Source organism: Pinus tabuliformis, chromosome 4_1, assembly GCF_031772625.1.
Source record: "Pinus tabuliformis cultivar Carrire ecotype Pingquan chromosome 4_1, CPIR1, whole genome shotgun sequence".
Lineage (NCBI taxonomy): Eukaryota > Viridiplantae > Streptophyta > Pinopsida > Pinales > Pinaceae > Pinus > Pinus tabuliformis.
Window position 1 is genome coordinate 429615607 of NC_142303.1, and position 144179 is coordinate 429759785.

At 41.4% G+C, this 144179-nt stretch overlaps 1 protein-coding gene across 1 annotated transcript; it reads left to right on the forward strand.

Annotated features, from left to right (window-relative positions):
* The first annotated feature begins 30998 nt into the window (after positions 1 to 30998).
* LOC149176131 (uncharacterized) lies at positions 30999 to 120687 on the forward strand. The gene is made up of 2 exons (XM_089421353.1): positions 30999 to 31301; positions 119714 to 120687. Exons 1-2 carry the CDS (start codon positions 30999 to 31001, stop codon positions 120536 to 120538), a joined length of 1128 nt encoding a protein of 375 aa, XP_089277479.1. The 3' UTR covers positions 120539 to 120687.
* The last annotated feature ends 23492 nt before the right edge of the window (positions 120688 to 144179 follow it).

Here is a 144179-nt window from a genome sequence, read left to right on the forward strand (position 1 = left end):
TTCTGCTGCCTGGGCCATTTTTGATCCAAGCGGTGAGTTAGTAAGTTTCAGAGGGGTATGTATTGGTCGATCAACGAATAACATCGCTGAATATAGTGCGTTGATAGAACTTATCTCTGATGCCATCACACATGGCATACGCCGACTAGTCGTTAGGCTAGACTCACAGCTCATCATACTACAACTCACTGGTATCTACTTCGTCCGAAATCCAGCTATCTATCGCATGTTCCTAAGGGTCAAGATTTTGGAAAGGCAATTTGATTTTATTCAATATCAACATATTTCCAGAAGCTTAAACACATTAACTGACTCATTGGCAAATTATGTGTTAGATAGAAATTTGCAACATTTATAAAAAGAAGCATCTCATCAATATTTGCGTCAGGATCATGTAACTTAACCAAAATAAAACTCCGAAAATAAAAACAATATATATAACTGTTTATGGTTTACACGTAATGTTCTGTAACCAAGACAAAATTGGTCAAATGACCCAAAACTCAAAACACTAGGGGGCACCCTAGTCTAATGATGCTGGTGATAACAAGTCACCGCCTGTGCAATCATGCGTAAAAGCCTAGTCCATCGACTTGGCACGCTAGTAGTATGTCGCTGCAACCTCAAAGGCAGCTCGTCAGTCCTCACATCTGGAATACCGAGAGTGAGGCCCTCGACCTGATCCTGTAATGCTGAAAGAGTCTCGGCCACATCAAGGTCGCGAAGGATAGCCCTTCCCACAACCTCTCCTGCTGGAGCGGCAGCTGGCACTCTCAGGCGTACTACTGGCCGAACGAGACCAACATCTGCATGAGCACATGAGTTCTGATTAGTCTTGACAGAGTAAAGCACAAGGACATTATAAAAGAAAAACGATAAACATAAATATGGTCAAGAATTTACCAATGGCACCCCACTGTTCGCCAGCCGGCAGTACCAAATCCGGGTCACCCCGGAAGTCCATACCAGCATATGGATACTCGGAATAAACCATCTCCTGACGATCAAACCACCCGAAGAAGGTATCAGAAAAGGAAATCTGAGACTGACCAGCATGCCTAGACATATGGTCGACCCATCTCTACATATGTGGTTCAATCGGTGGAGGTAAACCAAGTGCAATATACTGCGGCTGCATCAGTGGTATCTTTTCCAAGGCGAAGGCGGTCAAAATAGAACCATATCCAAAGTTCTTCAATCTTCCATTTTTCACCTTGGTCAACTGTTCTTTCATCACAAGGAGTACTGCATCACACCAGTTGAACACCTTCGGTTCGAGACATTCCAAGGCGTACTGCATATAAGACCGGTTGGCCACATGAAGAGCCGCACCACCAGCCATCCTACCAAAGGTGAACAGAATGGTCCTCAGTGACTTGTCAGTGACATCTCGGATGATGATATTGTGGTCCTTACTCGGCTGAGATCCCTCTCTGCAATACCTGCGAATGTAATCTCTCACAGATTCACCCCCACGGGCCAAACCTGATAAGGAGATGGAGGCACCCCGCTTCGATAAGCTGGTCAAAAAATAGATGTCCATGATAGTCAAGGGGATGGATTTGCCCCTAATCTGGAACACCTGGCTGATAGGGTCCCAAGCAGTGAGCAAATACTGCAGCAAGTTGATTTTTTGCCTCATGCTAGAGATGCGGAAAAACTTCAGCAGGCCACAGTTCCGCAGTGCATTTACTGTAACCAGATCATGTAAAGCAAGCATGTCATCTTCTTCATGCTCACGTTCTCGCCATGTAATGGTTATTTTGCTCCAATAAATCTCTGAAAACAAACAAGAGAAGAGTTAGATCCTGATTTGGTGAGAAACAAGCAAAAATTTCCATTGAAAAATGTGCATAAATTTCCTTCCTTGCGCTCATCGCACCTACAATAGTGTTCTGGGTGCGTTGCATGTCAATTGGCCAGTGGACAGGCCAACATGCAATGCATTTTTCGATATAGAAAGGGTGCGATGGAGCCAGGGCGAGTTTTTCAAACCCGAGAGGCTCAGAAAAACCATAAATCAGGCTCAGAATGCAAAATGGAAAGGATGAAATGAAAGAGCTCAGGTTTAGCTCCTACTTGGTCCAGACAACGCTGAAAATCATCCACAGAATCTCCCGGAATCAGCTGGTGAAAATCAAGGGGGGAAAGCACCTCCAAAGCTCCAACAAGCCAAAATTCAAATGAAATGGTAAAATGAGAGGTGAAAGCACTTTTAAATTACTTTTTACGTAATTCGAGTAAAATATTAGTGTCCTAACTCATTTTTCAAACATATATTGTTCATTTCTAACTAGTTTGATGAAGCAATTGAGCATGCAGTACAATCTTTGAAGGAACAAAGCTATTAATGATAACGTCAAGAAATGACTGTTATATCGAGCAGTTTTAATGCGGACTTCATGCTCGTTAAAAAATAAACATAAGAAATGAGCAAATGTTTCCCCCAACGTTTAAGCTCATTAAAAAATGAACCAATTTCTGGTAAATAACCATCGTGAATGTAGTACTTCAGCCTTTGAAGCCTTGGTCGTGTTCTCATCATCACCTCCACTTTGTATTGGCCGATCATTCACCTCCACTTGATTGTTTACCCCTTTTGAGGAACAGTTGCGAAGAGTGATCTTGTTAGCCATCCTTGTGACACTGCCATGATTGGAAAATTCCAAAGCTTACATGGAATCAGCTGCTACCCGAATTTATCACTCGTTCCTCAAAGACGAGTCTCCTTTAAGCTCTTTTCAACTGACTCGTAAAATATGAAAAGATTGCCGAGCCATTGGCCTCTCCAGCTTGTTAAAGTGACCGGAAGTGCTATCCCTCCTTTAGATTTTAATCTTTTTGGATCTGAGGGATTATTACACAAAAAGATCGAGCGCTTGTTTTGTTCGGCTCGTTAAAAGTACCGAAAATTCATCCCTTCTGTATTGTTTTATACTTTTTCGGACCTAAGGGATTAGATGACGAAAAAGGATTTTTTGGAGTTTCCTTTACGTCCCTTTTCAGACTCTCTAAAATTGAAAAGGACCGAGTTATCTTTGTCGTTAAACTCGTTAAAACCTAATAGCAACAAACTTGTCCATAACAGACAAGAACGAGTTTCACTATCGCTAGGCTCGTTAAAACATAGCGATGGGTTTGCCTGAAGGGCAAATTATAGAACAAGCATATGTTATCCTCCTCAAGCTTGACAAAAATAAAGAGGTACTGGTCAGCAATGACTGGGGAAAAATTGGGAAGAAAACTTGAAGAAACTTTGTTGGTAGCAAGTCGCTCTTGAACATGACACTTTCACTCCGCATCCAAGTCGGGTTAGGTTGTTTCATTCACTGGTCACACCACCATGGTTCCATCACACCATCCACATTTGGTATTAATGCTACCAATCCATCATTTCAGTGTCGCCGATATGTTCAAGAGAAGTCACTCAGAGAATTCACTTGTGTCTCACCCGCTGCAATACATTTACGCTCCATTCTTTCATGACCGCCACCCTGAACCTTATATCACCAGATCATTTTCGCCTCCATTAAAATCATTTTCTCCATTCTGTATCATTGATGTGGGATTAATTAAGGCCCTCCTATGACGGATCGCTTCTTGTCGACATCAGCTCGTTATCCAAGAAGTTGATCTAGGAACAACCCTTTCAGTACTTTGAAGCTTGCATGCCTCAATGGCAAGTTTCTCACTTCCTGCGACAGGTTCACATCAATGGCCTTCGACCGAAAGATTTTTCATGGTGTTTGACACCAAGTCCCTTATTCACACCACGTGAATTGTACTGCATTACTTTGAGGATCATTATCATTATCGGTGATTCCTCTCACGCCTGTTAACAACTTACATCATTGGCTGGTAATCAGGCGATGTCTTTCCATGTTCGACTCCAAAACATCTTTCACATGGATCGACTTGTACTTTGAGTGAAGATCGAACGAGATTGAAGACCCCGGATCTAGTTTCATCCATCTGGGCTGCGATATATATTTAGGAAAATAAAGACATCAAATGTACATCATTACTGCACAGATAATCATCCAATCTATGGGATGATGGCTCTACCAGAATCATCAGTCTACACTCAAACGATTGTCTGTCTCATGTACAAGAAGATGAATTTATAAAGTTGAGCATGGGAATGCCCGACTCAGCTAGATCATGAAAATATTATGAAGATAATGTATTGTATTGTATCTTATTACAGGTCTCCTTCTAGCTTGAAAGAACTTTGGATCCTCATGATAAAGCATTTCACCCGACATCAAAAAGATTAACGACCTCATGCTTTAGGGGGCAACTGTTATAGACATTTTTGGGCGCTACAACCCCAAGCATAAATGTCCATGAACCAAGGGCTCCTAAGTCCCTAAAGATGTTGTTCCAACCCCTAAAAGAACAAGGTCAACTGATTACAGCTTCTCCCAGAAGTTCTCCATGAAAAACTACTCAGAACTGGTCAAAACTGGACCATTTCACCTGCTCCATAGGCAAAGTGCGTTGCATCTCACCTAAATACACACAGTAGGTGCATTGCATTTCAAAAAGCCCTTCTATGGGGTGCGATGGGCGAGAAGGGACAAATGGCAGTGTCAATCCGCGAGGTGGAGAAGCATGGAATCTTCCAGAAACTTCTCCTGTGACACTTGCCTCTCTGAATTCGACCAGGGATGAGTAAGAGATCATCAATCTCCAAGTGGAAGCAAGAAATATCAGAGGGAAGACACTAATCAAATCTCAAAAGCTGACTCACCTCCCTTGCAGACATCTATATATGGATCCCTCATTCGAGAGATCCAGAGGCTGGAATTTTGTATCTTGTAAGGAAGTGCTGCTGGTTTATTGGTGCAACATCATAGTGTTGGGTGATCTAAGCTTTTCATGAGGTGAAGAAGGGCTTCTTGCCGAGAGGATGATGCTGGGTCAGAACAATTGGTTGTAACTCTCTTGGCTCTTTCTTGATTATCAATAAAGCTATTCAAGTTTTCCTCCATACTCTTGTGTGATTTATGTTTTATGCATTCATATGGTCAATTTACTTCTGATCCTAGATTGTTTATGATAATAGGTCCATGTTCTCGTATAGTGTTATGCTGCTTTGATTCTACAGGTACTCTGTGAAGCTGGGTATACAAGAAAGCAAGTAGCAAAGGACTATCGGAAGAGAGGAGAATCGAGCAAGGAAATAAGCGCAACACAGAGGTTGGTCTCCTTTATTCTTCTCTCATCTATCTTTCATAAAGGAAAACGAAAGTAGTTTTACTTTGTTTGTTTCTAAGGTAGCTACCAGCCTTAGTGGGATTAGCAGTTCTGTATAGACACTTTTCCCTTTAACACCAACTAACAACATATCATCCACATACAAGACCAGATAAATAACATGGTCACCAATTAATTTAAAATACACACTGTAGTGGCTGTTTTAATCAATCCTAATTGACCGTGACTGCAACATTAATTGTCAACCAAGGGTGGGTCTTGCTATTTCAATGGAGTTCGGACTATTTGTGTTGATACACTACAATCAAGCATGAAAAATGGAAAGAGTAGTAAAATATGCCGCTGAATCAAATTACAAAACTTAAATCATTCATGTAGAAATAAAACACTCCATAGAATTGAAATCACACTTCTCAACTACCAGAGTAAGGGCGCGCCACACAGTAACTAATGACTACACCAACTGGTCACTATCATTATGTTAATCAAATCAGTGTAACAACACAATATAATTCGGAACATAAGTGGATGTAATTCATAATTTGCACAACAATAGAAAACTACCATATGTCAATAAATGATGAGCCCCAATTTTTGGTACAATTTGGGCTCATTTGGCCTACTTGCTCTGCTCAAACCATTCATTTTTTATTGCTTATGCATTCATTTCTTGGTTTATTCGTGTTGTTTGTAGGAAGAAGGGTAGGCATTCTATCTATGTGACTAATGCATGATAATTTCAGGTTTTTGGCATTAAAAGGGAGCAAAGATCACGAAAAAGGAGACAAGGAGACAATGAGGTGGCACTGCTGGTTTTTAGGAGAGGATGTCCACGGTCTTGGGACCTTCCTCGTGATTCACACCATAGCTCCGAGCTCGAATCCATCTCCCCACCGAGCTTAGAAGCAGCCAACTGTTCTACAGGAACAACAGTTATAACTGTTCTACAGGAACAACAGTTATGAATGTCCTACAGGATCAGTAGTTTAAACTTCAGTTGGACAGCCGAGCTCCTAAAATCAAGGACACCTGTTGGATGATCATTTGGCATAAATACTGAGGCCGTAGCATTGTATAGGAGCTTTTTGAACTTTTGTATTGCTCTTGTAATTTGGAAGTACGAGCTACAGCTCGGTTTTGTAAGCCAATTTTTGCATGTCATCGGACTTTCGTTTATGAATAAAGGCAGGCAGATTTTGATCTCCTCCTAAGTTTCTAAGGGAGCTATAGCTCTCAGGTTAGGGCCCAACCTGAGAGCAATAGATCTCCTCGGTGTTGTAATGTGTTTGCATTTCGTTCCAGCACTTTGAGTTTTACTCTAACATGCAATTCGAATTTACAGTTTGTTAATTTAGTCTTTTTCATGAGCTTAGATAGGATTAGTTTATGGTGAATTTGTTTCAGTTACTGAGATTCGATAGGAGGATAGTTATAAAATTATTGGAGCTCCAGCAAAAGGTTGTTAAGGCTCACTGCCATCTCTCTTAGGGATTGGGGTGCAGCCCATAACCAACCACCAAAAAGAAACGCAGTTCTTCTCACTTCCATGCAAGCTGCAACATAGACATTTTCGTTGAAGATCCGTCCATGCACTTTTGACATTGAACCATACTTCTACATTTCACTTCCATGCACAAGTTTCATTTATTGGTTTTCCATTGCTGTTCATAGGTTTCATAGCACAGTTATCATAGGTTAATGAATTTCTCGTTTTTGGGTGCATAAGTCATTTGTTTCATTTACGCTGCTCCTCATCATTCCACTTTCTTCTTCTTCTTCTTGATCTCTCCTCAATCCACCTACTCAGCCTCTGTCCAACTCATTTACCCTCCAACTCATCCATTATTCACTTAGCTCCATTCACTTCAACTTTCGTTGATCACCATCCTTCCAACCATCAAACCACTGCATACACTCTTCCTCCATCTGATTTCTCTGCTCCTGAGCCATCACCAGCTCCATCTCCATCTCACCTATCCTTCCACACCACTCCAACACTCCTCCATCTCCAAAAACCTCCACGGCCAAACGTCCTGTAGAATTGCACAGACTACCTGTAGAAACCCCTGAGTTTCCTGTAGGATCCCCTGCAGACTTCCTGTAGAAACCTGCAAACTCGGTTGCTGAGCATCCGAACGTGGTAGGCTTCTGTGGACTGATGCTGGAGACCCTCTGGGACCTCCCTTAGCCATCCTGACCTTGCCCATGCTTTCCTTCCATTCCAACCGCTCCTGCACAACCAAACCCTAATCAAAAGCATCATCGCAATAGATCCAACCACTTAATGAAAAAATACAAAAACATGATTTTTCAGATGCAAGTAGCTTAGATGCATGTATTTCAGTTCACTGCAAGTAATGGCATTAGTGTTAGTAGTTTCATTCACAGTTTTGCATTGTAAGGGTCTAGCTAGTCAAATTAGGGTTTACTAGGGTTTTCATGCTTTATTGGCTTTCAGTTTCTTTCTACAACTAGATTAGTCTTCTTTCAGTTAGCTTTCGTCCATCATTCATAAAGCTTCTTCTGTGAGCCTATAGAAGTTGGCTTGAGCCCTAGCGGACTTGTGCCAACTGACCAAGTGACAGCTGCAACAAGAGCTAGTACTTGTGCATACAGCATCGTCGCTTCCAAGTTTGTACGAACTACCGGGTTGATAAAATTAGGGATAGGAAGCTCCAGGAGTTGTAGCATTATTGCTACAATACTGGAGCCCACCATCTTTTTGGTGTCGTTGCCGGGGAAGCGTCAGAGTATTAGTAATTGTTGCTTTTCTTCTACTTCCTTACTCTTGCCTTCTGCTAAGTAGTTTACTTCATTTCCATTCTGCAAAAGTAGCATAGCATTTCCTGCTTTCATAGATTAGCATTTCCTGCTTTCATAGATTAGCATTTCCTGCTTTCCTAGATTAGCATTTCCTTTCTGCAAGCGTAGACTAGCATTTCCATTCTTGCAATTTCCTTTGAGCAAAGTAGATTAGTTCTTTCCTGCTTTCAGTTTAATTTCGCATCTTTCATAGTTAGTTGTAGATCAATCTGTCTCAGTTTTGCAGGTACCAAAAGAAAAGCAAAGCAAAAGCAATCAAAAAGAAAAAGAAAGTCTTTTCCATTTCATGCCTCGTAGGAACCGAGATAGATCAGGCAAATTCCTACCAAACACCCCCACCACATCACTGAGTCACCCTTATCTCTTCTTTGGTGACAGTGACCCAGAGGAACCTATAGGTGGACATCCTGAGATATCCAAAGACCCTATAGTTGAAGAAGAGTTAGAGACCACTCCATCTGAAGCTATGGCTGACAATAGAAGAGAAGATGAGAGAATAGAAGGTGCCTTCCCCATCCGAGAGACCAATGGAGAGATGAAAATGAAAAACATTAGCCCCTCCGCCTTACCTCACTTCCATGGGCTGACCACTGAAGATCCAGATACCTTCCTGTTTGAGTTTGCTGTCCTTTGTAGAACCTATGACTATACTGAAGATGAGCAAAAGTTGAAACTTTTCCCTTCCACTCTTAAGGATGCAGCACTACGCTGGTTCATGGGCTTACCTGGGAATAGTATCACCACTTGGGCTCAGATGCAGCAAGCTTTCAACACCAAGTACCGGGATTACTGTAGGTCCAAGGAAACAAAGGGGGAAATCTTTCGGATGTCCATGGGAAATGATGAGTCCTTAGAGGATTATGAGGAGAGGTTCCAACTAAGCTATAAGCGGGCCAGGTGCACGCTTGACCCTGAATCCCTCAAGTTGGTCCTGCTCCGAGGAGTCCCTGAAGACCTCTTAGATACCCTTCACATGTTAGCTGGGGGGGACATTTACCAACTACCTTATGAGGACATCAAGACTGTGTTTAGAAACCACTCCAGGGCAGCTCGGAAACGAGGTAGAGGAAACCACCTCTCAAATAGTGTCCCTTTCTCTAAACATGAGCTTGCAAATCAATTAGAAGATCTTAAGAGTGAGGTGAGACAAACCATTGCCATGCAGCTTGACACATTCAGGATTCAGCAAAAGAAAGAAGAGGCTGAGAGAGCCTTGGCTGTCTTCTACCCTAGGTGCACAAGGAGGCACCCTAAGAACGAATGTCCATTGCATTCGATTGAAGTGTGTTTCGTTTGTGAGGAGGACCATCCCACAAATCAGTGTCCAACCTTACCTGGGTTTAAAGCCATGTACCAAGGGACAGAAGCTCCCACAGAGCCTCTCTATTACCTCAACCAAAGGAAGCCACAGGGATCTAGACCTTATCAGCAGGGGATGCAAGGGGCATCTCAAGCTTATTACAGCCCCAACCAATCGACTCCTATGCCTTCCTGGGGTCCCCCTGCTCATCCTTCATGGTCCATGCCTCCTCCATGGTCTTATCCACCTCAGTACCCCACTCAACCTACTTCTCATTCATATCACTCACATGCCCAACCACAGCCTCAATGGAATGCACCTCAGTCGGGGTGGAGGCCCCAATACAACACTCCTCCTGCCATCTTGCCTCCACCACCAGTTCAACCTCAGCCATTACCTCCTGCTCCTCCAAGGCAGCCTCAAATGCCTGCTCAACCGAACCCGAACCCCAACAATAGACAGGCCTAGCAGGTATACACTGGGGAAACCTCATGCCCTACCTATGCGGTGGAGATCCAGGAGATCAATCTTCGATCTGGAAAGACTCTACCAGATCGCCAACCTCCTCCCCCAGAGGATGAGGAAGATAAACAGGAAAGTGAACCAAAGGCTATTCCACCCTTTCCTGAGAGACTAACAGCCACCACACAACCCAACCCAGAGGAGGAAGAGCTTCTGGGTGAGCTCAAGCAGTTGTGTGTAAAAATACCACTTCTCCAAGCCATCAAGGATGTGCCAATATACAACAAGTTGGTTAAGGAGAAGTGTTTCAAACACCCAGGCAGACGGAAGAAAGATGCCTCAACTATCAATGTCATAGGACAACTGTCTGACCTTATGTTAGGACAAGTCATCTGCCCAAAGTACCTAGATCCTGGAAGTCCTGTAGTAGGTGTTCACATCAATGGCACCATTATACCTCACACCTTGATTGATCTGGGGGCTGCCATTAATGTGATGACCAGGGATACCATGCTTAAGCTTAATCTTCATGGTTCCTTGAGGAAGACCTCGACAGTACTGCAATTAGCAGATCGCTCCACCGTGACTCCCGAAGGGATTGTGGAGGATGTCTTGGTCTCTATTGACTCTTGGGAATACCCTGCAGACTTCCTGGTTCTGCAACCAAAGGCCAAGCTTACTGGATATCCTCTCATTTTGGGAAGGCCTTGGTTAGCTACTGCAGATGCTTACCTAAGTTGTCGTGCAGGGAACATGACCATCAAAAATGGTCCCATGTCCAAGCAGCTAGTCCTATACCCTCCTGCCCAACCCTCCTTAGAGCATGACTTACCACTCTGGTTGGAAGAAGGAGAGGAAGATGAGGTGTACTCAGCACCTCTGTGCACCTTAGATACCACTAGAAGAGACCCCCCAACCGAGGATGACTTGATCGAGACCTTGATCCAGAATCCACCTTCCAGTGCACTACCCTTAGAGAAGTTGGTGGAGGATTCCCAAGCTAGCACCCTAGTGGATCTTTGTACAACCAACCCTGTTACTCCCAGAGTCAAGAATGTGGAGTTCGGCCCTGAGAAAGCATTGAAGATCAGCTCCTCCCTATCTCCTTCCCAGGAAAAGGAGCTGTGTAGTCTGTTGGCCAACCACCTTGATGCTTTTGCTTGGAGCTATAAGGAAATGAAGGGAGTCCATCCTTCGGTCTGTACCCATCATATATACATCAAAGAGGATTGTAAACCAGTTAGGCAACCTCAGAGGAGAATGAATCCAGCCCTTAAGGACATTGTCAAGGAAGAATTGCAAAAACTGTTGGATGCCGGATTCATCTACCCCATCTCAGATAGTGAATGGGTGTCCCCTCTAGTGTTGGTTCCCAAGAAAAATGGGAAATGGAGAATCTGTGTGGACTACCGAGAACTGAACAAAGCTACCAAGAAGGACCATTTCCCTCTACCTTTCATAGATCAAGTGTTGGATGGACTGGCAGGAAAGAAGTTCTTCTCTTTCCTGGATGGGTTTAGCGGGTACAACCAAATCCAAATCAGCCCGGAAGACCAAGATAAGACCACCTTCACTTGTCCTTGGGGTACCTTTTCCTATCGAGTCCTTCCCTTTGGGCTATGCAATGCTCCTGCTACCTTTCAGAGAGCTGTTCTGAGCATCTTCTCGGAGCTGGTCCATGATGCAGTAGAAATCTATATGGATGACTTTACTCCTTATGGAGCCAACTTCCAGGAAGCATTGTCCAACCTGGGAAAAGTCCTAACCAAATGCACCGAGATGAACTTGTCCCTTAGTCCTGAAAAATGTGAATTCCTAATGACTGAAGGGACCGTGCTAGGCCATACCATTTCTTGCCAAGGATTGCAGGTGGATCCTAACAAAATTGCTCTCATCAAGAGGGTTCCACCTCCTCAAAAGGTCAGGGACGTCTGGAGTTTCTTGGGATTAGCAGGATACTACCGGAGGTTCATTAAAGATTTCAGCAAGCTAGCCTCACCATTGTTTGGCCTGTTGGCAAAAGATGTGGAGTTTAATTGGACTGACGATTGTCAGAGGGCTTTAAATGAATTAAAGGACAAGTTGGTGTCAGCCCCAATCCTGAGAGGTCCAAACTGGGCCCTACCTTTCCACATCCACACTGATGCCTCGAACAAAGCCATAGGTGCAGCTTTAGGACAAGTTGAGCAGAAACTTCCATATGCCATTTACTTTGTTAGCAAAAACTTGTCCAAAGCTTAGCTGAATTACACTGTAACCGAGAAAGAATTCTTGGCTGTGGTCCATGCATTGAACAAGTTCCGACATTATATTACTGGTTACCAGACCTTTGTACATACTGACCATGCTGCTATTAGATATTTAATGAATAAGCCAGATGTGAATGCTCGTATTATTAGATGGTTACTTTTATTGCAGCAGTTTGATTTGACCATTGTTGACAAACCAGGTAGAGAAAATGTTGTTGCTGACTTTTTATCTAGATTGGATTTGTCTGCAGATGAGGATGGAACAGTGGAGATGCCTGATGAACATCTGTTTGCTATTTCAGTAATCTCTCCATGGTTTTCTGATATAGCAAACTATCTCGTTTCAGCACAGTTCCCTCCACACCTATCTTCCAGAGAGAAGAGCAAAATCATCAGAAAAAGTGCCTCATTCACTCGGATAGGGGGCAATCTGTTCAAGCTTGGCCCCGATCAGATCTTAAGGCGTTGTGTAAGGGAGGAGGAAGTCTTTGATATCCTCCTCACTTGTCATGATGGGCCTTGTGGAGGACATTTTGCAGCAAAGAGAACTGCCTTCAAGATCCTGCAGGCAGGCTACTATTGACCCACACTTCATCAAGATGTCAGAAGATATGTCAGTCAGTGTGACCAATGCCAAAGAATGGGGAAACCGACCCAAAGGGATGAGATGCCTCTCCAACCTCAAGTGACTCTTGAGCCATTTGAGAAGTGGGGCATGGACTTTGTGGGCCCAATCAACCCCTCTTCGAGGCAAAGGACTTACATCATTGTGTGTACTGACTATTTGACAAAGTGGGCAGAGACCAAAGCAATCAAAGCAGCAACAGAAGAAAAGGTGGCCGAGTTCCTAAGAGAAAACATCTTCTACAAGTTTGGCTATCCAAGAGAGCTGGTCACCGATCAAGGGAGCCAGTTCACCTCCAACCTGGTTGAAGATCTCTTGGCTCATCACAAGATCAAGCATAGGACTTCCACCCCTTATCACCCTCAAGCAAATGGGCAGGTGGAAGTCACCAATAGAGCATTAGAAGGGATCTTGACTAAAGTGGTGAGCAGCAGCAGAAAGGACTGGGCAGATCGCCTGGTTGAAGCCACATGGGCTTACAACACCACTTGGAAGACCACCATCGACTTCACACCGTATGAGCTGGTCTATGGGAAGAGAGCTTTGCTGTCCATTGAGTTTGAATACAACACTTTGAGGATGGCAGCTCAGCTGGACCTAGATCTCAGCCATGCACAACAAGAAAGGCTACTGCAGCTGAATGGCCTGGATGAGCACCGAATGCAGGCCCTCCTTCACTCAGAAGTGGTTCAACTTCAGAGAAAGGTGTGGCATGACCAACATCTCCACGACAAGCAATTTCAGCCGGGAGATTGGGCTTTGTTGTATGACTCAAGATACAAAGATTTCAAAGGGAAGCTGAGAACCAGATGGCTGGGACCATATGCAGTGGAGAAATGCCATGAAAATGGATCTGTCCTCATTCGAACCATTGATGAGGAAGCCATTCCCATGCTTGTCAATGGTCATCGTTTGAAGATCTACAGGAGACCTCTCTCAAGACAAGAGTTCATCAAAACTATGGAGAAATCTGTATTGGTCATAGAGAAGGGTTCTGCCTCTGCCTCTGGCATACCCTGAAGAAAAAATGACAAAAAGAGAAAAAAAGAAAAAAAGAAAAAAAAGAAAAAAAAATAAAGATCCTTGGGTGAAAACCTCTCTGAGGCGCCCAAGGCAGGTAGTAGGGGTGAAAACCTCATTGAGGCGCCCCTATTGTCTTTCAAAAAAAGAGGAGAAAAGGTGAAAAAAGATCCTTGAGTGAAAATCTCTCTGAGGCGCTCAGGGCAGATGGCAAGGGTGAAAACCTCTCTGAGGCGCCCCTGTTATCTTTCAAAAAAAGAGAAAAAAAAGAAAAAAGAAAAAACAATAAGCAAAATATGGTAAAATTGCATGCAAGTTGCAGATGTTTATGGAGGAGAGGAAGCCCTCAACTCAAAGCCAAGGGTCCTTACCATGCTGTCAAGGAACCTCATCAGCACCTCCTCCAAGAGTACCCATGTTTTTTCAAGGTATGTGCAATTTTATCATGGTTTGAATCTTCTACAGGAAGATGTTGTCTTTCTACAGGAAGATGCAGTCTTTCTACAGGAAGGCGCGGATTTTCTACAGGAAAGTACAGACTTTCTACAGGAAGGCCGAACTTTCTACAGGAAGCTCTGTGTTCTACAGGAAACTTCCTGTAGGAGTTTTGGACGGCCAGAATTCATCTTAAAAGAAGATTTAGCGACTGTGGATTGGTATGGATGCATGCAAGCCTCTGTTGGCACCCTTGCACATTGTTGTCACCTTGCTCCACCATCCTTGTCGACATGCGACCAAGTCCCTGCACAAACAAAGAAGATCGATGAGTTCTCGCGGGAAAGCCATTTTCAAAGTTAAACAAATGATGGATCTCATACCGCAGGCATCAAGAGCTCCGGGAACGTGATTGAAAGGCCAGAACCTCCATCATGTAGCATGCACCCAAGGAGAAAGGACTGTTACGAGACACCTCGCGGGAATCCTGTAATAGTTCAACCTGCTCGAGTGGATACCATTCATAGCACCGCCATCTGAAATAAAATGCGAGCGCATGCAAGCAAAACATCCACTCCATCGTTGGCAGCCTGTAACCACGAGCCTCCGGGTCTGTGTAAGTCGCATACAGCAGGTAGATCCACTCACCATCGTCCAAGAACTGAAAAAATCGTGTGCAGCCACGCAGGTAAGTGTCTCAACCCTTCCTTCCATCAAATCGCATGAATTTTACTTTGAAATCGTTTGCAAAGCGTAAAATTGAATGGTTGAGTGGCCGTATGGCTAGTCGACTGGCCACGTCGGCTAGTTAAAGTGTAATTGGATGTTTGGGTGGCGGCCACGACAAAGAGAATGAACGGCATGCACGTGAGAACACTCTCGTCAGAGCATGAGTTTAATAGGAAAAGGCGGCGGTAAATATGTGGGAATGGATGCGGCAGCAAGTGAATACGCAGGCGGATGATGGATGACGTCGCCCAACGGTCCGGCGGGGACAGCTCATCCCCCGCGCCACGGATTGCGCCGATTCAAAATCTAATCGGCTAGATCATGCGCATGCATTTATCATCCAACACTTCAAACTCGGGTGGCTATTCTGATCTCCTCTGCACTTTGATACGCCGAGATGTGGGCTACCAGAACGCCGGTAAAGCACACCTCGAGCGCGGGCCAACTACAGTCCTCCCCGAGAATTCGGCACTGCTTCTACAGGAACGCAGTTCTACAGGAACGCAGTTCTACAGGAACACAGTCTACAGGAACGCAGTCTACAGGAACGCAGTCTTCTACAGGGAAGCGGGTGCCTCACGAAAAAGGTGGCCAATTAAAGAGGTAACCCTGAACTCTCATGCAACTGGTTAGTAGAAGTGGCAAGACCATCATCCACAGTCGGGTCATAAAGATATTGGTGGAATTGTTGTTTGCTGTGCCTATGTTGTCGTTCTACAGGATGTCGGTATAAGTAGACTGTGTTGAATTTTGTGGATTATGTGCATGCTCTGTCTTAATAGACCAAATCTCTTTTGCATTTGCCACCTTTAATTAAAACGACCGTGTTCATCATGCCGGGTGGGTTTATAAGACGGGAACCCACTGATTCAACTAAACTAAGGAGAAACCCGGCAGTGGTAGAGCTCTTCACCAGAGCACAATGGATGCCTTTTTGTGATAAGCTGCAGGGTTACGATGATGAAGTAGCTGAAGAATTCTTGCAGGCTCTGAAGCCTAAATCTCAGACACTGGCCACAGTGAACTTCAGAGGTCTAAGCCTCAAGCTCACCCCAGAATATATCAGTCGGATCACAGAACTTCCTATGGGTCTGCCGTGGGATAAAGAGGAGAGAAAGCTGAGTCAGCAGGCAAAGAAAGAATTCTTTCCACCTGAGGAAGAATTCTCGGAGGACAAAAATGGGGTGCGAAGAACGAGCCTGTTGCCACCTTGGAACGAATTCAGTTTGAAAATCATGAAATATATTACTTGTGAAGGCCGTTTCAGCATCGTGTATGTATATCACTTTCGGCTGCTCACTGAGTTGAGGCACTGAATTGACCTTCCTGTAGAACAAAAACTGAGCATCCCTTATTACCTCCTGCAGTCTCAGATCAGATAGCCCACCATGGGTTGATCAAGCTTCTTGTGGAGGATGCATTGCATTCATATAAGGTTCCCCTCTCATGGGAATCCTTCCGGAATTTAACAAAAGATGGGGACATTAAAATGTTGATCGAGGAAACGGGTTCCTCCAGCAGTGAGGAACAAGAAGCAGTGGCCGAGGAACAGGAAGAAGAAGGCCAAGAGACCCCGACAACAGTACAGAAGAAGGAACAAAGGAAGAAGCATGAGGAAAAGGAGGACAAAGAAAAAGGTGGCACACCTATCCTATCAGCAAGGGAAAAGAGGATGAAGAGCAGAATGGACAAAGCTGAGGTGGTCCACGTCAGCCCAAGTACCTCAACAACACCTGCAACCAAAGTAAAAAGTAAAACTCAGGCAGGCAAGCAAGCAGAGGTGGAGACACCTGTGTCTACAGGAAAGCAAAAATAGGCTTCTACAGGAAGCCCGAAGATCATTGAGAAGCAGGCTTCCACAGGAAGCCCAAAAGCAAAGACCAAGGCTTCTACAGGAAGCCCGAAAATCGTTGGAGAACAGGCTTCTACAGGAAGCCCAAAAATAGAGACAAAGGCTTCTACAGGAAGCCCGAAATTGAAAAAACAGGCTTCTACAGGAAGCCCGAGGACAGAGACAAGGGCTTCTATAGGAAGCCCGAAATTGGAAAAAGGGGCTTCTACAAGAAGCCCGAAAGTCATTGAGAAACAGTCTTCTACAAGAAGCCCAAAACCGGGAAAGAAAGAATCTTCTACAGGAGGCCCGGAAGTGGGCAAAGCAGGGTCTTCTACAGGAAGCCCGAAATCTGAAAAGGAGGGGCCCTCTACAAGGAGCTCTGAGAGAGCGAAACGCAAGAAAGAGAAGGCTGGCATTCTCGAAAAGGAGGCAGCAGCGGTGCTGGCCGCCCTCAGTACACCTCCAAAACCGAAGGAGAAAAGGGAGAGGGAGACCCCTCTACCATCTGAAGCCAAGAGAAGCAAGAGGATGACCACGGGCAAGCCACAGCCTCCACCCAGTAGCCAAACCATTTCAGGGGATGTCCCTACTTCACCCAGTGCAAGAACCCCCTCTAAAACATCAGCCACCCCCGAAAAGGGGAGCCCAAAAATAACTTCCTGGACACGAAAAATAGGCCAGTCGCCTTCCGAAGCCCGGCTCAAGGAAATAGGAAAGGGGGAAGAAGCATCACCTTCGTCACCACCAGAGGCAGCAAAGGCAGGGCCGCCGAAAACGGGAAAGGAAGAAGCGCCACCCTCGGTAGAAAAGGCAAGGCCACCAAAAACAGGGAAGGAAAAGCATGCTCCGGGCTCTAGTTCTCGGCCAAAGACGAGGAGCCAGGGCAAAGTTGCTCAAGGATGAGCAAATAGTTTAGCTGGGGGGTGATGATGAGCCCCAATTTTTGGTACAATTTGGGCTCATTTGGCCTACTTGCTCTGCTCAAACCATTCATTTTTTATTGCTTATGCATTCATTTCTTGGTTTATTCGTGTTGTTTGTAGGAAGAAGGGTAGGCATTCTTAGGAGAGGATGTCCACGGTCTTGGGACCTTCCTCGTGATTCCCACCATAGCTCCGAGCTCGAATCCATCTCCCCACCGAGCTTAGAAGCAGCCAACTGTTCTACAGGAACAACAGTTATAACTGTTCTACAGGAACAGCAGTTATGACTGTCCCACAGGATCAGCAGTTTAAACTTCAGTTGGACAGCCGAGCTCCTAAAATCAAGGACACCTGTTGGATGATCATTTGGCATAAATACTGAGGCCGTAGCATTGGATAGGAGCTTTTTGAACTTTTGTATTGCTCTTGTAATTTGGAAGTACGAGCTACAGCTCGATTTTGTAAGCCAATTTTGGCATGTCATCAGACTTTCGTTTATGAATAAAGGCAGGCAGATTTTGATCTCCTCCTAAGTTTCTAAGGGAGCTATAGCTCTCAGGTTAGGGCCCAACCTGAGAGCAATAGATCTCCTCGGTGTTGTAATGTGTTTGCATTTCGTTCCAGCACTTTGAGTTTTACTCTAACATGCAATTCGAATTTACAGTTTGTTAATTTAGTCCTTTTCATGAGCTTAGATAGGATTAGTTTATGGTGAATTTGTTTCAGTTACTGAGATTCGATAGGAGGATAGTTATAAAATTATTGGAGCTCCAGTAAAAGGTTGTTAAGGCTCACTGCCATCTCTCTTAGGGATTGGGGTGCAGCCCATAACCAACCACCAAAAAGAAACGCAGTTCTTCTCACTTCCATGCAAGCTGCAACATAGACATTTTCGTTGAAGATCCGTCCATGCACTTTTGACATTGAACCATACTTCTACATTTCACTTCCATGCACAAGTTTCATTTCTTGGTTTTCCATTGCTGTTCATAGGTTTCATAGCACAGTTATCATAGGTTAATGAATTTCTCGTTTTTGGGTGCATAAGTCATTTGTTTCATTTACGCTGCTCCTCATCATTCCACTTTCTTCTTCTTCTTCTTGATCTCTCCTCAATCCACCTACTCAGCCTCTGTCCAACTCATTTACCCTCCAACTCATCCATTATTCACTTAGCTCCATTCACTTCAACTTTCGTTGATCACCATCCTTCCAACCATCAAACCACTGCATACACTCTTCCTCCATCTGATTTCTCTGCTCCTGAGCCATCACCAGCTCCATCTCCATCTCACCTATCCTTCCACACCACTCCAACACTCCTCCATCTCCAAAAACCTCCACGGCCAAACGTCCTGTAGAATTGCACAGACTTCCTGTAGAAACCCCTGAGTTTCCTATAGGATCCCCTGCAGACTTCCTGTAGAAACCTGCAAACTCAGTTGCTGAGCATCCGAACGTGGTAGGCTTCTGTGGACTAATGCTGGAGACCCTCTGGGACCTCCCTTAGCCATCCTGACCTTGCCCATGCTTTCCTTCCATTCCAACCGCTCCTGCACAACCAAACCCTAATCAAAAGCATCATCGCAATAGATCCAACCACTTAATGAAAAAATACAAAAACATGATTTTTCAGATGCAAGTAGCTTAGATGCATGTATTTCAGTTCACTACAAGTAATGGCATTAGTGTTAGTAGTTTCATTCACAGTTTTGCATTGTAAGGGTCTAGCTAGTCAAATTAGGGTTTACTAGGGTTTTCATGCTTTATTGGCTTTCAGTTTCTTTCTGCAACTAGATTAGTCTTCTTTCATTTAGCTTTCGTCCATCATTCATAAAGCTTCTTCTGTGAGCCTATAGAAGTTGGCTTGAGCCCTAGCGGACTTGTGCCAGCTGACCAAGTGACAGCTGCGACAAGAGCTAGTACTTGTGCATACAACACCGCCGCTTCCAAGTTTGTACGAACTACCGGGTTGATAAAATTAGAGATAGGAAGCTCTAGGAGTTGTAGCATTATTGCTACAATACTGGAGCCCACCAATAAACAAAGCAATAATGTACACTACATCTACTACTGCTGTCCTTGTCAAAGAGGAAGGCCCTTCCTCCCTAGCAGGGGCACTGGAACAACACAAACTTAATTAAGGATTTAGATGAAGAGCAATAAGAACATCACCATAGTGATTTAATATTAAAAATAATTCAAAGTTACAGAAGTAGAGTAACAATGCTTTTCTATATGCCGTCGTTATACATAGGAAATTGAGTTTCTTTTATAATTATTACATCCCCAAAATTAGGAATACATTAGTCATGAGAATCTCATGATTCTCATGCTGATAAAAAATAAAAGTAGTTACAACCTATTTATAAATACAGAAACTTCTCAAATATATCAGTTAGGATTGCAACCACTTGGGTCTGTTACTTCTAAAATAAACAATTCATAAATGCCTGACAACTGTTATGTGGAATAGTACCCACAACTTACCAACTTCGGTGCAATAGCACCCTATGAATGAATGGCGGTTCAGGATGTAATGAAAATCATTGGCGACAACACCCTTGGTGTAACAACAGTCCTTTGTATCACTGTAGAGTGTAACAGCAGCCTGTAACAGCAACCTGCAACAACATGCACGGTGTAACATCAAACTGCTCTATCCTGCTTTGAAATTGATCAACAATGTCTGTTACTTCATAACCTTGTTCCTGCAAGAAACACCTGAAAAGGAGAAGAACTTCCAAAAGATTCTTGCAATGCTCACCCTAGTTAGCCACAAAAAGGAATAAAGTATCATATTATTCAATAAAATACGGAAAAATATCATAACAGTGGAATTGGTTGTAAAAGTGAGAAAAAGGGTGATCAATCATGTAAATTTCATGTGCTTGGAGGATAAGAGGATCAAAACTGGGGAAAGAAGGTGCAGAAAATAGGTAAAATGTCACACCCAACATCTCCCCCCAACTAAAGCAACTACATTTCCCCATGCATAATCTCGGATTCTCCTCCTATACCCCTGATGCAAGTCTGTAAAATTGTAAGCACCAGTAGTGTCTTCACTGGGAGCTCTATACCCTTGAATGTTTATCAACTATCGTGGCTAAGATTCTTCTTCATAATCACATAGTTGGTAGTCTGGCTGATATTGCTCTACTAGTAACCAAATCAGAGAAAATTTAAACCTAAGACCGATTCAGAACGACCCCAATGTCTGCATGATCTGAGCATACTCAGGCACCCATGTAACAATAGCCACAAAATTTCTGTATTCAAAAGGATCCCCTTCTTGCAACTCAGCACTACAAGCTTCGGTGTGTTTAAGAAACCCTGCTAGCGCTCGAATTTTCATCTGTGCATACAAAATGAGGCAAATCCTCACAATCCTTTTCTTATAGGTGTATGAATGTTCCCTGATCTCTGGAGTGCTCAAGAACATCTTAAACTCACGCATGAGTTCATAAACCATCCCTGGTTCTACTCGGACCCATAATGTTGTCCTTTCTTCACTAATTTCTATTGATTTTATGGACAGATGCCATTCAATCAGGTTCCTCATAAATGAAAGAAAGGCCCGCAACTGCAAATCTTCCATATAGGAGAAGATACTTGCTACCATTTTTTTGCTAACATACTCAAACATGATATTATGAAAAAATGTCTCGCAAAGCAAGCTCTGTTCATCAAAATTGCAAGTGTGAAAAATCTCAATAAAAGTTCGGGTAGAAGAACCAAAATAAGACCTATTCTCAAAAACTGCTTTCAATTGAAATAAATAATATCATTCTGAAAGGAACACTGGGTACGATGGGGATGTCCGCCTACATGCTAGCAAGTTCAGGGTGAGATCACAGATCTTCGTCTTGTCATTGATTAGGTCTGAGACCTATCGTTATAACATATAAAACTGTTCATCCTTTTTCTTCATGGCTTCCTTGTGCCTTCGTGCTTCCCGTTCTCTCTCCCAATCTTCCTTTAACCACTTTTCCCTAAGGGAATCCATCATCCTTTTGTGTGCCGTGAGTGAGATCACCCCCTCCTGTAGAGAGAGTGCATGCTGCTTCCATTTCTATAGCTCTGGTAACAACAACATCTTTTTTGAACACCATCCTTCGTAAGGACCCGGTGTTCTTCCACATGCAATATCAATTGTGGGTGTAACAACCTCCTGAGGGTGAAACTACCCCTTTTTGACAGTTAAATATTGTGTAACAACAATGTCATCAATGGATTTTTGTGTTACAGTTTCCTTTTCTCCCTGATCAGCTTCCATTCCCACCGTTGGTTCTTGTGTAACAATAGTGTCATCCACAGGTTTTTGTATATCATTCTTCCCTTGGTAGGCTTCTGTCTCCACTATTGGTTCTTGTGTAACAACAGTGTCAACCACAGGCTCATGGGTGCTAGCTTCTTCTTCCTTCCCTTGGTTGACTTCTGTCTCCACTGCTGGTTCTTGTGGAACAACAGTGTTAGCCAAGGGCTCCTGTGTATCCACTACCAAATGAATTTCTATGGACTGCATCATCTCGGTTGCTGGTTCTTGTGTAATAACAACGTCCTCAATGGGCTTTTGTGTGTCAGCCTCCCAAGTTTCCATTTGTGTTTCCCTCGAGATGGTGTTTTCTGCACTGACTCTAAACCTCGTTGTCACTAGCTTCTTGACATAGGCTGTGCACACAACACCTGGGAAATCTCCCTGCCCAACCCTATCTGTAGCGTCGGACAAAGTATCTAACCCTGGGGATCTTGTGTTTGCCTTTCCCTCTACTAGTTTTTCCCTTAGCTCTCTATTCTCTTTTTCTATTTTTTCAATTTTTAACAACAAGGATTGAGTTTTTCTCTTACCAGGTGACTAGGGTTCCTCTGGCTGAGCCTGCTCCTTATTCTTCTGCTCTTTTGCCTCTTCATTCTTCTTTGACATGGATGGGGACTTTGGGTGCCCGCTAACCCTTATTCTTTTCTTTGGCCACCTATCACCAATTGGTTTGTTGATTGGCCTCTTACCAACCCTTCCTTTCAAAGGTTGGGGTTGCTCCTTTGTCATTGCTGGAGGTTCCTCAACCATCCCAATTTGTCTCCTACGTGTGGTTCTACCCCTTTTCCTCATGAACTCCTCCCAACTCCTGCCCTGGTGGCTTATGGCGTCCAAAAAAAATGAGCTTGATCAGGCCATGGTTGGTGACACATGTTTCTCGATGCGCAGCGAATTTCACGGCCGCGACCATATGCTTGATGTTTGCCAGCAATAAGTAGGGAAGGTTTATTAGTTGTCAATGTGGAAGGTGGTTTACCAATGGAAAGTGGTAATTGAACATAATTTTTTCCCTTCCCTCATAGGTGATGTACTTGATGAGGTAAAGGGCGACATCATCCCGTGGCTGGGGAAGTGACAACCTGTCAATCTCCCTCCCTTTCTTCACCAGCTACGCCTCCTCTTGGAGGAAATCCCCCTTCAAGGTGGGGTCATTGACTTTCCTGTTAAACCACCTCTTTCCTTCCACAGGTAATCCCGTTACTCGAGAAATCACTTCCTCTATAACTTCCAGCTTCAATCCCCTAACCTCTGTCTGGTTCCTCTCTAAATTCTTCGCAAATTCCATGGCGACTCCCTCAGCTAATCCCTCCAGCCTCTAGAAGAACTCAAACCAGCCTGTGTCCTTAAAAATTTGGCATGCTTTGGGGAAATTATCCAAAGCGTTTGTCAACCTTGGCTCATGCCAAATTGCTGCACCACCCATCGTTGCACAAATTTAGTGTTGTTTTCCTTCCTTTTCCCTTCCCTTAGAAGTCCTAGAGCAGTCGACACACTACTTAGCTATTACTACTTGCAACTATTCTTTTCAACTTCTTTGAGCACTCTAAATGGGGACACAATGCTCCAGCAGGGGTAGACAGTAGGGTGGCACAGGTGAGAGTTTCAAATTAAGAGCTACAATCATGGTTCATACTGCATAGTAACGTTGCCTTATTAATACTAGGTTATGGGAGGGCTTAGTCGAAGGTACACTTCCCTTTTTTGGTATGATTTGTCATTAAGTGCCCATGATTACCGAATCACTGTGCCTTAATTGCGATTTATTTTAAATAATTACAGGTCATGCAAAGGTCATGTCGCAATATGATTTGCTCCCCCCCCCCCTTCTTAAATGTAACAGCCAACCTCGATCATCAAAAGGGAAAATGTGTTAAGTTGCCATAATTACCGAATAAAAATAGATAAAAATATTGCCTTTGTATGAAGTATCTGGGTGACGTGGGGCACATTCGTTGGTGGCGAGATGCGTAACTATGGTGATGAGAACCATGTTTGGTAGTGGATCCCCCCACAGCATGTTTTTAGGGCTTAAAGCCTGAGTTTTGGTCAATGTAATGTAAAGACGTCGCAAAGTATGGGCACAGAGTGCGAATTGTATAATTGAGTCATAGGATTGTCTGCCCTAAGAGTTGTAAAATAATGTATTGTAATGTCAGCCTACCCATGGTCCGTGGACCATGGGGTTGTATAAATAGAGCAAGGCTCTAAGATGTAAAACAAAAGAGGAATCAGGCAAGTCTGATAGGGATAAGAACTTTGAGTCTGTAAGTCTGAGTCTTGAGTCATAGGAGTAGGAAGAGGCTCTGCAGCTGAGTGCGCAGAGGCCTAGTAGAGTCCGCAGCTGAGTGCGTGGACCCCTGCAGCTGAGCGTGTAGGGCAGAGTTGGGATTGTACTTGAAGAGGAATACTAATAAAGATAAGTTTGATTTAGAATATTGTGCATCTGTGTTTTTGTTTATCTTTATGCATTTATACTGTTTATGGTTACGCGCACTTATCTGAATGTTGAATGATTAATAAGAATATTGGGTCCACATAATTTAAGTAAGCACTAATATAATAGCGCAGTAAGTGTAGGAATCAGGGTAGTACTTTATTCGTGCCCCTTACAGAGCTACGCAAAGGAAGTGGCACAAGGCGCGAAGGATAGACAGTTGCGCAGAGCAGCGTGAGTGCGCAGGTTCAGACCGTGAACCTCTAAAAACTTCATCAAGACATCCCTAGGGTGCGGAAACCTAGTTCCAGAACCCTCCCATAGTACCTCGGGTGAGACCTCAATCCGTGCACCGTGGACTATTGCCGAAAGGGCCGCTAGTATTGGGATTTGTTTGGCTAAATCACCTCTAAACCTGGGTTAGGCCCCACTGAGCCAACAAATGGTTCCGTTGCCAGGATCGGGATCTGCATAAGGGATGTCTGATGTCGTGCCACAGGAACCCAACAAAGAAGGAAATTGAAGAGTGGTTGGACAAGAAAATTCACGAGTTCGCGACACAGGAAAACAGAACTCTACAAGTATCCGAGGAAAAGTGGTTGGAGTGCTACGTATATATGGAAATCCATGAGATTTTCTTTGTATCCTTTCCTTCTGAGCTATATGAGTGGATCACAAAGTTAGCTGATAGCCAGGGAAGGTGTAGGCTTGACAAACCAATAGTGTGGACTCCGGAATTAGTGCGCAAACTAGAAGCATCAGAAGATAAGATCGCGCGAGCTGTGGACCATTGGCTCAACTAGATAATAGGGGGATTTATCACTGAATTTGTAGTAGACATGACCGTGAGCTACAACGAGGCAGAACGATTATTTATCAAAGGACCACGAGGTAAGTACATTAGATATTTGAATACTTGGATTAAGATGTTATTGTGTGAAAAAAGGGTTATGCAAATAAATTGATGTTTGGAACTATGCGGAGCGAAAAGATCTATAAAAGCAGCAAAGAGATGGAAAACAATCCCTTAATTTCACCCTCGTGGGAAAGCGAGGATGAGCTCGCGAAGGTTTCTTCGAGAAGCACGGTTAGTTTGATAGGGCAATGAATTCCACAGTTACCACCTCCACCCACACCGCCACCCGCTTCACCTCCCTCACCTCCATCTCCACCAACTCCACCTCCACCAACTTCACAGTTCAGTATGGTGAGCATGATTAAACTACTAGTATTCAGAGGAGTAGGGAATGAAGATCCAGACCAATTCTGGTTCGTGGTAAGAGCAGTATGGGAAGCACAAGGTGTTACAGACGACAATATTAAGAAGGCTACATTGGTGAGCGCACTGCAAGCTCGCGCATTGACATGGTATATCAAGCACTCTAATGACCATCCAAACGTAGGGATAAAAGAGATCCAAGCTGCGCTGAATATAGAATTTAGCATGCCAAAGTCAGAGACACAATCAATCATCTGGTTTAAAGAAATCACGATGCTCTCAGGTGAGACTCCCTGGGATTTGGATCAATGGCTGAAGAGTATTATCTACGAAGCCAATATGGCGTTGACGGATGGAAAACATCGCACATGGTTTGTAGCATCTCTGACACTGCACTTGAGGACGGCACTGTCACAACAAAAACTTTCCACCTAGGCCGAAGCATTGGAAATGGCGATGACATTACATGAGACCCCGACCCTAGGTTGGGATTTCAACAAATCCATGCACAACTACAAAATCTGTGTTTGGAAATGCAAAGTTTGAAGCAGGATAAGGCACTATGACCAGATGTGCACGAGGAAGTATGGTGCATAAAATGCAAAGGACAGGGCCATGACAAGGATCACTGTCCAGTGTTCATGAACTACTTGGCAGGAGGAGGGCCAATGCCTTTGAGACCGGAGGCATAGGCCAGGCCAAGCGCGACACCCTCTTTATGGTGCGCGATCTATCAGATTAGAGGGAAACACATGACGGATAATTGTCATTTTTTGTGAAAATATACACAGACACCCCAGCAGTTGTTTTGTAATTTATGTAGGTCGGTAGGCCACGATGAGCGCACTTGCTGCAGTTACAAGCTAATGATGGATCAGACCCCTGCTTATAGGATGCAGACTGAAATGTGAGCCCTCGACCCAGCTGCAGGGATGGCACGTGCTGGATTTCAGGGGCGAGGTTGAGCACGAGGAGGAATGGGACCAGGAAGGGGCCACGGAAAATTTATTTGTTATAATTGCAAAGGACCAGGGCACTATGCCTGCGATTGTACCAACCCGACAAGGATATCTTGTTCTTATTGTGCCCAGTTTGATCATGAAACAATAGACTATCCTACGTTGATCACATAGATGCACGAAAATGGGGTATTCCAGCCTCCTTCAACTCAGAATATACAAATGATGAGGTCTGAGTTGCGCGAAGAAGACCCAAATGTGAACATGATGCTTAGAAGCAGTACGACCATGGGAGAGGATAAGGGGAAGAAGACAGAGGAAAATACGTGGGTTTGCAAGGCTCCTGCAAAGGAACCCAAGTTTGACTTAGAATGCGCAAAGGAGACATTCATGGAAGCTAAGAAGAGCTTCACGGAGGCCTCCACTTCAGGTAGTAAGGATCAACCAGAGCCAGGAATGGATTCTTCGATGCTCACTACCTTTTTGGAGACATGCATGGAATTGTTGCATGACAACAAGGCAGTTAAAGGACTACAGGAGCTGATCACCAGGTGTGGAGGTTTAGGAGAACAGCACGTAGTCCAGAAATTGGGGAAGCATGCATTACGCACTGGAAGAGAAATGAGGTTGACTGCACAGATTGGTGAGTATGAAATGGATCAAGTAATCCTAGATCTGGGTTCGGACGTGAATGTATTACCGAAGCAAAAATGGGAATGCATGGGCAAGCCACATTACAATGGTCCCCTATTCAATTACGAATAGCGAACCAACAAAATATTTTGCCCATGGGGAGGTTGCAAGGGGTGACAGTTGATATTGAAGGCACGAGCGCGCAGGTGGATTTTGAAGTAATAGAGATTGTCAATGACAACAATCCCTATCCCTCACTGTTGGGAATAGACTAGGCCACTGATATGAACAGAGTCATCAACCTAAAGAAGCGTAATATGATTTTTGAGAAGAAGGCACTACGCGTCGTCATACCGCTAGACCCTACTGAAGGAGCGCAATACACTGAATCGGTGCGTAATGAAGATAGTGATGATGAACTTGATTGTATCTATAAGATAACTACGCGAGACCAGGATTGGGTGAATTTTACTGCAGATGGTAGGATTACGTGGGAAAGTGAAATCTCCTACACTTCGGATTCAGATGAGGAAATAGAGCGATGGCAGAATTGGTTGCATGAAGTAACAACACTCAACTGCAATACATTGATAAAGTCATTGCGCTGTGTAACGACAAAAGTGCACAAAATTCTGATGTATGATGGGTTGACCACGTTGGAGGAATTTCTAAGCAAATTTTGAAAATTCAGTACTTGAAGAACAACGGTTCGAGGCCTTGAAATGGGCATTGCGTGCTACACCCGCAAGGTGGTGGGGTACGCATCAAGAAAGTCTTGAGAGCTGGTGCGAATGTAGAAAAATGATGCATGTATGGTTTGGAAAACCCCAGCTAAGAAGGACTGGTTGTAAGGAACAAGATAACTTGTGAGCACACCTTTCTCGATGGGTGCGGACATACAACCTGCAGCTTTCCCTAGTGCAAACGAATCTCAAGGTAGGAAGTCAGAACTATATGCAAGGGCAGAAGAGGTGGGGTGCATTGCTAATTATTCGAGGTGAAATGTTCAAACAGGTGTGCGAAGTAATGAATAGAGTACACTAGGTGCGATGTATAGACTAGGACCTCCATGTGGCGGCAATCCAATGGGCCTATAGGACAGTGTGCAAAACTCTGATCACGGAATCAATTACAAGGGTGCGAAGGGAAGAACTAACCGTACTCTCGGAAGAACCTGAACAGAAGACCTCGAGTGACATAGTACCTATGAAAGGAACAACGCACGAAGCCACATAGCTATGCGAAAGTGAGCTTGTAAGACTTAAGAAAGCTATTCGGTGAGGGGAACAAAGACTACGCGAACTTGAAAGAAACCGAATACTGTTAAAAACAAATAGCATGTGGCTAGACATAGAAGTCACAATGTTAGAAAAGGAAATAAAGGAAGCGATTCTTGATAAACCACCTAGAATAGTACAGCTAGATGCACACACTCATAATGATGAATGGGAGGGTTACCACCAAGAATTAGTCGGGTTGATGACGTGGCTGGGACTGCAGCTCACATGACGTAGAAATCAGGAAAGCACGCCGCAACCAATAGGGCACGCGGCGAGAATAGTGAATGATTTTTCATGGACTATTCCACGGGGTGGAATGGAGCTCCGCGAAGGTGGTGCAACCACCTGACTAACTGTTGGCAGAGCAGTCTCACTGCTCCAGACAGTTGAAAGAGAGCGCGAGACTATAAAACAGCCTATTAGGGAAATGTGTAAAGATGAAGGTGTGCGCAAAATCATGATGACACCAGGTTCGTGCCCGCACATTGAGGGGTGCGCTGCTGCATGGATAGGCTATGAAGTGACCATTGGTGTCATTGTTCATGATAAGATGGTTGAATTAAGGCAAAATGGAGTGGGCAACGAGTAATTAAGACAACAGTTATGGACCAGATTTTGGCAAATCTGTTGCCAAAGGAGCATTGATGGCCCGGATTTGGGGGGAACGATTGCATTTGAATTTGAAAAGCACTATAAAACCATAGGAGCTAGCCACAAAACAACAGTTGGTTAATTGAGATTTGAGCAGTTGCAGAGTGTTGAGCGCCGAGCGATTTTAGAGCTTGCGAGTGCACGATGAGAGATCTCTAGTCTAGCCAAGATTACTGCTACCAGACCAGTAGTGCGATTCACCGAAGATACCATTGGTGAGACCGCAGAGTCCCATATGGTCCATCAGGAGCCTAGAGATGTAGCAGTTGCACTAGAAGTTCCAAAACTTCCATGGACGTTGGGACCGAAGAAAGATAAGTAGACTATGGGATTGGTTTGTGTATCCCCAAGAAACCCACGGTTCAACAGATTGTCCATGGAGGAGAAGGGCAAGGCTATGAATGTCGAATTAGAGGAAGAAGAGGAGGATCTGCAGGACCTCATTGCTGAAATAGAGCAGTAGGAAGAAGAGGAGGAGGGCATCACACCAATACCTTCCGCACCAAAGTTACCCACGTATGTCCCTTTGTGGAAAGGGAAATCCATGGTACCAAAAGACTTGGAGGCTACAAAGAGTGCACTCTAGACCCCGCTCCTCCCTGACGGCATAATTTCTGAAGGTATACCCTTGGGACGAGTACCTACCATGAAGTTCGAGGATTGGGACCTCGCAGACAGCAAGAAGTTTCCACACCTAGCCACGGAGAGTTTAATGAGGCAGAATTCAGAGGGGCCCGTTATAGTTTTGGAGCTATGAAAATGGTTGCACAGTGTGGAGAAGGTCAGGTTACTCCATCTGCGATGGATACCCCACTTCCATTGTGCGCCCATCACCATTTTCGTCATTAGGTAGCTATTGTTCCTGGTGCATGATGGGTATCTCTGGATGGAGGAGCCTATTCCCATCACGACCGATCTAATTCACAGAATTTCTCGGTTGGCCTTCAAAGGACTCGACCCCGGGCCATAGCAAGTAAAAGCAGTGACTTGGCCCTCGTAGAGGCTATGAAGGCAAAGTATAAACTAGAGAAGAAAAAGTTGGGGTACGCAATCGAAAGAATTAAGGGAAAAGGGGTGCGCGTAGCCAACCAACTGCTGGCCGACAAGTTGATGAAGAAATGCTGCATCGACGAAGTACTAATGTCTATGATTGCGCGGGCAGAAAATTGCGGAGAGGGGGTCTAGTTCAACTGGGTGGAGTTCCTTTGCAAGGAGTTTCTGACAAACTACAAGGAAGCCCAAGAGCAGGGTAAGACCTTCCACTACGCGTGGTTGCTCTTATCCATATTGTTGGTTGCAGGGGAACTACCGGAGGACAGCCAGTTCCCCAGTATTGAACAGGATCTACCAGAAGCTGCGAGGTATGCCTCGCTCTGGGCTACAAAAGATGCGAAGAGGATTCTCGAAACAAAATTGTTCTGGGTGCTCATGGAGGTGAGCATCCAGATGTGGATCAGCTGAAGGTTGCGCCTGTCTCCCACGGTTTATAACAACTTGCAGAGCTCGGTAGAGTTCAAGGCGGATATGCATAACCTGTATATCCAGGCATGCAAGGATCTAACACATAAATGGGTGAAGCTTCCGTTCATCGCAATGGATGATGCGATATTCACAGTGTTGGTGTCTTGGCCTTTGGAGTGGCACACCCTAGACTTGACTGAGTTGGAGAAGGCAGCTGCACAGAAGCAAAAGGAAGAAGCCAAGTGTGGTGTCACAAAGCTGGCTGAGAAGCGATGCAATGAGAAGGGAGCTGTAGAGGTTAGGGCTTGATGCGAAGCAACATTGGCGACAACAACACAGAAAAAGGCTGAGGAAGCAGCAGCAGCAGCGCAAATAGCAGAACAAACTACAGCACCATTAGAACAACTCGAGGAGGGATAGGAGATGTCCGTGAGGCTACAGACCGAGGAAATGGATAGGACAGAAGAGCACGCAGACCTTGGTTTAGCATCGACCCAACTCAAGTGGCCACGCATCCCTGAGAAACCAGCTCCCAAGAAGAAGGTGAAGGCGACAAAGACATCCATTGACTTGATCACGCTCACAGAAGGTGATCTGTTTGATATCCGCGAAATAGTTCGCGATGTCACAAAGGATGCACTCCAGGAAATTATGTTGGAGCAGAACACTGTGTTGGGGTTTCTCAGAGTGCAGCTACAAGGATTACAAGTACAGCCCCCCAAACAGGTACAATGGCTCCATACATCACAGTAGAAATCGCAGAATAGACGTTGCGTGCTCGTATGGACAACTCTTTTGTGTTGCTCGAAGGCACGCTAGCAACAAGAAGTGAGGTGGACCAAGCTATGATGAGCAGCATGAAAGGCATGGGCTCAAATTTGCAGCCTTTCTACATGAAACCTTGCACCAGTTGCAGTATGGGGTCATAGCAGAGCTCCACGCCAAGGAAGGCCGTGCGATCTAGGTCTTGAACGAGCAAAAAATTAACATGGATCAGCTCATCCTGAAACGTGATGAGCTCGTTGAGCGGGCTTGCGGACTGTAGTAGGCGATAGAGGATGTGTGTAGGAGCATCCCAGATTTGGTCGTGCCGACAGAGCTACCAGCAGTAGAGCAAGTCCATCAATTGGTAGCCAGAGTCCGCGAGGCCAGGGAGGAAATGACAAAGGTTTAGTTAGAGCCGAACCTACAGATCGTCGAGCTGTGGTTAAAGGCGCAACCCTCCACCCCCCCAGAAGTCAGAGAGCAGTGCACCCGCGCTATCCAAATGGGGCTGGAGAAAATTGGTCAAGTGGTACAAGAATGTACTGGGATGTTGGATGAAGCACTAACCATGCTTACATACCTATAGGAAGATCCAAACCTACAGCGCCTAGAGACAGAGGTGCATGAGTTGTAGCAGGAGTACGACAGTGTTCGGGGGACCGTGCAGACGGTCGTCCTTACTCAATGACTTGCCAAGATGCAACAGGCAAGGGCACTGAAGGAGCAGGTGGACGTCGCACGACAAAAAGAAGCCCTACTTAAAGCACGCATCCAGCCATGGATCGATGAAGCTTTCACAATTACAGCTAACATTGAAGGAAAGATGGCACAAATGTAGGGACTTTATGTGTTTAGATAGGGATGTGACCCTGCTCATGAAGGTTCAGAGATACGCATGTAGCAAGTACAATAGATAATGGAACAGTGTGTCGTGGACCTCCAGGCTGCACGAGACCTGCTAGATGGACTCCACGCAAAGATTGTCACACCGACGGAGTGACCCGAGGGCGAGTCACGATGTTTGTGTTGGGGGCTTGTTGGGCAGTAGATCCCCCCATAGCATGCTTTTGGGGCTTAAAGCCTGATTTTTGGTCAATGTAATGTAAAGAATCTGCGAAGTATGGGCGCGGAGCACAAATTTTATAATCGAGTCATAGGGTTGTCTGCCCTAAGAGCTGTAAAATAATGTATTGTAATGTCGGCCTACCCATGCTCCATGGACCATGGGATTGTATAAATAGAGCAAGGCTCTAAGATGTAAAAGAAAAGAGGAATCAAGCAAGTCTGATGGGGATAAGAACTCTGAGTCTGTAACTCTAAGTCTTGAGTCATAGGAGTAGGAAGAGGCTCTGCAGCTGAGTGCACATGGGCCTAGTAGAGTCTGCAGCTAAGTGTGTGGACCCCTGCAGCTAAGTGCGTAGGGAGGAGTTGGGTTTGTGTCTGAGTCTGTAAGTCTAAGTCTTGAGTCATAGGAGTATGAAGAGGCTGTGTAGCTGAGTGTGCATAGGCCTAGTAGAGTCCGCAGCTAAGTGTGCAGACCCCTGCAGCTAAGTGCGCAGGGCGGAGTTGGGTTTGTACTTGAAGAGGAATAGTAATAAATATAAGTTTGATTCAGAATATTGCGCATCTATGTTCTATTTATCTTTATGCATTTATACTATTTATGGTTACGCGCACTTATCTGAATGTTGAATGATTAATAAGAATATTGGGCCCACACAATTTAAGTAAGCACTAATATAATAGCGCAGTAAGTATAGGAATCAGGGTAGTACTTTATTCATGCCCCTTACAGAGCTGCGCGAAGGCAATGGCACAAGGCGTGAAGGATAGACAGTTGCACGGAGTGGTGCATGTAGGTTTTAAACCCGTACAAAAATTACCTACATACGAATTCTAAAACACAGAAAATAAATAATGCGAGAGTAGAACACGTAAAACACATATACATAGAGATTTTTCCCCTGGATCCCAAAACAGGGACTACCAGCTTTATTTTTCATTATGTTCCTTTCAATGTTACAATACATATTTATACATGCCGAAGCAACCAATACCATGGACCGAAAACCATCGTGTCCAATACCATGGACCGAAAAACCATCGCGTCCAAAAAAACATGTGCCAAAATCATGCACAAAACCATAGATGGGTCCGCCCAACCTAACATAGGGTCCAAAACCAAAATTTTCCGGGGCGTTGCCTCGGACCCCATAAAGTGGGGTTACGGGTGCCCTTCAAACCCCCTGTTAACTATGTGGAAATAATATAACACAACCAAACATTCTCCCACTTGTTGTTTTCTTTCCACGGGGGGCCTCAAGAGAGCTTAGTCATTTTCCCAACCCTGAAATGCCCATTGTCTCTCTACTCCAAGAGAACTTCTCAGAGCTCACAGATTTTGTCAATGCATTTGCAGTATTCTTCAAAGTGTCCACCTTTACTAGATACACCTTTTTGTCTTCTATAATATCCCTCACAAAGTGATACTAAACATCAATGTGCTTTGTCTTTGAATGATATGCAGGGTTCTTTGATAAGAAATTTTCACTTTGGCTGTCACAGTCTATCCTTATAGCTTCCTATACTAACCCCATACTTGAACACAATCTCTGCAACCAAACTACTTCGTTGCTTGCATAAGTGGCTGCCATGTATTCTGCCTCTGTAGTTGATAGTGCCACTACAGATTGTTTCTTACTCATCCAACTGATTGCACCTCCAAATAAATTAAACACATACCCACTTGTAGATCTTCTCTGATCCAGATCTCTAGCCCAGTCTACATCAACAAAGCCACGAATATCCAACACTCTGTCCAATCCTAGTCTTCCTTGGTAGCACAGACCATAATCACTAGTGCCATGCAAATACCTGAAAACCCGTTTCACTGTTGTCCAATGCTCCTTTCCTAGTTTTGACATAAACCTGCTCAATACTCCCACTGCATGTGCAATGTCTGGTCTAGTACAGACCATTGCATACATTAGGCTACCGACTGCAATTGCATATGGAACACGGCACATGTCCTCTTCCTCTTCTTGTGTCTTGGGACATTGTTCAGCAGATAACCTCACACCTACAGGGATAGGAACCTTCACCGGTTTACTATCCTGCATATTAAACCTCTACAATATTGTCTCGACATACTTCCTCTGGTTTAACCAGAGCTTCCTCTTTGCCCGATCTCTTTTAATTTCCATGCCCAAAATATAGTTTACAACACCAAGATCTTTCATGTCAAATTTGGAGGACAATTGGGTCTTCAAATCTTGGATAACTTCTTTGTCATTTCCAACCAACAACATATCATCCACATACAAGACCAGATAAATAACATGGTCACCAATTAATTTAAAATACACACAGTGATCTACTTTTATTCTGGTGAAGCCAAGTCCCCGTATAAATGTATCAAATTTCTGATACCACATCCTTGGTGACTGTTTTAACCCATACAGAGACTTCTTTAACTTACATACCAGTTATTTCTTACCCTTCACCGCAAAGCCTTCAGGTTGCTTCATGTAGATCTCCTCTTCCAGATCCCCGTGAAGAAATGTTGTCTTCACATCCATCTGTTCTACCTCAAAATCAAAAGCAGTAGCAACAGATAAAAGTAATGTAATAGAAGTTACCTTGGCAACAGGAGAAAAAATATCACCAAAATCAATTCCCGACACCTGGGAATAACATTTTTCTACCAACTGAGCTTTGTATTTCTCCACTTTTCCTTTTTCATTTGTCTTCTTTTTGAACACCCATTTGCTACCAATGGGTTTCCTTCTAGCTGGTAACTTTACCAGATCCCAAGCCTCATTTTTGTGCAAAGATGCCATTTCATCAACCATGGCCTCTTTCCAGAGTTTTCCATCCTCTGAATCTACTGCTTCCTTCACAGTTCTGGGATCATCGTCAGTAATAGATAAAGAAAAATTTGAACAGAAATCAGATGGACTATACCTTTCAGGCTGCCTTCTTTCTCGAACTAATCTTCTCACAACAGGAGTTTGTGGCTCTTCATCTTCTGATTCCTCCTCTACTGTAGAGTATAATTCTTCCTCCTTTAGCTCAAACTCTATCTTCTCATGTTCCTTTCGTTGGACTTCATGTTTAATAACATCTTTCACCTCTCTGAACACCACATCTCGGCTGTACACAACCTTCCATGTGATTAGGTTCCAAAGCTTATAACCCTTTAAACCATCCTTATACCCAATAAAGATGCATTTTTCAGATTTACTATCCAACTTCGTTCGTTTCTCCTTTGGAACATGTACATATGCATCACATCTAAATACCATCAGATGTGAAAGAGAGGGTTTCTTACCAGTCCATACCTCTTATGGAGTCTTATCCTCCAACGTTGATGAAGGTGACCTGTTGACCAGGTAACATGCAGTATCCACCGCCTCTGCCCAGAATTCCTGTCCTAACCCGGCACCACTGAGCATGCTTCTTGCCCTTTCCATGAACGTCTTATTCATTCTTTCTGCAACTCAATTTTGTTGAGGTGTATATGGAGTAGTCTTTTGTCGTGCTATACCACACTTCTTATAGAATTCTTCAAATTCCTTACTGCAAAACTCTCCATCGTTATCTGTCCTCAGCACCTTTATCTTCTTCTCTGTTTGGTTTTCCACCAGAGCCTTAAATTATTTAAACCTGTTAAAGACTTTAGATTTCTTCTTAAGGAAATATATCCATGTATTCCTTGAGAAGTCATCTATAAATGATACATAGTACACAGACTTACCCAGTGATGGAACCTTCGCAGGTCCAAACACATCACTGTGCACAAGTTCTAATATCTGTTTTGCGCTCTTACTATCGGAGGGGAAACTCACCCGATTCTGCTTCCCATATACACAATTTTCACAGAAATCAAAATCCAAAGAGCTATTACTCATACCTTTACCATGAAGTATCTGAAGGCCCTTTTCTCCAATATGTCCAAGCCTTTGATGCCACAACATGGTCTTCTCTCCAAAGACCACTAGATTTTTTGCTCCACTTTTAGGAACCACAGAACTATTGCACCCATCAATAATAGTGCTACCTTGCAGCTTGTACAGAGTTCCAATCTGAACTCCCCACATCAATACCAGTGCTCCCCGAACCATCTTGCAAGTATCCTTCTAGAACACTATTTTTACACCTGCATCATCTAGCTTGCTAATAGAAATAAGATTTCTGGCTAATGCAGGAATATGTAGAACACTTGGAAGTGTTCTAACACTTCCACCTTGCAACTTCAACTTTACTTCTCCGCGACCAACGATTCTAGCCTTCCTGTCATCCCCCAAGAAGACATCACCACCATCATATTTCTTATACTTGCATAACCACTCTCTATGGGGAGTGAAGTGAAAGGATGCACCTGAGTCAATCAACCATGCCTCATGATCTACATGTGTACTTGAAGAAGCCATGTACACATCCCCATATTCATCTGAAGTGGTTTTCACCTCTGCAAAGGGAGCCTCATCAGATCCCTTTCCTTTGTCAGGAGCTTTAGATTTACAGTCCCTTTTGTAGTGCCCTTCCTTTCCACATTTCCAGCACACCACCTTTACGGGTTTTCCTAGAGATTTAGATCTCCCACTCGATGACTTATTTTTGTTTCTGTTTTGAGTCTGCCCTTGTACAGACAAGGCATCACCATTTTGGCTCTCCATATTTTTCCATCTCATCTCCTCCGTCAGCAAGGATGAGAATATTTCATCAAAATGCAAGGCAGTTGCATTGCTACCTATTGCAATAACCAGACTATCCCACGAATCTGGTAGAGAACAAAAAACTGATGCAAATATCTTCATTTGAAATTTTAATATCAATAGATGCTAACTGACTTACCACAGTATTAAATGCATTCAGATGCTCTGTCACCGAGTCTCCATCTTTCATCCTCAGGTTATAGAACTTTTTCCGCAGGAACAGTTTATTCACCAGAGACTTAGATTGGTACAAAGTCCCTAACTTGTCCCACAAAGCCTTCGCCATAGCTTCCCCTGATACATTCAACAATATTGAATCTGAGACACACAATCGTATTGTGCTCTTTGCCTTCCGATGCAACTTCTTCCATTCTTCGTTGGACACTCCCATTGGTTTAGTACCCAGATCTATCGCGATCCACTAATCTTTATCCACCAATAGATCCTCCATCTTGAGTTTCCACAACTCAAAACTCTGACCATTAAATTTCTTGATCTCTATCTTTCCACTGCTCGCCATCTTCTTTCACCACGAGAATCGATCTCACAGATCTCCCACTAAACAGGGTCTACCACAGGCCTGAGTGAAACCCCTTAGCAATAAAGGCATCCCCTTGAAGCCAAATTTTCTCTAATACCAAATGTAGGTTTTAACTCCGTACAGAAATTACCTGCATACGAATTCTAAAACACAGAAAATAAATAATGCAAGAGCATAACACATAAAACACATATACACAGAGATATTTCCCTTGGATCCCAAAACAGGGACTACCAGCTTGATTTTTCATTATGTTCCTTTCAATGTTACAATACATATTTATACATGCCGAAGCAACCAATACCATGGACCGAAAACCATTGCGTCCAATACCATGGATCGAAAAACCTTCGCGTTCAAAAAAACATGTGCAAAAATCATGCCCAAAACCATAGGTGGGTCCGCCCAACCTAACATAGGGTCCAAAACCAAAATTTTTTGGGGCGCTGCCCTAGACCCCATAAAGTGGGGTTACGAGTGCCCTTCAAACCCCCTGTTAACTACGTGGAAAGAATATAACACAACCCAATAGTGCAAGTGCGCAGGTTCAGACTGCAAACCTCTAGAAACTTCATTAAGACATCCCTAGGGTGCCGAAACCTAGTTCCAAAACCCTCCCATACTACCTCGAGTGAGACCTCAGTCTGTGCACCGCGAACTATTGCCGAAAGGGCCAGTAGTTTTGGGATTTTTTTAGCTAAATCACCTCTGAACCTAGGTCAGTCCCCACTAAGCAAAAAAAACCACAATGATGCTTGCTATCTTTTGCAATAAATATCTTATTTGAATTATTTCTAAAAGTCGTCAACTATTATAGGTGTAACAGCCAAGACGATTATTATGTATTATTAAATTTCAAAAAAACACAAAGAGAAAACAAGGTCATGTAACAAAATTATCATAAAGTATGCTTTGAAATAACAAATATTGTTACAAAATGTGTAACAGCCGCTACAAAGTGGTTTTCAACTGCTACAGAAATTGTCTATCTGCGCCCAAAAAAGGTTTTCACAACGAGATTGTTTTATTATGTTGTTGTTGTTGTTCTTTTTTTTTTAAGAGGTTGGAAGGTGTAACAACTGCCAACAGTGGTTAATTTTCAGCTGTTACACTTGTTGGAGAAATTAGAATTTTTGGAGCATAGGGGGGCTTTCCCCTAGCTGTAATCTGAAGATCCAAATTTGTGACAATGTTGATGAATGAATCCCTTGAAGCAGGTTTGTGATATAACTGAAGACGGTACCCATTTTCTACTAATGGTGTCCTCGCACTGTCAATGGTCACCAAATTTACAGTCCCATTTTCAAAGACTAGATCTACCTCATAGAGACCTAACCATATGGTGCAGAGCTTACCCATGAAGTCTTTGAATCTTGAGTCATATAAGAGCCCAATATCCTTTCTGGAACTTATTTTTCTTGATGAATCTATCATGCCACTTAGCTCTTTGCTGCTAGATAATCTATGTTTTTCGGATAGCAGCTAACCATTTCTCTTATTGAGTTGGTTCAATCTCTACTTTTGTGTTGTAACCAGATCCAAATTTACCTTGCAATGTTGTTCCCAATGTCCTGATTTCAAACTCAATAGGGAATAAGGGATTTTTTCCATACACAAGTTCATACGGTGAGAAAACCATGGTATTCCTCCATGTAGTCCTGTATTCCCACAAAATTTCTAGAATTTTTTCGGCCCAATTCCTTTGGTGACTGACCACAGTCTTGGTAAGGATCCCCTCAATGACTTTGTTAGTGCTTTCCACTTGGCCATTTGTTTGTGGATGATAATGTGTTGTGATTCTATGATGGATTTTATATTTTTCAACCAACTTCTGTATCATATGGGATTTAAACTGGGGCCCTCCATCTGTGACTATCTCCTTGGGTATACCAAATTGGACAAAGATGTCTTCAAATAGAAAGTGTGAATCAACCTGCTTTGTGGCTCTGGTTAGTTCCTTTTCCTCAACCCATTTCGTGACATCGTCATTGCAGAACAAAATGTAAGATTTCTATCTATATGAAGGATTAATTGGTCCCACAAAATCTAAGGCCCATTTCTCAAAAGGTTCTAAGACGATTTGGTGCTGTAACGGCATCTCATCTGATTACAGTGGTTGGCCCATCCTTTGGCAACTATCACATCCCTTCACAAACTTCTTGGCATCATGAAATATTGTTGGCCAATAATACCCTATCAAGAGGACTTTGTACCCTGTCCGCTTGCCTATGAAGTGCCCTCCACAAGGTTCCTCTTGACAAGCTTTAAGGATATCAAAGATTTCATCTTCTCTAACACAATGTCTAATCTGGAAACCTGGTCCAGTTTGATAGTGATTCCCATCTATCCAGGTATAGGTAGCACTTTTCTGTATAATATTTCTTTTCTGTCCACAAAAAGTCAACATCCTTCATAAGCAAAGAGAATAATGGCGATGCAATTTTTGAAAATTTTTCTGTAAACCTCATGTAATACCCTACATGCCCCCGGAAATTTCGTACCTCTTTTGCGTCTTGGGGGTCGGAATCTTCAAAATTACCTCTATTTTTGTAGGGTCTACCTTGATCCCGTCAACAGAAATGTAACGTCCTAGCACAATCCCTTTAGTCATCATCATGTGACATTTTTCAATGCTCAAAGGAACATTAGTCTATACACAATGTTCCAACACTTTTTCTAGATTACCTAATGCTATTCCAAAAGCATCTCCATAAGGTGTAAAATTGTACATGAAGATTTCAAGACAATCATTCAACAAATCAGAAAAAATTCCCAGTATTTCCCTTTGAAAGGTTGCTGGCGCATTGCAGAGTCCAAAAGGGAGTACTCTGTATGCAAAAGTTCCCCAAGGGAAAGTAAAGTTCGTTTTATCTTGATCTCTTGGGGCAATTTGTATCTGGTTGTAGCCACTAAACCTGTCTAAAAATGAAAAGTTTATATATATATATATATATATATATATATATATATATATATATATATATATATATATATATATATATATATATATATATATAGATATAGATATATATATATATATATATATATATATATATATATATATATAGCTATAGATATATATATATATATATATATATATATATATAATTTACTTATTTTATTTTATTTTATTTTATTTTTTATTTTATTTATTTTTATTTTTATTATTATTATTATTATTATTTTTCCGGAAAGGGTATCAAGGACCTGATCTATAAATGGTAAAGGAAAATGGTCCTTTTGAGTGGCCTTATTGAGTTCTCTATTATCCACACAGACTCTCCACTTGCCATTCTTCTTAGGAACAATGACAAGCGAAGATACCCATTGATTGTCAGGTATCAGATAAATAAAATTAGCACTCAAGAGTTTTGTAATTATTCCTTTACCACCTCCTTTAGTGCAGGGTTCATGCCACATTGTGGTTGTTTGACTAGTTTGCATCCATCCTTCAAATAAATGTGGTGAGTGCATAGGTTACAGTGGATTCCTTTCATTTCCGTATAGTCCCATGCAAATACCTTCTTTTATTTCTGTAACAGCTGTAACAACAGTTGTTTTTGCTCAACAGTCAGGTTTGGGTTAGTGTTCAAAAACTTTCCTGGTTCTATTTCCATTGGATTTCTGTCAGTATTCGGAGTGGTTCTCATTTGTTCAAAATATATATCTTCTACATATTCTTCCTCATCCGAATTTTTAATGGAAGTGACAAAAGGCGAGTTACAAATAAAATCATTAATGATATCATCTTCCATCTCATCCTTGAAATACTGGGCTTTCCCCAGAGTGAGGAGTGGTAGGGAAAGATCTGATTCGGGCTCAAACTCATCCCACTAAGGGTTTTATAAATCCAAATTTGGTTTTGGGGGGTAAAGATTAAGGTTCTTTGTTTCCTGGCCATCCAAGATCACCATAGATCCAGATCTGGAGCCTATAAATGCAATTGCAGTGGCCAGCCAAGGTCTCCCTAAGATTACAGGATGTCCCCCCAAATTGGATCTGGGCTGTAAGATAAGAAAGTTAGATGGATATATCCAGGAAGCTATTGTAATTACTATATCCTCTAACACCCCCTCGGGTTTAACATGGGATCTTTCCACTAATTCAAGTACATTAGGAGTATGTCTAAGCCCCTGTAGCCCTAGGGTGGTAAAGAGGTCCTTTGTCATTACATTAATGGCAGCCCCAAGCTTTATCAATGTGTTAGTTATGGGTTGATCATTAATGTAGACAGTAACCATAGGAGATTGTGGATAATTGTACTTAGTTAGAAGAGGCTGAGCATACATTAATTTGGATAACTTCCCCATTACATGTATGGTAGCAGGGTCTTTAGGATTCCTCCCAAGTTTCTTGATGCACAACTCCCGCAATGCTTTAGCATAAATAGGTACTTATTTAAGGGCTTGTAGCAAAGGACTTCATACATGCAAATTTTGCAACCCCCTAAGAAAATCAAATTCAGGCTATGAAGTCATTCCAGGTTCAGCCAATCTCTGAGGATACAGAGGGTTCTGAGTTACAGCGGTTGAGTCGGTTGTTACAGGTGTATCAGCCTTTCCTGAGTTGGCTATTACAGTAGTAACAGTCCTTCGTGGGTTAGACGTTATAGACGTGAGAACTTCCTCTATATTGGTTGTTATGGGTACAACCATCACCTCGGAGCCTATGACATCTCCTTTGGAAAGTTCACATTCCTCCTATGTAATGATAGGGGAGTGACTTGGTTTAATTACCTTACTCGACTGCAATTGAATTTCATTAAGCTGCACCAGGGTAATAAGGTAGGTCTGGAAAGTAGACAAAGCCTCTATGCCCTGAGCTGCTTTATTGTTCGGGTTCAGGTTAGGTTGCACTAGTAATTAGGGTCACATAGGCGGTGTAGGAGAAGGATTTTGGAAAGGGGGTAACTGTAGGTATTGCTACATTGGTAATCTAGGTAAAGTTGTATTCTGGACATTTCCTCTCCAGTTCTGGTTCCAAGGGTATGGTTTAGATGGAGGATATTGGATAGAGGTAGATTGAGACCACTGGTTCCAGGGTGAAGCAAACTGTGTTGAAGAAGGAGCAGAATATTTCCACGGATATTGTTGAGTATTATATGAATTATTCCATGAATTGAAAGAGGAAATAATCTTGACACATACCTGGAGGTCATGGTTGCCATGACCTCCTTGGTGTGATGAAATAAGAGGACTACACCTCCTCGCTTGACTCTCTAAGTACTGCCTTCAGTGTAAGAAGCTCCAGATATTGGCATATCAAATGTTTCAGCTCAAAAATATCACACAAGATGATGTTGTTAAATTCACATTTCCTCAAGGGATTCTTCTTCCGACAATTTGGATAGAACACCACCAAAGGTGTATCAGCGTCTACTTGTGTATTCTTGATCTATGTTGTCATTATCTAGGTAGATAGAGTACTGAGGATATCGGTCATGAAATGTTTCAAACAAATTCCCGATTTATTCTCTAGTTACTCCTCCTGCAGATTTTTATATTCAGGCAGAGACATCTCGAATTGTGCTTCTCCCCTTAGACGACCCTCGAGAGCATCTTAGATAGAGCTTTACAATTCCAACGAATGGTTCCTATGATATATCCCCCTTCCCTAGTAGGTTCAAGGTGTCAAGGCAGTCGTCCCTCATTCCTCTAATAAATATGGTCTTCAAGATTTCTTGGTCTAAATCGTTGTGTTTAGAATTCTACAGATTATAGTGGAACTGCTCTACATAGTCTTCCAGGCTCTCATCCTCCTTCTATGTCATTATGAATACTTCCTCCCTTAGGTCCTTGGTTTTGCAATAGTCTTAGTACTTTGATAAGACCATCTCCTTCATATCATTCCATGTTCGAATAGAAGCGGATCCCAATCCCATGAACGATCTCAAGGCTTCCCCTTTTAAAGTAGCAGGAAATAATTTCAGTTTCTAAGCCTCTGATATGTAATCATAACTTCCACATAGGACATCAAATTCAAATAAAAAGGTGTTTGGATCTTCCACATTCATCCCTTGGAAGGATGGTAAGGATAATAGAGAAATATTTTTCATAGGAGCTTCACCTTTAATATCCCTAGTTGGGAAATCAAAGGTGGTAATAGTAGCATACGTCCTAGCGTTGTTGTGATTTTTATCCCCAATGGCTAATCCCTCTAACCCTTGTTGTAACAGACATTCTTCAAACTGTTCTTGTGATGGTCTTGCAGGTGTGATTGATGGCTCAAGTATCCTTAGGGCTGGTTGTTTCACTGCACTACCTGAATCTGGATATTGATAAACCAATAGGTGTTCTCCCATCTCAGGTGTTTGATGTTCCCCCTTAGTTTCCCCTTGTCCTTTGGTCCTAAAGTTCTGGCTACTAGCTTCCCCCTGCTTCTCCTAAATTGGATTCTTGATCTTGGGAGTGTGTGTGCTAGCTTTAGAATGATATGGCCCTGAGATAGAGGAATCAAAGGTTTCTTTCCTTGTTATGGGAGTGACAGATTTTTGTGGCCCTTTTTTTCTTGCATCCCTTTGAGAGCTTGATTTTTCTTTTTCTACCTTAGAGATTAGTTCCTTGATAAATGTTTTCCTTCCCAAATCTACATTCTTCCTTTCCTTTTTATGATTTGTTTTTCCTATGACTTATTAGAGTGGTGGATAGTTTTGTTATCTCTATAGTCCCTACAGTTGCACACATGGACCCTACGTGTATTAATTCACAATCTAAGTGTCTTAGTCTTTGACAGTTGTGAGCCTGCCCAGGTATGTTAGAGCGATGCACAGGTTCTTACCTCTCGTCTTACGGCCCAACAACTGAAGCATTGAAGACATGCTAAACAAAACATCAAAATACCATGCCCTAAGTTCCCTAGTAATCACAACAATGAGCTCTCCCAAATATGTTAGATAGATGTGCAGGTTCTTACGTCTTGTCTTACCGCCCAATGATTGTGGACTAGGAACATGCTATCATCAAACAACTTGGCTGACAGTATCGTCAACTACCATCCCCGACATCAACGCCAAAATGTAGTGTTGTTTTAATCAATCCTAATTGACCTTGACTGCAACATTAATTGTCAACCAAGGGTAGGTCTTGTTGTTTCAATGGAGTTTGCACTGTTTGTGTCGATACACTACAACCAAGCATGAAAAATGGAAATAACAGTAAAAGATGTCGTTGAATCAAATTGCAAAAATTAAATCATTCATGTAGAAATAAAAACACTCCATAGAATTGAAATCACACTTCTCAACTACCAGAGTAAGGGTGTGCCACATAGTAACTAACAACTACACCAGCTGGTCACTATCATTTTGTTAATCAACTTAGTGTAATAGCACAATATAATCCGGAATAGAAGCGAATGTAATTCACAATTTTTACAACAACAACAGAAAACCATATGTCAATAAATGAAGCAATAATGTACACTACATCTACTACTGCAGTCCCTGCTAAAGAGGAAGGCCCTTCCTCCCTATTAGGGGCGCAGGAACAACACGAAATTAATTAACGAATTGGAAGAAGAGAAGTAACAGTATCACCGCAATGATTTTAATATTAAAAATAATTCAAACTTACACAAGCAGAGTAACAGTGCTTTTCTATATGTCGTAGTTATACATAGGAAATCAAGTTTGTTTTATAATTATTACATGCTCAAATTAGGAATAGATCACCCATGAGAATCTCACGATTCTCATGCTGATAAAAGATAAAAGTAGTTACAACCTATTTCTAAATAGATAGACTTCTCAAATATATCAGTTAGGATTGCAACCACTTGGGTCTATTGTTTCTAAAATAAAAAACTCCTAAATGCTCAACAACTGTCATGTGGAATAATACCCACAACTTTCCAACTCCAGTTCAACAACACCCTGTGAGTAAATGGTGGTTCAGGATGTAACAGAAATCACTACCGACAACACCCTTGGTGTAACAACAGTCCTCTGTATCATTGCGTAGTGTAACAACAGCCTGTAACAAGATTCACTGTGTAACAAAAACCTGTAACAGCGTGCAACGTGTAACAACAAATTGCTCTATCCTGCTCTAAAGTTGATCAACGCTACCTGTTACTTCATAACCTTGTTCCCGTGAGAAGCACCTGAAAAGGAGAAGATGTTGGGCATGGAATCACCCCAAGGCATGTTTTGGGGCTTAAAGCCCAAGATTTGACCAAGTCTTTTGTAAAATCTCCACGAATTATGGGCATGGAGCGCGAAGTCATCATAGAGTCACATGGTTGTCCGCCTTCATTTTTGTAAAGTAATGTAGTCTTGATAGACCTGCCCATGGTCCGCAGACCATGGGATTGTATAAATAGAGCAAGTCTCTAAGTGTAGAAGGAGAGATAACTAATAGAATGGGAGATGAGTCGAAGAGACCGAGTCGAAGTGTAAAGTGTGTCTTTGGATCGTAGAGTAGGAGAAGGCTCTGCAGCTGAGTGCGCAGAGGCGCAGTAGTCCGCAGCTGAGTGCGCATACCCCTGCAGCTGAGTGCGTAGGGCAGATCAAGTCTATAATCATTGGGAGAATTAATAAAGAGAAGTTTACCATATTATGGTGTGTCTTTTCATGTTTTAATGTATTATTGGGTTTAAATTGCAAGTGTATTGTTTATTTGCTGCGCAAATTCTTATAATTGTGTTGTATAAATAAATATAATGTAAGACATCCATTTACGCGAAGATAATTGACTAGGCGTAGGAAGATAAGTAAGATCTCAGGTGTGATTTAGGGGAATAGTGTAGAGCACTGCTCCAGTAATGTGGAAGCTCCATAACCCCTAGTTAGGGTTGTGGGAAGGCAAGTATATCAGGGCGTGAAGGCCTGGGAAGTGCACGAAGCAACCTGTGGGAAGGGACTAACAGTTGAACTGGTTCAACCTCTCAGACATCTCAAGGGTGCGGAAACTTGGTTCCAACAGCCCCCCATACTACTTCGGGTGAGACCTCAGTCCACGCTCCACGGATTGTTGCCAAATGGGCTAGTAGTATAGGGATTTGTTTGGCTAATTAAATCCGAACCTGGGTCAGGCCCCAACAAGGCAATAAATGGTTCCGTTTTTGGGACTGGGATATTCATAGAGATGTCTGATGTCATATCACTGGAATTTGACAAAGAAAGGAATTCAAGATTGGTTGGACAGAAAGATTCACGAGTTTGCGGTGCAGGAAAATAGGAATCTGTGACTATCAAAGGAAGAGTGGTTATACTGCTACTTATATACAGAGATCCATGAAATTTTCTTTGCATCTTTCCCCACTAAGTTGTACGAGTAGATCGTGAAGCTAGCAGATAGCCAAGGAATGTCATGAGACCAGCTCACAAAAAGATAGAAAAGATAGATCAATGCCTTAGAATTTAGCCTCTTTGAGGGGCAACCTCCTTTACATTACACAAATGAACAATTCTTTGATGATTCAAATGACAAAACCTCCTTTCTATATATAGGAGTCTAAGGGTTCACAATATAACCAAGCCGACCTAACAATAATAATATAAAGGCACAAAAATAACAATAGAGGCATTCTTTGGGGCACAGTAATAACAATATGGGGACAATAGGGGCACAACAATATTAATAAGGGATACAACTACAATAGTAATGGGGGAATCACTAGTATTATAGGGACCCAACAAGGAAGGTGTAAACTCGAAGGACCTATTGTGTGGACTCCAGAATTGGTGTGCAAATTGGAAGCATCGAAGGATAAGATCGCGCGAGTTGTTGATCACTGGCTTGATCAAATCATAGGAGGATTCATCACCGAGTTCATGGTAGATAATTCAGTCATCTATAGCGAGGCAGAATGACACTTCCTCAAAGGGCCACGAGGTAAGTACGTTAAATCTTTGAACACTTGGATTAAAATGCTACTATGTGAAAAATGGGTTATGCGAATAAATTGATTTTTGGGGCTATGCGAAGTGGGAGAATCTACAGAAATGAAGGTAGTACAGAACTAGAAGGTAGCCCCTTGATTTCACCTTTGTGAGGAGGCAAGGAAGAGCTCACGAAGGTCTCACCAAGAAGTGCGATCAATTTGATGAGGTAGAGGATTCCACGCATACCACCCCCACCCACACTGCTGCTAGTTTCATTGTCTTCACCCCCATCTTTGCCCATACCACCTCCACCACCACTGTGAAGCAATATGGCGAGCGCGATAAATTTGCAGTGTTCAAGGGAATATGGAATGAAGATTGGACCAGTTTTGGTTCATGATAAAAGCTGTATGGGAAGCGCAGGGAGTCACAGACGACAATATAAAGAAGGCAACGTTGGTCAGCACTCTGCAGGATCGCGCGCTGACTTGGTACATTAAGAATTCCAATGACAATCCGAATGCGGGGATCGCGGATATCCAAGCTATGATAAACAAATAATTTAATAGGCCAAATTTAGAGGCATAGTTGATAATTGGGTTCAAGGAAATCACAATGCTACCAGGCGAGACCCCTTGGGAGTTGGATCAGAGACTGAAGTGCACAATTCATGAAGCTAACATGACGTTGATATATGGAAAACATCGTGAATGGTTTGTAGCATCATTAATGTTGCATCTATGGAACGCGTTGTCACAACAGAGGCTAACCACTCAGGCTGAGGCCTTGGAGGTCGCGATGAGATTGTAGGAGACCCCGTAACAAGATCCCAACCGAGGAGTTCAGTAGATTCACACGCAGTTGAAAAACTTATGCCTTGAGATACAGAGTTTGAAACAAGTCAGGACAACCGTCCCAGAGGTGTGCGATGAGGTATGGTGCATAAAGTGCAAGGGCCAGGGACATGACAAGGACCACTGCTCGGTGTTCGCGAATTACCTTGCAGGAGGAGAACCAATGCCACTGAGACCGAAGGCACAAGCAGGACTGAGCACGACGCCTGTATTATGGTGCGCAACTTTTTAGATAGGAGGAAAGCATGCTATAGATAATTGCCATTTATTGCAAAAGTACACATAGAATTCACAGCAGTTATTTTGTAATTTTTGTAGATCAGTGGGACATGAGGAGTGCACCTGTAGAAGTTATGAGTTGATGATGGATCAGACTCCTACCTATAGAGTTCAGGTCAAAACACGACCCTTTGACCAGAATGCAGGGATGGCATGAACCAAATTTCAAGGGCATGGATGAGGCCGAGGTGGAGGAGGACCTAGAATAGGTCGCAGACAGCTGATATGTTACAATTTCAAAGGGCCAAGACATTATGCCCACGATTGTACAAATCCAACATGCCCATCATGTTTGTATTGTACATTGTTTGATCATGAGACAGAGGATTTTCCCACGCTGATAGCATGGATGCACAATAAAGGAGCACTCCAACCTCCCCCGACTCAGAACCTGAAAATGATGAGGTTTGAGCCACGCGAGGAAGACCCTAATGTAAATATTGTGCTCCGAAGTGGAATTATGATAGTAGATGACAAAGGCAAGTAGCCTGAAGAAAGTACTTGGGTTCGCAAGGCTGCAACGAAGGAACCAGAGTTTGATTTGGAGTGAGCTAAGGAAACCTTCATGGAAGCTAAGAAGAGCTTCGCTGATGCCTCCACTTCAGGAAGTAAAGACAAAGCGGAGCCAAAAATGGACCCATCAATGCTCACAACATTACTGGAAACATGCATGAAGCTGTTGTGCAACAACAAGGCTGTAAAGGGGTTGGGGGAACTCATAAATAGATGCACTGGGACCATGCCAGGAGAACCACATGTAGTTCAGAAGCTCGGAAAGCACACAACGTGAACGGGAAGGGAGATGAGATTGACCGTGTAGATTAGGGAATATGAGATGGACCAAGTGATTATGGATCTAGGTTCAGACGCAAACGTCTTGCCGAAGCAGACATGGGATCACATGGGAAGGCCTACACTGCAATGGTCTCCTATCCAACTGCGAATGGTGAACCAACAAAATATCCTACCAATGGGGAGATTGTAGGGAATCACAGTGCATATCGAAGGAGAAATCCCGCTAGTAGATTTCGAAGTGATAGAGATTGTTGATGACAACAATCCCTACCCTACGCTATTAGGAATAGATTGGACCACTAACATGAATGGGGTGATAAATATGAAGACGCGCAAGATGATTTTTGAGAAAAAGTCTCTCCACATGGTTGTACCTTTAGACCTTGCAGAAGGAACGCACTACACGGAGCCGGTACATGACTACGACAACGACGATGACTTGGACTGCATCTACAAGATAACTATGTGAGATAAAGACTGGGTGAATCTGACCACGGATAGATGATTCTCATGGTAGTGCGCAAGATTATGCACATTGGAGTCGAACGAGGAAATAGAACGATGGCATAACTGGTTACACGAGGTAACCACACTGAACTATAACATGATGACGAGATCATTACGCTGCGTATCGACGGAGGTGAGGGATTTGCCTATGTATGATGGGTTAAGTGAAGTAGATGAATTCCTGAACAAATTTGAAAGTGAAGTTTCAGAACAGCAATGTTTCAAAGCTTTGAAATGGGTACTGTGCGCTACACCCGCAAGGTGGTGGGGTATGCACCAAAGAAGTCTTGGGGACTGGCGCGAATGCAGAGGGACGATGCACATGCGGTTTGGGAAGCCTCATATGCGATTAACAGACAATATTGATGAACAAAATGGTTCACACGCCCACCTATCTACATGGATGCAGGCATATGGTGCGAAACCTGCGTGGATGCACACACCCTTCGCATTAGGAGACGGTCAGTAAGCAGTTGCTGGAAAGGCAATGGCGCAAACAACCCCTCCATTTGGAACCACGCAGTATGGAAAGACCAAGTGTGTTGAAGGTTATCCACGCAAAATCCTTTAACAAAGTGTGTGAAGCGCTGAACAAGGTCCATTATGCGAAGCAGACTAACTGGGACCTATGCATACCAACGATTCTATGGGCTTATAGGACCGCATGAAAGAACTTAACGACACAGGCACCTCCAAGGGTGGAGTATGAAGCGAACGCTATAATCCCCATAGAGCATGAAATGCCTAGTCCATGCATGACAGCATCGGCAGATACGACAGTTCACAGAACCTTGGAAGAAGAAATCCAACATGGCAATTTTAGGCTCCAAGAACTTGAGAAAAAAAGGGTGCAAATAAGGAAGAAAAGCGCTCTGGTAGAAACAAAAGTCAAAATGCTGGAGGACGAGATAAAGGAAGATTTTCTCGATAAGAGGACTCGGGTGATAACACAGGGTGCACACGATCATGCTGATAAGTTTGAGGACTATCGCCGCGAATTGATCAGTCTGATGCCTTCGCTTGGACCGCACATTACTAAGTGAATCAACTAGGGTGGCATGTTGTAGATGATAAATTGTGCGACGTTGCCAGTAACAATAAAATGTGGGTATTTTCCAGGAAGAGTGATGGACGATTGGAGGAAATCATATACAGGTGATGCGGCCACCTGACTAGCTGAGGGAAGTACTGTCTTAGAGCTCCTGGAAGTTGAAAGGAGGCACGGGACTATAAACTACTCTACCCAGGAGATGCATGTAGAGGAAAAGAGTCACAGGTTCCGTGACTGCGCAAGGGGGGTTGTGCTACCTCGTGGGTTGTCCAGAAAGTGACCATTGAAGTCACTATTCATAATGTGATGCTCGACTTGAGACCAAATGGAGTGGGGGTTAGGCATTTAAGATGCGATTTATGGGCAAGATTTAGGAAAAGTTGCCGCCAAGGGAGCATTAATGAACCGGATTTGGGGGGAATGGTCGAATTCAAATTCAAAAGGCACTATAAATTACAAAGGGTTTTCCAGCAAACAACACTTGGCTATTTGAGAATTGAGTAGTTGTATACCCCATGTAGCCTGAGCAGAGCCCTGTTTGACCTATGCAGAGCATTGATTGAGCCCCTGAGTACATGAGTGACATATTTCTGGTCAAACATGATGGCAGCATCTGAGGAAGTTATGGAAATCACAGAGATGACCACCGAAGATGCAGCGCAAGCCCTGGCTGTGGCAGATGCCCCTAAATGCACTAGGATTGTAGCAGAAATCCATAAATCACCACGCATGCCAAGACCAAAAAAGACAAATAGGTGATGTTTCCTGTATGTGTGTCCTCGTGAAACCCGCTGTGCACTAGGATAACAATGGAGGAGAAGGGGAAAGTCGTTAACATAGAAATTGATGAGGAGGAGGAAGACCTAGAGGACCTTATCATTGAGGAAAGCGAGGATGAAGGAAGGAGGAGGAAACTAAGCCTACTCACCCTCCAATAAAGCTGCCCGCCTATATCCCCCCACAGAAGGGGAAGGCTAAAGTACCCAAGGATCTTGACAGGAGAAAGAGCACTCTCCAGACCCTGCTCCTCCCAGACAACATCATTTTTGAGGGCACGCACTTGGGATGGGTACCTAGCTTAAAATTTGAAGGTCGGTACCTTGTTGACCATGAGAAGTTCCCTCACCTAGAGACTGCGTAGCTCATGAAGCCTAAGAAGAACACCACAATGGGGGTTACCGAATTAGAATCGCGAAAGTGGTTGCACATAGTAGAAAAGGCAGGGCTACTAAACCCACGTTGGGTGCCACATTTCCACCACGCCCCAATAACAACTTTTGTCATCAGGTAGCTGCTCTGCCTAGTGCATGGTGGGTGCTTGTGGCTGGAGGATCCCATCCCCATCACGGAACACTTGATTCACTGCATCACCTAGCTGCCATGCAAAGGAGAGGACCCACAGATATCTCGGAGGGGAAAAGAAGTTACTTGGCCATTGCAGAGGCCATGAAGAAGAAATATAAACTAGAAAACAAGAAAAGGATTACACCATATCTAGCATCAACGACAAAGCAGTAAGAGTGGTGACCCAAATATTGGCAGGTAAGGTTATGCGCAAGTGTCGTGCAGACAAGTTACCCGCGCCGGTGGTAGCACTTGTTGAGCAGTGCAAGGAGGGGGTACAGTTTAACTGGTTTGAGTTCCTCTGCAAGGAATTCTTGGAGAATTGTTGCGAGGCTCAGGAACAAGGTAAAACCTTCCACTATGCATGGCTTCTACTGTCCATAGTGCTTGTGGTAGGGGAATTGCCAAAGGAAAGTCAGTTCCCCACAATTCACAGGGATCTGTCCGAGGCCGTGAAGTATGCTTTGCTTTAGGCCAGAAAGGATGCAAACCGGATCTGTGACAGTAAGATATTCTGGGTGTTCACGGAGATGAACCTTAGAATGGGGATCAACCGCAAGCTGTGGTTATCACCCACTGTCTACAACAGCATGCAAAGTTTTGCAGAGTTTAAGGTGGACCTCCATAACATATACATCAAAGCATGCAAGGACCCGACTAAGAAATGGAGAGAGCTACCCTTTGTAGCCATAGACAATGTAATCTTTAATGTATTAGAAACATGGCCGCCAAAGTGGCGCACTCTAGATATCATGGAAATAGAAAAGTCTGCGGAGCAGAGGAAGAAAGAGCATGCATAGTTGGCAGAGAAGAGAAGGAAGGAGGCAGCGGCAGCAGAAGCGTAGGAGGTGCAGGACACTGCAAAGACAGAAGCTGAATAGAAAAAGGACACAGTAGCAGCAGTAGCATAGGGGGCAGCCACAAAGGCGTGTGAGGGCCAAAAGTCACCTTCGCATGGTTAAGAAGTAGAGGAAGAGGAGTGAGACATGGACCCACAACTCGCGTCAACACAGCTAAAGTGCTAGCACCTGACCGAGCGAATAGGGCTGCGTAAGAAGGTCAAGGCATCGAAGTTGTCTATTTACTCAATCACCCTTACCGAGGGTGATCTGCACGACATCGGCAAGATAGTGCACGATGTCACCTCCGAGTCCCTCTAGAATTTTGTGCAGGAGAATCAGATTGTGTTGGGGGCCCTTAGAACACAGCTATAAGAGTTGCAGGTGTGCACTCCTCAGGCTGGTACCTTTTCGACCAGCCTCACAGTTAGGACAATGGAAATAGAGTAGATGCTGCATGCTCGGGTGACAAATACTATAGTGCTACTAGAAGGGGCACTATTGACAACAAATGAGGCTGACAGGCCTATGATTAGCGCACTAAAGGGTATCGACATCAAAATGGCTGCACTCCTACGGGAGACATTATACATTCTATAGAATGGGAATACTACAGAACTATGGGCTAGGGAGAGTCGTGTGCTGCAAGTACTGAGCGAGAAGAAAATCAACATGGAATAGTTGAGCTTGCAGTGCGACGAAGTGGTGTCACAAAATTGGTAGGTGGTACAAGTACTGGAAAAAGCTTGTCAAAGCATCCCTGAGGTGGCCATCCCAGCAGACACACCTGCAAAGGCGCGTATCCACAGGCTTGCAGCAAGGGTGTGCAAGGCACAAGAGGGAATGAAAAAGGTTCAGTTGGAGCTAAACCTTCATATTGCAAAGCTATGGTTAAAGGCGCAGCTGTCCACCCCTCCAGAAGTAAGAGAACAGCGCGCCAACGCTACTACAGAGGGATTGAATGAGATCGATAGTGCAGTGCAAGACTGCACCAAAATGTTGGAGGAGTCTTTTAAGGTCCTCACGAATCTGCAGGAGGACCTCAACATCCAGCGCTTAGAGACAGAGGCGCGAGAACTCCAACAGTAGTATGACAGTGTCAAAGGAACTGCACAGACGGTGGCCCTCACTCAAAGGCTCGCGGGGATGCAACAGGCGAAAGTGCTGAAAGAACAGGTGGACGCGGCACAAAGAAGTAGTCCTGAAGGCATGCATTTAGGCTTGGATCGACGAGGCCTTCACCATCACAACAACAATTGAAGGCAAGCTCGCACAAATGTAAGGGACACAGGCACAGATGTAGGAAAGCAGTTTCGACACCACGGTCTCGGAACAACGCATCCAAGAGATCGAGCAGGTAGCCGCTTAGTGTGCTACCAACCTTGCAGCTGTTCAAACAAAATTGGAGGGACTCCACGCGAAGATCTTCGCGCTAATAGAGTGACTCGAGGGTAAGTCACAATGTTTGTGTTGGGGGCCTATTAGGCATGGAACCCCCCAAGGCATGTTTTGGGGCTTAAAGCCCAAGTTTTTACACCGTCTTTTGTAAAAGATCCACGAATTATGGGCGCGGAGCGCAAAGTCATAATAGAGTCACAGGGTTGTCCGCCCTCGTTTTTGTAAAGTAATGTCAGCTTGATAGACCTACCCATGGTCCACAAACCATGGGATTGTATAAATAGAGCGAGGCTTTAAGTGTAGAAGGAGAGATAACTAATAGAATGGGAGCATGATGAGTCGAAGAGACTGATTCAAAGTGTAAAGTGTGTCTTTGAGTCGTAGAGTAGGAGATGGCTCTGCAGTTGAGTGTGTAGAGGCCTAGTAGTCTGCAGCTAATTGCGCAGACCCTTGCGGCCGAGTGTGTAGGGCAGGTTGAGTATGTAGTCAATGGGAGAATTAATAAAGAGAAGTTTACCATATTACGGTGTATCTTTTCCTGTTTTAAAGTATGATTGAGTTTAAATTGCAAGTGTATTGTTTATTTGTTGTGCAAACTTTTATGAATGTGTTGTATAAATAAATATAACATAAGACATCCATTCATGTGAAGATAATTGACTAGGCGTAGGAAGATAAGTAAGATCTCAGGTGCGACTTAGGGGAATATTGCAAAGCACTGCTCCAGCAGTGTGGAAGCTCCACAACCCCTGGTTAGGGCTGCGCAAAGGTAAGTATATCAGGGCGTGAAGGCCTGGGAAGTTCATGAAGCAACCTGCTCGAATGGACTAACAGTTGGACCATTTCAACCTCTCAGACATCTCAAAGGTGCGGAAACCTAGTTCCAGCACCCCCCCATACTACTTCTGGTGAGACCTCAGTCCGCGCTCCGCGGACTGTTGCTGAAAGGGCCAGTAGTACAAGGATTTGTTTAGCTAATTAACTTTGAACCTGGGTCATGCCCCAGCAAGTCAACAGAAGAACTTCCAAAACACTCCTCCAATGCTCACCCTAGTTAGCCACAAAAAGGAATAAGGTATTGTATTATTCAGTAAAATATGGAAAAATAACATAACAGTGGAATAGGTTGTAAAAGTGAGAAAAAGGGTGATTAATCATGTAAAGTTCATGGGCCTAGAGGATAGGAGGATCAAAACTAGGGAAAGAAGGTGCAGAAAATAGGTAAAAAGTCACACCCAACACACACATTGACCTGTTTTGCTTCTGGTGAAGCCTACTCCTCATATAAATATATCAAATTTCTGATACCACATCCTTGGTGATTGTTTTAACCCATACAGAGACTTTTTTAACTTGCATACTAGTTCTTTCTTACCCTTCACCACAAAGCCTTCAGGTTGCTTCATGTAGATCTCTTCTTCCAGACCCCTGTGAAGAAATGTTGTATTTACATCCATTTGTTCTACCTCAAAATCAAAAGCAACGACAACAGATAAAAGTAATCTAATAGAAGCTACCTTGGCAACAAGAGAAAAAATATCACCAGAATCAATTCCCAGCACTAGGGAATAACCTTTTTCTACTAACCGAGCTTTGTATTTCTCCACCTTTCCTTCTACATTCATCTTCTTCTTGAACACCCATTTGTTGGCAATGGGTTTCCTTCTAGCCAGCAACTCCACTAGATCCCAAGCCTCATTTTTGTGCAAAGATGCCATTTCATCAACCATGGCCTCTTTCAAGAGTGTTCCATCCTTTGAATCTATTGCTTCCTTCACAATTATGGGATCAACATCAATAATAAATAAAGAAAAAATGAAAATAAAGAAAATGGACCATGCTTTTCAAGGTGCCTTCTTTCTTGAACTAATATTCTCACAACCGGAGTTTGTGGCTCTTCATCTTCTAATTCCTCTTCTGCTGTAGAGTCTAATTTTTCCTCCTTTAGCTCAAACTCTATCTTCTTAGGTTCCTTTGGTAGGAATTTATGTTTAATAACATATTTCACCTCTCTAAAAGCCACATCTCAGTTATACACAACCTTCCTTATTACTGGGTTCCAAAGCTTATAACCTTTTAAACCATCCTTATAACCAATAAAGATGCACTTTTCCGATTTACTATTCAACTTTGTTCTTTTCTCCTTTGGAACATGTACATATGTATCACATCCAAATACCCTCAGTTGTGAAAGAGAGGGTTTCTTACCAGTCCATACCTCTTATGGAGTCTTATCCTCCAACACTAATGAAGGTAATCTGTTGACCAGGTAACATGCAGTCTCCACTGCCTCTACCCAGAATTTTTGTCATAACCTGGCACCATTGAGCATGCTTCTTTCCCTTTCCATCAACATCATGTTCATTCTTTCTGCAACTCCATTTTTCTCAGGTGTGTATGGAGTAGTCTTCTGTCATTCTATACCACACTTCTTACAGAACTTTTCAAATTCCTTCTTGCAAAACTCTCCACCATTACCTGTCCTCAGCACCTTTATCTTCTTCTCTGTCTGGTTTTCCACGAAAGCCTTAAATTATTTAAACCTGTCAAAGACTTTAGATTTATTCTTGAGCAAATATATCCATGTATTCCTTGAGAAGTCATATATAAATGAGACATAGTACAAAAACTTACCTAATGATGGAACCGACAAAGGTCCAAACACATCATTGTGCACAAGCTCTAAAATCTGTTTCGCCCTCTTACCACCAAAGGGGAAACTTACTCGATTTTGCTTCCTATATACACAATTTTCACAGAAATCAAAATCCAAAGAGCTATTAGACATACCTTCTACCATACCTTTACCATGAAGTATTCGAATGCTCTTCTCTCCAATATGTCCAAGCCTTTGATGCCATAGCATGGTATTTTCTCCAGAGACCACTAGATTTTCTGCTCCACTTTTAGGAATGAAAAAACTATTGCACCCATCAATAAGAGTGTTACCTTGCATCTTGTACAGATTTCAAATCTAAACTCCCTGCATCAATACTAGTGCTCCTCGAACCATCTTGCAGGTATCTTTCTTGAACACTGTTTTTACACCTACATTAGACAACTTGCTTACAGAAATCATATTTCTGGCTAATGCAAGAATATGCAGAACACCTAAAAGTGTTCTAATCCTTCCACCTTGCAACTTCAACTTGAATTTTCCGTGACCAATGATTCTAGACTTGTTGTTATCCCCTACGAAGACATCACCACCATCATATTTCTCATACTTGCAGAACCACCCTCTATGGGGAGTGAAGTGAAAGGATTCACCTAAGTCAATCAACCATGCCTCATGATCTACATGTGTACTTGAAGAAGAAGCCAAGAACATACCCACCTTCATATGAGGTGGTTTTCGCCTCTACAGAATGAGCATCATCAGATCCCTTTCATTTCTCATGACCTTTATATTTACAGTCCTTTTTGGAGTGTCCTTCCTTTCCACATTTCTAGCACACCTTTACAGGTTTTCCTGGAGATTTAAATCTTCCACTTGAGGATTTATTTTTATTTATTTTCTGGGAAAATCCTCGTACAGACAAGGCATCACCATTCTAGATCTTCATATTTTTCTGTCTCATCTCCTCTGTTAGCAAGGATGAGACTATTTCATCAAACTGCAAGGCAGTTGCATTGCTACCTATTGCAACAACCAGACTATCCCATGAATCTGGTAGGGAACACAACAAACTGATGCACTCATATTCATCTGAAATTTTAATATCAACAGATAATATCTAGCTTACGACAGTATTAAATGCATTCAGATGCTCTGTCACCAAGTCTCCATCTTCCATCCTCGTGTTATACAACTTTTTCTGTAGGAACAGTTTATTCACTAGAGACTTAGATTGGTACAAAGTCCCTAACTTGTCCCGCAAAGCCTTTGTTGTAGTTCCCCCTGATACATTCAACAATACTGAATTTGAGACACACAATCATATTTTCCTTTTTTCCTTTCGATCCGACTTCTTCTAGTCTTCATGGGACACCGTTGGTTTAGTACCCAGATCTACTGCAATCCACTGATCTTTATCCACCAACAAATCCTCCATCTTGAGTTTCCACAACTCAAAACTTTGACCATTAAATTTCTCGATCTCTGTATTTCCACTAATCGCCATCTTCTTTCACTACAAGAATTGATCTCACAAATCTCCCACTGAACAGGGTCTACCACAGGCCCGAGAAAAACCCCTCAGCAACAAAGGCATCCCCTTGAAGCCAAACAACTCTGATACCAAATATAGGTTTTAACCTCATACAGAAATTACTTGAATATGAATTCTAAAAACAAAAAAAAACAATGGCGAGAGCATAACACATAAACAAATATACACAGATATTTTCCCCTGGATTCCAAAACCGGGACTACCAGATTAATTTTTCATTAGTTTCCTTTCAATGTTACAATACATATATATACATGCCTAAGCATCCATAAATCCCAATCCATTAACCCTGGATTAGAAAATAACCATATTTCCCTTGACCGGATCTACAAAATACCATGGATCGAAAACCATAACGCCCAAAACCATGTGTGCAATCCATGTACAAAACCATAGGTAGGTCCGTCGACCTAATATGGGGTCCAAAAAAAAAATTCTCAAGCCGCTGACCTGGACGCTGTGCAAGGGGCATACCGCCCCCCTCCATACCCCCCAACAAAGCGGGTTGTTTCCCCCCATGTTACCCCCTCATTACGCTCGATGCAATGAAGGGGGGGTTGGTCAGCCCCCAGATTCACTACTAGGGCTGATTGTGGAAAGAATATAACAAAACCCAACAAAAATAATATGGATTTGTAAAATTTTTCTGGCTTTCGGGTATGAGGCAACAAATGGAATTGTTGAAATATCTTGTTCGCTCATGCGATATTCAAGCACAAGAATTCAAGTTTGGGGAACATATGCTCAAGATAAAGGTAGACAATATATAATTTCTGACAAGTTTATCCAAAATGGGTGCTCCCATCTCTCTCCTAGGTGGGAGAAGTGGTGGGGAGATAGTGAAATATTATATCTCTACCTATTGTATACCTCAGGCTCAACCAACTAGGTATGGAAAGATAAAAATAAAAGATGGAACCCAATTACCTTTGAGAACGATCATGTTCATTATCACAAGATTGGCAGGTAGCTCAACACTTAACGTAGAAAGTAGATCGTACATGTTGTACGGGGTGGAGTGTCTAGAGCCAACTATCTTCAACTGGAGTGAGGGGCTTTTGGTCAATATGAAAGAACAACTGACTAAAGAAAGAGAGTGGAAGTTAAAGAACTTTGGCTATGGTGTGATCTTAGTTTATTTTTCTCTAGGATGGGTTCCACTACTTCAGCCTCAACAGATCATACTCGAGCATATCGATTCAAGGGCCCCACAGATGATGAGGTGGATAGAGAAGATGGCCCGACATGTAGGTCCATCGGTGATCAACTTGTAAAATATTTTGACCATTTAATTTTTTGAAAGTTTTATAGTTTTTTTGTGTTTTTTGATGTTTTCTAAGACTAAATTATTGATGTCTTCATGCAGATATTAGATCGGCTCAACTAGTGGGTGCTTCATATATCCATTGAGCAGAGAGACAACCACATGAGGAGGTAGTGGAACTAATACATGTCATTGTGGTAGGATGGGATGTGTTACGGGAACTTGAGGTAGCTGAGATCCTATCAGAGGTAGAGCTCTACATGGAGGGGTTGACACACGAGATTGATGAAACCATGCTCGATCATATTCCGATGCATCTTCAATGATACATTATCGGAGTTCCTAGACGTATTGGTTGATCATTGTGCAAGATAGCTCGCGTAGTGTCATTCTATCACGAGCACCATTGCTTTTTCTACTTATATTTGTTCATGTAGTTTTTATATGGGAAATGTAGCCATGTGTGTCCCAGGACACAAATTTTGTAAAACCAAACTTACTATATATATCTATCTATCTATATATCTATATCTATCTCTCTCTCTCTCTCTCTCTCTCTCTCTCTATATATATATATATATATACATACATACATACATATTTTCAGTGTTTCCTAGTTTCTATTATGCTTTCAATATGATGTGATGTGAATTGAAGCTTATTTACATTCGTTGTAAATGTCTATCTAAAACATAATTATCTAGGGCATCTACTAATGTGTTTAGATTTCTAGAAATATGTTCATATCGTATGAACTCAAAATGTCTTTCCAGAAGACGCACTCTCAAAACCATGTGAAGGATGGTGGGATTTCTCACTGAATAGATATTCGCAAGTTGTAGTACTATGAGTTATGAGTTGAGCCTCACGACTAAATGGAAGATACCATGTAAAATAGCATTAGATAGTGGTTCAAACACTGTGCTTTATCCATAATTAAACAGGAACACAAGAAATCACAGAGATAACCATAAACACAGAGATGCAGTGGAAATAATACTTCATTTCATTAATGTAAAATACTAAAATATGCTTACAAACAACAATGGAAATAAACTGGCTAGGGTGATGGTAGCTTATCTCTAAAAAGAGATGTGGTGGCTACATGCCTCTGAACTGTGTTACAATGAGGCTCGAAGGCCTATTTATTATTGAGAAACAATGGAAAACCCTAAACATCCAAAAACCTAACCCTAGAAGATGAAACGCCAAACTATGGGCCTTGTTTGGGTAAATTTGTACATCAACTTCCTGGGGTCGTAACTTTGGCATATGATCTCTGTTTGACGTGCACAATATCTTGTTAGAAATATTTATTAGAGAAATACAAATTTGGGAAGAGAAACATCAGTCCATGCACCCATGTTGCTCCCAGTTTTCCCAAAAAATGTCGTTTAGGGTCTCAAAACGGCTCCGGAAGTTCAAGACCTGAAAAAAATGCTAAAAATAGTAAACTATGCTACAATTAAGGAAACTGAAAAGCTGAAAGAAATAATGGTGGGGGTCCAATTGGACTTGGCAGGTGGCCACCAATATCCACCTAGATCATTCCTCCCCCCTTAGGAAGCAATGGTCCCCATTGCATTGAGTTCCTCCATGAGATGAGGAAACTTTTGCTGAACTTGGTCCTTGATGAGCCACTTGCCCTGGTGAAGGAGTTGGCCTGCTTTGACAACTTGATACAGTTGGATATTCTGTTGGTGAGTGTGCTTGATCTATGTGTCCATGATCCGATCAGTGGCAGCTTGTTCCATGCAATCTGGATTTAACTCTATGGGTGTGAGTTGTTCTGCAATGTCGGATGTGTCTAGTAATGGTGGAAAGTATGGCCGAAGGCAGTCCACATTGAACACTGGGTGTAAGCCAAGGAATGGGGGAATGTTGATCTCAAATGCATTATCTCCCATAGCCTTGGTAATGGTGTAAGGACCATATCAGAGTGGTTTGAGTTTCCGATAGGCTCCAGTAAGGCATTCCTTTTGCAAATGCAACCAGACTTTGTCACCCACCTAAAACTTGTGTGGCACCCGATGTTGATCATGTCGCTGCTTGTACTTGGAATTTGATTTCTCTAGAATGTCATGGACCTGCTGGAAAATATGTTGGATGTGCTCAATGAAGTTGGTTGCCTTATCTATTTCGGACTTGACATGAGCTGAATCTGCATGAGTAGTTGCAAATGGCATGGCCACATCAATAGGACATAGTGGCTGGAATCCCAAGCCCACCTGAAAAGGGTTGTGGCCAGTCGAGCAATGAAGAGCTCGGTTGTAGTTGTGTTGAACATAGGGGAGGCTCTTGTCCCATGTGCGTGGATGCTTTGAGTTGTACATGCACAGAATGTGTATGATCATCCTGTTGACAACCTCTGTTTGGCCATCAGTTTGAGGATGGAAGACTGTAGACTTAGTGAGTTTGGTGTCCAGCATCAACCAGAGACTGGACCAAAATGTACTGAGGAACCTGTTGTCCCAATCTGAGATGATAGACTGTGGGATCCCAAAGTGTACCCACACTCGTTCAAAGAAGAGTTTAGTTGTGGCTTCTGCTATGATATTCTTCTTGCAGGCTGCCATAATGGCCATCTTCGAGAACCTGTCGATGACCACAAAAACATATTCATTTCCATGCTTAGTGGAAGGAATGTCTGACATCTAATCCATGGATGGATTCCCAAGGTCGACTAGGGGTAGACAACGAGGTATATAGACCTTACTTCTTGATGGTCGGTTTGGAAATGGTGTAGGCAGTGCATGATCTGATGTACTTCTTTACATCCTATCGAAGATTCGGCCAATAGAAATACTTTTGTAGTACTGCCACCATTTTCTCGACCCCGAAATTCCCAGTAGCCCGACTATAGTGTGCTTCCAAAATCATCTTGGCATGCTCGCTTGAAGGAACACAAAGGTGACCCAGGTGGCATAACAGGGCATCTTGGAGGTGAAAATCTAGAACATGCTGACCCTCCAAGAGTGTCTGGTATGTGTGGCCAAATTCTAGGTCGCTTTTGTAGAGAAGTGGCCAATCAAAAGTCTCATGCCCACAAGATTTGAGCACTATGGTTAACGCCATGATCGGTGGTCGATTGAGGCAATCTACAACATTATTGGTGCTACCCTTCTTATACTTGATATTCAAATGGAACTATTGCAAGTATGTGGACCACTTCTAATGGCAATCATTCTGCAATTTCCCTTGGGTTTGTATGAACTACAGGGGTCGGTGGTCTGTGTGGATGATTGTTTCCTTCCCCAAAATGTAATGCTTCCGTTGTCAGTAGGCCTGCACAATGGAATACATCTCTTTGTCATAAGTGGGATACTTTCGGACTATTTCTGAAAGTGTCTCACTGTGATATGCCACTGGATGCCCATGTTGAGTAAGGACTACCCCAATAGCATAGTCAGAGGCATCTATCTTGACCTCAAATGGTTATTGCAAGTCTGGTAATCCGAGCACTGGTGTCGTGCAGAGACGATTTTTCAACTCTGTGAATGCCTTCTGTTGAGATTCAGGCCAAAAGAATTTTGCTTTCGCTCCTCCCTTGGTGACTTGACTCAAGGGCCAAGTGATATGATAAAATCCCAACACGAACCTATGATAGAAGTTGGCAAGACCTAGAAAGTTGCGGAGCTTTGTCATAGTGGTAGGAGATGGCCAATCCTGAATGACTTGGATCTTGGCTGGATCCACATGCACCCCCTGTTCATCAATAATGTATCCCAAATACTGAACCTGGGTCATGCCAAGAGTGAATTTCTCCAAATTGGCACATAACTTGTGTTGTCGCAGTGTTTGGAGAACCTGTCGGATGTGTTGGAGGTGCTCTTCCCAACTTTGGTTGAAGATCAGGATGTCATTCAAGTATACCACCACAAATGAGTTGGTGAATGGCCGCAAGATGTCATCCATTAGTCTCATGAAGGTTCTAGGAGCATTCATCAATCCAAAAGGCATAACTAACCATTCAAAAAGGCCCTCCTTGGCTTTGAAGGCAATCTTCCACACATTAGAGGGGTTGATTGGTACCTGGTGATATCCTAACTTCAAATCGATCTTGATGAAATATTTTTCCCCCTTCAGTTGGTCCAGGAGGTCATCAATCCATGGGATCGGGTACCAATTACAAACAGTGATCTTGTTTAGCGCTCGATAGTCAATAAAGAGTCTCCAAGTCCCATCCTTCTTCTGTACCAACACAATCGGGCTCCCACAGGGCGATGAACTCGGATGGATGTGACCTTTCTACAGAAGCTCCTGAATCTACCTCTTGATTTCATCACTCTCCAGAACGGAGTGCTGATATATTGGTCCATTGGGTAGCGGCACACCTGGGGTCAGATCGATGGAGTGCTTAACCTGACAGTGCAGAGGAACCCCTGCGAGGGAGGTGAAGATGTCCTCATACTCCTCCATGACCTTGTCCATCTGTAGTTGTCGTGCGGAGGGGCCCTATCTGGAGGTCGTGGCCACTGTCTTCTTCTTTCCTTGAGGGTGTATCATCAGGAAAACAAATTTCTTGGTTTTGGAAATGAGCTTACTACATTGTTTTGCAGTAACCAAAGAGATGGCAGTAGGTGGTGCTACCTCCGGTATCCTGTACAACTTATTTCCAAAAGTAACAATAACATCACGGGGCCTTGATTCATACACAACATGTCACTTCCACAAGTATGGTTGTCCTAATAATACATCACAAATTTCAAGGGGAGTAATGTCATACAATACCTCATCCGTGAAGGGCTTGATGTTGTATGGAAGGCAACACTGCTGGCTCACGCGAAGATCCTGTCCTTGGTGAAGCCACCCAATGGTGTATGGTTGTGGATGTGCTGTGGTCGGTAAGCCTAAGGGTTTCATGACCTCTGCCGAAATGAGGTTCTTTTGGCTTCCACTGTAGACAATGAACTATAGCAGGGAGCCCTTTACCCACATCTGGGAGTGCAAGAGACACTCCTCCTCCTTTGGATCTTCAGGTTCCTCCTTCTGTATCTTCATGGTGGCAACAGTGGCATTGGGCTCTGCATCAATAATCTGCTTCCCTTTGTCATTCCCCTTGTCGGGTTCTGACTCAGAGTCTAAACATGCATTTGATTATGAAACCTTTAGCTCGGCCACCAGTGACTGCTTGGCCGGACACTCACTTGTGTTGTGGGTGTAGCTCTTAAGGAACTCACACCACTTGCCAGTGTCCTTTTTTAGCTTCACGATGTTGTTCTTTGCTTACAGCTTTGGCGGGTTGTCTTGGGCCACCCCGCCTTGGCTTTGTCCTTTGTTCTACGGTTTGGGGGCACCTTTCCCTTGCTTTGAATTCGTAGATCCAAAGTCTCGCTTCTTCTATTTAAACTTTTTCTCGACCTTGACGACATATCAGTATGTCGTACCGAGCGAGGGGATATTCAGGAATTCTATTTCTTCCTGGATGTACTTGTGCAGGAAGCCATGGTATTTGAGTACCAAATTCTGCTCTGAATCCTTGATACCCAACTTTGTGCGAAGGGTATGGAAAATATTGGTAAACTCTGGCACGTCTTGGTCCCTCCCCTGCTGCAGCTTGGTCCACTTTGTGTATTGATCCTCATAGCTTCCAACAAGGTAGTACTGCTCCTTTGATGGCATCTCGGAATGAATCCCAAGTGGGTGCGGCTGAAAATAGTGAGCCTGTACTTTCATCCTTCTGCTCACAGTAGGTTTCCCACTAGTCCTTGACATGGGGGGCTGCTTTGAGAAGAGCGAAAATAATCTTTTCCTGACTCGAAAAATCATGAACAGAAAAATAACCCTCTAGCAGATTTAACCATTTATCGACGAAATCTGCGTCTATCTGACCCTCAAATATGGGGATTTCAAAATTAACTTGTACCTTAAACAGTGTGGCGTTTCCAGAGAAGTTGTTGGAAGCCAATGTGTCGCCCCAGGGTAGCCGCTGAAGGATCTCAACAAATTTCTCCATCATTGCATTCCTTTGTCGCTCGAGGGCTTCTTCAAGAAAGATTTTGATAGGATCTCCTCCCCCCTCGTCTTTCTTTTCATTTTCCATGTGAGGCCGTCGGGATTTTCGAGGCTTGTCTTGTAAAGGTTTGACCAGTTCAAGCCCTAACTCCTTATATCCCGACCTCGTTGGGGACATGCGAAGAAAAAAAGAGAAAAAGCATACCACTCTGATACCACTAATCCAGATTTAAATAGGAACACAACAAATCACATAGATAACCATAAACCTAGAGATGCAATGGAAATAATACTTCAGTTCATTAATGTAAAATATTGAAATATGCTTACAAACAGTGATGGAAATAAACCAGCTAAGGCGATGGTAGCTTATCTCTGAGAAGAGATGTGGTAGCTACATGCCTCTGAATTGTGTTACAATAAGTCTCAAAGGCCTATCTATTGTTGAGAAATAATGGAAAACCCTAAACATCCAAAAACCTAACCCTAGAAGATGAAACGCCAAACTGTGGGCCCCGTTTGGGTAAATTAGTACATCAACGTCCCAGGGTCGTAACTTTGCCATATGATCTCTATTTAAGGCACACAATATCTCGTTAGAAAGATATATCCGAGAAATACAACTTTGGGAAGAGAAACATCAGTCCATGGACCCATGTTGCTCTTAGTTTTCCCAAAAAACTTTGTTTAGGGCCTTAAAACGGCTCTGGAAGTTTAGGACCTGAAAAACTGTTAAAAATAATAAACTGTGCCACAATTAAGGAAACTGAAAAGCTAAAAGAAACAATGGTGGGGGTCCAAGTGCACTTGGCAGGTGCCCACCAATATCCACCTGGATCAGTGCTATACTCAGTGATGTTGTTAGTAGAGCGACCAATGAAAATCCCTTGCATACTCACTAGCTCGCCATTTGGAGCAAAGAAGGCCCATGCTGCAGAAGATAGGTTTTGAGTACTACAACTAGCACCATTAGCGTAACCAATATACAATTCGAGAGAGGTCTACGTCTACAAACCAAATGTAAAATGGATCCACAGAAACAATGGAAAACTATGAAAAAAGCATTGGAAACACACTTAACACACCTATAGAAATTATGTACACAGTGTACTATGCATGGGATCAAGAATAATATGTTTTAAGGTACAACCCATTCTGAGGCTGCGCCAATGGAAGTCCATCTAAGTCTACTAACTCTTCGGCCCATTTTTTAAGGACTCCCTTGATATTGTATGGCCTATCGACATGGGTTGGAACTTTCCTGGACCTAACTTATTGGCCTCCTTATTGGGTGTGGAGCCTGGTTATCTTCTTTATTTAGAGGTTTCGCCACATTGGACCCCAATTCGTAATGGGGCAGCAACGTCTCCCATTTTTTGGCCACCACGGGGGGTGAAGACAATTTTTATGAGCCCCCCTTGGCAGGGGTTCGGGGGCACTGCCCTCGAAGCTAAAAATAGATGTAAAATTTCCTTGTAAAATGTTGTAATTTCATAGTCAATCTAAGTCATTCATTATATGGATGATTTGAAGCTAGAAGTTATGTTTAATTTAGGATTTTTTCCCTAGAAGGCAACCCATCACTATATATGAGGAATTTTATTGCGGCTAAATATATGTGTGTGTATTCTGAGCGAGAAAGAGAGAGGAGATTGTGTGAGAGTGGAGAGGAAATTACAATAGATTTGTTGTAGGTTGTATCTCTTCATTTTGTTGGATAATATAAAAGGAAGGACTAGATGTTTCTCCGTGGATGTAGCCCAAATTGGATGAACCAAGTATATCTATGTCTCTCTCTTCTTTTATGTGTTTTCTGTGCTTATATTTACACAGTATTTTATGTGTTCCATTGCTCTGTAATATATAATTTTCTAACAACTAGTATCAAAGCCGATGGTCTATTTGGATGATAAACTCACAGGAGAGAAGGGTTCATGGTTTGAGTGGGAGCAATGGCAGAAGATGGTAGGTTTATGGTTAAAAAATTTAACACCCAAAACTACCAGTTGTGGAAGATGTAGATGGAAGATTATCTATATCAGAAAGATCTGTACCTACCATTGAGCGGAAAGACAAATAAGCTGACGAATATGATAAACACATAATGGGATATTCTCAACATAAAGGAACTTGGAACAATACTATTGTGCCTATCGTCATCAGTAACCTTTAATATTTCAAAGGAAACGAAAAAAGAGGGTTTAACGTTGAAATTGACCAAATTATATGAAAAACCCTCGGCCTCAAATAAGGTATTTCTTATGAAGCATTTATTTAATATGAGGTTGTCAGAAGGTGGATCTGTTACTAATTATTTAAATGAATTTAATACAATTACCATTCAATTAAGTTCTATAGGGGTAACTTTTGATGATGAAGTTAGGGCTCTGTCATTTCTATGCTCGTTGCCAGAAAGTTGGAATGGTTTAGTTATGGCCATTAGTAACTCTATCTTTGGATCTAGTACTTTACACTTTGATGATGTTGTCAGTGGAATCCTTAGCAAGGAAATGCGATGGAAAAGCTCCAGTGAGAAATTAGGTAATGATTTGACTACAAAGACTAGGGGAAGAAAAATGTAAAGAGGAAAGATCCCAAGATATCACAATCATTCAAGGAAAGGTAGATCCAAGTCCAGTTCTAGAAATGTGGGAAGAAACGACACCTAAAGAAAGACTGTAAGTCTCAGAAGGGAAAAGAGGGAGACACGCAACAAGAAAATAATCATGAAGTGAATGTGACAGGTGATGTGTTGCAAGATGCTTTGATTATTTCTTTAGAAATTATTATTCATGTCTAGGTGGTAGATCCAGGGGCCTCATTCCATGCCACACCTGATAGGAAACATTTTCCTAATTATGTTCAAGGAGATTTTGGACAGGTTCGTTTGGGTGATAATAAACCTTGTAAAATCATTGGAATGGGTAAAGCTTTCATAAAATAGCAGAATGGAAGCCAATGGCTATTGAAGGAGGTAAGGCATGTACTAGATCTGAAGACAAATATAATTTCAATAGCAGCTGGGAGGTGAAGGTTGTGTAACTATTTTTATAGATAAAACTTGGAAGGTCACTAAAGGAGCCCTGGTAATAGAAAAATGAGAAAAAGGTTGGTACATTGTATTTATGCAATGGTATTTCTAATTTTTTTAATGCTTTAACCTCTACATGAGAAGATACAACATTGTGGCATCATAGGCTCGGGCACATGAGTGAGAAGGGGATGCATATTCTTCACTAAATAAATTTTTTTCCAGGTTTGAAGCATGTTGCTTTGGAATTTTGTGAGAATTGTGTTTATGGAAAACATAAGAGAGTCATATTCCTTAGAGTTGGGAAAGAATAGAAGAGCGAGAAATTAGAGCTTGTGCATACAAATGTATGGGGACTTGCTCAAGTATCATCTCTTGGTGGCTCTCATTATTATGTTACTTTTATTGATGATGCAACCAGTAAAAGTTGGATTTATTCTATTCGAAATAAATCTGACGTATTTGATACTTTCAAGAAATGGAAATCTTTGGTTGAGAATGAGAGAGGAAAATGGTTGAAGTGTCTTAGATTAGATAATGGAGATGAATATTGCAGTAGAGAGTTTGATTATTAGTGTTCAGAGCATGGGATTTATAGAGAGAAGACAGTTCCAGGAACACCAAAAGAAAATGGTGTGTCAGAAAGGATGAACAGGACAATCATGGAGTGTGCAAGGTGCATGAGATTGCATGTAGAACTTCCTTTACAATTTTGGGCAGATGTTGTAGATAATATTGTTTATCTAATAAACAGAGGGCCTTCAAGTTCCTTGGATGGAGGTATTTCAGAGGAGGCATGGAAAGGTTAAAAGGTAAACTACTCATTTTTAAGGACTTTTGGTTGTGAAGCCTTTGTCCACATTAATAAAGAAAATAGAAAAAAGCTTGAGGCAAAATCAAAGAAATGTACCTTTATTGGATATGGTGTAAATGATTTTGATTCTCACTTATATGATTATGAAAACCACAAAATCATTAGGAGTAGAGATGCCATATTCAATGAAGACGTTTTGTATAAGGATCAGATGTAGGAAAAGAAACATGAAAAAGAAAACGTAGAATACACAGTGCTTGATGAGATCACAAAAAAAGTAAAGGTGTCTAAAAATAATATTGATAAACAACCAGAACAACAACAACAACCACAACAACCACAAGAACCTCAAACACCTGAAAGTGGTGTTAGAAGATCTACCAGGATAAGTAGACCCCCTGAACAATACTCTCCTTCATTATATTATGTATTCAACTAATTTTGGTGAACCAAAGTTTTATGAAAAAGCAGTGTAGGTAGAAATGAGGAAGAAGTGGGAGCTAGCCATGAAAGAATAGATGGAATCCTTGGTACATAACCAGACTGGGGACTTAGCCATGTTTCCTGCAGGTAAAACAACATTGTAGAATAAATGGGTTTATAGGTTGAAGGAAGAATATGGAGGTAGAAAAAGGTATAAAGCTAGACTTGTGGTGAAGGGGTTTGCATAGAAAAAAGGAATAAATTTTGATGAGATATTTTCTTCTATTGTTAAAATGGATTCAATCAGACTTATTTTAAGTCTAATAGCAGCAGAAGATTTGCGTCTTGAGAAGTTAGATGTAAATATGACCTTTCTCCATGGGGATTTGGAGGAAGAGATATATATGAAACAACCACAAGGATATGAGGTCAAAGTGAAGGATAAACTAGTGTGCAAGTTGAAGAAGAGCTTGTGTGGCTTAAAACAGGCTCCAGGGAAATGCTATCTAAAATTTGACAGGTTTATGTCTGAACAAGGTTATACTAGATGTCAATCTGATCATTGTGTTTATCTCAAAAGGAAAAATGATGGCAGCTATATTATATTATTATTGTATGTAGATGACATGCTTGTTGCAGGGTCTAACATGCAGGAAATAAATGTGCTCGAAGGAAAATTTGCAAATTCATTTGCAATGAAGGATTTGGATGCTGCAAAACAAATCCTTGGTATGAGAACAATAGAGATAGGAAAAATCACAAATCAACATTGTCTCAGAGTGAGTACATACAAAAGGTGTTGGAAAGATTTGATATGCAGAACACAAAACCAGTTAATACACCTTTGGCTAGCCATTTCAAATTAAGTATGGAGATGTGTTCGAAGACTCAGGAAGAGATGGATTATATGTCTAAATTTCCGTATGCATCAGCAGTTGGAAGCTTAATGTATGCAATGGTCAACACAAGGCCTGATATTGCGAATGCAATGGGAGTTGTAAGCAGGTACATGAACAATACAGGAAACAAACATTGGATGGTAGTGAAGTGGATTCTTAGGTATTTGAGAGGTACCACATATCAAGCATTATTCTTTGGTGGTTCAAACATTGCTCTACAGGGATATGTTGATGCATATATGACAAGTGATAGAGGTAATAGGAGCAGCACCCTGGGGTATGTGTTTATTGTAGGTGGAACAACTATTAGTTGCATTTTAAAATTGCAGAGTATTGTTTCACTCTCGATGATAGAAGAAAAGTATGTTGCTACTACAGAGTCTAGTAAAGAAATGATTTGGTTACAAAGGTTTCTAGATGAATTGGGTAAGAAGCAGGAATTGAGCAGGTTATACAGTGACAACCAGAGTGCCATTCATCTTGCAAAGAACTCAACATTTCATTCCAAGACTAAAGATATACATCTCAAGTACCATTTCATACAGTTAGTGTTGGAAGATGGACAGTTGAAGCTGGAAAAGATACACAGTAGCCAAAATCTTGTAGATATGTTAACAAAAGTTGTAACCAGGGAGAAACTGAGATTCTTCTTAGTTTTAGTTGGTCTTCAAGTATGATGATGAAGATGAGAAACAACCAGATCCAAAGTGGTGTCATTGCCCAACAAATGAAGTAGCAGTGTAGATGTTATAATTAGTCTCCAAGTGGGAGATTGGCGGGTGTGGAGCCTGATTATATTCTTTATTCAGAGGTATTGCAGTATTGGACCCCATTTCGTAATGGGGCGGCAACGCCACCTGTTTTTCGCTGCCAGGGGGGTCCACGGGGGCCGACGACCTCGAAGATAAAAATAGATGTAAAATTGCATTGTAAATTGTTGTAATATCATAGTCAATCTAAGCCGTTAATTAGGCAGACGATCTTACGATAGAAGTTATGTTCAATTTAGGGTTTTTTTCCCTAGAAGGCAACCCCTTGATATATATGAGGGAATTATATTGCAGCTGAATATATGTGTGTGTATTCTGAGCGAGAAAGAGAGAGGAGATTGTTTGAGAGCGAAGAGGAAATTACAGTGGATCTGTTGTAGGTTGTATCTCTTCATTTTTATGGATAATATAAAAGGATGGACTGGTTGTTTCTTCGTGGATGTAACCCAAATTGGGTGAACCATGTATATATGTGTCTCTCTCTTTTTTTATGCATTTTCTGTGTTTATATTTCTATAATATTTTACGTGTTCCATTGTTCATAATATATAATTTTCTAACACTCCTGGTCATATAAGAGAACCAGGTCTCCTTCCAAGAAGACACGAGGCTTGACATTCTTGTCATATTATGCCTTCACACATCTTTTATGAGCTTCGTTGGCTAAAGCAACATTGCACTGAGTTTCATCCAAATGAGTCAGATGTAAAAGACACTCCTCCTCTCCAAAAGTAGCAGAAAGAAGTTCGACAACTGGTTTTAACGATGGAATTTAAAATTCAATGGGGAGGATTATATCCATACCATAGACCAACTGGAAGGGTGTGAATCCTGTAGAAATACTAATTGAGGTTTTATATGCCCACAAGGAAGAATAAAGAAACAAGTGTCAGTAATATTTGTGGACCCCTAGCATGCGTTGATGCTTAGTCTTAAGAAATTTTTTAATAGCCTTAATTTGTCCATTAGCCCGAGGATAGTAGGGAGTGGAACTTTAATGTGAAAGTCCCAACTTAACAGTTAGTCGATCATCTTATGATTCTAGAAATGTTTTTCATGATCCATAACTATTGTTTGTGGGATGCCAAACCTAGCAATAACATGAATGAAGAAAAAGTATGCAATTGTTTCGCCCATGTTGTTATATGTAGGCATCGCCTCAACCCACTTAGTAAAGTAGTCAACAACAGTAATGATATAATCATGCCCTTGGCGGGTTGAGGGTTACATGTCATCAATTCGATACCCCAATTCCCAAAGGGACCAAAAACTACAACGGGATGCAATGGATAATATGGAGCTTGGATCTTATGATCGTAGGTCTAGCACACATGACACTTCTGAACAAAGAGAATGCAGTCACGAAAAATAGTAAGTCACATAATTAATCGAACAAAAGGTGTAAGTTGCACAAGCCGAATAGATGGCTTTGTAATCTAACTCAATAGGGATAAGTGCATTCGATCGCCAAAAATTTGGATGTTAGTTTCATGAGGTACAATCCAGGGATTAGTTATGATACCAGAAGAAGATATCACATTGATATAACCAACCGTAGAAGAGATGTCTGGAAGGAAAGGAGGACAGAGTGAAAAGGTTCCCATAAATGAAGAATACTTCAACAATCCAACTCTAACATGCTGATAGGACTTTAGAATTTGCCCTATAAGAGGGACACTTCCACTAACATGAGAATCAAAGGCGAAAAAGGTGAGTTGATTTATGGCTACAATCATGCCTTTATGAGGAAAGGCGAATATATGGAAGTAGGTCGAAACGAAAGCAACCATGGATTAAACCCACGTATGTCCCAGTAGAAGATTATAATCGAGAGGTTCATTAATAACTTCAACTTCTACGGAAATGGTTTTTCCGCCGAGTTCAACTTGGATGGAACTTAGGATCCCACAAGGTTTGTAAGTTATTCCATCAAAATATTTCAATTTGGTGGTTGATTGACTTAGTTGAGTCAAACCAATCACCTTCCAGCAAGAGAAGGACATAATGCAAGTTGAGGCTCCCTCATCCATAATAGAGTGATGAATGTTCTTTCCACGGATGACGGCTTGGATTATAAAGGCTAACATAGTTGGAAGTCGAGGGGTATATTTTTCATGAGAGAAAACCACTAGGTTGGAATCCGAAGGATCCACACACCCGATAGCTTACAATAAGGCCTTCCGAGTGATTAGAGACTTCCATAGTTAATCATATTATCATATATTTCTGGAATTCATTGTGTGATATGCTTGATCCATCCAATGTTTTAGATGGTGACTCCATCGATCATCAGGGACCAAAGAGATCCATGTAAGTAAACGAGTGTTGGAGAGACTTTTATAAGAAAAATGTTGAATTTTGGGTAAGATAGAATAACAATCAACTTTAAATTGAATAAATAATATATTGGACCAGTTGTACTTTATTGATAAAATAATCTTTGACCAACCAAAAAGTTATTAGAATGGGATTTTTTACAAAAACTAAGAGGTTAATGAAACCATAAAAATAGTAAAATATAATAATAATAAAAAAATTGATTAATAACATATGAATTACATTTTTGAAACAAGGGGTTGAATCTTGAATTAGTATGAAAAATTGACCTTATGAGATTGAGAAAGTAACTATTTCAAACTAAAAAACCATAAAAATAATATAATTTTAATTAATACAAGGAATAAGATTTTTGGAAAAGGCATTTGATCTTAAAATTAGTTTAGAAATTAAACTTATTAGGTTAAGAATTATCAAATAATAATTATCAAATCAATAATAACAATCAAAGATTCTATATATCTATCAAATATAAATGAATTGGACCAACTTATAAGAGAATTGGGGATTATTTAGAAGAAGGGATTTAGTAAGTTGGTAGGAATTTATAGATAAAGGTAAAAATAAGTTAACAATATAAAGAGGCTAAGAATTAAAGTGAAATGCAAAAATTATAATTTTTTTATATAGTATTAAAGGATTATGAGGATTAATAAAACTTTTTTTTTAGATGATGAAGAATATCTATATTATTGTTAATAAGAATTCTAAATGATGACCAAAATTTAAAGAAAGGAAAGGAAACCAGGGGAGATTTTGAAACTGGTTTTAAGAAAAGAGGCACTTGGAATGAGGAGACATAAAATAGGGGTAGGTCAAGGGTCATTGGGAGAGATGGTGGATGACGGGCTTCTTGGATTGGTTGAGCCTTTAACCCTCCTCCCTATTAAATTTATTAGGGCCTTTCTCGATTTAGAGAGCTTCTTGAATAATGTGAGAGTTGTAGAATGGTGCAGAGGCTATGATTTTAGATTGATTGAAGAAAATAAAGTTCTTGGACTTATAAGAGTGTTTGGCTATGACAAACTTAGACAACCGGTTATGCTTGGTGTCCGCTATGTGCTCCTATGAGGCGGGCTTTGAAAGGGCGGCCCGTTTGACCAAATGTAATATTTCCCTCAAGAACAAGGAATTTTATAAACCCCTGATCCTTGCATGGGATCTGATATGCCTTTGGATGATCAAAATAATTTCTTGAGGGTTTTGTGGGGTTTAAATACGGTTTTTATGCTATTCTTAGCCAAAATCATAGAAATAAGATCAATAGTCCCTTTAATGTAAGGGAGGGTGACTTGGCCAAAAGTGGGAGAGGGGTCCAACTTTTTGGGCTTAGGGTGAGCGACAGACTGGAGAGATTTAGAGATCTGAGCAGAGGAATAGCCATTGACTTTGAAAGCCCTAACTATATGGGATTTTTCTATTGAAATAAATTGGGGGATAAGTGGGATATCCCCCTTCATCCCATTGCTAGTTCCGTTGGAACTCCCACCCATGTGTTGAGCCATTATCTAAAAATTTATGGTCAACCAAAAATCCATAAGCAGGATATCCCCCTTCATCCCATTCTTAGTTCCATTGGAGCTCCCACCCATGCGCTGAGTCGTTATCTAAAAATTTATGGTCAACTGAAAATCCATAAGAAGGATATCCCCCTTCATCCCATTGTTAGTGCCATTGGAGCTCCCACCCATGCGCTGAGCCGTTATCTAAAATTTTATGGTCAACAGAAAATCCATAAGAAGGATATCCCCCTTCGTCTTATTGTTAGTTCCATTGGAGCTCCCACCCATGCGCTGAGTCTTTATCTAAAAATTTATGGTAAACCAAAAATCCATAAGCAGGATATCCCCCTTCGTCCCATTGTTAGTGCTATTGGAGCTCTCACCCACGTCTCGAGTCATTATCTAAAAATTTATGGTCAACCAAAAATTCATAAGTAGGATATCCCCCTTCATTCCATTGTTAGCACCATTGGAGCTCCCACCAATGCATTGAGTCGTTATTTAAAAAAATATGATCAACCGAAAATCCATAAGTAGGATATCCCCCTTCGTCCTATTGTTAGTGCCATTGGAGCTCCCACCCATGCACTAAATCATTATCTAAAAATTTGTGGTCAATTGAAAATCCATAAGAAGGGTATCCCCCTTCATCCCATTGTTAGCGTTGTTGGAGTTCCCACCCACATGCTGAGCCATTATCTAAAAATTTATGTTCAACCGAAAATCCATAAGCAGGATATCCCCCTTCATCCCATTGTTAGCGCCATTGGAGCTCCCACCCACGCACCGATCCATTATTTAAAAATTTATGGTCAACCAAAAATTCATAAGTAGGATATCCCCCTTCATCCCATTGTTAGCGCCATTAGAACTCCCACCGACGCGCTGAGTCGTTATCTAAAAAATTATGATCAACTAAAAATCCATAAACAATATATCCCCCTTCATCCCATTGTTATCACCATTGGAGCTCCCATCCACGTGCTAAGCTATTATCTAAAAATTTATGGTCAACTAAAAATCCATAAGTAGGATATCCCCCTTCGTCCCATTTTTATTTCCATTGGAGCTCCCACCCACGCATTGAGTTGTTATGTAAAAATTATGGTCAACCAAAAATCCATAAGTAGGATATCCCCCTTGTTAGCACCATTGGAGCTCCCACCCATGCACTGAGATGTTATCTAAAAATTTATGGTCAACCGAAAATCCATAGGAAGGATATCCCCCTTCGTCCCATTATTAGCACCATTGGAGCTCCCACCCATGCGCTAGCCATTATCTAGACACCAAGCTGTAAAAATTTGTGGGCTCAACTTCCTCTTATGCCAAGGATTATGTTGATTTCATAGAGAAGACTAAACCCATCCCAATTGATGAGAATGACTTGTTGGTCAGTTTTGATATTGTCTCCCTTTTCACCAAGATTAGTGTCCCTAAAGCTCTGCACTTGATCTCCTAGTTATTTGACCCCGACACCCTAAACTTGATCCAATTGTGCCTCAACTCCACCTTCTTCTCTTTTAAAGGAACCATCTATGAGCAAACTAAAGGCACAGTAATGGGCTCCCTCTTGTCTCCAGTAGTGGCTAACATATTTATGGAACACTTCTAAGAGAGAGATCTCAATTCATGGCATCTCAAACCCAAATTTTGGTTTTGGTTTTTTGATGATACCTTTTTCATTTTGAAGCATGGACGCCCTGCACTTGATGCCTTTTATTTCCACCTCAATAGCATTTCCACTTATATCCAATTCACTATGGAAATATAATCCTAACGATCCCTTTCTTTCTTAGATGTTCTTTTTACTCGCCTTCCCAATGGATCCCTCTCTCGTCAAGTCTATAGGAAAAGGACTCATACTGACTGATATCTCCACGCCCTTTCTCATCACCACCCAGCCCAAAATTTAGATGTTCTAAAAACCCTTTTCTCCAGAGCTTTAAAAATCTCTTCCCCCCAGTTTCTTTCAGTAGAAAAATCCCATCTAGTCAAGGATTTCAAATCCAATGGATATTCCTCTGGTTAGATCTCTAAATCTTCTAGTCTGTTGCTCACCCTAAGCCTAAAACGTCAAACCCCTCTCCCTCTTGTGGCCAAGTCACCCTCCCTTACATTAAAGGGACTACTGATCTTATTGTTAATATTTTGGCTAAGAATAGAATAAAAACCGTATTTAAACCCCACATAACCCTCAAGAAATTATTTTGATTAGCCAAAGACATATCAGATCCCATGCAAGGATTAGGGGTTTATTAAATTCCTTGTTCTTGTGGGAAATCTTACATTGGTCAGACGAGTCACCATTTCAAAGCTGGCGTCAAGGAGCACATAGCAGACACCAACCATAACCGGTTGTCTAAGTCTCCATAACATAACACTCTTATAAGTCCAAGCACTTAATTTTCTTCAATCAATCTAAAATCATAGCCTCCGCACCATTCTACAACTCTCTCATTATTTTAGAAGCCCTCGAAATTGAGAAAAACCCTAATAACTTTAATAGGGAGGATGGTTACAAGCTCAACCAATCCAGGAAGCCCATCATCCACCATCTCTCCCAATGACCCTTGACCCGCCCCTAATTTCTCTCACGTCATTCTAAGTTCCTCTTTCCTCAAAACCAGTTTCAAAATTTCTCCTGGTTTCCTTTCCTTTCTTTAAATTTTGGTCATCATTTAGAATTCTTATTAACAATAATATAGATATTCTTCATCATCTAAATTTTTTATTTATTAATCCTCGTAATCCTTTAATATTATAATTTTTTTTTAATAATTTTTTCATTTCGCTTTAATTCTTATCCTCTTTATGCTATTAACTATTTTTGACCTTTATCTATAAATGCCTATCAACTTATTAAATCTCCTTCTTCTTAAATTTCCCCAATTCTCTTATAAGTTGGTCCAATTCATCTATATTTGATAAATATATATAATATTTATTTTTATTATTGATTAGATAATTATTATTTTATAATTCTTAACCTAATAAGTTTAAATTCTAAACTAATTTTAAGTTCAAATTCCTTTTCCAAAAATCTTATTCCTTTTATTAATTAAAATTATATTATTTTTATGGTTTCTTTAGTTTGAAATAGTTACTTTCTCAATCTCATAAGGTCAATTTTTATACTAATTCAAGATTCAACCCCTTTTTTCAAAAATCTAATTCATATGTTATTAATTAAAATTTTTAATTTTTATTGTATTTTACTATTTTTATGGTTTCATTAACCTCTTAATTTTGGTAAAAAAATCCGATTATAATCATTTTTTGGTTTGTCAAAGATTATTTTATCAATAAAGTATAACTGGGCCAATATATTATTTATTCAATTTAAAATTGAATGTTATGCCATCTTATCCATAATTCAACATTTTTTCCTATAAAAGGCTCTCCAACACTCGTTTACTTACATGGATCTCTTTAGTCCCTGATGATGGATGGAGTCACCATCCGAAAAGTTGGACAGATCAACCATATTAGACAGTTCAATTATGAAAATATCTGACAATAAGGCCTTCTTTTTGGCGGGGAAATTTTTCAACACCTCAAGACTTGACATAACTAATGGAGACTGAGCCAAGTCTTCAACTATGTTATAATTTTTGGAAGCTCTTGAACAAGGGTTGAAAGAAGACTTATGAATAATGCCCTTCGGAGGCTTGATATTCAATTCTATAGGAAGAGAGGTGTAGTAGAATCAGATGAAGGTGATGTCGAACTAGCAATTTGATTAGTAGTTTGACCATTTGTTGGACTCACATTACCATAGTCCTTTTCTTGAGTGGCCACCATAACATCAGATTTCAGCTTTGAGGAGGAAAGCATCAAAACCATGTTAGAGGAAGAAGGGCCCCAAGAAACCATATGAGTCTCCTGATTAGGAAACGAGTCAATCAACACGGTAGGAGAAGTGAAGGATTTAAGAAACTAATTCACTACAGTACGCTATGGAAAATCACGTGTAAAGTGGTCCTCATTGCAAATTAAGCAAGGGTATCAAGGATTTTGTTTCTCATCGGAGGAGTGATTTTTTTATTTGTCATACAGATAAGGGTCTTTCTTCTTCTTACCTTTTCCTTTATTCTTGCTTCTAGGTTTTCTTTTAGACTTTCCTTTATCAAATGAAACGACATTAATCTCAGAATCAGAATCTGAGGAAGGATGGAATTGAGGATTTTGGGCAGATTCAGTAAGAGAAATACTAGATGGTTTACATGCCAACTCAAAGATGGTGAAACCAATCACACCATCATCGGCATGATATTATTTACTAGGTGGAGGAGGAACAATATTCAAAGGTCTTGGAGTGTTTGGTAACATATCATAGAGCATGCCCGATTGGGTATAAACAAGGTACAAATATTGTGCATGAGCGATAGCTTTCTCTTCTGTCATGACTCCACCTTTAGCCACATATTCTATTATAGGAGCTAACAGATAGTTGACAAACCATTCTGCTAACAATTGATTGGGAACATAAGTCTTGATCAACCGATGATAGTGCCTCTACTCATGAATGTGATATGAGATGTGAGTGGAATCTGATTGTTTAAAGTTGGTCAAGAGTTTCGTTCTAGTTTCATATCTGCTGGGAAACTGGAAATGTGTGAGGAAGTTGGTGGCTAAAGTGTTGAAATCATGAAACGAAGCTCTAGGTAACTCAATATACCATTTAGTTGCGGTACCTATCAGTGTTCGTTGGAAAAGACGAAGTCGAATGGAATCATCATTAAGGGAGTTCGAAGAACACCATATATGACACATCATATCGTGCATTGACAGGTATTCTCTTGGATTCCCAATGAATTTTGGGATATCAGAAGGAAGTTTAGTGGGAATAACCGACCACCAACGTGAATGAGCAATGGGATCATTAGTGAGTCGAGTTAAGTCTAGAAATTTGAGAGTAGCCACAAAAGGAAACTATTGGTTAAATTTTGGAGGTGGATGACCTCGATATGAAGGAATAGCTTGAGAAAAATGCACTTGCTTCCATGGATAAGGAGGATTTTGATGATAAGGACCCTGGGTACCAGGATAGGGAGGATTCTGATAACCAGTATACAATTGACCTTGTTTTCTAGCCCCAAGATTATGATAAATATGTTGGAATGGTTGTGTTTGGGTTTGATGCCCTTGAAAAGGCACTTGAGGAATACCTTGATATGGCACATATTGTTGCCCAGTGGGGGTTTGCACTGTCCCAGGGTAAGGTGGGTTCGATTGGGACTATTCCATACTATGAATAATATGACCTATCGAAACTTTAGGAGTACCCTGTCCAAGTGGTTGAGAGTGTAAGGTACCTTGTATGGGTTGGGTATGTGGGACCTGGGAAGTGCCAAATACCGATGGAAAAGGTTGTGATGAAACAACATCCTGTAAAGGTTGGCTCACATGTATTTAAGCTTGTTGGGGTGTTGATGGATGGATAGGAATTTGAGACAAAGATGGTGCAGTTTGAGGATTCAACAATCGGTCCCAAAATGAACCATGTTGAATGGGAAAAGTAGGTTTCCAAACACTGGAAGCCATTCCAGGATGAGGAGGACTATAATAAGGTTGATTACCAATTTGAGTTATACCAACAATAGGTTTCCCCCCTACCAAAGGAGGAGTGGATGATGGAAACAACTGCACTCCAGTTGGAGGGTACCAAACATAAGAAGAGTTAAGTTGTTGAAGGTAGCCTTTCCCACTGACATAAGGGACAAAATATTGCTCCATGGTGGGTGTAAGTGGAGGAAGAGGAGCAAAACGAGTGACACTCATAAGAGAAGAACCAAATGTTATTCCCGAATGAGATGAAATGGGAGAGGTCCAAAGACTGGAAGCCACACCAGAAAAGGTACCAGATAGAGACTGATAACCAGGTGGAATGGGAGGGCCACCATACATATGTGTTTATGGTGAAGTTGTAAACATAGATGTGGAAGCAACATTCGATGTCTCAACCATAGTGGTGGACATGGACAGAATGGTTGGATCAGTTCCAGTCATGGTTAATGATCCTAATGAAGATTGTCGTAATAATTTTGTGGCTAAGTCAAAAGAATCAAGCAAAGGGGTTTGTATCAGAGTCTGAAGAGGTGGAAGAGGATCAATATAATAAAAATGGATTCGTTCCGAATGAACATGAGTAGAATTATGAGGCTCTTCTTGTGGGATCTCTTAAATACTTGGAAGTTCGTGTGGAAGAGGTTCACCACCGGGTCCAAGATATATTGGTTCTGACTAAGAAAAATAAAGAGAAGAGGAAGGAAATGAAGTAACATGGGAAGATGGTTGAGTTTCCTCAAGTTCAACAACCTTAGGAATCAAAGTCTTTGACTCAGGAAGGTCAGGTTCAGTGACCTCAAGCAATGATGTTTCAGGGACTTTCGTTTCGATTATGTCAGTGTCACTGTCAAGAGTAGATGTAATCTCTAGATCAAAACTGAAAGGGACAAATGATTATGGTGGATTAATATGAAGAGGGGGGCTAAAAGTAGTTCTTGAACTTCCTTATCTGGTAGTCTGGGTGTTCTTATGCTTCCGATGATGGCCATGAGTAGCCTCTAGTGGAAGAGGATGCTTGTTGTTCATTCTACATGAATGATGGGGTGGGGCAATTTTTTCTTCCACGTTGGATAATAAATTTTATTAACACAAAAAGAAATAAATCAAAAAAAGGGTAATCTAGGCATAAAGGATTACCAAGCAACTGTGAACTGCAATATACACCTTGGTGAACCAAGGGATTAACATCCAAAAACAAATCTCCCCGAATGCTTTGTTTGGTGTATCATGGTTTACAAGGTGGCTAACTCAGTTACCTATGGATGGATAACAACCTATAAGGGACTCCCAAAATATACTCGACGATACGTGGGAGTAGAGTCCGTAGTAGTGTTTTCTAATGCGTAACCATTCGATGAGAGAATTCCCATATACTTTACATGTGTGGAGAATCGTCCAATATACCCAAAGGTAAGTGGAGATTAACCATATACACTCACATATGTTTAATGAAGTTGGAACACGTCTCTCGCCTAAACCTCTAAATGTTTGTGTTAATGTTACAAATGCTCCTTAGGTTGATCCAATAAATTTTACTATTTATCTTTGATTAAGTTTTAGTTTCAGGCTCACCATGAATGCACCTGAATATCCTAAAATGAAAATCTAACATGAGAAAATGAAAATCTTTCTCTTTCAATGGAAATCTAGCTAAATAAAAAATAAACAATCAGTATGCAGCATACAACATGGAGAAAACAAGATTTAAAATGAAATTTCTCTTTCAGTATGATTGTTCCTATATCAATGCACACACAAAACCCTAAATTCCAATGCAATTTTTTCTTTTCAACACACTTAATTTTCAAAATGAAGAAAACTAAGATGCAAATGTTTAATCACTGATTCAAATGCACTTTTCAGAATGCGGACTATAAAAACAATTCATCCAAGTGACCAATGACCAAACGAAATCAGTTTTTAAGTGACCAAATGATAAGAACAAAGAAAATTAAAAACTAATTGCTCCCAAAGGAAATCAAACACAAATTCAAACCAAATGGAGGCTTTAGAGAGACCACAATACAACAAAGACTCAGGGAAGGTCACCTAGAAGTGGGTTGATCAAAGAGACACTCATAAAAAGTTCATTTTTTGTGCCAAAAAAGGGGCCAACGCTAGTGCAAAAGACACACCAATGCTTCACAACGCAACCACAGAGAGGACCTAGGTGGCGTGCGACGCTCTATCAGAGGAACAAGGGATGCATTGGTCCAAGGATAGAGGATTCCCTCACAAAAATTTCAAATGAGACTCAATGAAATGGCTTCCCAGGTCTGTTCTTGGCTAGGTAAAGTAGCAAAGGTCTATCAAGGAGGTAATAAAACACAAAGGATAAAGGAACCATCAAGGGAATACATCATTCCCTAGTATGGTCGCTAATTTTTTATACGAAATTTATGATTGCAGACAAAACTATCTCCCCTAGGTTTGGAGGCTAACCTAGAACAACAAAGAGACAAGGAACACAATGCTTTCCTTAAAGTAAATAGATGACGAACTGAAACCTACCTGGAATACGTCGCAGGTTTCACTCCTTCTTTAGCTTGAATGCTCCAATTCCAGCTCTGATTTCCAAAATTATAACTTGTACAATCGTATAACACAAATCAAGAAAATACAATATCTATGCAATATCATCTAAATACTCTATTCAATATATCAATATGGTATTGAATCATATATATGAAATAACATCACATATAGGAAAACAGAGAATTATTTTCATTAATATAAATGGAATGAGTTTACAACCATAAATAGGTGTTGATCTTGTAGAAGAGCTCCTCCAGGATGATTTTTCCTTTTCTTGTCACAATGTGCACCTCGAATCACCCTAAATGCATGAAATGAAACCTCTCACCACAACAACATTAGGGTAGAATCACTCACCAAAATCCAACCTCTTGCACATGGAAGGCTATAAATATAGAGAGGAGTGGGATAAGTTGGGAGTTATTATCTAATTACCAATCAAAGGTTTTAGATCTAGCTTTGATGGGAGGATGGGATCAAAGGGTAAGGGATGGAAACTCAAAATTAGGATAGGATAGGATACAAATGTTTTGTCTGAGGTAAATGGTTGTAACAAATTCTGGAAGATTATGTGTTAGGTCCCTATACTACTAGTGATTACCCCATTACTATTGTAGTTGTATCCCTTATTAATATTGTTGTGCCTCCATTGTCCCCATATTATTATCATTGTGCCCCATAGAATCCCTCTATTGTTATTTTTGTGCCTTTATATTATTATTGTTAGGTCAACTGGGTTATATTGTGACTCCTTAGACTCCTATATATAGAAAGGAGGTTTTTTCATTTGAATCATCAAAGAATCATTCATTTTTGTAATGTAAAGGAGGTTGCCCCCTCGAAGAGGCTGAATTCTAAGGTGTTGATCTATCTTTTCTATCTTTTTGTGAGTTGGTTTCCTAACATTTGGTATTAGAGCTTTGAATTCTAGGGTTTCACTACTCCAAACAGGTCATCGTGGCATTTGCACTATAACTTATTTTCTGCGACGTTAGACGTTAAAAAAAAACCCATTTGGGCCGAAATTGTTATGAACCGCAAGTCCAAATTTCAGAGCTTTTCGCACTATATTTTCAGAGATATGATCTGAGGAAGTTGGCATTTTTTCAGACTCCTGAATTACATTCCAAACAGGTGACTTAGGGAAAATAGTCATAACTTTTGTTTTGAGCATCAAATTGAAATTTCATAAGAAGTTACAGAAAGAGGATGGATTGCAGTTTCCTGTGTATATTTTTTAGATCCTAAGGTTGAAACAATGACACGTGGCACTTCCTACAAGTTCACTCTTCTGAAAAGGTCTATGATCAGGTCATCTTGGGAGATTGTGCATAACTCTGACTTGGAGAATCTAAATTCGATTAGACTAGTGGCATTGGAAAGAGGAAATAGAGGGCTGCTGCAGATCGCAATTTTAGAACTGGATGATATGAAATTACAGAGACACATCAGAGGCAATATCGAGCTCCTACAAAGTGAAAAAATGTGTGTAGATTTTTTTAAATTTTTTCTTAAGCTTGGTTTGAAAAATTATTTTGAAGGAATTCAAAGGGCATAGTAGAGCATTATTATCGGTAATTGATGCCTCGAGGAAAGAAAATGCAAACACCTAGTAAGCAACCTAAAAGCTCTAGCATGATTTATGAAGAAGAGGAAGAAATGCAACATGATATATCAAAATTACGAGACCAAGTGCAACAAATGTCACTCGCACAAAAAGTAACAGAATCTAAGATGGATGGTTTAAAGAAAGATGTAGAAGTTAATATGAATGACGTGGAAGCTAAGATGGATGCTTTGAAGATAGATTTGAAGACAGACATGGCAAATTTGAAGACAGATTTGACAAATTTTCTACAAGAAATACTTACTAATGGTGAAAGGGTAGTAAAGGAAACTCATGATGAGAAAAAAAAGAAATGTTAATCATGATTTCATAGACTCTAATGTTGGATCGAAGACCCACCATATTCCAAAAATCAATATGAGGAAGTTTGATGGCAAGGATCCCGCAACATGGATATTACAGATGGAGCAATTTTTCAATCTCAATAATGTGCAAACCACAAAAGGTATGTATTGCAACTTTATATTTGGAACCAAATCAGTTTGTATGGTATCAATGGCTTTGCTCTCGTAAGAAAATTATCACTTGGGCAATTTTTGTGTAAGAATTGACAACACATTGTGAGGATACAAAAAGCAACACTTTTTTTAGCCAATTGATAAGTCTCAAACAAAAGGGTTCAATAATGGAGCACATTGAGGAGTTCCAAAAATTGAACATAAGGGTAAAAAATATTCTAGAGGAGCATAGGATTGATGTGTTCATAGGGACTTTAAAGGATAATATCCAACATGATGTTCACCTTTGGGAACTTGATTCATTAGAGAAGGCATTCAGGTTAACAAGAAAAATGGAAAGCAAAATTATGGCAACTAGGAAGCATACCACTCACAACTATAAAGATGGAAGTGTTGTTGCCCCTAGCCTTCCACAACCTATAAGGTTGACACCACAACAATTGGAAGAAAAAAGAGCAAAAGGGCTTTGTTACAGTTGTGATAGCAAATACACTAAAGGTCATAAGTGTGCTGAGAAGAAATTATTCTACATAGATTGTGAAGAGGAAGAAGAAAAGGAGCAAGAAAGGTCAAAAGAAGAGGATATATTCCAGGAACAAAGCCTAGATAAAGAAGAAATGAATGCGACCATATCTTGTAATGCATTGGTTGGAATTACCACTGGTGGGCTCCAGTATTGTAGCAATAATGCTACAACTCCTGGGACTCCCTTCTTTAATCTTATCAACCCGGTAGTTCGTAACAAACTTGGAAGCGACGGTGCTGTATGCACAAGTACTAGCTCTTGCCGCAGCTGTCACTTGGTCAGCTGGCACAAGTCCGCTAGGAGCTTAAGCCAACTTCTATGAGCTCTAGAAGAAGCTTTTTAATTGATGGATGAAAGCTAACTCGAAGGAAGCTAATCTAATTGCAAAAAGGAAACTGAAAGTCAAAAGGAAACGCAAACCCTAGCAAACCCTAATTCTACCAGCTAGTCCTACTGACGCAAAGGAGAGCATGCAAACTACTGAAAGAGATGCCATTGTTGCTATGAAGGTAAAATACATGTGTCTAGACTACATCTATCTGAAGAAAATGTCTTTTTGTATTTTTGATTAAGTTGTTGGGATTATCATGCATGTGCTTTTAACTATTTTTGACTCTGCAGAGGTGGATCAAGGAGGAAAAAGGCTTGGAAACGGTTGGGAAGGTTCGGAGGGGGCCTAAAGAGTCCCTGACACCCTTCCAGAGAGTTTCACAAAGTTTGGGTATCAAGAAACCTCATTTGTGAGCTTCTATAGGAAGTCTGCAGGGGTTCTACAGGATGTTTTAGAACTTCTACAGGATGTTCAGCAATTCCTACAGGATGTTCTTACGATTGGATTTTGGATGATGGGTGAGTGGAAGAGGATGCATGGATGGATGGGGAGGTAGGACAGGGGTTTGTAGTGACTTAGTGACAGAGAGATGAGGTGACGAGAGGGTGTGGAAAGCTAGATCGTCTTAAAGAGGGCAGAGGGAAATGGAGGGCCAAGAAGGTAGGGTGACGTGGGCAAAAGAGTAGTTGTGAGACGAGGGATCTAATTTGGAGATGAGTAGTTGGCCTGGACGAAGCTTAAATGGGCGAGAGAGTGACGAAGATGCACCGCACAATGCAAACTTAACCAAATCATCCACGTCCTGCACATAATCAAAATATTAACTAATCTATCCTAACTGTTAATTAAACCAATGAACAGCAACGTTATTTCTAAAGAGAACCATGTACAGTACTGAAGCAAAGAAACATTTCAAGAGGTCTGAACACATGAATAACTCTTATAAATGAAAACATTGCACCAACGATTGCATGAGTAAGAAAACTAGTGTTTTTGTTGGGTAGCACTGTTTGCAATTCCAGCCCCTAAAAAGAGGTGAAAATGAGAGTGCAAGCAACCCTTTTCTGGAACTCTTATCAATTCTTATCTCACTACTCTATTCTAGACATCTGAAGCAACTCTATCTTTCAACAATGACCTACTTAACCACGCAACGAAATCTAACTCAACAAACTACGTTTCAAATTCATGTAAAGAAAATCATAATGCTGAAAGGAAAGATATCAATACAGAGAAGGAAGCCCTGGGCTCTCAGGTTGGGCCCAACCCCGAGAGCTATGGCTCCTCTAGAAACTCAGAGCTGAGGTTAAATCTGACTGCTTCTCATTAAAAAATAATAATCATAAGTCAAAAGGTATGCCAATGATGGCTACAAAAGAGCAAAAACAGAGCTGGCAGCTCGTAGTGCAGAATGTGCAACAGTTTTTCCAAAAGTCCTTTTCGAAGGCTGAAGCCTTATCATTTATACATCACAAGGCCCCAAGCTGGCCTCCTAAATCTATGGGACTTGGCTGACCAAACTGGGAGTGAACAGCTGCTTCCACAAAATCTGTTTGGCTGCCTTCTAGATCCGGTTTTGGTGGCTTTTGGAGCTCGGAGTTGGGGGTGAAGATCCCGAGGAAGGCTATTTAATGCCGTGGACAACCCCCCTACGAATCCTCAACCCCATCTTGGCTGTCTCCTAGCCCTTGTCTGCTCGGTTTTGCTCCATCATGTGTCAAAAAACCTGAAATGAGCACGTGTTAGCCACCTAGGAATAATGACTACCCTTATTCGTACAAATGACATAAACATACTAAAAAATGATGCATAAGTTATGAAAAATGAAGGATTGAGCAAGGGTAGTTAGGCCAAATGAGCCCAAAATGTTACCAAATTTGGGGCTCATCATCACCCCCCAGCTAAAATGATTGCTCATCCCTGAGCAACTAATCCAGCTCCTCGTCCTTCATTGCTTTCACCGCCACTCTCACATCCCAGGATTCTGAAGTAGTATCCTCCTCACTGGCAGGAACCCAGCCTTCCTTTCCACCTCTTCCCACTGCTTATGCTCTTCTTTTTCTGTGTTGCCTTCCATCAATCCTAAAAGCAAAGGTGGGCTTAGCTTGAGGCCAATCCAGCTGGCTTGGAGGTTCTGTATGGACTTCTTATAGAGGGGCACCTGTACTAGAGCTTCCCTCATTCGAGTTGGAGTGTGATATTCCCTGATTTTGAGGCTGTGGGACAATGTGTTCCATCGGCGGGTGTAAGCATGAACACAATTGTCCCCTAATAGTCGCTCCATATCCTTGAAATGTGCTATAGCATGAGCCTGATGATCCATGTATTTCAATAAAGCTTGAGAGTCGGTTGCTAAGTGTTGGTGGGCCGATATCAATGCAGTGGGGTCCCCTGGCTCTGCTCTAATCAGAAGTGGCTCATGTAACTCTCGGTTCATGACCTCTTTGACCTCTACTGCTCTCTTTTCTTCATGGTTCAACCATGAGGCAAATGCCATCAACTGCATATCTCCTACGACTGTGTTGGGATCCCATGAAGTCACATTAGGAAGGGCCAAATTATGGAGATAGAACTCCGATAGCTTGGCCTTGTCCTCTGATGAACTGCTATTGCATAACTCTGTGAATTGCTAGGGGTCTTGGATTTGGGAGATACCCCTCTGTGCCAATGCATTAATTTGGAATTGCAGCCACTGGTCCCATAGGTATAGGCCATAAGATTTGGCTGGTTGTCTACATTGTAGAGCATCCATGGCCCAACTGGCCATGCAGGCCAGTTGTGCCTCTTTTTGTTGCAACTGCTGTTTGAGAGCTTGTATCTCGATTTGTGCTTGCAGTTCCCTTTCCTGTAGATGCGGGGTTAGCTCCCCAAGACCAACTTGTGGTCCCTCTTTGCCTTAAGGCTCTGTTGTAGTGTCCCCTGATGTTGTGCCCCTTTCCTTCCTCTGTTCCTGTAGCTGCAGTTTGAGTTTCTCATTCTCTTCCTGTAGGAATACCCGTTGGCAATTTCCCACGTGTTTGGCCATAGCTAATTCTCTTCATGCCTCCTTGAGTTGTTCCTCCAAGGGGCCTATATCTGCCACTCCTTTAGATTTAGCTATTTTCATCCACGTGTGGGTTCTCACTCTTTCTTCCTCCAACGCGAAGAAAAGTGGCACTATAAATTTCTGTGGAATAATTTTTCCAGCCTCCAAGAAGTTATAATACGAGCTCAAGCTTGGCCGGGGAGTAGGTTCCGGAATATGCTCTACCTCTTCTTCCCTCGGTGGCTCTACTCCGTCTTCCCTTGGTGGTGATGTGGCTGCCTCTCCCTCCATTTTTTCGGTCTCCTTGAGCCTGGTCAATGTTTCCTGTAGAACGGCCTCAGCATCCTGTAGCGGAGTTTTTGAAGCCAACCTGTCCATTCTCTCTTTCCAGGCAGTCGTCTTCGGACTCCCCCGCTCATAAGTGACTGATATTTTTGAGGGGGACCTCTCCCTTGGCGAGGTAGGGGTGTCTTCTATGGTAATTGGGCTGCTGGATGGAGGTTGGGGCCTGCCTGTTTTGATTCTCACACTTCTCCTAGCTTTGAAATATAGAGGGATCTCCCTCTTTCGTTTTTCCTTCGGCTTGGGAGGGGTACTAAGGGTGGCCAGCACAGCTGCTACCTCCCTTGCAAGGATTTCGGTTGTCTTCCCCTTCTGTTTTCATTTCTCAGGACTTCCTGTAGAAAGCCCTGTAGCGGCTGATTTCTGGCTTCCTGTAGAAGCTGTTTTTGATTTTCCTGTAGAAACAGGTGGCACCGTTTTAGCCTGTTTGGCTGAGGGTGCTTTGTCTTTTGACTTTGCTGAGGCTGCCTTCGAGGTGCCTTCACTGACGTGGACTTGTTCAGTCCTTTCCACCCTGCTCTGTAACCTTTTCTCCCTGGGTGTTAATGTGGGTTTGTCATCCTCTGTTTCGGCAACCTGGTGTTTCTCTTGTTTCCCCTTTTGTTCTTTCCTTAGTGCTTTGGCCATGGTTTCTTGGCCTTTTCCTTTCTTCTCTGTTTGTATTGGTTCCTTCTCCTCGTTGTTGTAGGAGGTGAGCTCCTCAGCCAACATTTTGATGTCACCATCCTTAGTCAAATTTCGAAAGGCTTCCCACGAGAGAGGGACGGTGTATGTGTGGAGTGCATCCTCCACGAGGAGCTTAATGAGCCCATGATGGGCTACCTGGTCTGGCGTTCCCTCTCGTAATTTGGTGGCACATTTAGTCATGGACTGCAGGAGGAAGTAAGGAATACTTAACTTGTTTTCTGAAGGTAGGTCCATTTGGTGCCTAAGTTCTGTGAGCAGCTGGAAATGGTACCCATATACGATGCTGAATCGTCCTTCGCACGTGATATATTTCATAATTTGGAGGCTGACCTCACTCCAGAGCGGCTGTAGGCTAGCTCTTCGAACTCCATTCTTATCCTCTGAGAATTGCTCCTCCGGCAGAAAGAACTCCTTCTTAGCCTTCTGGCCTAGTTTTCTCTCCTCCTTATCCCACGGTACCCCCATCGGGAGATCAGTGACTCTGCTGATGAACTGTGGGGTGAGTCTGAGATTCAAACCCCTGAAATTGACAACGGCCAGCGTTTTTGATTTTGGCTTCAAAGCTCGCAGGAATTCCTCTGCCACCTCGTCATCGTAACCTTGAAGCTTGTCGCAGAACGACATCCATCGTGCACGAGAAAATAGGTCTACCACCTCAGGGTTTTCCTGTAGCTTCTTTGAGTCTGTGGGTTCTTTCCTAATGAACCCACCCGGCATGGTGAAAGCTTGCTGTGTTAGCCGGAGCTGGCTGGCGCGTATCAAAAGATGGGCCTTTGGGATTTCCTTAGACAGAGCACAGAATTACGCCTCTGTCAAGCACACAGTTCGTGAATTCACGGCTATCTACAGGTGAGCCTTGATAGTGGCTTAATTATGAACCAAATCCTGTAGAAAACCCCGCATATACACTACGACGACAATTCTCATGCAGAAGGAAGACGACGCTTGCAAATTCATGCGCAGACTGTAGTTCTACTTTTTTAGGACGTCGACTTCGCCACCCTTCAAACCAATTGCATGGGAGGACTAGGTTCAGGCTTACCTCATTCCAATTGGCCACCTTTGACGTGAATAGATTAATTTCCTCCGTAGCGGTGAGCTTCATGTAGCGCAGCTTCCTGTAGAAGTTGCGCACGGGTTCTGGGGAGCGCGTCAGTGGTTATGGGCCTTTTGTGCAGCCACTAGACGTTTGAACAAGCCGAGGACTCGGAGTAACAGTCTTCAGGGAATTTCAGACGCTTACTCGACTGTGAAGCGGTTGATGATAAATGAGTGGAGTGCCATACACGATCTAGCCGGTGGATTTGAATCCCTGCGGAACTCGTGGCGCGGGGGTGAGTTGTCCCTGCCAGACCGTTGGACGACGTCACCTATTATCATTCCACTGTAAGTCTGCCTGACCGCCGCATCATTCCCTACATATCTACCGCCGCCATATCTATTAGATCGCCGCTTCTCCCCGACTGGACGCTTCCCACGTGTTCATTTCCTGTCTTGTTTGACACAACCAACACTTTCCGAATCGGACGAGACCATCAGACTGGTCGTGGTGGCCAGTTGAATGGCTACCCGACTGGCTTAACCCATTCATTTCCATACTCGAACACATTTTAGAGCATTGTTCATGTAATTTGACGAAAAAGGGTGAGGCACTTACCTGTGCGGCCGCGACGTTATTTTCAGGCTTCAGGACGAGGGTGACGGATGCGCTTGCTGCTGCTTCATGCACAGGCACGGGGGTTCCTTCTTTCCGATTGCTGCTGGTTACGAGATCTGTTACCTGGCTGCGGATGGTGCATGTGCCCGCTCTATGAGTTGCAGATGCCTTCATGGTGTATGCTCTAGCCGGATCAACTGCTACAGGATTCCTGTAGGATATCCTGTAGCCGTTTCTCCTTCTCGGGTGCATGCCGAAACAGTGAAAACAGTGGAATCACGGTCACGGTCGCAGGGTCCTTGGATGGCTTTGATAAATAGCGCATGGGGCCTCTGCATACTTTATTCCATTTGAGAATTGTTTCTTCTGAGAATCCAACATTCTGATTTGACTGTGCAGGTATTTACATTCCATGGCAACAGGGGTGGTATAAGGAGGCGACAGCAGTGTGTGATGGTGAAAAACATTGGTTTGCATGCCTCCGTATTGGACTTCGGCTTCAAATTCTCCCACACAGTCGGTCCTGGGCCATCCAAAGATTCTACAGGAAGTTTCCTGTAGAAATACAAAACTTCCTTTAGAAAGTCCTATAGCTTCTTGTAGAAGGCTAAACTGTGATCAAATCATGCCCAGACCTTGGAAGAGATGAGTGTTTCTGGAGGGAGTGCTGGTGAGGTCACCTGGTAGCATAGTAGGGACCCTTGTCCTTGAGTTGAGGGACCTCTTTTTCTGCATGGAATACCTGCAACCTGCATGAATTGTCAAATCTTGAACCTGTTTTCCTATTTCTTTGTTCGTTTTTTGCTTACCATCTGCCTTGAGCGCCTTAGAGAGGTTTTCACCCTTACCATCTGCCTTGAGCACCTCAGAGAGGTTTTCACCCAAGGGTCTTTTTTATTCAAAAATTTTCAGAAAGACAGCAGGGGCGCCTCAATGAGGTTTTCACCCCTACCATCTGCCTTGGGAGCCTCAGAAAGGTTTTCACCCAAGGATCTTTATTATATACATTTTTTTTTTTTGATGTTCAGGGTATGCCCAAAACAGAGGCAGAACCCTTCTCTATGACCAGCACTGATTTTTCCACAGTTTTGATGAATTCTTGCCTTGAAAGAGGTTTTCTGTAGATCTTTAGTCGATGCCCATTGACGAGCATGGGGATGGCTTCCTCATTGATGGTTCGAATAAGAACAGACCCATTGTCATTACACTTTTCCACTGCATATGGTCCCAACCATCTGGTTCTCAGCTTCCCCTTGAAATCCTTATGCCTGGAATCATACAACAGCGCCCAATCTCCCGGCTGGAATTGCTTGTCATTGAGGTGTTGGTCATGCCATACCTTCCTCTGAAGTTGAACCACTTCTGAGTGGAGAAGGGCCTGCATTCGGTGCTCGTCCAACCCATTCAGCTGCAATAACCTTTCTTGTTGGGCATGGCTGAGATCCAGGTCCAGCTGAGCTGCCATCCTCAAGGTGTTGTACTCGAACTCAATTGACAGCAAAGCTCTCTTCCCATAGACCAGCTCATAATGTGTGAAGCCGGTTGTGGCCTTCCAAGTGGTGTTGTAAGCCCAAGTGGCCTCAACCAGGCGATCTTCCCAATCTTTTCTACTGCTGCTCACCACCTTAGTCAAGATCCCTTCCAATGCTCTATTGGTGACTTCCACCTGCCCATTTGCTTGAGGATGATAGGGGGTGGAAGTCCTATGCTTGATTTTGTGATGAGTGAGTAGGTCTTCAATTAAGTTGGAGGTGAACTGGCTTCCTTGATCAGTGACTAGCTCTCTTGGGTAGCCAAATTTGTAGAAGATGTTTTCTCTTAAGAACTCGGCCACCTTTTCTTCTGTCGCTGCTTTGATTGCCTTGGTTTCTGCCCACTTGGTCAGGTAGTCTGTGCACACAATGATGTAAGACCTTTGCCTCGAAGGAGGATTGATTGGACCCACAAAATCCATACCCCACTTCTCAAATGGCTCAAGAGTCACTTGAGGTTGGAGAGGCATTTCATCCCTTGGAGTTGATTTCCCCATCCTTTGGCATCGGTCGCATTGGCTGATATACCTTCTGACATCTTGATGAAGCGTGGGCCAATAGTAGCCTGCCTGTAGGATTTTGAAGGCAGTTCTTTTGGCTGCAAAATGTCCTCCACAAGGCCCATCATGACAAGTTAGGAGGATATCAAAGACTTCCTCCTCTCTTACACAACACCTTAAGATCTGATCGGGGCCAAGCTTGAACAGGTTGCCCCTGATCCAAGTGAATGAGACACTCTTCCTTACGATTTTGCTCTTCTCTCTTGAGGATAGGTGTGGAGGGAACTGTGCGGAGACAAGGTAGTTTGCTATATCAGCAAACCATGGAGAGAGTATGGAGATAGCAAACAGATGTTCATCTAACATCTGGTCATCCACTGTCCCATCCTCACCTGCAGGTAAATCCAATCTAGACAAGAAGTCAGCAACAACATTTTCTTTACCTGGTTTGTCAACGATAGTCAAATCAAACTTCTGCAACAAAAGTAACCATCTAATAATACGAGCATTCACATCAGGTTTATTCATTAAATATCTAATTGCAGCATGATCAGTATGTACAAATGTTTGATAGCTAGTGATATAATGTCGGAACTTGTTTAGTGCATGGACCACGGCCAAGAATTCTTTCTCAGTTACAGTATAATTCAGTTCTGCCTTGGATAAGTTTTTGCTGACAAAGTATATGGCGTATGGAAGTTTTTGTTCAACTTGTCCTAAGGCTGCCCCTATGGCTTTGTTCGAGGCATCAGTGTGGATGTGGAAAGGTAGGGCCCAATCTGGACCTCTCAAGATTGGGGCAAACACCAACTTATCCTTTAATTCATTCAGAGCCTTCTAACAATCGTCAGTCCAATTAAACTCAACATCTTTTGCCAAGAGGCCAAACAATGGCGAGGCTAGCTTACTGAAGTCTTTAATGAATCTCCTATAATACCCTGCTAAACCTAAGAAACTTCGAACATCTCTTACCTTCTGAGGAGGTGGAACCTTCTTGATGACAACAATTTTGTTAGGATCCACCTGTAACCCTTGGCGAGAAATGGTATGTCCTAGCACGGTCCCTTCAGTCATCAAGAATTCACACTTTTCAGGACTAAGGGACAGGTTCATCTCAATGCACTTGGTTAGGACTTTTCCGAGATTGGACAATGCTTCCTGGAAGTGGGACCCATAAGGAGTGAAGTCATCCATGTATATTTCCACCGAATCATGGACCAGCTCAGAAAAGATGCTCAAGATGGCTCTCTGGAATGTGGCAGGAGCGTTGCATAGTCCAAAGGGAAGAACTCGGTAAGCAAAGGTACCCCAAGGACAAGTGAAGGTGGTCTTATCTTGGTCTTCCGGGCTGATTTGGATCTGGTTATACCCGCTAAACCCATCTAGGAAAGAGAAAAACTTCTTTCCCGCCAGTCCATCCAACACTTGATCTATGAAGGGTAGAGGAAAGTGGTCTTTCTTGGTGGCTTTGTTCAGTTCTCGGTAGTCCACACAGATCCTCCACTTCCCATTTTTCTTGGGAACCAACACCAGAGGGGACACCCATTCGCTATCCGAGATGGGGTAAATGAATCCGACATCCAACAGTTTTTGCAATTCTTCCTTGACGATGTCCTTAAGGGCTGGATTCATTCTCCTTTGGGGTTGCCTAACCGGTTTACAATCTTCTTTGATGTAGATGTGATGGGTACAGACCAAAGGATGGACTCCTTTCATCTCCTTATAGCTCCAAGCAAAAGCATCTAGATGAATGGCCAACAGACTACACAGCTCCTTTTCCTGGGAAGGAGATAGGGAGGAGCTGATCCTTAACGTTCTCTCGGGGCCGAACTCCACATTTTTTACTCTGGGAGCGACTGGATTGGTCACACAAAGGTCCACTAAGGTGCTAGCTTGGGCATCCTCCACCAATTTCTCTAAGGACAATGCACTGGGAGGTGGATTCTGAATCAAGGTCTCAATCAAATCATCCTCGGTTGGGGGGCCTCCCGTAGTGGTGTCTAGGGTGCACAAGGGTGTAGAGTACACCTCATCCTCTTCTCCTTCCTCCAACCAAAGTGGTAAGTCATGCTCTAATAAGGGTTGGGCAGGAGGGTATAGGACTAGCTGCTTGGACATAGGACCATTTTTGATGGTCATGTTTCCTGCACGGCAGCTTATGTAAGCATCCACAGTGGCTAACCAAGGCCTTCCCAAAATAAGGGGGTATCTAGTAAGCTTTGCCTTTGGTTGAAGAACCAAGAAGTCTGCAGGGTATTCCTAAGAGTCAACAGAGACCAAGACATCCTCTACAATCCCTTCGGGAGTCACGGTGGAGCGATTTGCTAGTTGCAGGACTGTCGAGGTCTTTCTCAAGGAACCCTGAAGGTTGAGTTTGAGCATGGTATCTCTGGTCATCACATTAATGGCAGCCCCCAGGTCAATCAATGTGTGTGGTATGATGGTGCCATTGATGTGGACATCAACTACAGGACTCCTAGGATCCAAATACTTTGGGCAGATGACTTGCCCCAACATAAGATCAGACAATTGTCCTATGACATTGATGGTTGAGGCGTCTCTTTTTCGCCTGCCTGGGTGTCTGAAACACTTTTCCTTAACTAGTTTGTTGTATATCAATACATCTTTGATGGCTTGGAGAAGTGGTATTCTCACACACAACTGTTTGAGTTCTCCCAGAAGCTCATCCTCCTCTGGGTTGGGTTGTGTGGTTGCTGTTAGTCTCTCAGGAAAGGGTGGAATGACTTTTGGTTCACTTTCTTGTTTATCTTCCTCGTCCTCTGGGGGAGGAGGTTGACGATCCGGAAGAGTCTTTCCAGATCACAGGTTGATCTCCTGGATCTCCACAGCATAGGTAGGACATGTTGTTTCCCCAATATATACCTGCTGGGTCTGTCAGTTGTTGGGGTTCGGGTTCGTTGAGCAGGAATTTGGGGTTGTCTTGGAGGAGCAGGAGGTAATGGTTGTGGTTGAGCTGGTGGTGGAGGCAAAATAGCGGGAGGAGTATTGTATTGGGGCCTCCACCCCGGTTGAGGTACATTCCACTGAGGCTGTGGCTGGGCATGTGAGTGAAACGAATGAGTAGTGGCCTTAGTATGGTACTGAAGTGGGTAAGACCATGGGGGAGGCACAGACCAGGAAGGATGAGCAGGGGGACCCCAGGAAGGCATAGGAGCAGATTGGTTGGGGCTATAATAGGCTTGGGATGTCCCTTGCATCCCTTGTTGGTAAGGTCTAGGTCCCTGTGGCCTCCTTTGGTTGAGGAAGTAGAGTGGTTCAGTGGGTGCCTTTGTTCCTTGGTACATGGCTTTAAGGCCAGGTAAGGTTGGGCATTGGTTTGTTGGGTGGTCCTCCTCACAAACGAAACATACCTCTACCGAATGTAATGGGCACTCGTTCTTAGGGTGCTTCCTTGTACACCTAGGGTAGAAGATAGCCAAAGCCCTTTCAGCTTCCTCTTTCTTCTGCTAGATTCGGAATGTATCAAGTTGCATGGCAATGGTCTGTCTCACCTCACTCTTGAGGTCCTCTAATTGATTTGCAAACTCATGGTTGGAGAAAGGAATACTAGCTGAGAGGAGGTTTCCTCTACCTCTTTTCCGGGATGCCCTAGAGTGGTTTCTAAACACGGTCTTTATATCCTCATAAGGTAGTTGGTAAATATCTCCTCCAGCTAGCATGTGAAGGGTATCTAAAAGGTCTTCAGGGACTCCTCAGAGCATGACCAACTTGAGAGATTCAGGGTCGAGTGTGCACCTGGCCCATTTATATCTAAGTTGGAACCTTTCCTCGTAATCCTCTAAAGACTCATCATTCCCCATGGTCATCCGAAAGATTTTTCCCTTGGCTTCCTTGGACCTACAGTAGTCCCAGTATGTGGTATTGAAAGCTTGTTGCTTCTGATCCCAAGTGGTGATACTGTTCCCAGGTAAGCCCATGAACCAGCGTAATGCTGCATCCTTAAGGGTAGAAGGGAAGAGTTTCAGCTTTTGCTCATCTTCGGTATAGTCATAGGTTCGACAAGGATGGCAAAATCAAACAGGAAGGTATCAGGGTCTTCAGTAGTCAGTCCATGGAAGTGAGGTAAAGCGAAGGGGCTTATGTTTTTCATTTTCATGTCTCCATTGGTCTCTCGGATGGGGAAGGCACCTTCTATTCTCTCATCTTCTCTCCTATTGTCAGCCATGGCTTCAGATGGAGTGTTTTCTAACTCTTCTTCTGTTATAGGATCTTCGTATATCTCAGGAGGCTCGCCTATAGGTTCTTCTGGATCACTGTTACCAAAGAAGAGAGAAGGGTGACTCAGTGACGTGGTGGGGGTATTGGGTAAGAATTTGCCTGTTTTATCTCGATTTCTACGAGGCATGAAATGGAGAGACTTTTGATTGCTTTTGTTCTTTTTTCTGGTACCTACAAAACTAAAATAGATTGAACTGCAACTAACTATATTGCTGAAATGGAAATGCGGAATTGAAATGAAAGCATGAAAGAACTAATCTATTTTGCTCAAATGAGATTGCAGGAATGAAATGCTAATCTACGCTTGCAGAAATGAAATTGTGGAATTGAAATGCTAATCTATGAAAGCAGGAAATGTCTATGCTACTTTTGCGGAAAGGAAATTGCAGAATGGAAATGAAATGAACTACTTAGCAGAAGGTTGTAGTGGAAAATAGAAGAAAAGCAACAATCACCAATACTCTGACGCTTCCCTGGCAAGGGCGCCAAAAAGATGGTGGGCTCCAGTATTGTAGCAATAATGCTACATCTCCTGGGACTCCCTTCTTTAATCTTATCAACCCGGTAGTTCGTAACAAACTTGGAAGTGACAGTGCTGTATGCACAAGTACTAGCTCTTGCCGCAACTGTCACTTGGTCAGCTGGCACAAGTCCGCTAGGAGCTTAAGCCAACTTCTATGAGCTCTAGAAGAAGCTTTTTAATTGATGGATGAAAGCTAACTCGAAGGAAGCTAATCTAATTGCAAAAAGGAAACTGAAAGTCAAAAGGAAACACAAACCCTAGCAAACCCTAATTCTACCAGCTAGTCCTACTGACGCAAAGGAGAGCATGCAAACTACTGAAAGAGATGCCATTATTGCTATGAAGGTAAAATACATGTGTCTAGACTACCTCTATCTGAAGAAAATGTCTTTTTGTATTTTTGAATAAGTTGTTGGGATTATCATGCATGTGCTTTTAACTATTTTTGACTCTGCAGAGGTGGATCAAGGAGGAAAAAAGCTTGGAAACGTTTGGGAAGGTTCGGAGGGGGTCTAAAGAGTCCCTAACACCCTTCCAGAGAGTTTCAAAAAGTTTGGGTATCAAGAAACCTCATTTGTGAGCTTCTACAGGAAGTCTGCAGGGGTTCTACATGATGTTTCAGAATTTCTACAGGATGTTCAGCAATTCCTATAGGATGTTCTTACGATTGGATTTTGGATGATGGGTGAGTGGAAGAGGATGCATGGATGGATGGGGAGGTAGGATAGGGGTTTGCAATGAATTAGTGACAGAGATATGAGGTGATGAGAGGGTGTGGAAATCTAGCTCGTCTTAAAGAGGGCAGAGGGAAATGGAGGGCCAAGAAGGTAGGGTGACGTGGGCAAAAGAGTAGTTGTGAGACGAGGGATCTAATTTGGAGATGAGCAGTTGGCCTGGACGAAGCTTAAATGGGTGAGAGAGTGATGAAGATGCACCGCACAGTGTAAACTTAACCAAATCATCCACGTCCTGCACATAATCAAAATATTAACTAATCTATCCTAATTGTTAATGAAACCAATGAACAACAACGTTATTTCTAAAGAGAACCATGTACAGTACTGAAGCAAAGAAACATTTCAAGAGGTCTGAATGCATGAATAACTCTTACAAATGAAAACATTGCACCAACGATTGCATGAGTAAGAAAACTAGTGTTTTTGTTGGGTAGCACTGTCTGCAATTCCAGCCCCTAAAAAGAGGTGAAAATGAGAGTGCAGGCAACCCTTTTCTGGAACTCTTATCAATTCTTATCTCACTACTCTATTCTAGACATCTAAAGCAACTCTATCTTTCAACAATGACCTACTTAACCACGCAACGAAATCTAACTCAACAAACTGCATTTCAAATGCATGTAAAGAAAATCATAATGCTGAAAGGAAAGATATCAATACAAAGAAGGAGTCCCTAGGCTCTCAGGTTGGGCCCAACCCCGAGAGCTATGGTTCCTCTAGAAACTCAGAGCTGAGGTTAAATCTGACTACTTCTCATTAAAAAATAATAATCATAAGTCAAAAGGTATGCCAATGATGGCTACAAAAGAGCAAAAATAGAGCTGGCAGCTCGTAGTGCAGAATGTGCAACAGTTTTTCCAAAAGTCCTTTTCGAAGGCTGAAGCCTTATCATTTATACATCACGAGGCCCGAAGCTGGCCTCCTAAATCTATGGGACTTGGCTGACCAAACTGGGAGTGGACAGCTGCTTCCACAAAATCTGTTTGGCTGCCTTCTAGATCCGGTTTTGGTGGCTTTTGGAGCTCGGAGTTGGGGGTGAAGATCCCGAGGAAGGCTATTTAATGTTGTGGACAACCCCCCTATGAATCCTCAACCCCATCTTGGCTGTCTCCTAGCCCTTTTTTGCTCGGTTTTGCTCCATCATGTGTCAAAAAACCTGAAATGAGCACATGTTAGCCACCTAGGAATAATGACTACCCTTATTCGTACAAATGACATAAACATACTAAAAAATGATGCATAAGTTATGAAAAATGAAGGATTGAGCCAGGGTAGTTAGGCCAAATGAGCCCAAAATGTTACCAAATTTGGGGCTCATCAACCACTCCTCAAACAATCAAGAAAGAAGGACAAATCAAGAAGAAAAAGGTAATAGTGTTGATTGATTCAGGAAGTACCCACAATTTTATTCATTGTAAGATAACAAAAGAATTGAATTTCTTCCTATATCCAGCACCAAAGTGTCAAGTGATGGTTGCAAATGGAAGAATGATAAATTTCTCTGGAAAGTGCCATAATATCAAGCTATCCATGGGAGAATATGTATTGACTAGCCCAATGCTTTCCATTCCAATTAGAGGTGCTGATGTTGTACTATGAGTCCAATGGCTACAATCCTTGGGTACAATAGCTTTTAATTTTCAAGAACTTTTCATGAAATTTTCTGCAGAAGGAAAGGAAGTTGAATTAAGGGGTATTACAAGGAAACCGAGAAAGATAATCAGCTCTAACGGTATGACAAAGCTTCTAAAAAAGGAACAAAGAGGTGTAATTGCACAATTATGTTCACTAGATGTTTCCACATCAAAATCATCTATTTCTCCTGATCTCCAAAAAGTCTTGGACAATCATTCCAAGGTATTTGAGACTCCCAAATGTCTCCCACCTATTCATGATCATGATCATGCTATTCATCTGATTCCAGGAAGTGTTCCTCCCAACATCAGGCCATACAGATATCCCTATGCCCAAAAGAGTGAAATTGAACGTATGGTTGCAGAAATGCTAGAGGCGGGTATAATTCAACCTAGTCAAAGTTCTTTCTCTACTCCAGTAGTATTGGTGCACAAGAAGGATGGATCATGGCGCATGTTTCCGGATTATAGGGAGCTCAACAAGCTCACTATTAAAGATAAGTTTCCCATTCCTGTTACTGATGAATTACTAGATGAATTGCATGGATCAATTTACTTCACCAAGTTGGATCTTTGTTCAGGATATCATCAAATCAGAATGAAGACTAAAGACATTCGAAAAACAACATTTAGAACTCATGAGGGTCATTATGAATTTTTGGTCATGCCTTTTGGCCTTAACAATGCACCTTCTACATTTCAAGGTTTGATGAATTCCATTTTCAAACCCTTCCTTAGAAAATTTGTGTTAGTATTTTTTGATGATATACTAATCTACAACAAGTCTAGAAGGATCATGTTTAACATGTTGACAAGGTACTACAACTATTGGAGGAGAAACAATTATATGCAAAAAGATCCAAATGTTTCTTTGGAGTACAAGAGGTGGAGTATCTGGGTCATAAGCATCTGCGAGGATTTCTCGGGTTAATAGGGTATTATCACAAGTTTGTTAAGAATTATGGGAGAATAGCAGCACCTCTAACAACATTATTGAAGAAAGATGCATTTTCATGGACTCCAGAAGCAACAAAGGCCTTTGAACATCTTAAAGAGGCAATGTGCCAAGCACTGGTCTTAGCTACATCGGACTTCAAAAAAACCTTTATTGTGGAATGTGATGCTTCAGGAAATGGAATTGGTGTTGTCTTAATGCAAGATGAAAGACCCATTTATTTTGAAATTCGTCCAATCAAGGGAAAGTTTTTACACAAAGCTATTTATGAGAAGGAAATATTGGCAATACTACACGCACTTAAGAAATGGCGACCCTACCTAATGGGAAGACACTTCAAGCTAAAAAAGGATCATGATAGCCTTAAATAATTTTTAGAACAAAGATTATCCTCTGAAGAGCAAAAAAATTGGGTCATAAAGATGTTGGGTTATGACTTTGAAATCATCTACAAAAAAGGGAAGCAAAATGTGGTGGCAAATGCACTCTCAAGAAAGGATGAGGATGTGGAAGCATTGTTGTGTGCCATTTCTGTTATCCAACCAGATTGGATAAATGAAGCAAGGTTGGAATGGAAGAATGATGAAGAAGTGTGGGCACTTATTCGAAAGTTACAACAAGATTCCAATACATCTGATACATTTAGCTGGCAAAATGATTCATTATGGTACAAAGATCGCTTATACCTTTGTAAGAATTCCCAACTCAAACAAAAGATTCTTATGGAATTGCACACTTCTCCCTTAGGAGGGAACTCAGGATTTTTAAAAGCTTACCATAGGGTTAAGAAGGAATTTTTTTGGGATGGCCTTAAATTGGATATTCAAAATTTTGTGGCGGAATGTTTGGTTTGACAACAAAATAAAGTTGAAAAAATTAAGACCCCGGGTCTATTACAACCTCTATCCATTCCAAGCCAACGTTGGGAGGAGGTTTCAATGGATTTTATTGTGGTTTACCCAAGTCTGATGGAAAGAGTGTCATCATGGTGGTAGTTGACAGACTTACCAAGTATGCACACTTTTGTGCATTATCACATCCATTTAAAGCTAGTACAGTTTCTACTGCATTTATAGAAACAATTCAAAAGCTACATGGAAACCCAAAGATTATTGTAAGTGACAGAGATCCCATTTTCACTAGAAATTTTTGGCTAGAATTATTTTCTTTTCTTGGTACTCAGTTAGCTCATAGCTCATCTTATCATCCTCAATTTGATGGGAAAACTGAGATAGTAAACAAATGTTTGGAAGGATATCTTCGTTGCTTTGTATCTGATAAACAGACACAATGGGTCAAACGGTTGCCTCTGTCTGAATGGTGGTATAACACTTCCTTCCATACAACAACAAAAATGACCCCATTTATGGAACTTTATGCATATCAGCCACCATCCATCACATCATATTTAAGAGAAAATTCTAAGGTTCAAGTAGTGGAACATCACATCGAGCATCAACAACAAGTCCTCCAACTCTTAAAGGATAACCTCGTGTTGGCGTAGAATAGAATAAAACAACAGGCAGATCAACATCGAAGCGAAAGAAGTTTTGATGTAGGTGATTGGGTATTCCTACGGCTACAACCATATAAACAAATGTCCCTCAAGCAAGCTAATAAGGATAATAAATTATCACCAAAGTATTATGGTCCATACAAGGTGTTGCAAAAGATTGGTACTATGGCATACAAATTGGAGCTTCCTGCAGCTTCTCGAGTGCACCCAGTTTTCCATGTTTCATGTTTGAAGAAGGTTATAGGCAACAAGCTCCCAGTTCAAAAAATATTTCCAGAACTTGACGTGGAAGGAAAAATTATATTGGAACCGGAAGCAATCACAGAAACAAGAACTCGACAGCTATGAAATTGATCAATTTCGGAATATCTCATCAAGTGGAAGAACTTATCCGCAGAAGATTCCACATGGGAGGATGAGAATTTTATACAGAAGCATCCAGAACTACTCAAGCGTTGAGGACAACACTTTTTTGGGGCATGTTAGGTCCCTATAATACTAGTGATTACCCCATTACTATTATATTTGTATCCCTTATTAATATTGTTGTGCCCCTATTGTCCCCATATTGTTATTACTGTGCCCCATAGAATCCCTCTATTGTTATTTTTGTGCCTTTATATTATTATTTCTAGGTTGGCTGGGTTATATTGTGACTCCTTAGACTCCTATATATAGAAAGGAGGTTTTGTCATTTGAATCATCAAAGAATCATTCATTTGTGTAATGTAAAGGAGGTTGCCCCCTCGAAGAGGCTGAATTCTAAGGCATTAATCTATCTTTTCTATCTTTTTGTGAGCTGGTTTCATAACATTATGGAAGAGGAGGCTTCCGTAATTTCTCTCTTTTTCCCAAATTTCTAAAACCAACACAAATGCAAAGGGGAGCAACTTGTAGGTGATCAATGCAGGCCACAATGGAGCAACTTGTAGGTGAACGTTGTCTAGCAAGGGGTTAGGGTGCGCTAGTCCTAAAACTAGATAAGATGATGTAGTTTAGGGAAGAAACTATGGGGAATGAAAGAGACATGCTTAGGTATTTTTGAAAGACGATCATAAGGGGGAATAAGATGTTGATTGATCCCATTAGGAGGTTCATTGATTGGATGTGAAAAAATGGCCTATAACAATTTTTTCATTTCTTTTAGATGGAATCTACGCATAGTATGTTTTCCTAGGAATGTACTGGAACTAGACCCCTAAGGACAAGTTCCCAGTTTACTTTCACTATAGAGTGTTATCAGAATCACTCTTTAGAGTCGTATATGACAAAATGGACAAGCACTTTTTTTCATTTATCTTTCATATGATATTCGAGATCGATCCTCCTTGAATGATTGATAAAGTGAAGGAGTCACTATGGGATATCATGGATTGGTTTGCAAAACCTAAGGGGACATACATAAGATGTTTTGGTTTCCAAATATCCCCTCATCTTATGCCACGATATGTGACCAATAAGGTGGTCATACAGGAATTAGCAAATCAGTTGGACAAGAGATTATCAGGATTTCTTCATAGGAAGAAGGAATCCCCTTGGACCACCTTCCCATTGAGGATCATATTATATGAGTTAAATAGCTAGAAGGTGACAACAGCATAGATATAAGAGTTGGAATTCTTTCACTTCTCCACTAAGGAATTTCATTGATATGATCTTGGAAGAGTGTGTAGGAAACACTGTGAAAGGATTGTTCATAGTACAAGGTATTCTTCGATATCTATAGTAGAAGATGAAAAGGTAAAGAACTGGTACAATGCAAACATGGAGACGCATCCAAGGATGGAAACCAGTTCACCCCAAGATCCACCAGCTCAAGACTTGCAGGTGCAGGAGGAAGAACATATAACGCCTCAAGCAAGTAAAGCAGCTCCAAAGAAGAGGATCATATATGATTCGACATGAGAGAGCAACAGAAACTGGAAAGCTAATCCTCTAACATAGGAGTTATTCAAGAAGAACAAGAGAGGAGAGAAGAAGAATAAGAAGAAGAAGAGAAGATGCATCATGATGAGTTTCTACAAAAGGAATAAGATGAAGAAGAGGAGAGGATAATGATAAGGATAAAAGAGGAACAACAAAGGTAGTTCTAGGAGGAAGAAGAAACACAAACATTGGAAGAATAACAATTGACTCGGGATATAGAAGAAGAATATTTGGATGAAGAAGATACCATTCAACCCATGGATGATGAGCTAGGTTCTCGAGAGAAACCTCCTCTCATATGTGGCATCTTCCATTTGGAGAGATGGGGATCACACCTCCACTAGAAGATAGAGTCATGGATGTATATAGTGTCATATTTGATCAACTTAAGCAGAGGATCATGCAATAGAGTCATATATAATTTCTGAAAGATCCTCAGAATCTATTCTCATTTACTACAGAGGTGATAAATGCCAACACCAGAAGGAATCCAAGGGTGGTCATGGTAGTGAAGGTTTCTTTTGACATAATAGCACATGATAACTATGAATATCTATTGAGTGAGAATGATGGGATGAGAACAGAACTTGATGTGGTAAAGAAACAAGAAGAACATCTTGTAGTAGAGAATCAACGCTTGTCATCGCAGAGTTTCAACACCGCAGAATGGAAGACAACCATGCATGAAGAACTAGGGCCAATGGAGGACACCATGGAATGTTTGTATGATGAGATGATTCTTATATAAGACGTGTTGTCTCCTCATGTTGACATCCATGAGGAAGCACATTATGTGGTAAAACTCCTGAAAGTAATAAACAGAGCCCTTGACCATTTTCAGGAGTGGTTTTCAAGTATCCATATGCTTTCTTAACATTTGGAAAAGAAAGATAGGATTTCCACTGAAATGGATAGAGTTCAACTGAGACTCCACCATCAAAACTAGACGCGTCTTGGAGAATAGTCGATTAGTACTATTAATACCTATAATCGACTACATAATGGTTTTAAGTCTCTAGGAAAAAAGCATGAGATGCCCGCAATAGGAACACTTGAAGCAATCAAAAGTAGAGAAGTAATACTCCAGGAGATCAAGCAATATATTAAGCAAATAAAACATGAAACAAAATAGGAAGGTTTGAAGGTCACCAAGGAAATTATTCTATCTTATGCCATTACACCAGTTAAAGCCCATATGAAACTTTCATGGCTGTGGAATAATGTACAGTCAAGCTCCAAGACCATATTGACGAAGGCATTGGAGGTGAAAATGTGCTACATAGGGAACTTGCTTGTTGGTGTCAAAACCATCTCAATGTAGTTCAGAGCATGGCACATCTACATTACAAATGAACTCCATGAGGAAGAAAATGATTTATCAATTTGATGAGAATTTGTCCCATTATCATTTTTGTCTTATTAGGCCATCGTCTCATATGTAATTTGTCTTATGTAATAAATGGTATGTAATGAAGTTGAAGGGACACATGTAGAATTTTAATAGTCACATATGGAATGTAATGAGTCATGAATAGAATATGAATAGTCATAGAATTCAAAGAGTCATGAGGAAGCCCAAAGGTCATTGTCATTTGTTATAAATAGCTCCTCATAACTCAAGATAAGGGCTTGGATTCTTAGAGACTTTCCTTGGCTTCTCTTGTAGTGCATATGAGATAGATCATTCTTTGAAGAAGCAATTTGTGCCTTCAAGTTCCATTATTGGATATAGTGTTTCATTGATGTAACCGTGTACTTGGGGCCTTTCACTCTTAATCAGAATCTCTACGAGCCAAAGCTTCTTCATACATGTATCATAGATGTAGCAGGACTATTCTTGTTATGTTTATGGTATATGTTGTTTTAATTGCATACTAAGTGAATGAACTATTTTGTTGATTAGCTATGGTTTTTATTGAATGAGTGTTGTTACACTTTAATGATTGTTGTTTATTATGTGGACTATTCTGAAAGTATTCAACAAGTCTTTCTCTTTCTTCCCGGGCCGCCCCTTAGGATATTACTATTAGTTTTCTAACCGGAGTCTCGTTTCCCTTTGACTAGTTGTGGATGTTCCCTTGTGCACCTTACATTGGGTGTCTCAAAGAGCTCACATTCTTGATGCTCCAAAGAGGTGTTGTGTTCTCTTGAGTGTAATCATAACCAAGGCATATATTTGAAACAGTTCTAAATGGTGATTGGATCAAATGACCGAATGGTACTCCTACACCAAACGATGTGAGGTCTAATTGAAACTTCACATCGAGGAGACCCCCTTATAATGTTGCAACATCCAAGACTATCAACATAGCCATTGATTCCCACTTTGTTTGTTTATAAAAAACTTACCTATTCCAATGATTTTATAGGGTTTATCATCGCCCAAATGAACTTGTCTAAAGTATTCTTGAACATAGTCATGAAATTTTTTCTTATCATGTGTGTATGGAATGAGGCCCTTGAATATACAAATCACGCATCAGTAATATTCTCTAATGAAAGAATCAAAGAATCTTGCAACACATGACATGTCACATTTGCTTCATGATTGTTCTCTTGTTGTCCATCTCCTTCTTTTCCCTTCCGATATTTGTAGTCTTTCTTCAGGTGTCCTTTCTTCTCATATTTCTAGCACACTATCCCCGATCTAGACTTGGATTTTCCTTTCCTTAACTTCCTGTGATGTCCTGGGCTCTTTCCTCTCTATATTTTTCTTCCTCTAGTCTCTATAATCAAAGAATTACCTATTGTCTCACCTGAGCTTTTCCTTTGCATTTCCTCATCACGGGATAGCACCAACAACATCATCAAACTTTAAAGTATTAGATCTAGAGACATAGTTACTAATAAACATGAATAAGCCATTCCAACTTTCTAGAAATGAGCACAAAAATAATACTTCATTATCAAAATTTACCCCTACAGAACTTAACTGACTGGTACCCATGTTAAATTCATTTAAATTATCAACAACAAATCCCCCTTCTAACATATTCATATTAAATAGACGATTCATAAGAAATACCTTATTTGAGGCTGAGGGTTTTTCATATAGTTTTCCCAATTCCATCATTAAACCTTATGTTGTTGTTTCCTTTGAAATGTTGAATTGCACTGGCACTGCCAGACATGGTCGTATTGTTCCTAGTTCTTTTTTTTTTAGAATATCCATTTTTTCATCTATTATACATGTTGACTTCTTTTATTTTATGCTCAATAGTAGGTAAAAATATTTTTTATACAGATAATCTTCCATTTGCATCTTCCACAACTCGTAGTTTTCGCCATTAAATTTCTTGACCCTAAACCTACCATCTTCTACCATTTCTCCCACTCAAACCAAGAACCCTTTTCTCCTACAATTTTATCAACGAAATATCACCTGGCTCTCATACCAGTTTTTAGAAATTAATTAACAAAGCAATGAAACACATAAAATATTGTGGAAACACAAAAACAGAAATACATAAAAGAGAGAAACAAATATACATGGTTCACCCAATTTTGGGCTATGTCCACAGAGAAATAATCAGTCCTTCCTTTTATATTATCCAGCAAAATGAAGAAATACAACCTACAATAGATCCATTGTAATTTCCTCTTCACTCTCACATAGTATCCTCTCTCATTCTCCCTAAGAATAATAATACACAGCCACAATACAATTCCCTCATATAATCCTAGGATTTCCTTCTAGGGAAAAAACCATAAATTAACATAACTTCTACCGTCATATCATCCACCTAATGAAAAACCCAGATTGACTATGAAATTACAATATTCTATCATGAAAATTTTCATCAATTTTTAGCTTCGGGGGTGTTGCCCTTGAATCCCTATCGAGGGGGGATCATAAATCATCATTGCACCTCACCCCCCCCCCCCCCCCCCCCCCCCCCCCCATGGACCCCCCTGACAACGATCATACAAGTGGTGTTACCACCCCATTAGGAACAGGGATACAAGGTAGTTGAAACAAAAAATTTATGATCAATCAGGAAGATAATCAAGCTCCACATCCAATAGCACTTGGCCTCCCTATGTCAAGATTCCACCAAGTCCCTCCTTGTAGGAATTGTGCAGACAACAAAATCCTTCTCAGGATCTACTATTCTTAGCATTGGTGCGTTGGTTAACAACTATTTTAGTTTATTGAAGCTTATAGCACAATCAATTGTGTGTTCAAACATCTCCCTTTTCATTTGCAATGCAGTAATTTGGTGGCTGATTTTGGAGAAGTTCTTAATGAACCTCATATAATAGGTTGACAATCCCATAAAGGACTTACTATCAGCCACATTCTTAGCGTTTTTCCATTCGAAGATGGCCTTAACATTCTATGGATTAACTGTGACTCTCCCTTTTGAGAAAATGTTTCCTAAGTAATGGATCTGTAATTAGAAGAAACCACATTTACTAAGATTTTCATAAAGCTTACTCTCTCTTAGAAATTGAAGTACTATGGCCATATGATTTTCATATTCCTTCTTGGTGATTGAATTTATAAAAATCTCATAAAAAAAAACTACTACAAATCTGTCTACGTAGGGGCACAACACACTATTCATCAATCACATGAAATTTATAGGGGCATTAGTGAGCCCAAAGGGCACTACCACAAACTCATAATGCCCATACCTAGTTCTAAATGTTATCTTATGAATATCTTCATCTTTAATATGCACTCATTGATAGCCTAATTTTAATTCAATCTTGGAGAAGAGTGTTTCTCCCCTTAATTGATCAAATAGATCATCAATTCTTGGCAAGGGATACTTATTCTCGATGGTTGACTTGTTCAGTTTTCTATAGTCAATTCACAGTCTGAGTGTTCCATCCTTATTCTTCATGAATAAAATTGGTGCTCTCCATGGAGACATTCTTAGCCTTATGTAGCCTTTGTCTAGAATCTCCTTGAGTTGTAGCTTCAATTCAATTAATTTTGGAGTATTCATTCTATACAAAGCCTTTGATGGTGGAGCTTATTATGGCATTAATTCAATAGAGAAATCCACCTCTCTATGAGGAGGAAACCTAGGAATTTCTTCAGGAAACACATTTGAATTTTTTTATTAAAACAAGGTATCTCCTAAGAGAATAATTGTTATCATTCTTATCACTGTAGTTAGCTTTTCACTACTAGATATTTGCACAAAAAATAAAAGACATCCACTCTTGTGGCTTCTCTTGGCTTGCATAGTCGAAATTAATCTCATAGAAGTAGGTTTTAGTTTTCCATGAAATATTCAATGATCTCCAGCTTCATCAAAGCATTTGATGGTCTTCTCAAAACAATCAACCTTGGTATGATGTGTATACAACTAGTACATCCCAAACAATGTGTCATATGCTCCTAGTAGAAACACAGTGAAATTGGCGATAGTCAACATGCCATTTAACTCATTTGGCTATGACCTTACTATGTGCTCCACTCTCTTTCTCATCCCTTCCATTTCTATAGTCTCTACCTGATGATCAGCTTGGAAATTATCCACCGCTAAATAAATTTCGATTATATTTTGTGCCACATCTCTAACTAGATCTACTTCTTATGCATTTTACAGTCTCGGGCCAACATGCTTGAGCTATAGGAAATCATTCCTTAAGTGATGCCCTCCATAATTCCAACACTTATGGACCTTTCTCATAACTATTGGATTTTTCTCCCATAGGATGAAAAGTGTGACTTCTGCTAGTAGTGTTGGACCTCTGTTGATGGTTAGGATTAATAGGGGTCATACCTATTCCCCTTTTTTATTTTTTCCTTTTTCCTTTAAACTTGGCATTTCCCTTTAATTTCCAATTTTATATATACACATGTCTATTCCTAGACTTCTCATAGTAGTGCTTTAGTTTTTGAATTGCATCCTCTAATATCTTGGGATCATCGAACTTAATTATATCCTTGAAGGATTGTGGAAGTCCACTAACACACCTCTGAATGTTTTCTTTTTCTTGCCTAAGGTAGGAAACATGCCTTAGAATCTATAAGAATTTGGTGGTATACTCCTCATTTGACATTTTTCCGAATATGAGCTCATAGGACTCAACCTCATTGTCGAATCATCTCTCAGATAGATACTTGTTCTTGAAATATTCCTGAAATTCCTTCCAGGACAACTCTTCTTCTCTTATGCCTTTTATGTTTTTCAGATCTTCCCACCAGATGTTAGTATTTCCTTTTAGGCTGAGAGTAGCTACCTTCACTTTCATCTTCTTTGAATAGCTATTAATCTTGAAGAAATACATCATCCCATGGAGACATGCCTCAACATATTCTAGTTTCTTCATTTCACCATAAAATATATGAGGCTTGACCTTCTTAAACTCCTTTAATACATATTCTCGCTCCCTTCTTTTCCCATGATGATGACGATAGTGATGACAATGATATAGCATCCTGTGGATGTTATCATATTGTTGTTCATGGGTGCTTAAACCCTGAACAGGTGCTTAAATCCTTTTCAGGAGTACTAATTAGAAAAGTGCCTCCTTTTACAGTGTCTTCACTTGAAAACTCATGCCTCTTACTAGATCTACTCTCATTTTCCCCATTAGTTCTTTCTTCTTGTCCCCAAGGGATCTTCTTGTCCCTCTGACTAATTCCAAACTCATTCTACCTCTGCCTTAGTAATTTTGATAGGTTTTTTAGGATGACTACATTGAATTCTACTTGTTTCTCTTGTGCTTTGACAAGCCTTTCATTGTTCACCTTAAAACTCCTTATTTGATCTATCAAGCTCCAAATTTTCCATCCAATTAAGAGAGTCTACCCCTCCTCATTTCTCAACTGATATTTCCTCTTCAACTATCCTTTCTTCTTCATATCCATACGTGATTGATCAAAGCTATATTGCACCATTCTTATCCTCATCTCTTTGAACCTTAATTTCTTCTTATGTGTTGTCACACAAACACACATGACTGTTATATTTAAACAAAACTCAAATTCATAATAGATTTTATCACCTTGCCATATTGTTGGAAATATATTGGAGTAAAGCTAGCTGCAACATTACATCTCAATTACTACATCGGTATCAATAAAATCATATCAATCATTAGTACCATGCTACATGCATATGCTCTTCATAATCAAGACACACCTAATATTACATGTGATCAATCCAAATGAAATTCACGTTTCTAATGATTATCATGAGGCTTTAAGGCCTCACCTAATCTCCAAAGCTCTAGTGTTGAAACTTCACTATGTCAATTCTGCGATAGAGCCAATCCAGTCCAAGTGTTGAAATTGGAAGCTATAATACCACCTTGTAACATGTCCACTACTATCCCTAGGCCCTAATAAGGGTAGAAGGAAACAATTACTCTGATGACTCGACCTCCAAAATCCAGTTACAGAAATGGGGTCTAAAGTTTTTTATCTCTTTCAACTTCCTCAAAACTTAAAATGGATTACATAGTTGTGTTTATCTCATAAATACCTTTCAAACGATATACATTCGCTTCAATATAACTCCTAGATTGAAAGATATATATGTTAAAATATTGGCCTATCAGAAAATTCCATGTCATATAACCTACTGCATGGTGCCCACATGGTGTCCACATGATTGTCCAAGTCACATGCCATGTCATCACCAAGTGGCAACTGCTAACTCAGTCATAACATATCATGATTTTTTTGTAGTTCAAATATACAATATAGTATAAGGGTAACCCTTGTTTAACCCTTCATAACATCACGCATGGCTCTCCCTTCCATATCATCCTAGAGATTAGATCTCGAGAATTCCTCTTGCAGTCCCTAATCGAATCTTCTAGGGTGAACTATCTAGGATTGTGTGGATCCTCGTGGACCCCACTGCCAATGGGTCCCAATACCTTCATTACTGCTATGCACTTGACTCCAACCTCCCACATCACCCCTGTCATTCCCTTTATGACACAAGTCAACACTACCAAGATGACCTACCCCCTTTAAAATTTCAAGGTGATGTAGACAACCTACGAGGCTTCCTACTCGAATATAATGCATCCACTGCCCCACCTTGCCACATCATCCCAAAAATAAAATCATAGTATTATCCATACTGCCTCTGCTTAAACCCTCTGGGGTCTAGAATGATCATGTCATCAAAATAAAACACCGAGGTATGTTGGATGTCATTGTACCATCTGTTAGTGTCAGTCTTTCCAGCCTTCCTCCAGTGATCAAATGTGCTCTTACATAGTGATTTTGAAGTGTCAAGGTCAAATTTTGTCATTTCAGTGAGTCTTCAAGCAAAATTTGGTCACTAGTCATTAGGTCTAGGGTTTGCCCAAATGTCAGTCTATGTCACTATCCAGCTGAGTCTATCATCATTCATAGGGTTGTCATTATCATGTCAGTGTCTAATGGGTCATTTGATACCTTGTACATGCTTCAGTTGCGCCCAGGCAAGGTCATTTCCCTCTCTTAGGGTTTTGAAGGCAGTTTCTCTTGGGCGGACAAATCATCGGCAAAACTTGTTTCCTGATGTTCATACACCTTCCCCTATCCTTAATGTACCTTATCAAACACTTCCCAACACTCAGATCCCCCAAATTCCTCATTTTTGCACAAACCCCAGTTTCTAGCTACAACCTGGCAATTTTCTAGGTTGGGCCTGTGTTTCACTCTTTTGAACCCCTTCCTCTCACTCAATCTCTGAGATTCCACTTTCTCCTACTTCCTAACATCCCTCCCTACTCCCAAAAATTTCCTCAAGAATTTAGAAGCCCCTTATCCCCTTCATTTCGCTCCATTTTGACAAAATTCCTTGTTTCACACATCGGGACAAGTTTCACTAAAATGATGGTTCTGAGCAATCAAAGATGAATTTTGCAAAACGAAGAGAGGTTTTTGTCCAAAACATGCCAATGAAGAGAAACATCCTTCACTTTTTTCACAGGTGTCATGGTTTGAGAGAAATGTCAAGAATACCGTTTCCTCAGGAGAATCAAAGGCACCTCTGAAGTGACCTTGGGAAAATCAAGTTTTCTCCTAACTTGGTTGACCAAATGACTTGCTTGATGGGTGAAATGATAACTAGACACAAATATATTTCCAATGAGCTATCATGAGCTCAATTTGGGGTTGAGGAAGGCATTCAAAAGTTGACTGCAACAGCACTCTTCCTTGAGGCAGCCTCATTGGGCACTTTTTGACCAGTCTTGGGAGATTTGCTTTTTGACAGGTCAAATTAACTCCAAATTGAAAATTTCCGGTTGGGTTGGAAAGTAGACTCAAAGAAATTTCCAACGAGCTATCCTGCACCCAATTCCGACACCGGGAAGGCTTCCAAAAGCCTCCTGCAAAAGCGCGACCACTCGAGCAGGGGCGCGACCACTCAGAGGCCTCTCTGCAGTGTATTTTCCTAAGGGGCGCGACCACTCAAGCAGGGGCGCCACCACTCAGGCTATAAGTGCCAAAATCACCTCCAACTCACTCAAAATCTCCTTCAAACTTGCAAATTGGGTTGAGGTAGGCTCTCTACAAATTGTTTTGTTGGTTGATGGTGGTTGTGGATCCTCATGCTTGTGATTATACCTCCAAGAATGCAAGGAAAGAAGACATTGGTAGCTGCTTGTTCATGTAGGCATAATGCTAGGGTTTGATTTTTTTTCAAGGTGTTGATTCCCATCTATTCCCTCCATTGTTTCCCATTAAATTCACAATTGTTATGATATGTTTCTATCTTATCTCATTTGCAAAGAATATTAAATTTCCCATCCCCAGTACCTAAACCCTATCCCTCCCTCACATACATTCCCTAAACCCTAATGCCCTCCATCTAATCTACCCAAAACCCTAACAATGGACAATAAACTATCTTGAGCAGCGCAACAAGCAACTTGAGGATGAGAAAGAGTTGGATGAGATGTGGAGGATTCGAAGTGACCAAGTCATCAACCGTAGGAGGCCCGGTGACTTGCTGCCCAAGGAGAGGGAGTCCATGCTCATTCGGGTGAATGCACACTTGCAGAGGCTGTTAGAGAAGGCAAACGAGGACAAGAGGCTGCTACAGAACATGAAAACACACTATTGGGCAAGATTGCATGTTTGCAAGGCTAAAATGAAAATTCTCCGAAGGAAGCTGTCAGAGGCCCAGAAGAAGAAGAAAAGGACAAACCCACTCTGTATCTTGGCTGAGGCATCCCTCACTCACCATGGTACTCATTAGCTTTCATCCAGCAGCAAAATCAAAAAATTTTGAGAGTTTTGGAGCATTTTGGAAATTTTTTGGAAATTTACAGGTTTTTGCCTATGGAGTGGTCTCACCCCCCGCGCGACCACTCGGGAGGACTGCTCAGAATCACAAAAATTTGACATTTTTAGAAAGGGCATGCAAAAACTAGAATTACCTATACTTGGGGTCAACTTGATTTTGAGATTTGGGCCTCCAAAAGCTCAAAATACATCAAAATTTTGACTTTCTGCCCACTTTTTGAGTTGCAGAAAGTGACCTTGGGATAATTGACTTTTGAGGGGTCAAATCAACTCCAAATCCAGAAATTCCACTTGGGATGGAAAGTAGACACATAGAGCTTTCCAATGAGCCATCTTGCACTTTATTTGGACAACTGGAACCCACTCAAAAAGTGTTGCAAAGGGGCGCGACCACTCGAGCAGGGGGCGCGACCACTCGAGCTGAATTTGGCAGTTTTGACTTTTCAGGCCAGAAAACAATGTTTTCACCTTGGTTGATGATTTTTACTTGTAGATGATGGATGAATGTATAATTTTCATGGCACATTGATAGATTTTATCTCTCTTTACCCTTCTAGAAGCTTCCTTGATGTAAAAAGTGAATAATTAATGCATGGATGAGTTAGCTAAGTAATAGAGGCAAGTTGTTTGACTGCCTATTATCTAGTGCTTAGTTTAGAATTAGTTCAAACTGCTCCTAGGAAGCTGAGCTCGACCCCTAGAGGTGGGGAAAGGAGTTAGATGGTCTATATTATGCCTTCTCTTGCTCATTTTCATGGTTGGACTCTTGTGGGAGAAGCATTATTGTATATTGTACATCTATTACTGCAATTTAAGGAAAAGGAAGGCCAGGGTTTTGCAGACATCATTGTGGATTCTTGTGGATTGTTGTGTTGATGGTGTGTTCTCTACATGTTATTGTAAGTGTGTTTATGTGTTCCATCTCTTTCTTTGCTGCTAATTGAACAGATGAAGTGATAAAGTTTGAATTCATGCATGCCATGCTCAGCTTTTAATTTTGTTCAATATCTATGTTTTCCACTGTCTAAAGAGGATTCAAAGTTGTTGTTTGCCCTCTTTAGCTCCTCCTCTATCATTCCTGATCATCCATCTCAGATTAAGGCATCAGCACTCACTCCTACCTTGCCCCAAAGATCCCCCTGCAAAAACTGAGCCCAATCCCCGCACCCTGAATTGCACTCCCTCCAAATTGCCACCAAAAACCCCAAAAATCTTTAAATCAACCCCCCTTATCAATTTACTAGCCTAAAATCTTTATTCCTAATTGGTCAGCTTATCATATTGAAAGATCTACTTAATCTGACCCGAGAGAGCCTTCTCATACCTCGTAGGGCTAGCTACGAGGTGAAATGGTTTGATGTAGCCTTGAGAGTTTGTCTATCTCAGCCTAGGTGAATTCCAAGCGCTAACATAGTGGCGACCATACTGGGGAGAACAAACTTGTTTGTGGGTTGATTTGTTTGTTTCATAAGTCTTAGACGGAGCCTGAAGTTACGCCAGGAGCCTTCGAAAACGCTCTTGTTTTACATCAGCGTTAGTAGATAAACGCTGCTTCAGTCAATCTCCGTGAGCTTGTGAATACAACCACTTCGATTGCATTTTACCCCAGTACATGTATCAAATTCAGATCTGATGTTGATGGTGGACAGCAGTCAGACACATTTGCAGGCTGAACCATTCACCTGGCGACTCCAACTTGATCCAGACATTCCAGTGCCTGTTGATATGTTCATGCAATGGAAGGGTATGTGGCAGACCCTGCCCTGTGTGAAGCTGTAGAAGGAATAAGAAAGGCGTTAGCAGCTACTAAATTGGATGAAGATGTTTACAGTGCCTGGCTTCATTTGTTGAAATCTTCAAAGTCTTTCAAAATTGAATTGTGTGAGTTAATTGTTGAAAGAATTGAAGATGAGATTCAATGGTTAGATGAGCAGATTCAGTGTTATGATTTCCAAGACCCTAAAAAGTTCTTGGAAATCCTCCTTCCTTCACAACAAGAAACAACAGACTTGCCTATAGAGGTATACATTGACAATGTGCAGCTGGAAGTATGTGTTGCAGAGTTGGGGCAGCCGACAGAGTCCGGCTTCCGTGATCCTATTGTGGCATACATGGACACATTTTTCAATTTGATTGACAGATCAGGCTGTTTTTTCTGTGATCAGGCTCAGTACGTACATGAAGGGCTGCCAGCAACTGCATCTGTGACCTCGTGGTAGCATTCTCGAGCTACATCATTCTCAGGTTTACTTGAATGGTTAATTTGGCATTTTAGTATTACCTGATCTAGTGTTTGTACAACAGATTAGAGTAGGCTTTGTAAATAAATAAGCAACCATAAGGGCAGCATCTTGTTTTAGTTTGCTTGAAGATTGTTAAGTCATTTTCTTAGTCATTTCAATCTTGAGATCAGATCAGTTTGAGTTCAGTTTCAGTTTGAAAAATAAGTCAAGAGTTGTGTTGATGATGACTCCATTGCCCAATGGGTGGAGGCACTGTCTGCTCTCCCAAAGTTCTGCGGTTCTTGGCACCTCCATGGAGCGGCAGCTACCATCCCAAGTGGAGCCGATGTTAGACTCCGTCTCATGTCAGAGATTGATTCTTCTTCAAAACCCTATTTTGAAGAAGAAATCATTAAATGTGTTGTTTCAGATTATGTAATTTATTCTCCACTCTTCAAAAGGCAGCAGCTTCCTCAGCTCCTATCTCTGCAAAAGCACAAACACAATTCAAAACATCATCAGCAAGCAAAGTCTGGCAATTTAATAATCAAATCAACAATGCCTTCCGCTCCTTCATCCTCACAGGTGGTTCCCATTGCGAGGTATGGTGTAAATGTCATTCTAGATATCTATCATTTTATCATTTTCAGGATCAACAAACTATGCTGATATGAAAACCACAGAAACAATCTTGATTCAGAAGAATAGCAGGATCCAATTCTTGGACCTTTCTCAATCCTTAGAATAGGAATCAAGTTATCCATATGCATCTAGATTTTCAGGGCAATGGTACCATGGGAAAATTAATTCTATCCATTATTATATTGTGCCTTATACTGGTAGCCATAGCACTTCTTGTCTCTATGGCTTGCTTTATACACTACAAGGACAGGCTAAGAATCCCGTTTTCAAATGTCTCATTTGATAATAGCACAAACAGTTTTACTAATCTAATAAGCCAGGGGTCATCTTTCACGGAAGAGTTTCATGCTCATGATAGCTCATGCCTCAGATCTATTACAGGATGCATGGGAAGAAAAATCTTTCAAATTCAACAGTAAAAGTGAAATGGTACCAGGCACAATTGTACAACAGCTCTCTTATTCACAACTAGCTGAGGCAACTAAGCAATTTTCAACGTTTAATCTCATTGGCAGCAGGAAGCTCTGGTGGTGTTGATGTGCCTCTTAGTAGTGGATCATTTCTCTCAAATATTGAGCGGAGGCACAAACTTATGAGCAAGGAGGACTCGGGCACGCTACAGAGGGACTGTTTTACGATTAGTATTGCAAAATGCAGGTCCAGATCTTGAATCAAATATTCATAGCCTCATATACCCTTGCTGCCGTGGACGGTGTTCTGAGAGCCTCGGAATTCAGAGAAGCAAACTTACAGACATTTCCACCGAGCAATGTTCAAGGCAGAATGTGGGGATATCAACCTACACCTAATGTGGATGGTCCATCTGCTCTGCCTGATGTAGGTGGTGAACATAATGCACAACCATCAAATGGCTGGAGGGGTGTTTTTAGCATTGCAACATACAGGCCTTACTTCAATGTGGACACATACGTTGTGGTTGAAAGAATTATTGGTTCACTGTATCCACACAAAGGAGACTTCATTAAAACGATTGCCGATAATCCTGATATGTATGGACCTGTCTGGATTTCCACAACTCTCGTCTTTTTGGCAACAGTTCTTGGAAATTTTGCGGCCTATTTATCTTTTGAACCAAGTAGCACTGTTATTGAGTGGGTTTATGATATCAACTATGTGAACTGGGCTGCAGCCATATTCTATGCGTATATATGTCTGGTACCGCTTGGATGTTACTTCCTACTTCAGTACTTGGGCATATCTTTGAGCTTAGTGGAAATATGGTGTCTGTATGGCTATTCTCTGTTCATCTTCGTTCCAGCTTCGTTCCTCTTAATAACACCAACAGAGATTTTAAGGTGGATCGTCATTTCACTTGCGGGCTTACCATCGGCTTTCTTTGTAGCTCTCAATTTGCAGTCTCATATAATGGCTACATCTGACAAATGGACGATACCAGTTGTAAGCTCATTTATTGTGCAGATATGCTTGGCTCTTCTCATAAAATTCTGTTTTTTCGTGTGAATGTTAGGCATTTGGTTCTCTTGTTTTCAGAGGCCGAACCCCTCTGGGCGGAGAGCATATTTGTACTTGTACCAGTTGGAAAGTCTTGGATCCAACATTTTGTGTGTCTTCAGGCCTTGTTTGTTTCAATATTTTAGGGAAGCAGAAAATGGAGAGATTTTGAGAAATTCTGTGGCTTTCCGAAAGCAATATGCTTATGTTCTTGTACAGCTTTATTAATGATCAGGTTATTTATGCTCTTAGATCCTTGAGGAGGCGGAATACCTACCAGGTTATGTCATCTCTGAGGGAAGATGAAGATGCGGTTGTGAAGCTTCGATTAGCGTTAGATTCTGTAACCAGTTTTCATGCAGGGTTTTTCTCAGCCAGAATGAAGGTTATGCCAGGCTCTTCAGAGTCAGATTCAATGAAAGTTGCTGGGCACGAAGGATCGAATTTTCCAAAGAACCTGTCTATCCCGTTTTGGGCCTAAACTGGCAGATGATGCTTATGCTGGGAAAAATGAACTTTCCTCTGTTGCACTAGATTGTAACAAAGCATGTAATCATGTCAATGAATTGGATTGAAGTCCCAGTGGTATCGACAAAGGGTGCATCGATATGTGCAAATTATTGGAACGTCATGGGCACTGCTGTACTTCATCAGTTTTTTATGTAATAACGGTGTTGCTTCTTGTAAACCTGGTGGTTGCATTCGTATTGGAGGCATTTTTTGCTGAAACAGAGCTTGCTGGCATTGATCGCATAGTTTTAATCCGGGCTCTTAAGCTGCTAGAGCAACGTGGGAAAATTTGGCTCACGTCTTTGACAACTGCTCTTCACTTCAAAGTCACCTGAAGACACCTGTTACCAGATGCATAAGAGTCTGCGCTCCAATTGTTAGGCTTTTTTTGGTTAGAGATTTTTGAGGGGAAAGTTATTACATGTTCTATTTATGTAATTCAGGTGAGACAGCGCAGGAGTTTTTGGGTTGATTTGTTTTCTTTTACAACAGAGACTTATTTAATGTATTAAAAGAAAATCATTAGAGAAGGAATCAACAGGCAATGAACGCTTTGTGACCACTATTCAAACGGTGCCAGAACAGCAGAATATGATTCGATGCCTATTTCCAGACTTTATTCAATGGGATCAGCGCTCCGGTTTATTAGCCATAGGATTTCAAGAGAAACGAATTTGTCTATTTCGATCCTTAATCCTGATTTCATGAGATTTTTGCTCCAGATTTATCTCTTAACTGGCTAATTATCATAAGATTTACAGAACGCTGTTCTATGTTTAGGAAATGCCCTTTCCTACATTTTGTAATGTTAGTTAAAACAGTGCCCCTGTTTTGGGCAGCATTTTTTTATTGTATTAAAAATTCGTTTTGAAAGAGAGTTAGGGAAGGAGAAGAAGTTTTTCTGAGTGCCGAGAGCTGCTGGAGCGTAGCAGAGCTTTCAATGTACAGTTTTCTGCAGGGATTTTTAATGAAAATTTCACAGCTCTAACTTCTGAGATTCATGTGGTATGTTAATTTAGCATAAGTTTTCCCTTTGTCTCATATGTAAACTGTTATGTTTCATTCACCTCATGATCATATCTAATTGAGAAAATGAAGTGTTTAGGTAGGAATTCATAGTATTGTATGCTCCTCCTATAAATTTGCTCATATTCAATGTTTTCTTCTGTTTAAGGAGGATTCAAAGTATTATTTGCCCTCCTTAGCTCCTCACCAGTCTTGCCATCCCATTTAAAAATCTAGATTTGATGCTAAATTCCTTGCCTACCTTGCCTCAGTCGTCAACCTGTGTCGTTCATTATATTTCTCTGTTTGAAGATGTGATTTTGCCCATGCAGCCCAGAAAAACCCCGTCATTAAAAACCCCAAAAACTTTAAATCAACCCTCCTTATCAGTTTACTAGCCTAATATCAGTGTTCCTAATTGGGTCAGCTCATCCTATTGAAAGATCTACCGAGTTTGACCGGAGAGAGCCTTCTCATACCCCGTAGGGCTAGCTACGAGGTGAAATGGTTTGATGTTGCCTTGAAGGTTTACCTTCCTCAGCCTAGGGTGAAATCTCAAGCGCTAACATAGTGGCGACCATACTGGGGAGAACATCTAATCGTTTGCTCATTGTCGTGTTATTTCATAAGTCTTAGACGGAGCCTGAAGTTATGCCAGAAGCCTTCGAAAACACTCTTGTTTTACATCAGCGTTAGTAGATAAACGCTGCTTCAGTCAATCTCCGTGAGCTTGTGAACGTAGCGCTTCATTGACACTTTACCCCAGTACATGTATCAAGTTCAGATCTGATTGTTGATGGTGAACAACGATCAGACACTTGACAGGCTGAAATCATTCACTTGGCGACTCTAAATCAGTTTTGAAGATCAGATCCAAAGACTCCACTGGAGGATGATCTTGACCAGCAGAAACATGAAAGGAGAATATGGCAAGATCAGGTACTCAAGTTGGAATTTCATCCAGGAAATTTTGTTCTTTGTCATAAATTATTTCTTCTCTTTTCCCACGAATGTCAAGAAGGCTTTGCAAAGTATATTGTATTTGAGAAAAGATCCTCAGCCTACAGTTAATTCTTTTCCTTCGAAGATTGTGAATACCAAAGATTTGCATGCTTTTGAGCTTGATCAAGATCCTTTTTCCGAATTTTGTGATGAACCCCAAGCGACCAAGTCCGATTCTATACCTTCTGTACATACCCCTACACCTTGTAAAATTCCAGATCGGTATAAGCCTCTTGTTTTACCTTCTTTTCTTCATGCTTTTCCCAAAAACTATGATCTATACTTGCCGAGGTTTGACGGTGAAGATAAGAATGTCAACACTGAGCAACATGTCCAGAATTTTGAGAATTTTCTAGATCTTTTTGAAGTTGATGAAGAAGATGTCAGTTTTAGGCTTTTTGCTCTTTCTTTGCAAGCTGAAGTAAAGATTTGGTTCAAAACCCTGCCTGATGCAAGCATCTCATATTTCCAGCAGTTTGTCAAAGTTTTTCTCGACAAGTGGATGATCGGTCAAAACCTTTTCTTGATTGTAGAAGAGTATAACCAGCTGAAAAGATTGCCAGGGGAGACAATACAACAGTTTTCGGCCAGATTTAACCAAGTTTATTATTCGATGCCGGCTGATATAAGGCCTACTCCTAGATCTGCTCTCTTGCACTATCTGGGTGCCTTTGATCCGGAGATTGAGTTTCAGCTGAGAGAAAGGGATATTGCAACACTTCACGAGATGCAAAACAATGTAGTAAGTGTAGAGGCTCATCTGTTGATCCGAAGGGCAAGGATGAAGGAAGAAGAGATGAAAAACATAGATCCAGCCGAATCTCTAGAGGTGAAGCTTCACGTTTTGGTAAGTGCAGTGGAAGAGATGATGCAAAGGATCACCCCAAGGAATGATTATGATGTTCATGGCGCGCTGATTGAAGAAGAACAAGTTGCTGATCCAAAACATTTTGTTTCTTACCCTAGTTGTCGTAGTGATTGTTTTATAGATCATTGTGAAGAAGAGAGATCTGTTGATATGATGTGTATGTTTGATGATGATTTGCCTCATTATGATCAGTATGATGATGATTATGTTCTCCAAACAGAAGCTAATCTTGCAGACAAATCAGCAGCTCGTTTGTGGGAGGAAGAAGATCATTTTCAGCAGCTCGAAAACAATGATCAGCCATCATATATCAACTATGACAATGACGAGGAAAGTGCAGCAAATTTTGAAGTAAGTGAAGGATCTTTGCCTTTTTGTTTTGATTCATGTCGGTTCATCAGAGACAACTTCCATGCAATCACAAATCCGTCGTTGACTAGTCTTGAAATGGATCCTCTTGAGCGCGATGAAAACCTGGTTCAAGACTTCTCATATTCAGATTTCCAACCTCCGAAAGCCATTGATTGTCCAGTGGCAGCTGAAGACTTGGAAATGGACACACATGATTTAATGATTCAGGGGGACTCTGTACCATTTTGTTTTGAATCAATTCAGTTTTTGAAGGGTAGATTGCATAGTAAATCATTTAATGTTGAGGATGAGACAGATAACAAAATGCTTGAGCAGCCTGTAGCATCAGATTTGCAGCCACCAAATGAAATTGAAGGGCAGATTACAGATGAAGGTATAGCAGCCGAAATAGATGATTTGATGATACAGGAAGATTCTATACCCTTTTTTTTTGAAGCATTTCAGTTTATAAGGCAGAATTCTCATAAAATCTCTCAAGAACAAGATGAACAGCTAGAAGGATGTCATACATTTTCAATGGATACATTGCAGCAGTCTTTTCAAGTTTTTCATGATCCAATAGCTGATGTTTTGGATGAGGTTTGCAGTCAAAGTCTTTCTCCATTGACTACATGTGAGCTTGAAGAATGTGCTGATATGAATTCGATCTGGCAGCCAGTTTCTTCGTCATTTTCAGCAGGGGTCTCGTCACAAGGCTCAGATCAAAGTTTGCATGCATGGTATGAGGAAAAGAGAAGTACTCCATTGTATGAGCTAAGTTCCAATGTGCTTGCATTTCAAGATCCTTATGCAGTGTTTTTGGAGGCGGATAGAGAGTTCGTATCATTCAACGGATCTGTTTCTAAGTTGCCATCAGAGTTGCCTTTCAGTAGTTCTCTCTTGTTGTTCATAAGTGAGCACTTGTGGAGAATTCGAACAGCAGACGGGATACTTACATGGTTGCACTGGTTGTTTCATTTCACTTGATCCGGTGACTAATGAAATTGTTAGGGTAGGTTGTGATGAATAAGCTCCACTTTGAGCATCATTTTCAGTTCGTCGATTGTGTTTAAGTATTGAGTCAGTTTTTAGTTGAGTCATGAGTCCTTTATGAGTCAATTTTTAGTCTTGTGGTTAAGTTAGTTTGTGTCAGTTTTCAGTCATGCATTTCAGCTTGAGTTTATGACTCCATTGCCCAATGAGTAAAGCACTGGTCTGCTCTCCCAGAGGTCTAAGGTTCTTGGCACCTCCAAGGAGCTACCATCCCCATTGGAGCCAATGTTAGTGTCAGTCTTTCCAGCCTTCCTCCAGTGATCAAATGTGCTCTTACATAGTGATTTTGAAGTGTCAAGGTCAAATTTTGTCATTTCAGTGAGTCTTCAAGCAAAATTTGGTCACTAGTCATTAGGTCTAGGGTTTGCCCAAATGTCAGTCTATGTCACTATCCAGCTGAGTCTATCATCATTCATAGGGTTGTCATTATCATGTCAGTGTCTAATGGGTCATTTGATACCTTGTACATGCTTCAGTTGCGCCCAGGCAAGGTCATTTCCCTCTCTTAGGGTTTTGAAGGCAGTTTCTCTTGGGCGGACAAATCATCGGCAAAACTTGTTTCCTGATGTTCATACACCTTCCCCTATCCTTAATGTACCTTATCAAACACTTCCCAACACTCAGATCCCCCAAATTCCTCATTTTTGCACAAACCCCAGTTTCTAGCTACAACTTGGCAATTTTCTAGGTTGGGCCTGTGTTTCACTCTTTTGAACCTCTTCCTCTCACCCAATCTCTGAGATTCCACTTTCTCCTACTTCCTAACATCCCTCCCTACTCCCAAAAATTTCCTCAAGAATTTAGAAGCCCCTTATCCCCTTCATTTCGCTCCATTTTGACAAAATTCCTTGTTTCACACATCGGGACAAGTTTCACTAAAATGATGGTTCTGAGCAATCAAAGATGAATTTTGCAAAACGAAGAGAGGTTTTTGTCCAAAACATTCCAATGAAGAGAAAAATCCTTCACTTTTTTCACAGGTTTCATGGTTTGAGAGAAATGTCAAGAATACCGTTTCCTCAGGAGAATCAAAGGCACCTCTGAAGTGACCTTGGGAAAATCAAGTTTTCTCCTAACTTGGTTGACCAAATGACTTGCTTGATGGGTAAAATGATAACTAGACACAAATATCTTTCCAATGAGCTATCATGAGCTCAATTTGGGGTTGAGGAAGGCATTCAAACGTTGACTGCAACAGCACTCTTCCTTGAGGCAGCCTCATTGGGCACTTTTTGACCAGTCTTGGGAGATTTGCTTTTTGACACGTCAAATCAACTCCAAATTGAAAAATTCCGGTTGGGTTGGAAAGTAGACTCAAATAAATTTCCAACGAGCTATCCTGCACCCAATTCCGACACCGGAAAGGCTTCCAAAAGCCTCCTGCAAAAGCGCGACCACTCGAGCAGGGGCGCGACCACTCAAAGGCCTCTCTGCAGTGTATTTTCCTAAGGGGCGCGACCACTCAGGCTGTAAGTGCCAAAATCACCTCCAACTCACTCAAAATCTCCTTCAAACTTGCAAATTGGGTTGAGGTAGGCTCTCTACAAATTGTTTTGTTGGTTGATGGTGGTTGTGGATCCTCATGCTTGTGATTATACCTCCAAGAATGCAAGGAAAGAAGACATTGGTAGCTGCTTGTTCATGTAGGCATAATGCTAGGGTTTAATGTTTTTTCAAGGTGTTGATTCCCATCTATTCCCTCCATTGTTTCCCATTAAATTCACAATTGTTATGATATGTTTCTATCTTATCTCATTTGCAAAGAATATTAAATTTCCCATCCCCAGTACCTAAACCCTATCCCTCCCTCACATACATTCCCTAAACCCTAATTCCCTCCATCTAATCTACCCAAAACCCTAACAATGGACAATAAACTATCTTGAGCAGCGCAACAAGCAACTTGAGGATGAGAAAGAGTTGGATGAGATGTGGAGGATTCGAAGTGACCAAGTCATCAACCGTAGGAGGCCCGGTGACTTGCTGCCCAAGGAGAGGGAGTCCATGCTCATCCGGGTGAATGCACACTTGCAGAGGCTGTTAGAGAAGGCAAACGAGGACAAGAGGCTGCTACAGAACATGAAAACACACTATTGGGAAAGATTGCATGTTTGCAAGGCTAAAATGAAAATTCTCCGAAGGAAGCTGTCAGAGGCCCAGAAGAAGAAGAAAAGGACAAACCCACTCCGTATCTTGGCTAAGGCATCCCTCACTCACCATGGTACTCATTAGCTTTCATCCAACAGAAAAATCAAAAAAAATTGAGAGTTTTGGAGCATTTTGGAAATTTTTTGGAAATTTACAGGTTTTTGCTTATGGAGTGGTCTCACCCCCCGCGCGACCACTCGGGAGGACTGCTCAGAATCACAAAAAGTTGACATTTTTGGAAAGGGCATGCAAAAACTAGAATTACCTATACTTGGGGTCAACTTGATTTTGAGATTTGGGCCTCCAAAAGCTCAAAATACATCAAAATTTTGACTTTCTGGCCACTTTTTGAGTTGCAGAAAGTGACCTTGGGAGAATTGACTTTTGAGGGGTCAAATCAACTCCAAATCCAGAAATTCCACTTGGGATGGAAAGTAGACACATAGAGCTTTCCAATGAGCCATCTTGCACTTGATTTGGACAACTGGAACCCACTCAAAAAGTGCTGCAAAGGGGCGCGACCACTCGAGCAGGGGGCGCGACCACTCGAGCTGAATTTGGCAGTTTTGACTTTTCAGGCCAGAAAACACTGTTTTCACCTTGGTCGATGATTTTTACTTGTAGATGATGGATGAATGTATAATTTTCATGGCACATTGATAGATTTTATCTCTCTTTACCCTTCTAGAAGCTTCCTTGATGTAAAAAGTGAATAATTAATGCATGGATGAGTTAGCTAAGTAATAGAGGCAAGTTGTTTGACTGTCTATTATCTAGTGCTTAGTTTAGAATTAGTTCAAACTGCTCCTAGGAAGCTGAGCTCAACCCCTAGAGGTGGGGAAAGGAGTTAGATGGTCTATATTATGCCTTCTCTTGCTCATTTTCATGGTTGGACTCTTGTGGGAGAAGCATTATTGTATATTGTACATCTATTACTGCAATTTAAGGAAAAGGAAGGCCAGGGTTTTGCAGACATCATTGTGGATTCTTGTGGATTTTTGTGTTGATGGTGTGTTCTCTACATGTTATTGTAAGTGTGTTTATGTGTTCCATCTCTTTCTTTGCTGCTAATTGAATAGATGAAGTGATAAAGTTTGAATTCATGCATGCCATGCTCAGCTTTTAATTTTGTTCAATATCTATGTTTTCCACTGTCTAAAGAGGATTCAAAGTTGTTGTTTGCCCTATTTAGCTCCTCCTCTATCATTCCTGATCATCCATCTCAGATTAAGGCATCAGCACTCACTCCTACCTTGCCCCAAAGATCCCCCTGCAAAAACTGAGCCCAATCCCCGCACCCTGAATTGCACTCCCTCCAAATTGCCACCAAAAACCCCAAAAATCTTTAAATCAACCCCCCTTATCAATTTACTAGCCTAAAATCTTTATTCCTAATTGGTCAGCTTATCATATTGAAAGATCTACCGAATCTGACCCGAGAGAGCCTTCTCATACCTCGTAGGGCTAGCTACGAGGTGAAATGGTTTAATGTAGCCTTGAGAGTTTGTCTATCTCAGCCTAGGTGAATTCCAAGCGCTAACACCATCCACATGGCCTCCTCTGAGAGTGTCATGTGTCATTCGATTTAGGCCCTCTTGGACCTATGAAAAGGTTGAAATGAGGTGCCACGTGGAACACCACAAGAGAACCATGTCACCCTCTCTACCATGTCATGCACCTCATCATCCTGGGTCCCACTACAAGTTTCAACTCCTTGTAACACACATGTCTCTTGTATTATTTGCCCTTAATCATTTTGTGATGGGGGGTGTTCAATTGGTCTGCCAAGTCACCTCAGGAATAAAATCCCAGGAGTTTACCTTGGGGCTCCCCTTGAAACCTCTAGGGAAAAATTTCGTGGGTTATCTGATGGCCATAAATGATTACCCCTTGATGACCTAGATTTCTCCTATTTAAGCGCTTGATCACTGCCCCTAGTCACAATATCGAAGAGGGTTTAAGTCATTTCCTTCTGAAGTCTTGTGTTTTGTCCTTAAGGATTCCAACCATGGGTGCTTTACCAATTTTTAATGCATGTATAAGGGCATTCATACAAGCCTTTGACACATAATCTATAGATATACAAGGGTAAATGAAATCCCATTTGTGTTATCCCTCTTGAGGTTTACTGAGACTTGACCACAACCATTAGACCATTGTACTCATATATTCATGTATATATAGGCCTATGTATATATATACATAAACACTACACTATCTCTCTTGAGCTTTGCATGTACTCAACCCAATTTGACCCGTAGCCTACAAAAGCATTTACATATAGGAATGTTATTCCTCCTTAGCGTTACAATTTATAAACCAAGACCTAATAGCCACATCATTTTCATAAAATTATCCAATTGGTTAACGTAGGTTGTCTACCTCTTCATACATAGGCCATTTAGACCAATTTTCAATCTTAAGGTGGATACATGAATAAACCATTTCCTAAAGAAAACATTCAAGGAGCACTGTCACACAGGAAATCACATTCCTTATTAACATGATCAATTTATAAACATAGTGAAAAAATATTAAAACATGTCAATGCAATTAATTAATCATTAATGGATATTCCCATATCTTCATGCTTAGGAAATTCTAGGTTAATTTCAAGCTTTTAAATATCGACAGGAAATGAACCATTCCTTAAAATCTTCACAGAATATATTGTTATTCTTCATTCATGTAGGAAAACAACACTCCTCAACATTATCATGACATTATTTTAGAAAAATAAATAGAGAAATGATAATCATATCTGCAAGGCCTAAAATAATACTTATATTATAAAGAGATATGGAAGCTGAGATTGGGACTCTAACTCTCACCTGTTGTCACTGCAACAAACACCCTCCAAAATTTTTCCTACACTTGAATTTTGGAACCTACTAAGGATCTTACAATATGTTGTCTCATGTGAATCATAGTCGTTTCATGGTTAGTTGATTTTTTACAAATTTCTCAAATCTTCTTCTTTGATTCTAAGTATCAAAGTCACTTTCTCACACATGCTCAGTCCTTGATGAATTCACGAAGGCACTTCTTTTTATGCAAGCTTAGATAGGAATTGCGCATCTCTTGAAGGAAAGGCTTGTGCAATCACTATTGATAGTGACTACACAGTCCATAAGGACAATGCACTATGCAACCTATGCCAACAATTAGTGCACAATATCAATTGACAGTCCCTCTCACTTTGGTTGCAATTGCACTACTATTCTAGTGAGTTTTCTCAACTGACACTTTTGCGTACCTTTGTTTTCACAAGTGTCACTTTCACTTTTGTGTTTATTGTTTTGCTTGCTTTCACTTTAACAAGTGTTTTTTTCACTTTATCGTTTCTCTAACATTGGTCGCTTTCACTTTCTTTAGCCATTTAAAGTGTCATTTTCACTTCTTTTTTTACAGTTGCAAGTGTCATATTTTGGTAAGGGGAGTGGTGCACTTTTTGTATGGGAGTTATGACACATATTTAAGAGGAACATTTGGTGCCAATGGGTCCTATATATCATAGAGACATGTACTAGACTTACTCCCAAACTTTTATGCATTGTTTTGTTGGTATTGTCATGTGTGTTGCAAAGCATATCTTAAGTGTCGCACTTGGAGGTAAGTGTTGTTCTACTATATTTTCGATGGGAACATGTTGATTTTGTGTGGTAAATGCTTCATTGTTGAGTTGTTGATCATATATGAGTGTGTGATCACATTCAATTTGTTATGTTCCTATACCAATAGGTGTCATATATCATGATTGACTTGGTTTAACTCTGAAATATGTTCATACCTTTGCTTGTTGCAAATGTTTTCCATATTTGTAAACAAATCAAAAACAAAAAAAATGTAAAGAGGGTATGCCCTAAAAGAAAAATCAAAGGGCAAAAAGAATAAAGAAAAGGTCAAAAAAAAAATGAAAGAAAATGAACCCCAAGAAAAAGAAAAAGATCATGAAAGTGTGCAAGTCCAAATGCCACTACTTTACTTTTGTGTAATAAAGGTTGTGTGCAGCTTGTCACCTATGCCACAATCTGTGGTAGCCAAGTAGTTTAAACTTGGTTATTCCATGTTTTCAATTGCGTGTTTATAGAGATAAAGAATAAAATCTGACCAAACTGTTTAATCTTGGCAAATAAGTGGATATGTAGAGTGAATAAAAGGAGCTCAATAGTTTAATCTAAGCCCTTGGAAGTAATAAGGCTAGACTTAGATAGATATCTATATGTAAAAGAAAAGAAAGTGATAAGGGTTTGCCAGTTTAAATGCACCCTAATAAAGAAGTAAAAATGCTAGGTTAAGTAGGTAGGGTAAGTAGATGATTGGTTACAAAACAAAGGTGTGATGAATGGTTAAGTTTAATGCTTTAATCTTTCTGCTTTCATCACTTAGACAAAGCATGGAGCATAGTAAAGACAACATATCAAGAATTCAAAGTCAAATTAATTAACTTCCTCACTCATTTTCCCCTAATTTTTACTAATTTTCCCTAAGTACTAAAGGCACCTACAACAAGTTAGAGGGGCTCAGAGCATTTCTCTGACTTTTGGAGGGACCGGACCCTCAGCCCAATAATTTGAAATGCCTAAAGTACTTAAGCCCCCTTCATCAATATTTCCCCTTCATAAATTCATTCATCCCCTTTATAATGTTTTTCCTAAGTAAAATCCCTATTTTACTTAGGAAAATTAAAACATTATGTATATAAAAAACCCTCATATTCATTTAGCCTAAGTCATAAATGTTATATGATGAAAATGCTTTCGGAAACATTTAACTTAGTGCATTTCATATCCTACAAGGTCATATTAACTTTAACTCGTATTATTATTTAACTCCCAAGAAAATAAATCACCCCTTTCCCATATTACTATTAAAAATCCCAAAAATATGTATCCCGCCCCATTGGTTTGCAAAATAACCATAATAAAGTTTGATAAATGGGATTAATTAATCGACCTGCGATTAATTAGGAGCCAAACCCCCCACCATCCTAATAAAGGATTAATTAATCATCTGGATTAATTAATAACTTATCGTCCAATCACATCACCCCCGATATGATTAAGGCATTTAATTATGGTCGAGCCCCTCCAGTTAACTCCCTGCCTCTTTCCAATGCCAACTACCGTCTGATCAGATCTCCCAGATCCGACGGCTATCGCTCATATCGCGCAGGCCCTTTGGTCGAACGTTAAGCGCGCGATATGGGCGGTTTTCCAAAACTCGTCGATGCAACGTGTCAATCGATCAATGGAATTGCGCAACCCTCCTCCAAAACCACTCGCCTCCCAGAAGTAGTGCGATGAAACCTGCTTACCGCCTCCCATAAACGACAAAATGTCTCGTCATTCAATTGATACCAACTGTCACTGTCGTTAACCCGCCAAAATATTGACTTATGCATAAAAACAAAAATGTTCATTGTTTTCCCTTTTTGTCCGAGAAAATGACCTCTGCCTCCCATGCACGCATAGAGTATGTCCCAGTCCAAAAACTAACTTTCAACCGTCAACCGCCAACAGTTGTTGAACTCCAAAATTGCTCCAATCTACTGTGTCACCCGTAGAGCCATCACCATAGCCAATTGTCCCTTCGACCATCTAAAAACAGGTATTTACCTTACTTTCTTCCCAGAAACCTTGTTGTGAAATGAACTTCCTCTAAATTGCTTTAAAAAACCCAAAGTTTTCAGTGCAATTGAGTTGCTAGCTTAGTCCCAATACTTCCTGGCACCTCTGTGTCAGCAATTTATTGAAAATCCCCATTTTCTTCCCTGAACACACAAGAACCAGGGATGGAAACCCTAGTTGCCCTAAACATTGCTCCAATCACTACTCCTCATAGGGATTTGGACTATCTCCCCTTGGCTGATAAGGATTTTCAAATCAAAGACCTTACTTTTGATGACAACCCCTTGAAATTCTACTACAGGTACCGAGACAATTACCTGAACCACTCTGATAAAATAGGTCTTTGGGAGTCCAACCTCCCCAAATATCAGTTCCCCACTGTCCATATCTTCCCAGACATTGTTCACCAATGCCATGCAAATTACAACCCCAATCTGAGAGCTGTAATGTCCCCTAACCAAGAAGTTCTTTTCACCATTACAGCTGAGTCCATAAACGAAATGTTGCAATTACAGCCTGGCCAGAACCTCACTCCTCTTTCCATTGCAGAATTACTTGAGAAATCTACCAAGTTGTCCAGTTTTGAAATCAACCAAGTCTGTCAGACTTTCATGGAGGAAAAATACAGGCCCAAAGAACCCCCTCCTTATATGTCAAGCTTCTTTACAAATCTGGGCCAAGATATCATCACCATGATTGCTTGCATTTTGGGTTGTACTACTAGTGAGTATGTAGATGAGTTGACCTTAGCCTTCATGACTATTTTTACCCCTGGTCAACCTCCTGTAGCTAAATTTGACTATGCCACATTCATTGCAGACAAGATACATGACCAATTCATGAGATTGGAGAATGAGAGAGTCTTTAAATATTCCACAGTCTTGTATCATCTTTTTCTTTACTACCAGTCTGATAAATTCCCTTTCTCTGTCCAAAAACTTGATACCAGAGGGAATCCCAGGTTTGTTGTCTTCTGGACTTCAATTTTCCACTATTCAGCTTCTTCTCCTTATTCTTATATAGATTTCATTGATCAATTTGTCCATCCTATAACTACCATGCTGACAGGAAATTCTCCCCCTAGAATCAGTGATGACATCAAAAGAATCCTTCAGTTGTCAAAGCAGTATAGGATAGGTGACTGGTACTTATACCAGAATCATACTGAGATCAGAGTCTATGGGTGTGAACTACCTCATTACAAATTTCCCAAGTATGTCCTCATGAGATTATTTTCCCTGCAGTACTATAGAAAAATAATCAACTCTGATCAAATCCACTTCATGAAAGAAAAAAATAAAGCCCAGTTGAGGATCAAAGATCACCTAGGCCCATTTGTGTGCAATAACAGAAAAGCAGGGCAAGCAACAGAGGATATCCTAGAGAGGATGCATTTGAAAAAGAGTTTTATTTGGCCTTATGATCCTCACAACTTTATCTATGACAGAAGACTAAAACATAAGCTGTCCCCTTACATTCATCATAGAATTCCAGAGATAGAGCAATATGCTAATCAAAATGAATGGGTGGAGGGAACACTCATAGAACAGGATAGTGAAAAGGTTGAAGTTGAAAATGTGATGAAATATTTGGAGAAGAGACTTGACCTAGACTCCTTTGTGCAGGTACCTGCAGAGTTTCCCCAAAGGCCAACACTAGAACCTAGCACTCCCACAGTAGAGCCTTCACAGAGGCAAACTTAGGAACCAAGTGCCCATACATTAGAATAACCAAAAACAACAGAACAACCAGAAATAGCAGAACAGCCAGAGGAATCAGAGCAACCTGAGATCTTGGAAGAATTGGCTCCACCACAGCCACTACCAACTCAAACAAACATGGGTAATCCTCTAGTGCTACAAACTCCTCTAAATGAGGAAAGAAACTTGAAAAGAGAAAGGGAAGTAGCTACCCCTTCTAGTAGACCCACAGATCAACCCTTTGCTAAGAGGCAAAGGTTGAATCCTTATTTGGAGGAATAATTCATTGGAGAGACTACAGATAGCATAAGGAGGGAAGCAACAGACAACTTACAGACTTTCCCAACAGGTGGGACGCCCTCTAGTTCATACAGGCAGGTACTAGAAAGGCAACCCAACAAAGAAGTATCATCTTTCAGTTCTTCTTCAGAGAAGATCTTAGATGTAAAGGGGAAATACAAGGAGATCAAAACAAAGAATGAGAAACTGAAGGCCCAAGCCTATGTTCAATACTTAAAAATGGCCCCCACAAACCAGACCAGACTGATTTTAGCCTTTGACATCAAAGAGGGTAAAATGCAGATGAGTTTCTTGAAGCCCACAGTGTAGCAGCCAAAATCCTTGGGTGATTATCTTAAAACCAATTTTGAATTTTTAGCTAAGGACATCCACCCAATCAACCAGATTGAGCTTCATAAGCAAACGGGTGAGATGGTCCACTCAACACTGACCAGCGAAGCAATGATGGCTCATAGGTTGTAATTCATTGAGCAACACTATAGCTCAATTGCAGCTGGAAAAAGCCTCATCACAAGCTAAAGATAATAGAATAAAATCATTGGAAGAATTAGTAATTGAGTTGGGTCATTGTTATCGGGAAATCTAGTGTCTATGCAGAGCTGCTAGTCCCACTAAGGTTGGTAGCTACGTTAGAAACAAACAAACTAAAACCACTTTCATTTACCTTTATGAGAAGTAGATAAGAGGGGAAAGAAGGAGACCAACCTCTGTCTTACGCTTGGCTCCTTGCTTGATTCCTCTCCCTTCTGATAGATCTTTGCCACTCGCTTTCTCGTCTACCCAGCTTCAAAGAGCACCTGTAGAATCAAAGCAGCATAACACTATCCAAGAACATAGATCTACCATCATAAACAATGTAGGACTAGATATATATTGACCACACAAATGCATATATCATCAATCATACAAGAATGTGGAGGAAATCTTGAATAACTTTATTAATAATCAAGAATAGAAAAGAGGATTACAACCAATTGTTCTGACCCAGTGTCATCCTCTCAGCAAGAAAGCCCTTCTTCACCTCATGAAAAGCTTAGATCACCCAACACTATGATGTTACACCAAGAAACCAGCAGCACTTCCTTATAAGATACAAAATTCCAGCCTCTGGATCTCTGGGATGAGGGATCCATATATAGATGTTTGCAAGGGGGGTGAGTCAGCTTTTGATATTTGATTAGTGTCCTCTCTCTGATAGTTCTTGATTCCACTTGGAGATTGATGATCTATTACTCATTCCTGGGCAAATGCAGAGAGGCAAGTGTCACAGGAGAAGTTTCTGGAAGATTCCATGATCCTCCACCTCACAGATTGACCCTGCCATTTGTCCACTCTCGCCCATCGCACCCCATAGAAGGGCTTTTCAGTATGCATCGCACCTACCATGTGCATTTAGGTGGGATGCAGCGTACTTTGACCATGGAGCAGGTGAGATGGTCCAGTTTTGACCAGTTCTGAGTAGTTTTTCATGGAGAACTTCTGGGAGATGATGTAATCAGCTAACCTTGTTCTTTTAGGGGTTGGAATAACACTTTTAGGGACTTAAGAGCCCTTGGTTTATGGACATTTATGATTGGGGTTGCAGTTCCCAAAAATGTCTATAACAGTTGCCCCCTAAAGCATGAGGTCGTTAATCTTTTGATGTCGGGTGAAATGCTTTATCATGAGGATCCGAAGTTTTTTCAAGATGGAAGGCAACCTGTAATAAGATACAATACAATACATTATCTTCATAATATTTCCATGATCTAGCTGAGGCGGGCATTCCCATGCTCAGCTTTATAAATTCATTTTCATGTACATAAGACAGACAATCATCTGAGTGCAGACTGATGATTCTGGTAGCACCATCATCCCTTGGATTGGATGATTATCTGTGCAGTAATTTGATGTCTTTATTTTCATGAATATATATCGCAGCCTGGATGGATGAAACTAGATCCGGGGTCTTCAATCTCGTTCAATCTTCACTCAAAGTACAAGTTGATCCATGTGAGAGATGTTCTAGAGTCGAACATGGAAAGACATCGCCTGAGTACCAGCCAATGATGTAAGCAGTTGACAGGCGTGAGAGGAATCACCGATAATGATGATGACCCTCAAGGTACTACAATAAAATTCACGTGGTGTGAATAAGGGACTTGGCATCAAACACCACGCAAAATCTTTCGGTCGAAGGCCATTGATGTAAACCTGTCGCTGGAAGTGAGAAACTTGCCATTGAGGCATGCAAGCTTCAAAGTACTGAAAGGGTTGTTCCTAGATCGACTTCCTGGATAATGAGCTGATATCGACAAGAAGCGATCCATCATAGGAGGGCCTTAGTGAATCCCACATCAATGACACGAAACGGAGAAAATGATTTTAATGGAGGTGAAAACGATCTGATGACATAAGGTTCAGGGTGGCGGTCATGAAAGGATGGAGCGTAAATGTATTGCAGTGGATGAGACAGAGGTGAATTCTCTGAGTGACTTCTCCTGAACATATCGGCGAAACTGACATGATGGATTGGTAGGTTAACCCCAAATATGGATGGTGTGATGGACCCATGGTGATATGACCAGTGAATGGAACAACCCAACCTGACTCGGATGCGGAGTGAAAGTGTCATGTTCAAGAGCGACTTGCTACCAATAAAGTTTCTTCAAGTTTTCTTCCCAATTTTTCCCCAGTCATCGCTAACCAGTACCTCTTTATTTTTTTCAAGCTTGAGGAGGATAACATATGCTTGTTCTATAATTTGCCCTTTGGGCAAACCCATCGCTATGTTTTAACGAGCCTAGTGATAGTGAAACTCGTTCTTGTCTGTATGGACAAGTTTGTCGCTATTCGGTTTTAACGAGTTTAATGACAAAGATAACTCGGTCCTTTTCAATTTTAGAGAGTCTGAAAAGGGACGTAAAGAAAACTCCAATAATCCTTTTTCGTCATATAATCCCTTGAGTCCGAAAAAGTATAAAACAATACAAAAGGGATTAATTTTCGGTACTTTTAACAAGCCGAACAAAACAAGTGCTCGATCTTTTTGTGTAATAATCCCTCAAGTCCAAAAAGATTAAAATTTAAAGGAGGGATAGCACTTCCGGTCACTTTAACGAGCTGGAGAGGCCAATTACTTGGAAATCTTTTCATATTTTACGAGTCAGTTGAAAAGAGCTTAAAGGAGACTCGTTTTTTGAGGAACGAGTGATAAATTTGGGTAGCAGCTGATTCCAGGTAAGGTTTGGAATTTTCCAATCACGGTAGTGTCACAAGGATGGCTAACAGGATCACTCTTCGCAGCAGTTCCTCAAAAAGGGTAAACAATCAAATGGAGGTGAATGATCGGCCAATACAGAGTGGAGGTGATGATGAGAACACGACCAAGGCTTAAAAGGCTGATGATAATGAATTCACGATGGTTATTTACTGGAAATTGGTTCATTTTTTAATGAGCTTAAACTCTGGGGGAACATTTGCTCATTGCTTATGTTTATTTTTTAACGAGCTTGAATTCCACGTTAAAACTACTCGATCCAGTCATATAATAAGGATGTCTCATTTAAAATGGCATTTTTTCAAAGCTTTGCCCTGCATCCTTTCTTTATGCAAGTTAGGAAACGACCAATCCTACGAGTTTAAAGGTTTAGAGGACCTACAAATTTAAAAAATAAATGGTCGCTCTTCGCTTGCAAGCCAAAAGGTTTGCATGCCCCTGGGTATAGCGAAACATTTCCGGGTTAACAAAGACTGTTCTATCCATACTTCAGACAAAACACTTCCTCGGGTATGTCTACTGAAATAAACAAAGGTGAGTGGCGCAACTGGCTCCACTCACATAACTTTGACGAAGGAATCTTATTCCAGTCTAATCTCATAAACTAGTCATATATCCTTCGTGGAAACCTACCCTATACCCAAGGTTTTCCTATCGAAACAGGCCAGGGTGCATACCCCCTGGGTTTCAGTCATGTCCTTCGAATCACTCGTGCTCATCTGGAGGACGAACTAGGGATTGATGAGACATTCCTTGTGTGAAAAGACCATTCAGAGATGGTATTTGACTATTTGCTATGTGTGAACCGGGGAATGAAAGCTGGTCTACGAGCTTGACCACTCTTCCTTCATGCCGAAAACACATTACTCTAAAGAGTGAGGAGAGAATGGCTCCCATGCAATAAATATAGTCACGTCCAAGGAGTAGATTATAATCCAGGGATCCTTGGACTACCATTACGTTCATGTGAACGGTTTTCCTTCTCAATGTTATCAGCACATTGGGAAGGATCCCTAGTGGTCGACTGGTTCCTTTGTCAAAGCCTGTTAGATTTCTCATTTCAGGCAAAAGCGATGGCAAACCAAGCGCTTTCCAAGCAGTTGAGGAAAGGATACTCACAGAAGCCCCTTCATATATGACGGTATCGTCCATGACCATTCTATATATTTGAGCAATGATTCGAAATGGTACACTAGCCGGTAAGCGGGGTCTGCCTAGTAGATCCCAATCGAAGGAAACAACTAGGTTTCTTGGAGGTGGGACCGAATAGACGATCGGATACGACTCTAACGAACTTCCTTCCTGTGGTAAAGGAACGGGTAGACTGCCCCCATGTTCATCGGAGTCTGTGCTTACGAAGAGAATTTGGATGATGTCGTTCTTGTTCTCTCCGGTGACTGTATCATCTGAAGATGGATCCTCTGAAGGTAAGACCAGGTCAACTGCCGCCTCGACCTTTTGACTTTCGTCTGGTGTGGATTCAAATGGTTTATCTTCAATGATAGATGCTTCGGCCGACCACAATGGTGTGTCAGCCGAATTTTCAACTAGTGACGGACTCGGCAAGAGTTTCTTATATCCAGGAGGAAGTCGTAACGGTGAAACCAGACGGTCGTCCAAAACTCTTTTAGCCTCGTCTAAGAAGGGACAATGGTGGACGGCGTGATCGCCTTCACACAATTTACAAGGAAATTTACATTTTCCTTTTTGTCTAGGGGCTTCACTTTCACTATTTGACGGTGTATTGTCAACATGATCATCAGAGGTTGATGACACCGGATTGTGCAAATGAGGAGACCAGTCCCTTAAGATCCGAGGGATGCAAGGACAATCTCAATGATAGTGGTCTCCTTTGCAAATGACACATGGTGATTTAGGCCTGGATGGTGCAGTGTGTGGATTTTCGCTAGACGATGCCTGGTTGCCCTTTTTCGCCTTTGGCTCCTTCTTCTTCTTCTCTTTCTTCTTCTTCTCCTTCTTCTTCTCGGTTACTTGATTTTTGGCTTTACTAGCTTCATCAAGGGAAGAGGAAGGAGGAGAGGGAGAATTGGACGAAGTAGAAGGTTGGGGGGCAACTGTGGTATCGTTTAGTTGTTGATTTGATCGTTCAGGAATCACGGTGTTCTGAACGACAGAGGTCGAGAAGAGCCATACGGGCAAGCCGATTGTCAATCCTGGATGCGACAATGTGGCCATATGGGGTGCACCAACATCTCCCCAAAAAGAGAAAGGACTAGGATTTCCTCCAAGGGGGAATCCTTGGTTGGTGGACTCCATTTTTCTCAACCTAAGACCAACGTAGGAAAGGTGATTTTTATTCCGATTAAAATAAATTTTAGACGCTTTGACACAACTTGTTTTTTCAATTTTTAAGAGTTGAGAAAAAACAAAAGATGACTCTAGTCGCCTTCGATTTTTAATGAGCTTGAAGTGACAAGTGCTCAGATGGACCTTTTCCTTTAAGGAGTCTGAAAAGGAATGAAAGAGACTACTCTGGAAATCTAGACAGAGGGATTACCAAACCAATCGCAAAACTGCAGAATACTTTCTACGGTACGGCAGTCAATCTTCCCGAATGCTGTGTTCAGTGCATTTCAATCGATAGGGCGGCAAACACGGCTTCCTATGGATAAAGAATAAAGCCTATTGTGGTCTCCTAATATATACTCGATGGTACATGGGAGCACAAGTCCGTACTGGCACTTATCGTCTCAAAGTGGAGAAATCACCCAACCAGCAATGAAAACAATAGTTACTAGGCTTTACGATGCCAGAATACGTCTCTAGCCTAGACTTCTAAATGTTGTGCGTTAGGTTCCAAAGCGTTTTTAGATTCATTAAATTTATTTTATAGTTGATCTTGCTTAAGAAATTTGTCTTTCAGGTTCACCGCATGATGTAGATATTACAATTCCTAAAATGCAATCTAAGATGATAAACAATCGTTTAATCTTCTTTTTGCAATGAAAATCCTATCTACTAAGGAAAGAGAGATGATATTATTTCAACATAGAGCAGAGAGCACACACTATATGCATTGTCCTAAATGAAACCAACAAATAGTGTAAATGCAAATGCACATGCATGTATTTGTTTTCAGCCTTCTTAATGTGTGAATGATAAAAAGAAAGATAAGCGCAAATCTGAATTATTTTTCAAAGCGACATTACTAACAAGTTTCTTTTCAAGACAAAATGAAGATAATGATGACACTTTGTGATTTGGAATTGAAAACTTGCTTTCGACACTTGAAAAACTATTAATTCAAATCAAATACAAGAGTAACAGTGTAATCGACTATCAAGAACAATCAGATTCTCTTCTATGACTGAAAACGACACTTGCGACACTTCCAAATCAAGAAACGATAGTTCAATTACGCTACTTCTTTGTAAAAGAGAACTGAAAATGGATCACAATACATAAAAACATTTACAGTTCTTTGCACAATAGAGGTGGAATAATGGCAAAGAAGGGGGTTTCCAACAGAGGTATACTGACAACAGACAGTAAAACTCCTGAATAGAGCTAAAAAGAGTGAAAAAACCAAAGTCTGCAAGCAAAATCAGCGCACCTGTTACATAGGGATTCCAGTATGCATCCCACCTACAGCACATGGGAAGTGCGATGCATACTGAGATTCTTGAAGAGAGGGTGCGATGGTACAGTGCGAGACTTTTGATCCAATTCTTGATCACAGTTTGCAACACAGTTCAGGGATTTCGGCTGAGCAAGTGGTAATCAGTAAATAAATCACAGGGGTAGATCTAAGGAGGTTACTAGAGCCACCACAAGGGCAATTAGAGAGCTTGTAAATTGATTGTTTAGTTCATAAACAAAACCCGGAGATAGACTGAAGCAACATTGATCTACTTTGCACTTGCATAGCAAATGCAGTTCGAAGGCTAGTTGGCTTGACTTCAGGCTCCGTCTGTAAGTTTATAAAGCAAAAAAATATATACAAACAAACAATCTATTCGCTCCTAGTGGAGTTGCCATTTTGTTATCGAGAAATCTGGTGTCTATGCAGAGCTACTAGTCCCATTAAGGCTGGTAGCTACCTTAGAAACAAACAAACTAAAACCACTTTAGTTTTCCTTTATGAGAAGTAGATAAGAGGGGAAAGAAGGAGACCAACCTCTGTCTTGCACTTGGCTCCTTGCTTGATTCCTCTCCCTTCTGATAGATCTTTGTCACTCACTTTCTCGTCTACCCAGCTTCAAAGAGCACCTGTAGAATCAAAGAAACATAATACTATCCAAGAACATAGATCTACCATCATAAACAATGTAGGAACAGATATATATTGACCACACAAATGCATATATCATCAATCATACAAGAATGTGGAGGAAAACTTGAATAGCTTTATTAATAATCAAGAATAGCAAAGAGGATTACAACCAATTTGTTCTGACCCAACATCATCCTCTCAGCAAGAAAGCCCTTCTTCACCTCATGAAAAGCTTAGATCACTCAACACTATGATGTTACACCAAGAAACCAGCAGCACTTCCTTACAAGATACAAAATTCTAGCCTCTGGATCTCTGGGATGAGGGATCCATATATAGATGTTTGCAAGGGGGGTGAGTCAGCTTTTGAGATTTGATTAGTGTCCTCTCTCTGATAGTTCTTGATTCCACTTGGAGACTGATGATCTCTTACTCATCCCTGGGCGAATGCAGAGAGGCAAGTGTCACAGGAGAAGTTTCTGGAAGATTCCATGATCCTCCACCTCACAGATTGACGCTGCCATTTGTCCACTCTTGCCCATCGCACCCCATAGAAGGGCTTTTCAGTATGCATCGCACCTCCCATGTGCATTTAGGTGGGATGCAGCGTACTTTGACCATGGAGCAGGTGAGATGGTCCAGTTTTGCCCAGTTCTGAGTAGTTTTTCATGGAGAACTTCTGGGAGATGATGTAATCAGCTGACCTTGTTCTTTTAGGGGTTGGAACAACACTTTTAGGGACTTAAGAGCCCTTGGTTTATGGACATTTATGATTGGGGTTGCAGTGCCCAAAAATGTCTATAACAGTCATGACCCAAAGGATGTTAAGGCAACAAAAAGCTTAATCAAGAAGTAAAATGAAGCTATAGCTGCACTTAGAAAACAACTGAAATTTCTACCCCTCATACACCCTCAAACTACTGAGGTTATTGAGAAAAAGAATGATGAGGAACTTATGGACATGGTCCTTAAGTTGAATGAGAAATTAAAGGAAACTGAGCAAGAATTAGAGAAATTGTTGCAGTGAGGGCAAAGTGAATCAACCTCCCAGCCTCAAACTGTAGTGCCAATAGTTTCCACAGCAATCCCTTCCACTATGGCAACTATTTTAGCACCAAGTATTCCTTTGGAAATAGCCACACCAGTGGAAGAAATAGGTACAACACAAGTAGGTACATCAACACAGAGCACAAAGGACTTAATTAAGTCAATGGAAGAAATGAAGCTCCAAGTAACAGAGCTACAGAAGGTAAAAGAGAAATTTACTACCTTGGAGAAAAAGTATGATCTTTCAAAGATCAATTATGCAGAGGAGAGAAGAAAAAACAAAGGCATGGCTGAACAAATCAAGACATTAGAGAAGGACCTAACATTTGACAGGCCTTTAGCAGAGATCAGGAAAATACTGTGGACCAATATCATTGATTCCATCAATGATATTTGGTCATCCATTCAAATTATTTTTGAACAAATTGATTTGGTTAAGCATGCTCTTGAGGAAATTCAAAAGACCAGAGAATAAGTGGGTGGAAAGCCTGAAGAGGCAGACAAATTAATAAATTTTCTAAACTGTAAAAGTAGGCAACAGTT

Excerpts from the sequence above, each read along its gene's own strand:
- LOC149176131 (XM_089421353.1), top strand. The coding sequence starts at position 30,999 with ATGTCCGTGAGGCTACAGACCGAGGAAATGGATAGGACAGAAGAGCAC. Across the intron at positions 31,302-119,713 it reads AAGTACAGCCCCCCAAACAG|GTCCAGATCTTGAATCAAAT; the intron begins GTACAATGGCTC and ends TGCAAAATGCAG.